This window comes from Pelophylax lessonae (genome assembly GCF_965119305.1).
Source record: "Pelophylax lessonae genome assembly, chromosome: 8".
Classification (NCBI taxonomy): domain Eukaryota; kingdom Metazoa; phylum Chordata; class Amphibia; order Anura; family Ranidae; genus Pelophylax; species Pelophylax lessonae.
This window is the reverse complement of record NC_138775.1, coordinates 27,765,860-27,910,038: the sequence shown is the minus strand read 5'-3', so window position 1 is coordinate 27,910,038 and position 144,179 is coordinate 27,765,860. Positions and strand designations below refer to the sequence as shown.

Sequence of the window (144,179 nt, the reverse complement as noted above, 5' to 3'; positions counted from 1 at the left end):
TCAGATCATACGCGGTCTTTCGTATCCGATTTTTCACGGACGTACTGCATACACATTAAAACGAAAATTGGTCGCCTGGGGACGGACGATAAAAATTTTGGTGTTTGTCCCTCCGTTTTTTTTTTTTTTTTTTTGTTGAAAATGTCGGAATCGGCTGCTGAAAGTTGAGTTGTGTACACTCTAGCCAAAAATCATACAATTTTTACCTCGGACGGGAATTTTTGGCAGATTTTCTACTAGTGTGTACCCCACTTAAAACCGCCTTTGTCACTGGAGCAGTCAAACTGCAAATTCCATAATGCCTTTTTAGTATTTGTGCCTTTTTCTACCTATATACTAATATAGTGGGTTTTTTTTTTGTCTGAATGCACCCTACCAATCATGCTAAATGGGCACAGATGGACTGATCTGTTGTATTTTGACAGCCGGTGCCTGCGGCTGTCAATACCCAAACAATTGGATGCAGCTGCTGTTCTGCTGAGTTTTTGGCTTGGCTCCTTCTACTTTATTTTTTTTCATCCAAAGGATGTTGAGTGAGAGGTGCCAACTGGGTCACTCTAATCAAATTTCACCCAGTTCTTCAGGAACCAGACACATTTTGCTGAGTGGAAGGCCAGCTTTAGAGTTTAGCTGGTGAGCAATACAGCCATTCTCTACGGTGGAAACTTTAACCTTCAGTTAAGGCGGTTGGCAAATGTGTATCCTGCAAGGCTGGCATTGTGCAATGTTGCCATATCACATGCTGATTATTATGGCTTGTCTTTTTGTGCTGTATAATTGTTGTGCTGTGATTCAGCGTCTAATGACCCGACACGAGTGTTTCTACAATTTGGTATGTTAACATTTTTTAAGTCTTTATCTAGAGTTGCTTTGTTTTACCAACTGCAGAGTTAACTAAGGCCACCCATGTACAGTCTGATATCTGCAGTGAGTGTGACCTATGGGCATTGCATGTGACAGCGGAGGAGAACTGTGATAAGGAGAACTTGCAAATGCCATATGAGCTTGTTATCGCATGGAGAGATTTCTTAACAACTTGGAAAAGGGAATGTAAACCCTAACAAACCACTTATTTTTATCTTCTCCATTCTAGTCTGTTAGGCTCGCTTCATGTTGGTGCGATGCGGGGAAACCCTGCGATTCCACTGCGGCTTTCTGCATCGCAACCGACTCGCAGGCGGTGTACACTGCCATATGCAAACCGCTGGGAGTGTCAATGCAAAGTTAATGACACCCCCAGATCGGTTCGCATATCGCAGGCGAACTGTCAATTCGGAAAGGAATCGGATCGCATAGGTATGAACAGCCATGGATCAGATTCTGGTGCAGACCAAAAAACGGTCCTGCATGACTTTGGTCCGAATTCTATGCTAATTCAGCCATACAGTCTGTATGGCTGCATTCACATCGCACAGACATCGCATTGGTGGTGCAAATCACATGCGATTTCTAGATTGTAAGCTCTAAGGAGCAGGGCCCTCTTGATTCCTCCTGTATTGAATTGTATTGTAGCTGTATTCTTTCCTCACATTGTAAAGCGCTGTGCAAACTTTTGGGGCTATATAAATCCTGAATAATGTCTTCCATCGCACCAATGTGGACCCAGCCTAAGTGGTTTGTAAAGTCTCGTGTCGTGTGTGTGTGTGGTTTATTTTTAAGCAGGAAAAAAAAAAAAAATTAAACATGTTCTACTTACCTGCTCTGTGTAGTGATTTTGCACAGAGCAGCCCTGATCCTCTTCTCGGGTCTCTTCTTGGCTCAAGGCCCATCCCTCCTGTCACTTGCCCACCACAGCAAGCAGCTTGTTTTGGGGAACCCAAGCCGTAGCTCTGTGTCTATTCAGACATAGAACCCTGGCTAGGCCCCACCCCCTCTCTCCTTATTGGCTCACTGATTTTGGGGAGGAGAGTCCCTGGTAGCCCGGTCTCCCTACATCATTGGATAGAGATGGGGTTCAGGTAAGTATTAGGGGGGCGGCTGCACACAAAGGCTTTTTATCTTAAAGTGGTGGTATAATCCGCTTTTTAACTTTTAGCTACAGGTAGGCCTATAATAAGGCCTATAATAAGGCATTGTCCCCCCTCCTGGATTTGGGGAGTCCCAGAATGCTATTCCCTCGTCACTTCCGGGGCAGGCGCGTCATCCCACAGCTCATTGCACATGCCCAGAAGCTGTTCTCCATCACCGGAGAAGGAATCGCCTGGACCGGAAGTGACGAGGGACACCGGTGCAGGCGCATTGACTTCTGTGATTGATGACACTCCTCTCCCAGGAGTCAATGCAAAGGAGGAAATGACGTTGGCGGCCACATAAGGGGGAAGTTGGAAGAGATTAAGTTATTGTTAATTAAAAATAAGCTAAGGGAACCAAAAAAAATAGCGAAATTGAATTTAGAAAGGTATATAGCTATGCATGAAGTAAAGTTTAAAATTAGGGTGGAACTCCGCTTTAAGTAATGTATTTGGTTGGGTGAAATTACAGATGGCGTTGTCGGTGTCAGTCCAAAAATGCAAGGTGTCATGTTTAGCAGTACAAAAATGTGACAACAAAGGTTGGAACTTCCCGTTGCTCTAAGGAGGTTTCCTTTTTACAGCTTTGTCACTGCGACACGGAAATCGAGTTCTATTCAGAATTGTTACATTTTTCTTCATATAAAGGAAATGATCCTTTCACATAAGAGTAGGGAAAAAAAAGGACAAAGGATTACTTTTACTAAAAAAAGACCAAAGCTGCCAGAAAAAGTAACGGCTCTGAGCTTGTTTACATCCTGAAACTGCTGCCCTGCAATACTTGCAGCATCAGCAAAAGGGTAAAGTAAAGGAAAAAGTAAAATAAATGGCCCTGATGTCACTTCTAAGGCCTCTTGCACGCGGTACTGATGTTTGAACATTTTTGTGCATATTAAGGTGCTCGTAACCTTATCTGCGTGTTCTAGCTCCCAGGATGTTGTTGTGTAAACTATTCGCACCCGTACTTATGCACATATTTGCACATAATGGCAAAAAATACTAACCTGGACTGCAGATTTTTAATTCTTTAGGCCGGCCGCCTCGCAGCATGTGGGCCTTAATGCTGAGCGGCCTCATGTAAACCACTTACCGTGCTGAGAATGCGCTCCCAGCATGGTAGACGGCGGTTACCGGAAAGCTGCTGATGTATACAAGCAAATCGGAAGCTTTTCGATCATGTGACTGTTTTGGCAGCCAATCGCAGCGGTCACATAACCTGAATGCCCTTCTCTGCCTCCTGGCTTTTAGAACCCTTAAACACTTGCCGACCGCTTAATAAATTATATATATATATATATATATATATATATATATATATATATATATAATTACACACACACAGCGGCAGGGTGGCTCGTACAGGCAAAATAACGTATGGATTCGTTGCTCGCTTGGTGGCAGCTAGGGGGAGAGCGCGCCGCCCATGGCGCGCTCCCACCTCCGATCATCAGCGGGAAAGCCGATGCGTGGGTCAGGTGGCTCTGATTGCCGCCTGACACCTGCGATCGCTCCCTGCTGAGAGAGAAGAATGGTCAGCTGTTGTAAACACATCCGACCGTTCTTTTCCCTGGAATGGTCATAGAGCTTCTGTGATCCTTCTATATATGATCACAGGTCTCTATGGTCATTTCAGAAGCCACACCCCCCCCACAGTTAGAATCACTCCCCTAGGCTCACATTATACCCCTTGATCACCCAGTGTTAACCTCTTCCGTGCCAATGTCATTATTACAGTAACTGCATATTTTTAGCACAGATTACTGTAGTAATGTGACTGGTACCCCCAAAAGTGTAAACAATTTCAGTTAGGGGTCCGATCTGTCCGCCACAATGTCGCAGTCACACAAAAAATTGCAGATTGCCGCCATTACTAGTAAAAAAATAAAAATGACCTAAAGCTTCCCCGTAGTTAGTAGACATGATAACGTTTGCGCAAACCAATCAAAATACACTTCTTGTGATATTTTTGGTTAAAAAAAAAAAATAGTCAAACAAATTGGCCTTAAATGTTCAAACATTTTGATTTTTTAATTTCTTTTTTTGGGAATGTCGTGTAGCAGAATGTGAAAAATATTGTTTTGCTTTCAAAATTGTCGCTCTTTTTTTGTAAAAAAAGGACGTCAATTTATTTGGGTAAAGCGTCGCACAACCGTGCAATTGTGCGTTAAAGTAATGCAGTGCCGAATCGCAAAATAGGGCCTGGTCATTAAGGGGGGCGAATCCTTCCGGTCTTAAAGTGGTCAAGGGCCACAAGGCAGTCGGCGGGGTTAAAAATAACTCTAGATTCTTTAGTGATGTGTGGTTACATGACTGCAAGGCCTCTGTTTTATGTCCCGTGCCTTCCTTTGCATGCAGTGGACAGGAATGGTCAGAGGGGCTGTTGTCAAGGGAGGGAGAAAAGGAGCTGTAGGGTCAGTTCATGGTTTGTGACCCTTCCTTTGCATGCAATGAGCAGGAGCAATCAAAGCGATGAATGTAAAAGCAGGGAGAGGAGGAGATATAGGGGGGTCATTTAGGTTGGTGTCCCTCACTTTTATTCCTGTTCACTACATGCAAAGGAAGAGACACCAACCCTGCAGCTCCTTCTCCTTTCCCTGCTTTTACATTAGCCCCTCTGATTGTCCCTGCTCACTGTATGCAAAGGAATTGATACAAACCATGGATTTGACCCTACAGCTCCTAAACCTCTGCCTGCCTTTTACATTGGCCCTTCTGAATGTTCCTGCAATCAGTCATGCAATCAGAGGGGCTAATGTAAAGGCAGGGAGAGAAGGAGCTGTGTAGGGTTGGTCCATGGTTGGTGTCCCTCCCTTTGCATGTGTAGCACTGCACCTGTAAGTTCTACCAGATTTTACACTTTTCGGGTCCCACTAGAGTTACTAGCAGCAACCTTGATAGTTTTCCACTTCTCCTCCTAGGCTCGCTCCAATAACCAGTCCAGGGGTACTTGGTTATTTTGTGTTTCACTATAAATTAGGGATGGGAGAAGGGAATATTGGGATACTACACATTAACTAACTGCACAATGTTGGAGGACTTCCCTTTTCATGTACAGCCAGGCTGTTGATTCACCCTGCCAACAATGGTGAATTTTTGAGGCGCCTTGGGGGACTTCTTGAGGCGCCTTGGGGGACTTCTTGGGGCGCCGAGGGGGACTTCTTGGGGCGCCGAGGGGGACTTCTTGGGGCGCCGAGGGGGACTTCTTTTTTGTCTTCAGGAGACTCTCCTCAGTATCCTCTTTACTGCCGACACCCGTCCTCGGACTATCCTACACGTGTAGTGGCCCCCATCAGGTCAGGCCACTTGACACGAGTCCCTGTACCTCTGGGTTCAGCTCCTTATTTATTCCTCCAGCCCTCAGGACGACCTCCTGTGACTGCATGCCCCTGCTACAGAGGAGGCAGCCACCCCCCTCCCTCCAGGACTCTGCTCATCAGCCAAAGACCCTGCAGCACATGTGCTCCTGGCTTTTATACAATATTCCCAGAATGCACTGAGGCGACCTGCCACTGCCAATCACCAGGACTGTATCAAAGCCTGAGTTCATTCATCAGGTTTCCTCCCACTATCCAACATGCCTCCCTATTGGACCAGTGCAAAACACTCTCCAGACACAATGAATCGCATAATGAGCAGACCACACTAACAGATCCTGCTTGCTGGTAGTCGGAGAGCAATATAGATTTACCTGCAGCTCCTCTGGTAAGCAGACAGAGCTCAAAACTATACTCTCTCACTAGCACCTACCTAGGAGGGGGCTACACATACACTGAGTGGGAGCAATCATAGGGACTAATGTAAAGGCAGGGAGAGGAGCTGTAGGAACCGGTCCAAATGCATGTATGATAACAGAACTCCCTATCATGAATGGCATTGAATAAGAAAGGGGAAGCTGCTAGGCACCAAAAACACTGCGCCATTCTCAGTTTGAATGGCGTTGCCCAGAAGCTGGAAATAGCTTGCTAAACCGGGGACGACTGCCTCCTGGGTTCACCCCCATCGTTTAACCCCATCCTGCCCATTATAAAAACCTAGAATTTATTTTTGAAAGCTTAGCAACAAAAATGAAGCCGTTTTTATGATTCACTTCTCCGGTGCAGTCAGAATGAAAGGCAGCTTTTCCCTCATTTTCCCACATTCTGTGCTGTATTATAAATGGAAGGGGATTTTTAGGTTTGATCAGTGGCGGGTTAGCATGGTAAAGTCAGAAGTGAAGCATGTGAGTGTCTGTGCTGCAGGGAGATGAAAGCGTTAGATGGCAGAGTGTATTCTCAGGGGTGCTCCTCATTTCACAAGTGCCCAGTACTAGATTTGCATATTTTAGTGTAAAGGGAATAGTTTTTCAGATCTACAGTGGAAATAAAGTCTACACACCCCTGTTTACAATGTCAGGTTTATGTGATGTAAAAAAGAGACAAAGCTAAATCCTTTCAGAACTTTTTCCACCGTTTTAATGTGATCTATAAAGCTTTAAAAAGGGTAACTAATGCAGCCACCACATCTAAATATTGGTGAGCTGTAATAGATTACATTTTTGGGTTTAATTGGGATTTTAACTGTATCTGAGCAAAACAAACTAAAAACGCTGTTTCATGTCCCCAAAATTTTTTAAGTCAATTTGAATAACCCCCACCTTAGTATTTTTAGCTGTGGACATCTTGAGTACAGGCAGATGATTCATATAGCATTTAGTTCCTGGAATCATTCCTACCTTAGCTAAGGCATGCAGAAAGGTGTGCTTAGCTGGGAAAAGGGAAGACAATGTCCATTAAGACTCCTGGGATGAATAAAGCCTCGTACACACGCAACGATTATCGGCCGACCGATCGTCCGTCTTTTTAGTGGTGTTTTGTTGGTGGAATGTGCTCTAGACTGCACACAAATTTTTCTCGCCCAACAAATTTCTACTTCAGAGGTGATGTCATGTGTTGGGTTGCTTTTTTTTGTGTTCTTTCTTCTCTGAGCATGCCCAGTCTTGCTTATTAGATTTTTCCCTGTCGAAATCTGTACTAACTGCACGAAAATCGACCGTGTTTTGACGGTGGGCAAAAATTTTATAGCCTGCACACCAGATTTTTTTTTTGGCCGAAAAGTCGGAGTCGGTTGTCGAAAGCATCATACTAACAAGCCGAAAATCGGCAGGTCGGACGAAAATTCCCTGCCGATTTTCGACGCGTTTGTACGGGGCTTTACACTTTGGCCTAGCCAGAAACCAGCAAGCAACTAAAATGTATAAAAAAAAAAATGGGAGGGGGAGGGAGATTCCTCTTTATTAATGCTAGCCGGATTAAAATGGTTAATGTTGATTGAGTGTTTAGTTCCACTTTTAGGTTTGGTGTTTTCCAGGACCTTGTTTGCTTGATGGCCATAAAAGTAGAATTTGCAAGGTGTTGGTGTAAGCTGATCTAAGGGATACACAATTAAATTGTTATGCTTGCTTTGATACTTGCTGGGAAAAAGAATATAATGGGCGGTGTTGGCTGCAGTCTGGAGAATATGTATTTCTGCATACTCATTGTTTTTTTGCAAAGGGTTTCCTGATGTTTTGTAGAATACAGGAAAGTAATCGTATATTCTGAAGTGTGGCTAGTTTGCTTACTGTGATGCCCTTGAGGCACTGCATGGCCCAGCATGTCATTGTCAGCCTTGGTGCCTTAGCTTTCATGGGTGGGGTGTCACACTTTCTGTCGCTTCATTGGCACTGTATGAAGTATAACTTTATTGGCACATGGGGAAACTACACACTGGATACAGTTTTCAGAACAGTTAATTTAGAAATTCAGAATCATGGGACATTTTCACTGCTGATAGATAGATATTTTATATATATATATATATATATATATATATATATATATATATATATATATATATATATATATATATATATATATATAATTTCTCAAAAAAAAAAAACTTTATTAAAAGAACGTACATGGTACAAGTATTGATAGTGACTACATGCATGGTGTCATAGAAGATATATAAGAATACATACATAGTGTGATTTTTAGACAACAGTTCTCAAGGCATTACACATTGGGGCTCATACTTTGTCCTATAGCATACAAAGTGTAGTACAGTGATGGGGAAACTTGGCACCCCAGATGTTTTGGAACTACATTTTTTTTTATGATGCTCAACTATACTAGAGAGTGCATGAGCATCATGGGAAATATAGTTCCAAAACATCTGGGGTGCCAAGGTTCCCCATCACTAGTGTAGTAGAATTTGCATATGATTGAGGTATAAGAACAGACCATATCTGAGGGTAATTAGTTAACCAAATGCCTTTTTATTGCATTCAATGTAGTTAACTAATTACCCTCAGATATGGTCTGTTCTTGTACCTCAATCATATTCAAATTCTACTACACTAGTGATGGTGAACCTTGGCTCCCCAGATGTTTTGGAACTATATTTCCCATGAGGCTTATGCACTCTGCAGTGTAGCTAAACATCATGGGAAATGTAGTTTCAAAACACCTGGGGTGCCAAGGTTCTCCCATCACTGCCCTAGAGGCTATGTCCTCTGCTTCTGGATATTGAAAGTTTTCTCATTACCTTTTTGAGTGAAACGCTTTACCTGGCTAGAAGAACAGTGGCCCAGAAATGCACAATGTTAACAGGCGCTTGATCACATATCGAACCAAAAGTCCATAGAGTTAAGTCATTAATGGCACAGGGGGAGAAAAAGTCCACCATGTAGGGCAGCCATCCAGAAACCAAAAGCCAGGGGTTCCACAGGGCTAAAACAAAGACAAACTGAGGCGCCTCTAAGTGTAGACTTTATGCAACAGGTTTAATGAATAACATTTTTTATGCATTCACGTTAGTAAGCATATATTCATGCCCATAAAGCAAGGTTCCAGTGTGGAGAAGTGTACATCATCCGGTCATGGACATCCGTCCTGCTGGAGCCGAAAATCGGAAACGCGTCGCATGCAGAAGACATCATCCAGGTTCGACTATCACCAATTGAGAATATACACCGGGCCTAGAGATTATGGTGTCTGTGTATGCTTGACACACTCCGTCTGGAGACTCATCAGTATATCAGACAGCCTCTACTAGATCATGGGGAGCCACCGCAGCCAAATAGCAGTAACAATGTAAAAAAGGATGGGGGCTATAGAACAGCTCCGTGGGAACGGCTGCATTAAGGGATGCTCACACCAACTATGTTAATTTGAAAAAATCTTTATTGAAGAGCAAAAAAAGACACAGTGTCTAAAATGCCCCCTATGGGGGAACAGTGTACAAAATATAATATTTTTGCTCTTCAATAAAGATTTTTTCAAATTAACATAGTTGGTGTGAGCATCCCTTAATGCAGCCGTTCCCACGGAGCTGTTCTATAGCCCCCATCCTTTTTTACATTGTTTCGACTATCACCAAGCCTCGCTGTCAAGCAAATACACCGAGCCTACTTCCTGGTTCTAACCTTGCCGTACAAGCCGGCCACGGTCCAGCAGGACGGATGTCCATGACCGGATGATGTACACTTCTCCACACTGGAACCTTGTTTTATGGGCATGAATATATGCTTACTAACGTGAGTGCATAAAATTTTATTCATTAAACCTGTTGCATAAAGTCTACACTTAGAGGCGCCTCTGTCTTTGTTTTAGCCCAGAATTGGATGCAGGCTACGCTTCCATAATCCAACATTAGGAAAAACTAATGACACCCTCCTGTACAAGAAATAAATCCACACACAGAGGATGCAAGTATACGAAGATATGGGAAGGATGACTATCTGATGGTGAAACCTGCACTTAACTACATTGAATTTAATAAAAGGCATTTGGTTAAGTGCAGGTTTCACCATCAGATAGTCATCTTTCCCATATCTTAGTATACTTGAGTAGGCATCCTCTGTGTGTGGATTTATTTCTTGTATGGGAGGGTGTAAATCGTTTTTAGTTACCAACGTTGTATCATGTAGGTGTAGCCTGCATCAGTTTCTGGGCCACTGTTCTTCTAGCCAGGTAAAGCGTTTCACTCAAAAAGGTAATGAGAAACCTGTCAATGTCCAGAAGCAGACATCATGGGAACCTTGGCACCCCTGGTGTTTCGGAACTACATTTCCCATGATGCTCAGCTACACTGCAGAGTGCATGAGCCTCATGGGAAATGTAGTTCCAAAACATCTGGGGTGCCATGGTTCGCCATTACTGCTCTCTAGGGCAATTGGCAAATCCATTTTGTCATGCAAATCACCTGAAGCCAAAAATGTTTGAATAATTGGTCAGGCCCAGATCAAATGATGAAGAGCCTGGTGCTGAAACACATAGATATATTGGGTTACGAATGGGTTGATAACAGGTGATTTTCTGGGGTGTTATGCCCGGTGTAATATGTATAATTGTTATTTGAACTGACATTTTGGGGGAGTTTGAGATTTGGACCAATTGATACACAGGCTGGTATGTTCTCCAATACATTCTATAGTATGTAAGGCAGCTAATAGAGAGGGTCCGGAGTCTGCTAGGTATAGGATTGTGTCATTGGCATATAGGCCAATAATAGACCAGAGATATTGGGGTCAGATCTGATGGAAATAGCCAATGGTTCAGCTGCCAATGCGTAAAGCAAGGGTGTGAGGGCAGTCCTGATGAATGCCTCTCCCCAGCGGGAATTGATCAGATACCCATCCATTGACCAAGAACTGGGCTTTAGGTGATTGATAAAGGAGCTGAACCCATCTTATGAAGTTAGGGCCAACCCGAAGTTATGGAAGTACTCCCACAAATAACATTCCACGGAGTAAAAGGCTTTGGTAGCATCAAAAGCCAACACTACATGTGCCAATCTCCTCATGGGATGCCTGAATGTTCATAAATGGGCGTCTAATATTCATGGCAGTATTTTTCTCAGGCATAAAGCCTGTTTGGTCAGGGTGAATCAGGGATTATTCAAACGGGAGGCAAGGATTTTGTGCAGTATTTTGATGTCCACCTGTAGTAGTGAGATTGGTGGATATGAGTCTGGGGATTCTGGGGCTTTACCCGGTTTGGGATTGACTATAATCTGAGTCTCCCGCATAGAGAATGGCAGAGTACCAGAGTCAAAAATTGACTACAGAATGTGTGGCATTAAATTCAAGGGGTAGGCCATCTGATCCTGCAGCTTTAGAGGTGGCCAGTTGTGAATCACAAGTTGTGATATAGCAGTGGTTATATCAACTGAGATGGGTGCCTCCTAGGAGTGGCACCTGATGGTTAGGGAAGGAAACCCTAAGGATAGGGTTTACAGTATTGCAAGCGGAGCGCTAACCACCAGCGTCGTATTCCATTACACTCCGGGCCACGACCGACACAGGGTGTGGGTAGTTGCTGTACAGGTTAGACAACATTAAAGTGTTACTAAACCCACAACAGTAAAATCAGTCTGTATATGCAGTAAAGCATGCTTGTTCTATTCGCCGTGGAACCTAAGGGGTTAATCCTCCGCATTGTGTAAAAAGGCTGTTTGATCCTGTCTTCTATGATCCTCCCCTTTCACTGTCCCCAATAAATTATCCATTTTTTTTTTGGTATGCATGTGATCAGCACAGGGCCAATCAGCACTGTCTAGACAGAGGGTCAGGGGTCATACATCCTCATATGAAAATCACAGGAGAATGAAAACTCCTCCAAGCTTTAACCAGACACTGATAGAAGTCACAAGACTGCTGTATACTGCTGATGAGAAAAAGGTATTTAGCAGTTTATAGTTACAAAATTAATTGCATTTCCATGCTCTGTGTACTGTGGGAGACCAGATATAGTGAATGCAGAGTCCTGGGTTTAGTAACATTTTAAAGGGTAAATGCACTCTAAAACAAAGCGCACATCGTTATTTTTTTTTTTTTTTCCTTGGGACCTAACCCTCGATCCAAGAAGACTGATGACTGTGGTTCTGCTGTGTTTACATCCTGTGCTATTTGACTTTCTGAATGATAGTGTGCTTGTATCGATTCTCGAAATGCAAATATTTATTATAAAAATCATGCTGGGATTTTTTTAGTATGAGCGAACGATTTTAGCAGAATTGATGAACGTAACAAATCGTGTTGCGCTTGAGCACAAGCATTTTACCTGTAATCAATCGACAAAAAATTAACTTTTTTGTGTTGTGCATGAACTATAACATGTCAACAAATGGAGGGAAAACTAAGGCAACCACCACATCCGGGATTTTTGTTCTTGGGTTTAGATATACTTTTAACTAAATAGTGGGACACAATTATCCAAAAACTGTTCAGAACGAATTGCACTCCTGTGATTCATAAGAGAATGCAGCCAAACCAGCTTTGGTTGTGCTTCTCCTTTAAAGCTGAATTCCAGAAATGTGTCCACTTTGTAAAAAGTGCAGACATACTAGGAGTTGAGTCCAAGGAGGTGCAGGACATTTCCTGAACTTTGATAGAAAATGTGTGTTCTGCCTGAGCACTGTCACTGGGGTTTTTATGAGGAGAGGCCGGCACACAGAGCAAGTATGCCCACCCCTCCCCTTTGCTGCACATTCAGAGAAGCCTTTGTATGTTTCTCACAGATCAAAGGCTTCTGTGATTGGGTAGGAGGAGGGAAGAGGCAGGCATAGCAGCTGCACCAATTCTAATGTTGTTTGGGCCTTAAGCATCAGAGTTAGTGCCATAACTGTCAGTTCTAAAAAAAAAATAAAAAATATGAAGTCCAGATGTCATCATGCAGCTCCTTGGACTTAACTCATAGTGTGTGCCTTCACTTTTTTATAAAGGAGCTCAATTCCTGGAATTCAGATTTTAAAGCAGATTTAAATTTTTTTTTGTTTCTAGGAGGTTGGGCTCTTGCAATAATTTGTATTGTATGTACAGCGTATTTAAACATTGTGGTATGCTTACCTCCTAGTATGCCCTCTTCGTGATGGCAGGTCCAGACTCCATTTACCAACATGCCCACTCCCTTCCTTGAGGCTTCTTCTGAGGGCCTGTGATGCTCCTTTGCTATTGGGCAGCTGTTGATGTAACTCCAGGGCATGTGCACAGGAGTTGCATTATTTCTGGCAGCCAGCATAGAGCTAAGAGCACAGTGGAAAAGGGTTTGTGGGTGCGTGTGGCCCTGCAAGAATGACTCTGCTTGACAAAAGTGGATTTAAAAATTGATTGTGCGGGGGGTGGGGTGGACAGTTAGGCCTTGTTCACATGGGACGCAGCTGCTGCATTGACAGAGCCGCTGATCCCAATTTGACAGCTGTATGGGTGTGGGTGCATAGCCATGATTGAGCACAGTCTGCGGTTGGGCCCGTGCACCTGCAGGTCTCTGAGTCTATGCCTTCACGTTGGCATGCGTCCTTGTGAAAGAGGCCCTATTGGCCGAACATTGACTGCCTCCTTTCAGAAGCAGTCACTATTCAGCAGTTGCATTGTATTCAGTTGGGGAATTGATTGAAGATCAAGTCGGATATGGCTACCTTTACTGGTTTCTGTACATGGATTTATTGACCCTTACCAAGCATGCAGATCAGAAAGTCAGTATGACTTTTAGATAACGAGCAGAATGAGGGTCAGCAATGGCGGCTTCCCCATCTCTTATGATGGCTTTCCATTAAATTGTCAGATGTTCCTCTAATAGGAATATTCCATTATCTTTATTGGAATTGTACTGCTTTGTGCCATTTGCTGGTAGACAACAGGCACAGTGTGCGTCTCCTGCATGCAGAAGGTAAATTTACAGCTGGAAGAGATGAGCAGAGCCGCTGTTTCTGCAGAGAATTCCCATCACACACACCGCTGGTTTATTAATAAATCACGACTGCCGTTATGCAATTCTATTGATAGGCCGGCTCTTTTCATCCTGCCATAACCTGCTCTGCGAGAGGCGGCACTGCGGGGTTCCCCTACCCGACTGCCGAGGCTTTTACGCTGCATCTTTCAGGCTCTTTGTTCACACGTGCTGTCCCTCCCTTGTGACTCAAGCAGCTGATTAACCACATGATTCTTCATACAATTAGGTCTTGGGGTTTTTTGGCAGTTGAAGCTTAGCTACGTAAAGTTAACCCTTTTTTTTATGTGATTTTAAACACTGACAAGGATATTGGGGATTGCTGCAGTGTGTGCTGAGATCAGCAAATTTATTGGTCTTATGTTCAGTCCTTTCTCTGAGGACAGGTGCTGTAGACCAAACACTTTTACTTGCTGCTCTATGCAGGTTTTTTTTTTTTTTTTTTTTTCCTCTTATGGTCTAGATAAGTGGTCTTCAAACTGTGGCCCTTTTTACTCCCCTTTATCCGACCCTTGGGGTACTTTTCCTCCCACTGATAAGACCCTTTCTTCCACTGACACCAATAGGACATTCCTGGTGGTGACATCAACAATGGGGCACCATTTCTCCCATTGACACCAATGATGCAGCACAATTCCTCAGACACCAACAACTGGGATCTGTTCCTCCCACTGGGCTCCAGTGACGGGGCCGCTGTTCCTCCCACTGGGCTCCAGTGACGGGGCCGCTGTTCCTCCCACTGGGCTCCAGTGACGGGGCCGCTGTTCCTCCCACTGGGCTCCAGTGACGGGGCCGCTGTTCCTCCCACTGGGCTCCAGTGACGGGGCCGCTGTTCCTCCCACTGGGCTCCAGTGACGGGGCCGCTGTTCCTCCCACTGGGCTCCAGTGACGGGGCCGCTGTTCCTCCCACTGGGCTCCAGTGACGGGGCCGCTGTTCCTCCCACTGGGCTCCAGTGACGGGGCCGCTGTTCCTCCCACTGGGCTCCAGTGACGGGGCCGCTGTTCCTCCCACTGGGCTCCAGTGACGGGGCCGCTGTTCCTCCCACTGGGCTCCAGTGACGGGGCCGCTGTTCCTCCCACTGGGCTCCAGTGACGGGGCCACATAAGGTGTTCTTAGTTCTTCTTTCACAGTGACAGTTGCTGTCTTTTATTCCTTATTAAATTCTAAGGAATAGTTTGGTTGCAGGGATTCCCCTTTGCTGTGTGAGAGAAGGAAACAAAGGCAGTGGCCTGCTGCCCAATGCTGTTGTGATAAAATTAGAATATTCTTGTCTTGGCACATTTACACCAGACTCTCTTCCATGCTATTTGCTGTATTGTGTTATGCACACAAAATGTATGGCACTTTAAAAATCCATTTGTCAGCAGAGCACTAAGTGCCGGTTCACACATATGCGATGCGGAAACCCTGCAAATCCACTGCGGGTTCCTGCATTGCATTCAACTCGGATAATTCACACTGCCATATGCAAATCGCTGGGGGTGTCAATACAAAGTTAACGACACCCCCAGATCAGTCTGCATATCACATTGCGAACTGTCAATTCGGACATGAATCGGATCGCAAAGTTGTGAACACCCATGCGATCTGATTCTGACCAAAGAAAGGGACCTACGCAACTTTGGTTTGAATGTGATGCAAATTCAGCCATACACTCTGTATGGCTTAATTTGCAACGCACAGACATCGCATGTGATTTGCAGAGCAGTGCGGTGCGAATCACATGCAATGTCTGACTCGGATGTATTGCAGGGAGTTTTGAAAATGTCCTGAATCCTGCAGTTTTCAGTTTTTTTAGATTTGCAGTTTGTCTTTCTAATCAAAGACCTTAAAGCTGAACTCCAGGTCAATTGGTAACGTCCCAGATGAAACCCATATAAGGACCCTTTCACACATACGGTCCGTTTTTCATCCGTTTTTGCATCGGTAGTGGATGTTAGAGAAACGGACACATTTTGATGTAACTGAAGGGACCGACCGTATTTGTGAAAGGGGCCTTAGATTGTTTTTTTTTTTTTTAACCTGCCAACAGATACATTTCTGTCCATACAATTCTGAAATTTACAGGAATCTGCCTACAGCACAGCCCTGTCTGGCATGTTGAAGACCTGATATTTCTCTGCTGCGAAGTAAGATCTACGGGTCTTTTTCCTTCCCCCCAGCCTGTGATTTGGCAATGAAAGGAGAAGCCAGCAGACTAATGAGCCCATCTCTTCCATAAAGATGCTATTGGTTGGCACAGAAGTACTATAGTGCACCTGGATGGCTTTGTCCTGCTTTTCCCTCGCCCAGTCTGAGCGCTGCTGCACAGGCACAGCAAAAGGCTATCTGTATACAATATTCATGTGAATGTCTTGAAGCTTAGCGTTCTTCCAGATCCGTGCAGTAATCCAGTGTGAGACTTTCTGTAATCAGGACCGCTCACTGCTTCTCTTTGTGCAGGGTGACTGGTCCGGTTTGGTCTCCGCCTCCCCCTGTAGTTTTCTGCAGCAGGCAGCCTGTTGTAGGTGGAGTCTACTGGGCTCCTCCCTCAGCTCTTCTTTCTGCACATGCTATCTTGGGTTGCAAAAGCATGTGGTGCACGCCGAGTGGATATATATCCTATGAGGCTTTTGAGGAATACGTTAGGTTTAAAGTGTTATTAAATCTGCAAGCATACCTTCTTTTTTCATTTTTGTCTGTGTCTGTGTGTGTGTCTGTGTGTGTGTCTGTGTGTGTGTCTGTGTGTGTGTCTGTGTGTGTGTCTGTGTGTGTGTCTGTGTGTGTGTCTGTGTGTGTGTCTGTGTGTGTGTCTGTGTGTGTGTCTGTGTGTGTGTCTGTGTGTGTGTCTGTGTGTGTGTCTGTGTGTGTGTCTGTGTCTGTGTGTGTGTCTGTGTCTGTGTGTGTGTGTGTGTGTGTGTGTGTGTGTGTGTGTGTGTGTGTGTCTGTGTGTGTGTGTGTCTGTGTGTGTCTGTGTGTGTGTGTGTGTTTGTGTGTGTTTGTGTGTGTGTCTGTGTGTGTCTGTCTGTGTGTGTGTGTCTGTCTGTCTGTGTGTGTCTGTCTGTCTGTCTGTGTGTGTCTGTCTGTCTGTCTGTGTGTGTCTGTCTGTCTGTGTGTGTCTGTCTGTGTGTGTCTGTGTGTCTGTGTGTGTGTGTGTGTTTGTGTGTGTCTGTCTGTGTGTGTGTGTGTGTGTATATATATGTATGTATGTATGTATGTATATATATATATGTGTGTATATGTGTGTGTATTAATAGTATATATATATATATAGTATGTGTGTGTGTGTGTATACGTATGTGTGTATATATAGTATGTGTGTGTGTGTATACGTATGTATATATAGTATGTGTGTGTGTGTGTATACGTATGTGTGTGTGTGTGTGTATATGTGTGTATATATATATATATATATATATATATATATATATATATATATATATATATATATATATATATATATATATATATATATATATATATATATATATATATATATATATATAATATAATATAATGTGTGTATGTATAATATATTTTACAGACCAAAAGTTTGGACACCTTCTCATTCAAAGAGTTTTTTCTTTATTTTCATGACTGAAAATTGTAGAGTCACACTTCAAGAGGAAGTCACCTGAAATGATTTTCACTTCACAGGTGTGCCCTGTCAGGGTTAATAAGTGTGATTTATTGCGTTCAAAATGGGGTTGGGACCATCAGTTGTGTTGTGCAGAAGTCAGGTGGATACACAGCTGATAGTCCTACTGAATAGACTGTTAGAATTTGTATTATGGCAAGAAAAAAGCAGCTAAGTACAGGAAAACGAGTGGCCATCATTACTTTAAGAAATGAAGGTCAGTCAGTCCGAAAAATTGGGAAAACTTTGAAAGTGTCCCCAAGTGCAGTCACAAAAAGCATCAAGCGCTACAAAGAAACTGGCTGACATGCGGACCGCCCCAGGAAAGGAAGACCAAGAGTCACCTCTGCTGCGGAGGATAAGTTCATCCGAGTCACCAGCCTCAGGAATCGCAGGTTAACAGCAGCTCAGATTAGAGACCAGGTCAATGGCACACGGAGTTCTAGCAGCAGACACATCTCTAGAACAACTGTTAAGAGGAGACTGTGTGAATCAAACCTTCATGGTAGAATATCTGCTAGGAAACCACTGCTAAAGAAAGGCAACAAGCAGAAGAGACTTGTTTGGGCTAAAGAACACAAGGAATGGACATTCGACCAGTGGAAATCTGTGCTTTGGTCTGATGAGTCCAAATTTGAGATCTTTGGTTCCAACCACCGTGTCTTTGTGCGATGCAGAAAAGGTGAACGGATGGACTCTACATGCCTGGTTCCCACTGTGAAGCATGGAGGAGGAGGTGTGATGGTGTGGGGGTGCTTTGCTGGTGACACTGTTGGGGATTTATTCAAAATTGAAGGCATACTGAACCAGCATGGCTACCACAGCATCTTGCAGCGGCATACTATTCCATCCGGTCTGCGTTTAGTTGGATCATCATTTATTTTTCAACAGGACAATGACCCCAAACACCTCCAGGCTGTGTAAGGGCTATGTGACCAAGAAGGAGAGTGATGGGGTGCTGCGCCAGATGACCTGGCCTCCAGTCACCGGACCTGAACCCAATCCAGATGGTTTGGGGTGAGCTGGACCGCAGAGTGAAGGCAAAAGGGCCAACAAGTGCTAAGCATCTCTGGGAACTCCAAGACTGTTGGAAGACCATTTCAGGTGACTTCCTCTTGAAGTGTGACTACAATTTTCATAGTCATGAAAATGAAGAAAACTCTTTGAATGAGAAGGTGTGTCCAAACTTTTGGCTGTGTTGGCTGCACCTTTCCTTTCCTTTAGCAGGCTTTCTTCTGTTTTCAATTGATCTGGCCAGTAATTGTTTTTCATTAGCACAAGCTTTCCAGCAGAATCTATCCATTTACAGGGATGAGACAAACCATTTAACGCTGGCATGGTTGATTTAAAATGATCAGCTTTTATATATCTAAAACCTTTATCCCAGCAGGAAAAAAAAAAGGGTTTGTGGTAACTGATAAAGCGTGAGCACGTTTTGGCTTCAGTTAGTGTATCTAAATCGGTTAGTACATTTAACCCCCAGACTGACAATGCTGCTGTTTGCTGTGCCTCCTGTACACCTTCATCTAGAGTTCTCTCTAATACAGGAGGTGGTACTGGCCAGATCGGCAGGTGAAAATAGAGGATAGAAAGGCCCTTTTCACATGGGCGATCCAATCCGCCTGTCAGTTTCTCAGGTGGACCTGATCGGATGCTCCATGTATCCCTATGGGGCAGCAGGTGTCAGCGGAGACATCTCCACTGACACCTGCTATCCGATCCGATCCTGTCTGGGAAATCCGGATGGATGGAAACCCTATTTTCCATCCGTCTGGAGGATCGGATGAGAACTGACAGGCGGTCCGTTCTCATCCGATCTCCCCATAGAGGATAGCAGGGATCTGACGGCTCCGTCTCTGCACACAGAGCGGAGACGGAGCTGTCATCCACCTGCTCAGCGGGGATCGGCAGATCGATTCCCCGCTGAGCAGAACGGACTCCGTCGGGTGCACCGCCCGTGTGAAAGGGGCCAAAAGTAAAAAAAAAACGAATGCAGCCTCCACATCTAGTTATTGGTAATCTGCAATATAATCTTTTTTTTTTTTTTTTTTTTTTTTTTTTTTTTTTTTTTTTTAGGGTTTAATAACCGTTTAGCCCCGGTTCACATCAGTGCGATGACAAGACATCGCAAGTGATTCAGAGCACACTGCTCTGTGCGATGCAAATTCAGCCATACAGATTGTATACAGATTGTATGGCTGAATTTGCATCACATTCAGACACAACACTCATAGGACCCTTTTTGGGTCTGCAGCAGAATCGGATCACAGGGGGAGGTTCACACCAATGCGATCAGATTGTCCAAACTGATCGCACTGCGATATGCAAACTGATCTGGGGGTGTCAGCTTTGCATTGAAACCCCCAGCGATTCGCATATGGCAGTGTGAACTGCCTGTGTGTTTTTTTTTTTTTTTAAATGCAATGCGGGAACCCGCAGTGGATTTGCAGGGTCCCCTGCATCGCATATGTGTGAATCGGGACTTAAACTCAATTTTAGTTATTGGAGTTTAGTTTCAATTTTAGTTATTGGAGTTTAGTTTCAATTTTAGTTATTGGAGTTTAGTTTTATTTAAATCAAAGTTGAATGAATGTCTTTAAATCTGCTTGCAGCTGCGCTTTAAAACCAGGTTCCTTTTCATGGGTGTAATATGGATGGTGCCATTACACAGCTCTCTTGTGGGAAAATGCCAGCTGCCTGGCTTTCATGCAGATTTATAGACTTCAGTACTTTTTTTTTTCCTGAAACAAGTGCAGTAAGATTTCCAACTTTCATTTACTGCATGCTTGTTCCATATCTATAGTTTAGATTAGAAGCTAGGCAACTAGCATTTTCAGGAGACTATCAACAATGACAACTGCTATGTTCGTAAGACCGCTGTGCTTTCAGCTCTGATTATGAGAAATGAGTAATGTCTGTGTGATTGCAGCCTGACGTGGTAGGAAACTGAGGTTTTTTATCACAGAGCCTTTGGCAGACGAGGAAGCTCGCTGTGCGTGCGGTGGATTGTCGTCTCCTTAACCAGAGAGAATCCTTTCATTAAGTCTAAGCTTATTTTTTTTTCCCCAGTTCGTCATGTGATTTAGTGAGTCAGCTGCACTGTTGGCAATAAGTGGGGTGACTCAGAGAGGGGATAGGCCTGTACTGGAGTCTCCGCCCACATTCCAGTTCCAATTATGCCGGTCACATGATCACCTGTTTCCTCCTCCAGTACTTTGGAGCACCTTGCTTGTGGCAGTCCAATCAGGTCATGTTTTTTTGTAAGCAAAATTCCGATCAGACGCAGATCATTGAGACATTTTATGGGCCATACACACTATAAGATTTTCTTAAGACTTTTTCCTTTAGACTTACCAAAACCATATAATATGAGGTCAAACCTAAACACTTTCAATTTGTATGCAATCTGGCAGGCCCTCGCACTACATAGAAAAGGTAAATCTGAAGGAAAAAGTCTTCAGAAAATCTTATAGTGTGTATGGCCCTTTAGGGAAGATTAGGTCTTCTCCGATCTATTCTCCTGCAGGCACTGTTCACACCTGAATGTTTTTCAGCTCATAAAACGCTCATCTCTGAAGCCTCAAAACGCCCAACAAGCAAAATCCCATTAATTTTAATGGGCCCTTGTTTACATATGAGCGTTTTTTGTTGCCTGAAGCAAAACCATTGAATCGCAAAGTACATGAGCTTCTTTTTTGGCAGATTCCAAGCGTTTTTGTTAGACGTTAATGCCTGCCTCCAAACACCTGCAAAAAACCGCCTGAAAAGGATACGCTCAGGTGTGAATGGAGCCTTACTATTTTGCTATCCCAGGCCATGATGCTACTTCTGCCTGGCTAGAACTCTTCAAAGCAATTATCATGGTTTTATTACAGGTGTTGGTTTACATAGCGCTTTACATGTATTGTATTTTCACATCAGTCCTGCCCTTGGCTAACAATTTATAGTGCTAATAAAGGCTTTCGTAAAAAAAAAAAAAAAAAAAATGTTATACCTACCTGCTCTGTGTAATGGTTTTGCACAGAGTAGTCCTGATTCTCCTCTTCTCGGATCCCCTGGCATTGCTCCTGGCCCCTCTCTCCTGCCGAGTGCCCCTAGAGCAAGCAGCTTGCAATGGGGGGGACCCGAGCAGGCGTTTGCATGAGCCACGGCTCTGCCTGCCCATTCACACACACAGCTGCGGCTTGGCCCTGCCCCCTCTTTTCTCACTGGCTGTGATTGACAGTGGCAGGAGCCAATGGCTCGTTCTGCTGTCCTAGCCAATGAGGAGGGAGAGTCCCCGGAGAGCCAAGGCTCTCATGCACATAGCTGGAGAAAAATCGGGCTCCGTTAAGTAAAAGGGGGGCTGCTGCACAAAGGTGTTTGGTCTTTTTACCCTATCATACATAGAATGCATGAAGGTAAAAAACCTTGAGCCTTTACAACCAGGTTAAGGTCTTAATGGGCTCCTACACATATGCGGCAGTTACCTCTGCATCAAAATTGGATTGCTTTTCAGAGGTGTTTGAGGGGGGGGGTTAGAATTTACTTTTTTTTTTTTTTTTTTTGTGAGCCCTATCTCACATGCATATACTAGGGCTAGAGCACACAGGAGCCAATTATCTTACTAGCATGTATTTTGGTGTGTGGAAGGAATCCCACAGAAGCACAGGGACAACATGCACTCAATGCAGGTAGTGTCACAGTTGGAATTCAAATTGATGAGGCCTAAGTGATTTGCACTTCTGTTTTGCAACACTAGGGTCCTTGTTCAGATCCCACCCTTAACACTATCTGCATGGAGTTTGCATGGTTTCTTTCCACATTCCACTAGTAGTTTTATTGGCTCCTGTCTAAACTCGTCTCTAGGGCTATTCTCCCACTACTGCTTGTCGGGGAACATTTGCAAAAAGGTGCAGTTTCCCAACACGCAGAAACGCGCTGCCATTCAGCAGACTCAAGGTGGTGCTACAAATTTGCTAATGACATCCCCTACACATCTGCAAATGCACACACTTTTTTTGCACCAAACCAGGTGATCTGGCAGCATGCTTTTGGAAAAGTAAAGGAGTTTTCTGCGTTTCTCCCGCGTAGGGCACTCCAATGAAATGTGCTGTCCTACATGCGATCCCGCTTGGTTGCACCTTTTTAGGGTTAGGCTTTTTTGTACAGTTAAAAAACAACTATTGTTTTTTTTTTTCTTTTTTTGCGGGTAAAAGGTGCAGCCAAACCTGTGCACCTGTAAAATTTTGAGCCAGAAAGCTGTTGCTGAACCTGCACCAAGTGGTATAAACGCTGAGGGCAGTATGTGCCCATGGACAACTGCCCAGAACACGGACCACTTGTGTACCAGTAAAATGGTATGACAAAGTGCCAGAAAGCACCAGATGAGGAAAACATACACATCCTCTAGTGACCTGATCACTGAAAGAGAAAGACCTGACTAAAAATGTACCCAACACCGTATAACCCGATTTCCAGCAAATTTCTAGTATGTTCCCTGTGTGTTTTTTTTTTTTGTTCCTACGGTTTGCTGCCCTGGAGCCATAAGCCTCAAACGCAACGGTTTCCCTAGAGCAGTGGCCTCCAAACTGACCTGTGGCCCTTAGAGCACTGTTCCTCATACTGATGCAGGGCACAATCCTAACACAGATTCCATCGATGGGGGTCATACCTTCCACTTACACCCATGATGAAACCCTATTCCTTCCACTGACACCAATGATAAAGCCCTATTCCTCTCACTGACATCAGTAATGGGGCTTTTTTTCCTTCCACGAACCCCATTGATGGGGCACTATGCCTTTCACCAGGACAATGAAGGAGCACTAGTCCTCTCACTGACACCAGCAATGGGACATTATGCCTCCCAATGACACCAATGATGAGGTACTAGTCCTCCCATGGACGCCTGTGATGGGGCACTATTCCTCTCACTGACACCAGCAATGGGGCACTATTCCTCCCACGGACGCCTGTGATGGGGGTACTATTCCTCCCACGGACGCCTGTGATGGGGGTACTATTCCTCCCACGGACGCCTGTGATGGGGGCACTATTCCTCCCACGGACGCCTGTGATGGGGGCACTATTCCTCCCACGGACGCCTGTGATGGGGGCACTATTCCTCCCACGGACGCCTGTGATGGGGGCACTATTCCTCCCACGGACGCCTGTGATGGGGGCACTATTCCTCCCACGGACGCCTGTGATGGGGGCACTATTCCTCCCACGGACGCCTGTGATGGGGGCACTATTCCTCGCACGGACCACCAATCCTGAAACTTGGGGGTTTATTTACTAAAACTGGAGAGTGCAAAATCTGGTGCAGCTGCAGGGTAGCCAATCAGCTTCTAATTTCAGTTTGTTCAGTTAGACTTTGGCAATTAAACCTGGATTCTGATTGGTTTCTGTGCAGAGCTGCACTAGATAATGCACAGTCCACTTTTAGTAAATCAACCCCATTGTCTGTCCCACTGACACTGGGACATTTTCTACTCCCAACTGGCCACGGTTTGGTCCCCCTAAAGGCTAATGGACTGTAAACCGGCTCTTTTTGTGGAACGTTTGTAGACCCCTGATCTACAACAATAAACTGCAGCCACAGCTTGCTGGATGTCACATAGCCAACCAATCTATAGGCCAGTGTGGCTTTTCGTTACATGTGCCTTCCTGTTAGTCAGCATATTTAAGGGGTGAGATGAGAAAAAAAAAACTGGTCACAATTTAAACTTTCTGGGGCATTCTGTTAAACCGTATAAAAGCAGAAACTTCTGCAATCCAGAACTAGAATCAGATTGACAATGCAAAGTGGCCAACAGCTTTCTGCTGATGGTATTTTAGAGAATCAAATTTACTGCATCATTTACAATATACTAAATGTATTACTATTATAAGTGATAAAAAAGAGGTTTCATAGCAACAAAAATTATGAGCATTCGTCAGACCTTTTCATCATTCTATTAAACTTCTGTTCTTCCAGAATAAACATCTGCGTTACTCAGAGTGGAGTTGTAAGTTATCCTTTCAGAGAGCACTCTAACAAACTGCAAGTTTTATCTCCTTCAGGGAAGGGCCACCTGGCTTCTGGGGACCCACATGAGGTCACTCCTTACAGTGCTTAGAGAACCTGTCTATTATTCATATCAGCAACAATTTTCTTATGTGTCCAATGACCCCTTTTCTAGGCATAAAATCTCCCTGTAAATCATAATTTGAAGAGGCTTGAGATTCCGGTTTGTGGCCAACATTTCGGATGTGACATTCGAACCCAGCAAGTGGTCTGTTAGTGTAGTAAATGGTTTAAACCAGCCGGTCAGTGTTTGGGGGGGGGGGGGAGAGAAGTAACGCTTTTTATAGTAAGCTGAAGAGGAGTTGGGCTGCCCCAAAACTTGTAATAAGGGAAATCGTAAGATCACATTTTGTTTAGAATCCCTTTATACAGGGATTGACAAAGGCACCAGGTTGCATAGCGGGTGCCACTGGGTAGAGGGGAGGGAGAACGCTCATACATTCGCTCTCCTGCCCTTGTTGCTGACCCAGAAGTGACGTCACTTCCGGGTACCTGGTGAGTTTCCCATGCCATTATAGCCGGGAAAGAATGTAATTCTGTGCAATGTGAGAATGAGCGCAATAATTCTAGCACCAGACCTGCTTCATAACACTAAACTGATGACCTATGGAGCGTCTCCTATGAAAAATATAAGGTACTGAAGTTTGTTGCGGTTTTTTTTTTTTTGTGGAAGCATGCAAATTTAAGTTTTGACATGTTGGGTATCTGTTGACTCAGTGCAACCTTGGATTTTATATTTTACCAAAAAATAGGTAATTTATTGCCTTTGTGCCCCCTAAAATTAACTTTTTAATGTTTTGTTTTTTTAATTTTTTTTTTTTTTCTTAAATTTTGTTTCCTAGACACATTTCCTAGAGTTAAATTTGTGTTACCTAAAAAAAATGGAAGCTACCCCTGTTCTCTAGGGTGCTTTCTAAGAATGTTTGAGGGTTTTATGTAATCTTCAGGCCTAAAATGATTTTTTTAAAAAGTGTGAAAAAATGCAGCAACGTCTCACTTTTGGGAACATGTTCCACCCATAAGCTTTGTTTATAAAACAAACTGGTTTCTAACTTTAACTGGCTCCTAGATTCAAAGCAAATTTGTCAAGCCTTGGCTTAATAGAAGAAAAATTTGCACTTTAGGAATGAACCTATTTTATTGTAACCATGCATAGGGATTTCGTTTAGTTTTACCTAGAGACCCTTTTGTCTTTCGTTCATTGATGGACACAGCTCCTGATCTTCTTAACCATTGGGTTATACTGCCCCCTACAGGAGTAGGAAACTAGGCAGAAAAAAGTCTGGCTAGGCCTAGGTGCAGTCCCAGGGGGTATACTCCCTCTCCCTGCTATCAGTTTTTTTTTCTTCCTAGTAAGGACCTAGTTTCTTGCTGGGATCTCTGGTCCTGACAATTTATTTTTCTATTTTTAGATAGTGTGTGTGTGTGTGTGTGTGTGTGTATCTCAGAGAAGGAAAAAAAAAAAACACAATCTGATAGACTGGGCAACGGGCTGGATTATCCAGTAGTCACCACAGTCTGGGCAGCAAGCGTGCGCAGACCTCGGCTCCACGCTAGGTCGGCCACGACATAGCCCCACAGGATGGGGGATGACCTGCGAGTTAAACACCTACGACCGAGTCACAGCGTTCCTCCTGGCCGACAGCCCCCCTTTTTTTAAATGAAGAGGTTTTGTCTGGAGCAGTTCCCACCTGGTTCCTGGTATGGTAAGTGATTTCCCCCCCCCCCCCTTCTCCTCCTGGAGGGTTTTGGGGGGGGGGGGCTGTGGGCCCCTCCATCATGGGTTGGACCCCTGGGTTCCCCTCCTTCCCATTGGGCACCCCCTCATTCTTCTGGGTGGGCCATATCGCCCCTCCCCTTTACTGGGGCTGTGGGGTGGGGGCAGGGTACTGTGCTGGGTGGGGGGGGGGGGCTGCTGTATCTGGTGGGGGCTCAAGCAAGGGGATCCTTCCTGGGTCCTTGGGAGCCACGTGGGGCCGCCAATTTGCTGTAGCCTGTGTGCTCAATGCACGGCAGCCATGTTTGTGTAATCCGGTGGCCATTTTTGCGGTGGTTTGCCATTGAAAATGGCAGTGGCCATCACTGCCCAAATGGCTCCACTGTTATTTTTGGCTGTGGGAGTCTCTCCTCATCCCCTGGTGATGACTTCTGGATCGCTGCACGTGAAGTGCAAATTATCCTGGTGGCTGCAGGTGCCTGTTTCTGCTGGGTGGTGAGTCTGGTGGGCTCCTCTCCCTCTCTGAGGATCCATAGGATAGGTCCTCTGTTACTGGCAACCGAGTGGTGCTGCCTGAGAGGTGGGGGGTGACCCTTAGCAGTGTTTTTACACCTTTTTCTTGTGAGGTCCCCCTATTGACTCGTGGAGTCTTTGGAGCACATTTATCTGGAGCTGTGTCTGTCAAGGAATGAAAGAAAATTCAATTTTTTGACTTGCTGTAAAATCTCTGCTGTTCATTGACAGACACAGCACCCACCTCTCTGTGGAGTTGTAATTATTCTGATCCTGCTTGTAACAAAACTGAGTGCCTATAGCCAAGAGGGAGAGTATGCCAATAGGCATAGCCAGACTTTTTTCTGCCTAATGTCCTACTCCTGTAGGGGGCAGTATAAACCCAATGGTTTAGAAGATCAGGATCTGTCGGTCAATGAACATCAGAGAAATGGATTTTATTGGAAGTCAAAAATCCAATTTTTTTACCACACAAGTCATGTGTTTTATTTATTTTTTATTTTTTGTTAATATAAACCGTTAAATGCACTGAAGAAAGAGAAACCTGTTTACTTTTATTGCCGGTTCACACTTGTGCGGCTTGCGAGATTGCATGTAATTCGGAGCGCACTGCTCCTTCATTACATGCGATTTCATGTGCGGATGCGAATTCAGCCATACACTGTGTATGGCTGAATACGATCCCCTGCGTATCGCATATGGCAGTGTGAACTGCCAGATGTGCGGATGCGATGCGGGAACAGGCTGCGAATTCACAGCCTTCCCGCATCACACAAGTGTGAACCGGCACTCGCAATTCAAATTACAAGAATCCTCTGTGTTCTTCCTTGAATCTTTGGTTTTTTTGTATTTATTTCCAAATCTTTGCAGTAATCTAGTGTGAGACTCTGTAATAAAGACCACTCGCTGCTGCTCTCTCTCCTTGTGCAGGGTGACTGGTCTTGTCTTTGCCCCTACTATAGCTTTCTGTGTGGATTGAGTCTGTTGGGTTCCTCCCACAGCTCTGATCTCTGCACCGGTTATGTACAGCACAGTGATGATACCACTTCTACTTTTACAATGTAATATCTGGGATTCTGAAAGCATTTGGTGCACACAAAATAGATTTGTGTCCTTTGTGGCTATTGAGGAATATGAGTTGTTGTGCCTGAAGTTCAGCTTTAAGCAGATCACATTTAGGTGCATGTAATAGCTGATGTTGCTAATTCTGCCCGCCCTGGATTACATCATTATGTTCTATTCCTAAAACAGCCCTCTGTTCCTCAACACTTCCAGGAAATGTTGGCACCTTGGGCAATAATTTAGGGACAGCTGAACAGCCCAACACACAAACAAAAATCTCTTCACCTTAGGTGTAATCCTGTACTCCATTTTAAAAACTTTTAAAAGTAATCATGGACAGCTAACAATGCTTGCTATGGCTAAGTGGACGTTCTATGTAAAAAAAAAAAAAAAAAAAAGAGGGGGGGGGGGTTTGGGGCAGGTTTAGACAAATTTTGCTTGGAATTTAGTTGTCCGTTTGTGCGGCGATATGTAGCATGTATTGCAATTGACGTTTTTATACGTAGGTGCTCCAACACATGCACCTACTTTCCTACGCGTGTATATATGGCGGGGGGTTCCAATTTTTTTTTTTTTTTATCACCTAGGATTAAAAATCCCTGAACGTATCCCCTGTGCTCCACTGAATGTAATGCACTTCACATCGCATTGCATTACATTCTTTTCTGGCCGGGAAAACAGTCAACAGGGACCTGGAAGTGACATCATACACGTTGCTTCCTGGTCAGGAACAAGATGTGGAGGAGAGCGGATGTGTATCTGCTCTCCTCCCCACGGCACCCACTGTTTTGGTCCTGGGCCCGCAAATGGACAAGCAGAGCCTGAGATACATGGGGGGTCACTTTGCCCTTTGTGCGCAAACAACCTGGTGACAGCAGAGCCGTCCAAATGCATGCAGGGCTAAATTTACAAAACTACCTGCCTGGCACCCTTGCATGACTACACCTGGCATTTATCAAGCCCTGGCCTAGTTTAGGGTAAGACTGCTTTCGATGGGTTTTTTTTTTTTGCGGTCTTTTCTAATTCAGTATTTCAGGAGATTCACACCTCTATTGTCAATTAGAGAAAGGGAGACTTCTAAATTTTGTTGTCCCCAAGCAAGAAGTAACAGGAAATCCTTCAGTGGGGACAAACGTCCAAGAAGGCTTTTTCCCCTCCCAATTTGAAAATTTCCTCCAACTTCCCGTTGCATAAATCTAGGCGGTATGAATGCCTGCACTTTAGCTGAGTAATAGAATACAAGCATTGGCTTGTACTCTGTTCAGAATCATTAAAGCACGGGATGATGGGAGAGCGTTAATAATTGATTACATGTAGCACTGCACACAGCTCATACGGAGACATTCAATCAATTCGATTCAAGTTCTGTGTTTTTTATGGGACCCAAGTGACTTCCAAAGTCATTGTTTTGTTTTTGTTTTTTTCTGACTGAGAAGGCTTTGTGTCAAGTCTGATCCCAAATCTGTTTGTGGTGGAGCTTTGCTGGAAATGTCCGTGATTACATAATACATTTTAGAATGCGTAGAACTTTGTGTGCGCTTTTTGCTGAGATGGCCTGAAACCTAACAAGGGAGTGCTCGGTCTCCCAGCAACCATTCACCAGCTGTCACTTTATAAAAATCAATGCAGTGACTTGCTACTTACACCCAGACATTTTACATGGCTAGTTCAGTGACGTCAGTGAGAATGCAGCTGGTTTAGACACCGGCAGCACTTCTGAAAATTCAGACAATCAATCCATTAGCTGCAGAAAGGTGAGGTAGCTGGGCATGAAGCTTGTCCTTAAGAGATGGGCAAGGTACCGACTAATGGGAACAGTCTGCATTTTTAGGTATGTTCATCTCTGGTGGTGATTTCTCAGGAACAAGCATGATGGTTAAAAGTGAAGGCTTTTCAGTAACTAGAGATTTGCACCATAACTAAGGACCACTTGGGCTGGTCAGTTATTAGAGACAGATGAAGTCACCAAGATCTTATCTAGTGGTGAACCAAAATTTTGGCAACTAAAATTTTTGGCCGAAAATGGGCCTATCCCATATATACCGAAAATTAACGGCCACTGCAGCAGAAGCTTTCACTTAATCTTGCATAAACCCGCCATTTGTACCCCTGTACTTGACTGGTTACTAGAATCGCCTGGCGTGTAGCAACCAGTGATGTCACGGTCCCGAGAGGAAAGCGAGGCCAAGAGGACCCAGCATGCAGAGCGGAGGAGGATCTTCCTCGTCCCCCACGCCTATTACGGACTCTGGCTCCATCAACATCCTCCCTCCATCTACTGTATGGCTGCTGCGGATAGGAAGGACAGGAGCAGAACCAGAGTCAACCTGCTGTCTGTGGGGAGCAGTGAGTGACATGTGTTATGATGTGCCTAAAATCATTTGGGTGGGGGGAGGGGGGGTCGTTTTCGGCCAAGGGCATCCTGAATTTTCAGTTTTTCGGCCCAGAATTTTCATTTCGGTGCATCCCTAATCTTATCCCATCCATGCCATAGGGACTTCCACCCCCGACTTGAAGTATGAACTGATGAAACAAATGCAACACTTGTTTGAAGGGACCCTAAGGCCCCTTTCACACATGTTGAGGGATCAAAAGCAGACATTATCGCATTTCTTTGGAAAGAGTTTGCAATTGGATGATCACCCATTTACTTCCGCTTCGGTGAACACCCGTTTAACTCGCCTAGGTAAGAATAACCTGGATTCAGGTCCTGTGATGTCCACGTCATGTGCCAGGAGGCTTTGTCCACTACACAGCGCTGGAGGACAGACCTGCATTTGAAGGAGGATGGACATATGCAAGTTTTATCAGGGTGGGAGGGGCAGGGGGGGGCAGCTGCAAGAGACAGTTGACTCCTGATTAAAGTTGGGGGGGGGGGGGGGGGGGTGATGGCGGCAAGGGACCTTACATGTGGCAGTGAAGCAGCAGATTATTAAACCAATGCAGCACGGTTTCATTAGGCCGCCAAGCATGTTTATTAAGTGGTTGTAAACCTCAGACATTAGTCACTTCTAAGAGGGTTTTCCTGACACCAAGAGAAAAAAGGTGACAGGGAGGGAGCTCCAGCAGACATCTGGTGTTTGACAGCCTCAGCTCTGTTCCTTTGTGAAGGTGGGGTGTTTGTCTTCCCTTCAATCAGCTCTTAGAGCTCTCCTCACTGAATGCTGCAGAGGAACTTCAACAACTCTCCACACTTTTTTGTTTCCCTCAATCTCTTAAAAGCTTATTAATTTTGGACTTTGAATGAAGAGAAAACTGCAGATAAATAGGTACAACTTATGTAGGATTTGTTTCATCTGTGTATCGCCTGAGACGAGTCACCGCACTGGGTATATGTGAGGCTTTACTACCTAAAGAGAAATGTGGCAAGTCTGTTTTTATTCTGTGTCCCCATTAGGGAGGCTTATTCTCTCTATTGGTCCTGTTCACTATTTTCATCAAGAGTAAAAGTAACTGCCAAGTAATGCAAGTTCCCCAGAACAGGAATAGAGGGGAAATCCTTCAATGGGGACAACCAGGGATTCCCTCACTTTGTAGTGAAGGGAAGTCTCCCCAATGGGGCAAAAAAGTCTTCTGGAAGTCTGGTGGTTAAATTGGCCATGTCTATTAGATTGGAGTAATAAAACCTCCATGCATAGTGAGAAGCTGATGCAGAGAATTGCTCAACAGCAGTCCTGGGCTGGACACGGGCGCACTGACGTTGGAATGATTCTTGCTCCACAGCTGACTTGTGTCCTCCTACCTTACAAAACCCTCACTGCCTTTTCTTGGCATGGTCGGTTTCACATACCAGTGATGCAAGTGTGACATCTCGAGGAGCTCTCGTATTTAAGTGCTGTTGAACCCCGAAGGTCCTTAAAGCGGAGATTCGGCCGTTTGATGTTTGTTTAAAATTCACGGTGTGCACACTTATGCAACCACATTGTTTTTTATTTTTACCCCCCAAAAGATTTCAGTTTGCTTTTTCATTTGGGTTGTACGGTTTAGAGGTCACATTGAAGATGGAAAAGTTCTGAAATTAATTTGGCTTTGTCTAATTTTTTTTTTTTATTTTACATCACAGGAACCTGCTATTTTAACAGGGGTGTGTAGACTTTTTATATCCACTGTAAATGTCCCGCAAGTATTAAATAAAAGATCAGCTGTAGCTGCTTTCAGACCACAATCAGCTGTTTTTGTAAACGTGATCTGGGCTTTACTGCCACCCAATCACTTTTACAGCGCTTTGAAGTGTGTGTGTGTGTATTAGTGTGTTTGGCTGTCACATGATTGCAAAGCTCCTAATTGCAAGTAGCAATCGGGAGCTTTCCGTTCTGTCAGTAAATGTGCCTGAATCATGCAGGGTGCGCGCTCTCAGCACAGCTGAATTTGCACTAAACGCAAATATGCTGCCGCTCAGCGCCAAGGCCCACCTGCTGAGGGGCCGCATGCGGCAGGCGCCAAAGGATTAAATGCCACCCAAATAAGTTAAATTAAATTTTTTATAAAATTAATTTGGGTAATGTTGCATAACCAAATTGTCACTCATTGTCAAATTTTTCTTGCTAATAAAGTGAAATATTTACAGGCAGGTATTCAAGTAGTTGAGGAATGATACCCCCAACACTTCATATTCCTGATATGTGCCTGCTATTCCATGTACATGTTTGAGAAAGTATTCTGTCCTTCTCCTTTGTGTTGCTTGCTTTGTGTGACATACTTAGTATTTCTGAAGCTCCCTTTGCTTTCCTATTTCAAATTGACCATACTTGGCATGAGAGCAGAGTGGTCAGTTTTCTGGCTCTGCTGGGGGAACAGCCTGTGTATATTCCAAAAGAAAAGTGCTATATAGCACCCCCTTTTTTCCTGCGCTCGGAACCTGGTCCTCAGGCTGCCTCAATCCCGGAACTCGTGCTGATATTAGGCATCCATGATGGCTAGGCTTTGCTGCCCCCTATGACCAGGGCGGTCGACCAAACACTGAAAATACAAAGCAAAGAAAAGGGCGCACCAGCCTAGCGCATTATCCTCAGCGAGTTTATTTAGATAAAAATTAAAATCAGCTACTCACAAACAATCGTGAAATTCAGGCACATCAATTCCATAAATCTGCCTCCTGCCAGAAGATCAACGTCCTTTACTGGAAGCAGAGGGCTGACGCGTTTCGAGACCGGCCAGGGCTCTGAGGAAGTGGCACGGCCTCGAAACGCGTCAGCCCTCTGCTTCCAGTAAAGGACGTTGATCTTCTGGCAGGAGGCAGATTTATGGAATTGATGTGCCTGAATTTCACGATTGTTTGTGAGTAGCTGATTTTAATTTTTATCGAAATAAACTCGCTGAGGATAATGCGCTAGGCTGGTGCGCCCTTTTCTTTGCTTTGTATTTTCAGTGGGGGAACAGCCTGCCTGTCCGCCAATGATCAGACCTGTACTGTCATACCTTCCCCTGCACAGCTATTCACTGGGGCGACCTGTGCCCTGCGGTTTCTCCACCCTCCAAGCCCCTTATTTAGCACACAACAGATTATGGGATTTTCTTTTATAAAAAATTATAATAAGAATATGGAATTATATTTGTATGTATGTTTTTTGCCTTCCATTTCTCAAGTGAATTTACAAGGCGAGTGCGTACACATTTTAAGGAAGTGATAAAAAATCTCTTCAAAATGAGGGAAATCCTGGTTTATAAAGCAGTCATTACAGCAAGTTTTACATTTTATATTTTTAATTCAACACCTGACTAGGTCTCAAAACGGGTGACTGCCTGAAGCAAGGCGTTCTCAAATATGACATTTGTCAGTTTTCATATAAAAACCTCTTTCATAGGTCACAAGGCCTTCACGTCTCACATCTCAATCTGTATATTCTTTGACATTTGCTTTGTTGATTTTTTTGTTTTGTAACTTTAATAACTTGTTTTCCTTTTTCCTCATTGCAGTTTATTTTTGAAAGATGACGTCCAGAAAGAAAGTGCTTCTGAAGGTCATCATCCTGGGGGATTCTGGGTAAGTAAAGCACCTTCCATGACATTTACACATTCTTCATATGGTATTTAACCACTTTAGCCCCAGCCCTATTTCGGACACTTTTTGTTCACAAGTTAAAACCAGTATTTTTTCCTAGAAAACTACTTAGAACCCCCAAACATTATATATATTTTTTTAGCAAAGACTCTGGAGAATAAAATGTCGGTCATTGCAAAATTTTTTGTCACGCGGTATTTGCGCAGCGGTCTTTAAAACGCCATTTTTTTGGAAAAAATTTGAAAAATCACATTTCACTGCATTTAAAAAATACTAAACAGTAAAGTTAGCCCATTTTTTTTGTATATTGTGAAAGATGATGTCACGCCGAGTAAATAGATACCAAACATGTTACGGTTTAAAATTGCGCCCCCCCGTGGGATGGCGACAAACTACGGTCAATAGAGATCTCAATCTGCGACGCTTTAAATTTATTTAACGGTTACCAGTTTAGAGTTAGAGTGTAGCTCTTTTTTTTTAATTATTGCCCACGCTCTGGCGATCGCGGCGATACCTCACATGTGTGGTTTGAACAGCGATTTCATTTGCGGCTCGACTTGCGTATACGTTTTTTTTTGTGCGCGAGCTAACGGTGACGGGGACGGCTAAATTTTTTTTTTTTTTTTTTTTTTTCCTATTTATTTTTTCTTTTTTTTTAAACTTTATTACAGGTTTTTAAAAAAAAAAAAATCTGATCACTTTTATTGCTGTCACAAGCAATGTAAACATCCCTGGTGACAGCAATATGTCGTGACAGGTACTCTTTATGGAGGGATCGAGGGTCTAAAAGACCCTAGACCCCTCCAGTACACTTCCCTGTATGCAAAACGCCGAAAACGGCATTTTTGCATACAGCCGTTTTTCAAATCTGCCGCCTTTTGCAGCACAGTAACCCGGACGTGACGTCATGGACGCCGCCTCCGGGTTACGTCATCGGAGACCCGATCGATGCCGTTTCCGGCATTCATCGGGACTCCATCCAGCCGGCGGACGTGCCGGCTGGGTGCTCGGGGCTCCCGGTGGGACGGTAGCCCCGAGCAAAGCCGCGGGAGGGGGGGGACGTCCCCTCCCGCCCCCCCGGGTAACGATCGAGCGGCTCCCGAGCCGCATCGATCGTTACCGACGGAAAGCCGACCGTCGGCTTCAAACAACGGTACCGGGATGATGCCTCTAGCTAGAGGCATCATCCCGGTATAACCCCGCAAAGTCTGATGACGTAGAGGTTACGTGACTGGTACTAAAGTGGTTAATGTACAAAATTCAGTATTTGCTACAAAAAAAATAAAAGGGCCCATCCTTCTTGGCACTGGTTAGGATTGGTTTGTACATTCTCTGCCAATTCATGATCAGCTGATTGAGGGCAGGAAGTGACTTTTAAGAAAAGCGTATGCTTTCCGCATCGAGCAAACCCTTGGCTTGGTACCTGCTTCTGTTTTCTGTGAAACTTATTTTGCTGGCTGCAAATACCATGTATTTGTATAGGTAAATTGTATAAAGCCTTATAGATAGATCACTGCAAGCATTGATGGAGTCCCAGACCAGAAGCTTACTATCTAATATCTAGCCATTCTAAAGCCAGCCATAGACTTATTGAAATTCATCCATTTCAGCGGTAATCGGCCGAGTTTTGATCCAGCGAGTTTTGGGCAGGCTGGTTGTACTGAAGTCCTATCAATCGACTACATAACAACCAGCCTGTCAGGGTTTTTTTTTTTTTTTTTTTTGTTCGATCCCTGCTGGTGGCTATAACTGCCAGCAGTGATCATTTGTGCTCTAAAGGTGAGGAAACCTCCCAGTGTCAGAATACAAAGACACATCGGCAGGGATTCCCCATCTTTACTGACTTATTGGAAAATTTTAAAATTTTCTTTCCTTCAAATATAAGTTGAAGGAAAGAAAATCGCTCGGTCTATGGCTAGCCTTGGAGTGCATTCATTATCTGTGAAAGCAATGGGAGGCTGCCGACTACTGCAACTAGTTGCCCCCACTTGCATGTAATTGCTCATGCGTTGCTTTCAACGGGGCTGCCTCACACAGCTAAGTGCAGGAACTTCCGCTGGGGTTCCCGCATCGATTTCCCTGGCCGGTGAATTTGCGGGTGTGACTGCACCCTAAAACGTGACCTTGGCAACACCACCTTGTCATTTACAGGGAATGCGATCCCAAACTTAGATTGTGATCCTGTTTTGGTCCTAGGGCTGTCACCTGGTCCTGGCTTCACTGCAGACAAGCATACAGTCACTGATGTCATTAAAGTCTCATTTTCTCATCCTGAATACTTGCTTGTAGTCAGTGACTTACTAGGTAGCGCAGCCAGTGATTGCCCCTAAAATTACACTTTTGAAATGGCTAATCCCATGTTTCTGTCCTTCAGGTTCCCTTAAATAGCAGCCAGTCAATCTTATAAGTGATCTGACAGCTGTGTTAATGGCTGCTGTGGTTTACGACACTTTGGAAGTCAGTACTTTTCAGTTGCTTTTTGAATACCCCAAGTGTTTGTCATGCAGTTGATGTACCTAGTTACACCTGTAGGTGGTGCTGCTGATCTCCGCATCCAGCGTAAGGGCAGCAGCTCTTATTAATGGGACCCCTCCCTTGTTAGTTCATTGAGGATTGGGATGAAATGTGGTAATCTCTTTTGACTTGGAAACAGTCCTTCACTTAAAAATATTTTTTGTTTTTTTGTCCTGCTGCAGGGTTGGCAAGACTTCTCTTATGAACCAGTATGTTAACAAGAAATTTACTAACCAGTACAAGGCCACAATCGGAGCTGACTTTCTGACCAAGGAGGTGATGGTGGATGACCGGCTGGTCACAATGCAGGTATAGTACCACTACAGGATAACAGCCAGTGGTTGGCAACAAATTTTGACACCAGAATAAAGAATAGCAAGCTTGGGAAAATGGGTATTAGTGAAGAAAGTAAAGAAACCCTGTATGCAAGCTGTTAGGTTTGCTGCATACACATTTACTCAGTTACCTGTGTATAGCCATTTATGTTCCTGGTCAGCTGTACCCAGCACCTGTGGCTCCTAGTTTTACCTTGTACTGGCCCAGCTGGCCATGTGCATGAGCCTTAAAGGAGAAGTACAGCCAGAGCTTGTTTGGCAGTACTTCTCCTGTAGAATCACAGGACTGCAGATCGTTCTGCATTCCTGTGACCTTCATTCAACAAACAGCGGGCTGAAGCCTGCTGTCGGCTGATGTCACAGAGCATGTCCATGCTCAGGGAAAGATCGCAACCATATGGTCCTGATCTGCTCAGATGCCTGGTCCAGCCTTTGGCTCAGCCTCTCAGCGAGCCGCTGAAAGCCTGAGCCGGCCGCTCCTGTCCCCTTCAAGGCCCAGAGCTCCAGTGAGCGTGTAGGGGGCCGAGCAGCGTGCCTGTAACTGACGGTCACCAGCTCTCTGCTCACGGAGAACGGAGGACCGAGTAATCAGCGGTGTTTGATCGCTCGGTTCTCATCTGCATCCACCTAACTAAGTATGTTGAAGAAAAAAGTCCCATTCTTCTCTTTTAAAGCAATTTCATTCTTCAGATTGTACCAGTGCTCCTATCCAGTTCATAATGTTAATAAATGTTACAGGATGTGCCAAAACTTAATGTGGAATCTCCTCGCCACAATGCTTGCACCTCCTGGCTATCTTGTCATGTCTCTAGAAGCCAGCTTTGTGCTGGTATCTATGGCAACGACACTTCCTATATACAAGAGTTAATCACATGACAGTGAGTGTGACTGCTCTGTGCCCTGGGAACGGCTCACATCGTCAGTATTTGTCCTGAGCAGAAATGTTACTCCAGTAAAATGATGAAAAATAGATTTCTGATTTGTAAGCTGGCTGCTAGTTTCAAGATAGCAGTTTGTTTAAATCATTGTTGCTCTGCCCTTAATCACACTAATTTGATTATTAGTATATGAAACTTGTTAAATATTACTAGTTGAATGGTGCAAAGTGCCACAAATCCATAGTAATGTCCAGTCCACAATAGTTAGTTTAAATAACTGACTTTTTAATAGTTCTTCAGTTCCAGCCAGAACATCCAAACAGATTTTGCTCCACCACCAGCCAAAGTGACTGCTCACCTCAAGTAGAGACCCATAAAAATAAGTCATACACGCTCAGAAATCCTCCATGCATCCTCTCTTGCATACTTAAAAAGGAGATTGTCCCCGCAGTAGTGTCTGTGTGAAATTTTCATTGAGGTGTCCAAGTGGATATCGTTCAGGCTTTAAAAAAGAGACAAACAAGAGGGCTGAAAATAGTGTAGTAATCTTCGCTAAAAGTACAAAAAAATGCACTTCCAGATTAAGAGTCAAAAGGACTTGTAAATCGCTTTGCAAGTGGCTGTCCGCTGCTATTTCCGGTTTCACTTTCCATCGAAAGTGACGTCACCTGTGTCTGCCCACAGCATTGCATCACTAGACATGACTTCCTCAGGGTACCCTGAGGAAGTCACATGTTCAGTGATGCAGCGTGTCGGACAGTCTGATGTCACTTCTGGTGGGGGATCGAAACCAGAAGTAGCAACAGAAAGCCGTTTGCTCTGTAATTGTTAATCTATAGGGTTTGTCACTTATTTTCTTACATAGGTAGACTCTTTAGGCAGCACATGAGTGGTTTTTGTTTTTCACCCATCTTTAAGTAACTTTAGGCACAAAAAAAGACCCATGCTGTGGTGCAGTGATCCATCCCTATGTTGTATTGGGTAAATTCTCAGTGTAACTAATTGCAAAACTTTTTTTTGTTCATTTTGGATAGAGTAAGGAGGATTATAACTAGCATCCCCATTGGAAGATTTCCCCTCTTAGTGTTCTGATGTCAACCCAAAATTTGGGGACTTTTTTTATTTTTAACTGTAAGCAGGACAAATAGAGGCTAAATCCCCTAAACGGGCACAGACAACAATAGAAACTGAGTCCCTCTAGTGGTGCAACCAGTCCTTGTCAGCTGTGGTTGCATATTTATCTGCACCACATACAATGTAGGGTTAATGACCCAGGATTCTACATAATGCCTAGTGATCCTAGTGAGACCTGAGCTTTGGGGATGGGGTCAGGTAAATAATGCAGCCTGTTGATGCATCCCAAGCTTTGAGCATTCAACCCTTGCAGTGCTGGGGGATTCCACTGAAAGCTTTTTTGTGTGCTTATGACACTTCCTGTACAATACACATGTATCTGCAGCACATTCCGACCCCAGAATTTGCTGATAAAGAAATCAGCTTTGTTGCAAGTTGTCATTCCTCACTTCTGTCTAGAAAATACAATTTCTCTTTCTTTTATTGACTGACACAGCTCCTCCGTAGGTCATGCTGCCCCCTACAGGATACTGGGGGTATACTCCCACTTCTTTAGGTATTAAATGTTTTTTTTCTGCCTAGTCAGGAGTAAGGACCTAGTTCCTTGTTGGGATCTCTGGTTCTAGCTGTTTTCTTTTTAAATGGATTTTTTTCCTTTTTATCATTGAGAGTATTGTCTCAAAACAGTGGGGGTCCCCAAAACGCACCTTTGCAATCCCTAAGCATTTTGCAATGTGATACCCTTTTTTGGAGTCCCGCCTTAAAAAATTAATGGTACCTCCTGTTGTGGACTCTCCCGTTTCCAGGTTGAATAAAGCCACAGTTGTACCTGTAGAAGAGTTTCCGGTCTTCTCTGATCCAGCTGATAGGAAGTCGGAGGCCTTGACCTGCCATATGTTAACTGGCTGGGTCAGCTCTTAGGCCAGTGTTTACCATCACCCTGGTGTCACAAGCTATGACTGAATGGGCTAAAGGTTTTTTTTTTGTTTTTGTTTTTTTTTTTTACGCAGGGACCTGGAGGAGAAACCGCTTCCTCCTGAGTTTGTGGAGCTGGAGAATCAGTTGGTCCAAGGGCTACAGTTCGTCTGATGCCGCTACCTTGATTTCTAGACGGTCTCTGCAGTGGTCCTGTGGCGCATTATCTGGCTGAAATGCTGGTCCGCGGACCAGGCTTCTAAAAAGGCCTTGTCCGATCTTCCATTCATGAGCTTCCCTGGATGACCTAATCAAAGGCCCCACAGGGGGGGTACTTTTTTTTTTTTTTTTTTTTTTTTTTTTTTTTTACTCAGGCTTCCAAGGGTAAGGAGTCCTGTCAGACAGGGACCCTCTTTTTCTGCTCACAAGTGGCCTTTTCATTCCTCAGGCTCTCAGGGCAAGGAATGAAAAATCTTCAGGGCCTTCTATGGGGGTTCCAAGAAGTCTTGGTCGTGCAAACCTGAAGCTGGATCTGCCAGGCCTGTGGACAAAAACTCCCCTGCATGAAGGGGTGCACTCACCCGTTTCAAAGGGTGGGGGGACGTCTTCACTGTTTTTCAGACCCATGCACCTTCTTAATTCAGGACAAGTGGGTCCACAAGGTCGTTTGATCCGGCTACAAGATCGAGTTTCGATCATACCTGCCGGCAACATTCTTCCCTTCCAACCTGCACTTCTCCCCAGAGCTCCTGCCGGATCTCTATGAGGCAGTGCAAGACTTGTTTCAAGAAGTGATTGTCCTGGTTCGGATGTCGGAACGCTTTCAAGGTTTCTATTCAAACCTGTTTACGGTTCCCAGGAAAGTAGGGCAAGGTGTGTCCAGTTCTGGACCTCAAGGCGCTGAACTGCTTTGTGCGAGTACAGAAGTTTCAAATAGAGGCAATTCGCACGGTGGTAGCATGCCTACATCAGGGAGACTTTCTTGCATCCATCGACATCAAGGACGCTTACCTTCACACACCCCTATGTATCGCCCATCAGCGCTTCCTCTGCTTTGCCATGGTGCCGTGGGCGACTATTGAGCATTATCAATTTGTGGCGTTACCCTTTTGGTCTCGCCTCTGCTCCTCGGGTCTTCACAAGTGTTGGCCCTGTTTCTAGCATTACTGTGTCAGCGGGGGATTGCACTACTGGGGTATCTGGATGATCTGCTTTTGCGGGCAGAGTCTTTGACTGCCCTGTTGGCCAACTTGGAGATCACTCTCCAAACGCTGATGGAGTTCGGTTGGATTCTGAATCTCCCAAAGTCTGCTCTGGTTCCGTCCATTAGCCTGGAATATTTGAGACGGACTCTGGACTCTGCTTCGGCCAGAGTGTTTCTCCCTCTGGCCAAACTTCAAAAGTTGCAGGAGGCGATTCAGCTTCTGCTGTCTAGCAGATGGTCATCTCTTCGGACTTGCATGAGGGTGCTGAGCCTGAAGCTGTCTTACCTTCAAGGTGGTTCTGTTTGCACAGTTCCACACACAATCTCTGCAATAAGAGATTCTAGTGAAGTGGAACAAGAATCCTCAGTCTCTGGACAATCTAATCATGTTGAGCCGGAGAACAAGGGGGTCCCTGGTTTGGTGGCTTCGTTCTCCGGCACTTCAGGGAAATTATTTTCTTCCCCTTTACTGGACAGTTGTCACCACGGATGTCAGCCTATCCTGGTGGGGAGGCGTCCTCGGCACGGATAGTGCTCAAGGGGTCTGGACTCTGGAGGAGTCCAGGCTACCAATCAATGTACTGGAGCTCCGAGCTATCAGGCCCTGCCTGGATCCTTGGACAGTTTGTCTCCAGGGATGTCCAGTACTGATTCAATCGGACAATGCCACAGCTGTGGTCTGTCAATCACCAAGGGGGCACAAGAAGCGGCCGCCACTCGAGGTGGACCTGTTGGCCTCTCACCTCAACAGCAAAGTTAAGAGGTTTGTGGCACAGTCTTGGGAACCTCTAGCCGACTCCAGACGCCCTAGTGACTCTCTGAAGTCCTTATCGTCTGATAGACACCTTTCCTCCTCTCAAGCCTCTGCTGCGACTCTTGAGCAGGATCGAGGCAGAAGGGATTCCAGTCATTCTAGTGGCTCCGGACTGGCCTCGCCGGTCTTGGTACACAGATCTGGTATGGCTGGTCGCTGATTGTTAATCGAAGACTCCCTCTGCTGAGATCTGCGGTCTCAAGGACCGATCTTACATCCTGCTTTACAGTCGCTGGCTTGGATGGCTTGGCTGTTGAAAGCCAGGTGCTGAAGGATAGAGGGTTGTCTGATTTGGTGATCCCTACGCTTTTAAAAGCTAGAAAATCTACTTCAGGAAGATTTACCATCGTACGTGGAAGATGTACATTGCGTGGTGTGAGCCTCTTGGGTTCACCCTCGCTCCTTTTTGGTAATTTGGGTCTTGGCTTTCCTCCAGCGAGAGGTCGAGCAATGTTTTGGCTTTGAGTGCCATCAAGGGCCAGGTCTCGGCCTTGGTGATTTTCTTTCAACCTTCGTTGGCCTCACTCCTTGGTGCGTACCTTTCTCCAGGGAGTGAGACACTTGGCCCCCCTGGTGCGGTCTCCATTGCCGCCGTGGGACCTCAATTTGGTGTCAGTTCTTTAGAAACTTCCCTTTGAAAATATTCGGGAGATTCCCCTGCATACCTTGTCCCAGAAGGTGGCCTTCTTGGGGGCTGTTACTTCAGCGTGCAGGGTGTCTGAGCTGGCGGCACTGTCTTGCCGTTCACCTTATCTAGTTGTTCACAGGGATAAGGTGGTTCTTCGCCCCTGTCCATCGTTCCTTCCAAAGGTCGTCTCTGATTTTCATCTGAATGAAGACATTGTGTTGTCTTCCCTGTGTCCTAAGCCTAAACATCCTAAGGATATTGCTTTGTATTCCCTGGATGTAGTTTGGGCAATCTAGGTTTACCTGGCAGCTATGGAGTCGTTTCGAAAGTCAGACTCACGGTTTGTCCTCATGGATGGACCTCAAAGGGTCTGGCTGCTTCTGCTGCGACCATTTCCAGATGGATCAGGCAGACTGGTTCAGGCTTATTCTATTAAGGGTCAGGTTCCTCCTTTCCCTGTCGGGCGCATTTTACTCGGACGCTTAGTGCCTCCTGAGCCTTCGGTCATCAGGCGTCGGTGCAAATTTGCAAAGCGGCCACTTGGTTGTTTGTGCACACATTCACAAAGTGGCTGTGTTGGTATCTGCGGATGCTTGTTTTGGTTGAAAAGTTTTGCAGGCTTCTGTTTAGAGGATTTGTCCTCTGAGGGTTTTTTTTTTTTTTCCAGGTGAGCTCCAGTTCTCAATCGAGCTCTGTTACCTGGTTGGCTGTGTTTAGCCTTTGGGAAGTTTTTGACTTGCTGTAAAATCCATTTCTCTGTTCATTGAAACAGCACCCACCCCTCTTTTGAGTTTGGTTTTCTTCTTTAGACACTGTTACTAAACTGAATACCTATAGCAGGAAGCGGGAGTAAACCCCCAGGGACTGCCCCATAGGCATGTTCAAGATTTTCTCTGCCATGTCCTACTCTTGTAGGGGGCAGCATTACCTCCAGTCATGAAGATGAGCTGTTAGTCAATGAACATCAGAGAAATGGATTATACGGTAAGTCAAAAATCCCATTTTCTCTATTACTTCGACACTCTGGCCTCGGTACTGAGTCATTGACGATCATACAGCAAGTGAAATCTGAGCACTCAGCCTTATTTTTTAAGGATCAGGTGAGTAGTAGCCACTACAGATTCTGGTTTCCTCCATGTGCAATCCAACACTTCTTAGTTTAGCCCCCATCACTGCCCTATCCAGCCCTTCTTTCTGAAATGATGAGAGAAGGTAAGACCGGTAGATCTTTTGTAAAAAGGTGTATCTATTGATTAATGGCTGTGTGATTTTTGTTGTATAAGGGATAATGTAATCTTAAAGAGTTTGAATTAGTTATACTTCTGTAGATGTGAAAGGAGGGCGCCCTCTAGTGACTTCTCGTAAGACTGGCCATACATTATACAATTTTTTTTCTTCTATAGTTTTCCTTTAGATTTATCTAAACCCATATAATATGAGGTCAAACCTAAACACTTTTTCAATTCATATGCAGTCAGACAGGTCCTTTCACTACATAGTTGAAGGTAAATCTAATGGAAATTGAATAAGAAAATTGCGTAATGTTTGGCCAGACAAAGTTAGTAAAGAGTATTTTCAGTCCTTTAATAAAATGCCTGTGTTACAATACTACACATGCACTCAATTTAACACTGTTTAAAGTGGTAGTAAATGCAAAAATCTGACCTTACCCTACAGGTAAGACTATAAAGTCTTGCCTGTAGGTACCATTGAAACGGCTTGAACTTGAGCCGTTTTAGTGGATAGTGGCATTGACTTAAGCCAATGATGTAAATGGTGCATGTACATTATTCTGCACACACGGAACACTTGAGTGTGCCACTATGGCGACTCCATGTGTGTGAGTCGGTCATTCAAACAGAACATGCAAATTCATAAGGTACACCGGGCAAAGGTGGACGCACCCGCAACAGTGACAGCGTGCCGCTGGAGGGCTTTGTAAGGCAAGTCTGTTATACTGTGTTAGTATGCGATGCATACTAGAATATTATGGCATTAACCTGCAGGGGCACATGTCCTTTAAATTTTTAAAGTGGTAGACTTTTTTTTTTTTTTCGAAAAGGTAAGCTTATAATCAAACTTACCTGTAGGTTAAATAAATAGCTCCTAAATGTGCACCGTTTAGGAGATACTCTAGTGAGCAGCAGCCAGTGACCTCATCAGTGCATGCTCTCTGAAAGAACAGTATACCCATGCTGTTCCTTCAGAAGCTCTGTACTATTGCCACAACTCCAGGAGTCATGTCCTTGCTCATGGCTCAGCCATTCAAGTGGCCACAGCCCATGAAACGGGAAGGAGGAGCGGGTGAAGATGGAAGCCTCTGCAGGATATAGCCTACCGCCGGCAGGGGTTGATTTCAAGTTAAGGATTTTATAAAGTGGGACTATGCAATGCACACTAGCACATTATGCCTTACAGGGGCATGATGCCTTTGCGGCTGAAATTCTCTCAGTAGATGGCCCTGTTGGCCACCTTCCTCCTGACATTCCTCAATTGAAAAATCAAAGGAGTTGGGCAGAAAATATTTGACCAAAAAGCAGCTGCAATTAGATGCTGAGCTGTTCAGGTATTTTGACAGCCAGCTGTCAAAATACAGGAGAATCTCTCTATCCACAATTAGATAAGAGAAGAGAAATCTGCACAGCTACACATCTTCCAGGCTTTGCTTGACTTTGAGCTCAGTGTATGGTCAACATTTGGCCTCATGCACAATGGCATAAAGCTCGTATTATTTAGGATGCCTCTTACCAGAGGATCAGGTTGGATGCATTCAACCTGCATTTGAACCAACACTAAGGCTCCATTCACACCTGGGCGTTTTCAGCTCCAAAAACACTCAAAAGAAACGCTTCCAAAACGCCCAACAAGTAAAACCCCATTCATTTAAATGGCCCCTGTTCACATCTGAGCGTTTTGCAAAACGCCTGTAGCTGAAAAAAGTACATGAGCTTCTTTTTGGGCTGATTACCAGCGTTTTTGATGTCAATGAAAAACTCCTGAAAAAACGCGGTAAAAATCGCGGTAAAAAACGCTACGCTCAAGTGTGAATGCAGCCTAAACGGACCACAAATGAAAAGTTTTTTCCTGATTTTTGGTAATCAAATTTAAATGTTTCTATTGTACATCATTCTAAACATTGAGTGGCAAATGCATGTGGAAAACCATTTTTTGTTCAGATCCCTTTGCATTGCAGACCTCAATGCTCCTGTTTTTTTTACCCTAGTGTACATAGGGCCTTGCTGGCCCTGCACTCCACTTCCACTGCCTGTGACTGGAGAGTGCAAGAAGCAGCATAGCAATAAGCTCCTTTTCCTGTAACGTTATGTCCTCCTTTCTTCAGATTGTTGGCACAGAGTATTTCATTTTAAAACACATTTTAATGATGTAATGGTGAATACTGAGCTGCATTAAAATTTCTCTTTAGTTACCTAGAGTTCTGCTTTCAGTAAGTTGTCCCCAGGTTATGCAGTCAAATAGCTTTCTTCTCTCCTCCTGTAGATATGGGACACAGCTGGGCAAGAGCGATTCCAGTCACTTGGTGTGGCCTTCTACCGAGGGGCAGACTGCTGCGTTTTGGTGTTCGATGTAACTGCGCCCAACACCTTCAAAACCTTGGACAGCTGGAGAGATGAATTCCTTATTCAGGCCAGTCCACGGGACCCTGAAAACTTCCCTTTTGTTGTCCTGGGGAACAAGATAGACCTTGAAAACAGACAAGTAAGATTTTTATTTTTTTCAGTTAATATCCTAAACGCAACCCAGGAGCTGTGAGTGAAGGGGAGCAGATTGAGCTGAGATGCGGAGTCTCTGCAGGGAGTGTGGTGAGCTTGAGATGCGGAGTCATAGCTTGAAGGGAGGAGTGGGGGTGAACTGAAGTGTTGAGTAGCTTGCAAGGAGGAAAGGGAAATAGTTGGGGATGGGGGGGAGATCAGAATGAGCTGTTAAGACCTATTTAGTAGGAAAATGGGGGTGGCTGAGACAAGTGACCAGTTACTGATGGGAGGGGGGAGCTGAGCTGCTGAGTTATTGTGTGAAGGGGAACTTTGTGGATGTACAGGTCCCTCTCAAAAAATTAGCAAATTGTGATAAAGTTCATTATTTTCTGTAATGTACTGATAAACATTAGACTTTCATATATTTTAGATTCATTACACACAACTGAAGTAGTGCAAGCCTTTTATTGTTTTAATATTTGATGATTTTGGCATACAGTTCATGAAAACCCAAAATTCCTATCTAAAAAAATTAGCATATCATGAAAAGGTTCTCTAAACGAGCTATTAACCTAATCATCTGAATCAACTAATTAACTCTAAACACCTGCAAAAGATTCCTGAGGCTTTTAAAAACTCCCAGCCTGGTTCATTACTCAAAACCGCAATCATGGGTAAGACTGCCGACCTGACTGCTGTCCAGAAGGCCATCATTGACACCCTCAAGCAAGAGGGTAAGACACGGAAAGAAATTTCTGAACTAATAGGCTGTTCCCAGAGTGCTGTATCAAGGCACCTCTGTGGGAAGGAAAAAGTGTGGCAGAAAACGCACAACGAGAAGAGGTGACCGGACCCTGAGGAAGACTGGGGAGAGGGAAATGCCAAAATGCCTGAAGTCCAGTGTCAAGTACCCACAGTCAGTGATGGTCTGGGGTGCCATGTCAGCTGCTGGTGTTGGTCCACTGTGTTTTATCAAGGGCAGGGTCAATGCAGCTAGCTATCAGGAGATTTTGGAGCACTTCATGCTTCCGTCTGCTGAAAAGCTTTATGGAGATGAAGATTTCATTTTTCAGCACGACCTGCCCACCTGCTCACAGTGCCAACACCACTGGTAAATGGTTTACTGACCATGGTATTACTGTGCTCAATTGGCCTGCCAACTCTCCTGACCTGAACCCCATAGAGAATCTGTGGGATGTTGTGAAGAGAAAGTTGAGAGACGCAAGACCCAACACTCTGGATGAGCTCAAGGCCGCTATCGAAGCATCCTGGGCCTCTATAACACCTCAGCAGTGCCACAGGCTGATTGCCTCCATGCCACGCTGCATTGAAGCAGTCATTTCTGCAAAAGGATTCCCGACCAAATATTGAGTGCATAACTGAACATAATTATTTGAAGGTTGACTTTTTTTGTATTAAAAACACTTTCTTTTATTGGTCGGATGAAATATGCTAATTTTTTGAGATAGGAATTTTGGTTTTTCATGAGCTGTATGCCAAAATCATCAATATTAAAACAATAAAAGGCTTGCACTACTTCAGTTGTGTGTAATGAATCTAAAATATATGAAAGTCTGTTTATCAGTACATTACAGAAAATAATGAACTTTATCACAATATGCTAATTTTTTGAGAGGGACCTGTATAGGCATCCTGCGTGCCTGCAATAACAGAGGTCGGGCTTATTTTTAATCCCTTTACTGCTTGTTAAAGGAGAATTCCAGGAATGTGACCGATCAGATTTGCTGAGGGCCCTAATTTGCCAAGGTTGAGAGGGGCAGATGGTGTCATTATCCCCACATCTTGGCCAATTTAAAGTCCGCCTAGTATTATTCATTGGCCAACTCGACAAAGAATCTCCTTGATGAGGGGTATGCAGATTATTTCATATGTCTTGAAAGTATCTCTTTTCATTGTTGTGCCTTCTCTACACAGGTCACCACAAAGCGATCACAGGTCTGGTGTCATAGCAAAAATAACATCCCGTACTTTGAAACCAGTGCTAAAGAGGCTATAAATGTGGAGCAGGCTTTCCAGACCATTGCACGGAATGCACTTAAACAGGTAATGTGCTGGCTATTAAGTGTTTTTCACTTAGCAGTGATCCGCTTCATGTAAACACTCTTCAAATTGTTCTGATCTTTTTAAAAACCTTCCCCCTACAATCACACGGGCAATGGGGTGCAGATAGTTTGCTGCGTTCAGCGATAATTGCTGCATGTTGACACTGCAACACTCTTTGCTATTTGCTATAGTCGCATACAAACTGGACAGTTATCTGCGACGTGTATGTCCAAACTTCTGCAGAAACACTGACCCTGAACCCGCACTTACTGCGTGCAGGATCAGTTGGAGGTTCTATCCAGATGAAAAGTTTCATGTTAACGGGTGGCGCTGGTACTCTGTACTCTTGTAATCTGTATAAATCGGACAGTCTCTACTGGAAGTTGAAACTGTTCACACACAGTGGCAGCAATAATCTGATTCTTGCCAGTGGGCTTCCCCTGGCCACTACAATTCAGCTGTCTCAATGTTTCCTTATATCATTTTTACTTTGTAATTATGAGAGAGTAATAACTTTTGCCCACTTATCATAAAATCTGTCTTGACTTGAGCTTTAACTCAAATTGAGTTGAGAATGATGAGAACAGTGTAAACATTCACTCTGGGCCAGCTTGGCTCCAACAAAATATCCAGATGCCACCACTATGTGGCTGAAGGCGATGTCACTTGCTCCTCACCACCATAGCCAATCAGAAAACGCCTTGTATTCAGTGTAAAAAAAACGTGAGGCTTCTCCTGAGTGGCAGAAATGTGGACGCAAGTGACGCTCTATAATTAGTACGCAGAGGGCAAGTCTGTCGTGCACCCACCAGAAGAGTATGCCGGTTATTGTATGTAACATAAACTTCAACAAAAAATTGCAGCTTCACTGCCAGCCACACAGCGGTGGCATGTGGGTAATTTGTTTGAGCCAAGCTGTCCCAAAGTAGGTGCCTAATCTCATTCTAGGAGATCTTTAAAATTATTAAATTACAGCAATCTCCTTTTCATTAGGGGGGGAACCCTATGAAAAGTGTACATTCTCTTTAAAGTGGAACTAGACTCGCCTTCAGTCCAGCGATGCAGCATTTCGCAACTCCCCGCCGGCTGCTGACATCTTTGGGCGGCTGACTTCGAGGTATCGATCGCTGGCCAATTTAGTTGGTCATGCCAAAATGATGCCACTCTTGCACAGGAGCTGGAGTTCAGTCAACGAGGCATTGCCAAATTTTGCAATGAGCTGCATTTGTGCAGCTCACAATACAGGGGCGGACAAGCAGGATTGTACATTTTAATGCAGATGGAGACATAGCATGTCGTTTCTGCATTAAAAATAATCCTGCCTGCAGCGTACTAGTCCTTAGATGCGGTGGCCTCATTAATCTCTATTAGTAAGGCTAAAATCTTTTTCAGCAAGTAGGGAAAATACCTGTTGCTCTTGCCAGAAATGTGTATATATACCTTGTCACTTCCGCTGATCTGAAAAGAAAGCACAAACATACTTCTCCATTTTGTGGAAATGCCTAGTCTCATCAGTCCACCATGTAATGGAGATTTACAAAGGCAGCTATTAGAAATGCTGGCCTAGGTGACAACCATGGCTTCTCCACAGATACAGTGGAGAAATGAGCATAGACAAGAAAAGACAGGAAGTGTTATTGGCCACTACAGGGTGGAAAATAAAGGGAAAAAGACTAAAAATGGAAAACAAATGCAGCCACCACATTTAAAGTGTGGTAAGCTGCAACATAGACTACATCTTTTTGTCGTTTAGATCCTCCTTAAATTATTAAGATGCCTTGCACAGTATCTTCCCATTTGATGGTTTTGGACAATATTGAATTCTTTACCACATAACACCCACACGTTACATCAGCTTGATAATATTTATTGCATCTTCTGATGCACTTAAACGTATTGCAATACAATAGTGTATATCCATCAAGAGACCGGGGTGGCTGATGTCTAAAAATTGGCATGCAGCGTCTGGGGCCATAATGCATGGAGACTTAGGATATTTTATATCATCTGATTTGGTCATTGCAAATTTTGGAGAATGTTCGAAGATATTAACTGCATCATGATCATTCTAAAATGCAGCAGTTCCTCTGTAGGAAGGGGTGCCTCTCCTTAATTGGTTTCTCACACTGTGGCCTGCAAGCTCCTAGAGTTGATTTCATGAGCTCTGTTCTTGAAATGGACATGCAGCATACCAAACCCAAAAAATGAAAAGCCCTTAAAGTGCTTGTAAAGTTGGAAGCTTAATTTACCTTCATACATTTTATGTGTAAAGTTTAAATAATCCCCCTCCTAATACTTACCTGAGCCCCATCTAGTTTCAGCGATGTGCACAAGACCTGCAGCTCTTCCGGGTCTCTTCTTCCTCATTGGCTGAGACTGCAGCAGGATCCATTGGCTCCTGCTACTGTATTACATCCAATGAGGAGAGAGCAGGATGGGGCTGAGCCACACTTCATGTGTAAATGGACACACAGCAGCAGCTTGGGAGCCCCCCATAGCAAGCTGCTTGCTGTGGGGGCACTCGGCAGAAGGGAGGGGCCAGGATTGCCAACAGGGTACCTGAGAAAAGGAGGATTGGTGCTGCTCTTTGCAAAACCATTACACAGAGCAGGCAAGTATGACATGGGTTTTTTTTTTTTTTTTTTTTTTTTTTTTTAAATCTGCTTTTAAGATCCTTTTTAAGAGCCGGTTCACATATGAGCAACCCGACTTTCGGTGGCGACCTCGGAGCAGCCGGCACGGACTTCATATCATTTAAGTCAATGCAGGTCGCTCCGGGTCGCCCCAAAGAAGCCCTGGACCCTTTTTCTAAGTCGGAGCGACTTGTGTCGCTCCTATTAGAACGGGTCCACAGCTTCTCTATGGCAGGCGACCAGGTCGCCTGACAGGTCGCCCCAGTGTGAACCGGCTCTAAATGTAGTGGCTGCATTATTTATTTTTTCAAAGTAAGAACATTTTTAGCAAATACAGAAAATACCTGTTGTTCCTGCCAGAAATGCAGCGTCCTTGTTTATCTTTTCGTGTGTAATCTCAGCTGGTCCCATCAGTACACCATGAATGGAGATAAAGGCAGATATTAAAAGTCCAGCCTGTTTTACAACCATGGCTCCCCTCCATAGATGCAGTGGAGAAGTGAGTGTAGTCACAAAAGTATGTTTCTAAGGATCACCAGTTAAAAATGAATGAACAAGGACTGGTAAGCTGCAATATTATATTTTTTTTGTTGAGGTGTTGGCCTCCTTCACACAGTATACCGATCAGTTGTCTTCAGCCACCCGGGATGCACAGGGGTTCCATGCAGGTAGTCTGTTGAAATAAATGACAGGTAGCCAGCTGTACGGACCACCACACATATCCCGGACTGCACATCTGTGCAGGTCCTATGCATGGGTCAGGACACAGACCGAGTGCCTTCTGGTTTGTGCATAAGGCTTTAACTGATGTACGCTCTGTGTGGAGGTCCATGCAGCTGTGGCCACCTGTCATTGATTTCAACAGGCTCCTACATGCCCTTGCATGGAACATCTGTGCATTCCCTGGGCAGCTGAAGACTGCCCTATTTACAGATTGGTACACCAGTGTGAATGAGGACTTCAACTCTTCCTCTGCCTGATACTGCAACTCACACCAGGAGGGTTTCAGGTACAGAGGCAGTGCTGCCAATCCAGAAGGCAGTGGGCAGGGCAAGATGTTGCATGCGGTTTATAGACGAGTTACAGGCTTGGGGGAAAAAGCAGTGACCAGAGCAGAACACCCCCCCCCCCCCCCCCCCACGGGCAGGGCTAATCACTGTCACATAGAAATTGTGTAAGTCATTTGATCCCCAAGCCCTGAAGTATTGGGGATTCGCTCCCAGCAGCTAAATGTAGCAAGATGGAGGCTAAAGCTGGATACACACTATACAATTCTTTAGATTTTTTTTTTTTTTCCTTCATACTTACCAAAACCATATAATATGAGGTCAGACCTAAACGCTTTCAATTTGTATGCAATCAGGCAGGCCCTCGCACTACATAGTTGAAGTTAAATCTAATAGAAATCTACTTACAAAAGTTGTATAGTGTGTATCCAGCTTAAGGAAAGAAGAATATATGCAGGAGAGGGTCGGGTGTTTTAGTGGACCACTTGTATTGCCATGAATGATTACATGTTTATACGGAAATCTGTGTGGCCTTAGTGTTCTCACTTTAGTTCTTTTTTTTTTTTTTCCTCCTAGGAAACAGAGGTGGAGCTCTACAACGAATTCCCAGAGCCCATTAAACTGGACAAGAATGACCGAGCAAAGGGCTCGGCGGAGACCTGCAGCTGCTGAGAGGGAGAGGAAGGCGACGGCAGAGCCCTTCACTAACAGATATCACACTTAGGCCTTCGAACACGAAACCCTCTCTCTTCCCTGCCCAGAGTGTCAAGGAATAAATATTAATCTCCTGCACCCTCTCCAGCTCCCAGGCACCGGTCCAAAAAAAGAAACACTTGTATTATAAGCAGAACAGCCATTTTTCTCACCCCACTTCCCTGTGGACTACTTGACCATGTCGGGTTAACCCTTGTGTAGCCAAGAAGCCTACAAGCTTTGGCTTTGCAGGCCCTGTTGGCAACACAAAGCGGTTAACATTACATACTGTTTGTTTGAACATGACTTCCTTTTTGTGTCTTGCGGAGAGACAGGTTTTCTTTGTGACTTTTTTTTTTTTTTTTTTTCTTTTTACAGTTTTGTGTATAATTAACCTATTTCATGAAGTTAAATAATCCTTTTTAATTGTTCAGTGTCCCGTTGAAGGCTCTAAACAGGCTGCATATCCTACGATAGGTGGAGGTAGGTAACCTGTGACCACTCCGCTGCTGGCAAACTGCTGGTGCAGTATGCTTAGATTTTTTATTTTTTTTGCCTTATCCACACAGGAATAAGTTTTTGTATATGGGGTTCTGTGTGCAGCAAGCAATTGCAATGCTTCTGGTAAGCTCCAATCAGGTTTGTTAAAGCCTTTAAAAAAGCACTTCAGCTCCAATTTGGGGTGGTTAACACAAATCTGATTGGTAGTCCTGTCACATTAATCAAACTGCTAGGCTTTGCTACTTAAAGCATATTGAGAACCTGTTTAGTCCTCATTCGCATGGGCATACTAATCTGTACTCCCATGTGAAGGGCCGTCTTCTCCCACACAGTTGTTCGTGCATCTGCATAAGGGCAATCACTTTCATGTCTTTTAGGACTTGGGAGCTGTATGGAAACAGCCGGTAGTCATATTTTGACAGCTGTGGGGGTGCGCGACCCCCCCCTGAATGCACACTGCCCTCAGGGACATACACCCGCATGCTGTCAAATTGGGACCAGGGGCTGTGTCCATACAGCTGCTGTTTCCCAATAGAAATGAATGGGATGGACTGCATGCAGATGCTCGCAATACCTGTGCTGTGTCCCAATATAAATTATTGGGTATGTATGCAGATGCTCGGAAAACCTGTGTTGTGTCCCAATGGACATGAATGGGACTGTATGCAAATACTTGGAACCCCTGTGCTGTGTCCCACTCTAAATGACTGGGACTGCCTGCATGCAGATGCTTGGAACAGCTGTGCATCTCACAAGGGTTTACCGAACGGTACACTCATTTGAATGAGGCCTTAAAGTGACAGTCAACACTTCCATTCACATCTGTGTTCTACATCCCCCTACTTTATTTTAAAAGCATCAACAAAGCTGCTGGAAACTTGCAGAAATCTACAAAAATGCTTTGCAAAAGCTTGCTACACCCACTGCTCTTACACAAACTGAAGCCCATGTGCATAAGGCCTTCCTTCAGCGGTAGCGAAGGCGTCTCAAGTTGCCTACATCTGCCATTCTCCTTTGCAAGCTCAGCACCCGGTCTCCACTAGGTTTTTTGAGTTTTGTATGTATCTGTTATTGCTTGTTTACTTTTAAACTAATCATTACTTTTACAGACTCCATTTATTATATAATGCTTCTTTAGGGCGAAAAAAAAAGTGAAAAATCATATAGTACATGTTAATATATGCAACCAATTAAAATGTATAAATTTAGTGTAAGAATATTTTTTTTTTTTTTTTCTTTTTGATTTAAGTATTGAAGCACAGGTATTTAGACAGTAAAGGACGTGTTATGTTTTGCGTGCTTGGCCTGCAAATGTTCAGCCGGAAAAGAAAAACCTGCAGCTTTTAAGCGAAGTAGAGCGTTTTGGCGACGGCTTAAGTTCACCAGTCTCCTCGACTCATTGGCGGTAGCTGTTTTCAGGCGTGACTGGTGGTCTGAGTTCAAATTTGGTTGCCTGGACTTTAGGAAGGATAAAACTGCTCCTTTTTTCATTTCACTAGATGAGCTGTCTTATAGCTCCTTTGTGACTACAGTTAGGTCTGTGGTGTGCATTACTGGACTCTAATAAATGTTTCAGTAGGCGTATTAAGTCATTGTGGGCCCAGTTGAAAAAAGGCTTTCTTGGAAAGAGTTAACCTCTTCCCAGTTAGAGGAATGGCTCTTTGGTGACTATCCGCCCCGGATTCTTAACTGGAACCTGTAGTGAGAGGGATGTGTAGGCTCTCTCTGTTGGCCTTCTATTAGTAATGCTAGTTGCTGGCTGTCATTTGGATCCCCTTGCATCCACGCTTCGAGTCACTGACCTGGAATGGATACGCATTGATAAAATTCAGAATGCCCAACCCTCCTATGTGCGGCAGGTGAGTGCCTCGAAATAGAAGGGTTGGGACCAGTGTAACAGTCACGTGAATAGCCTTTTTTTTTTTAAAGGAGGTCTGCCGTGGCAGCCTGCAGGTTTTGCACATGACTAGCTTCCTGTTAAATCCCAATTGAACGTTCGGTCAATCTGCTAAATGCATTCCAGGTGCATCAAAACAAAAGGTGTTCAAAATCTGTTTTCTCTAAACAAAAATCAGCTACATCTTGAGTTGTAAAGGCTTCCCCCTGCCAGCATACTGCAAATTAGGGCCCCTTGCGTTCTCTGTGGAAGCAGTGGTAACCCTGCAGAGGTCTGACATACCCCATACTGGGTCAAATCCAGAACCCTCCAAACAGCAGGGAGCATGAGCTTTGCTTATTACAGAACTTTTATTCTAAATAGTGGGTGTCGGGACACTGCACAGAGACCACTGCTTCCACAGTGCAATGGTCCTGGCAGCAGCCTCATTTATATAGCCTGTCCCCTGCCAGAATGCTGCAGAGAAGGACCATTGCTCAGTGTGGAAGCAGTGGTAACTCTGCAGAGGACTGATATACCACCCCTACTGGGTTAGATCCAGAGTACTTTAGAGGGGTGCACAAGCTTTGCTGATTGCAGAGCTTTACATCTGACTTAATAGAGGGTGAGGGTGTGTCAGAACTCTGTAGAGACCATTGCTGCCACTCCACATCATGCTGGCAGGGAACAGGCTTGTCCATTCAGGCTGTGGCTACTTTAACAATTAACTGTAAGACCTTAAAACTTTTGTGGTATTTTTGCCCCTAGAATGAATTTAGGTAATGTTAACTGCGGGTTCTATTTTCATTTGGGCTTTAAACTTTAGGGGAGAGGTGAGGACTCTGTAAAATCTGAGCCCTTACCTTACGTCAGTTGTACTGACCGATGAGTTTTCAGTTATATGAGCGAATATATATATATATATATATATATATATATATATATATATCAGTTTTTCCACTAGCAACCAAGCTGCTATAATATCTCTATCTTGTCCCAACAACCATGCTGCTGTAAATACTCATAGCGTGACTGACCTCAGATTAGGACCCAACCCTGATGCAGCCAATGATGAGCTGAGGGGCTTTATACCTCCAAGCTGCCCTCCTCTGCAATTGGGAAGAGTTTTACTCTGTCGGACAGCCTCTTAAAAACATCTGAAATAATTGTAACTTGCAGCTCCAGATATAGTTTTCTTCCTATTCTGATTTAGATAATGAGAAGATGCATCTGGCTGCAATGTGTGCCGGTTCTTTCAGACGTCGTATGGTGGCTTTTTATCCTTTCCCTTTTTATAATCTTGCCTTGTCTGCAGGGGATAATTTGCTAAGCTCTCTCAAGGTGGGGTATGTTTCCCCAGGTATTCTGTAGAACGAGTGCTCTTCCCAATCTGGGGTGTATAATTTTTTTTTCTCTTCTCCCCTAGCAGGTAATGTAGTATTAGACCCCCCCCCCCCCATCCTCTCCTCCTCCTTCCTTCTCACCCCCTGTACTGCAGATCAGACTATTGGTATGAAACCCCCCCTTTCTGCCATTTGAGCTCCCCCCCAATGTCTCTGTTCTCGCATTTGTGGCTTGCTTTCATATAGCACTTTTGCCTTTTTCTATGTTTGTTTGTTTTTTTCTTTTTTTTTTTTTTTTCTCCCGGGCAGTCTACATAATACTGCGTAGGCTGGACTCTTCTGTAAAGATGACAATGATGCCAATAAACTTAACAAGAAAAGATCTGCTGTATGGCTGTCTTTGTGTTTGATGCCAATTCTACTTTTGAACATGCATTAGTCAGACTTGAACTATTCACATTTCTGCAGGTTGGGGACAAAGTGTCCATTCTGAATAACCTTAAAGTGGTTGTAAAGGCTGAAGGTTTTTTTTTTTTTTTACAGTCAATGCATGAAGGTAAAAAAGACCGGTGTGCCTCTTCACCCCCCCCCCCCCAACTCAACCCCACCTAATACCTCAGCATCCTCTCGATCCAGTGATGTGCATGAGAGCCTTGGCTGTCCCAGGACTCCCTCTTGATTCGCTAAGAGCCATTTGCTCCCACTGCTGTCAATCACAGCCAGTGAGCCAATGAGGAGAGAGCAGGGGCAGGGCTATGCTGTGGTTTTGTTTTATGGTTGCATAGAGCAGGGCTTGGGAGTGAGTACGCACCAGTGCCCCCTATAGAAAGGGGCTTGCTATTGGGGGCACTGGTCTTAAGGGAGGAGCACCAGTGGGGAACCTGAGAAGGGGATTGGGGCTGCTCTTGTGGATTCATTTGGATCTGGATCTAGAAGGATGCGGGGGGTTGCTGGTTTGACATGCAAGCATGCCATAATGTGCATACTAGTACATTATGGCATAAACCGCTTGGGCGCCTATTAAATAAATATATATATATATATATTTATTATTATCATTCAGGATTTATATAGCGCCAACAGTTTGCGCAGCGCTTTACAATATGAGGGAAGACAGTACAGTTACAATACAGTTCAAAACAGGCGGAACTAGAGGGCCCTGCTCGTTAGAGCTTACAATCTAGAAATATATATATATATATATATAAATTTTTTATTTTTTTGAGCACATTTTTTTGAAATGTATATATATATTTTTGTTTTGGTAGCATGGTAGGTTAAAGTGGGCGTGTGGTTTGTTTTGATGGCTCATTTAGCCCCGTTTCACGGCGTGGGGGCAGCGCAGGGAGATCACAATTACATCTAGTGGCTATAGCCGCATTCTAAAAATCTGACTTGTTTGTACCCAAGTCGTTTGATGGATTGACATGGGTACAATCAGCCTCCCCATAGATGGATCGAATCTTGGCTGGTTCCTGCTGAACTGCCCAAGATTCGATCCATCTATGGGCAGCTTTAGCTGTAACCATTCTGCAGCACTACAGCAGGGGCAAAGGCCTGCGTACATAATCTACAAATATGGATGCGTGAAGTATGAAAATATATACAGCATAATACTGTGCAAACGTTTTAGGCAGGTGTGACAAAATGCTGTAAATGAAGAAGACTTTCTGAAATAGAAGTGTTAATAATTTTATCAATTAAAATGGAAAGTAAAAACAGAAGAGCAATCCAAATCCATATTCGGTGTGACCACCCTTTGCCTTTTTAAAGCAGCATCAATTCTTCTAGGTAAGCTTACACCCAGTTTTTGAAGGAACTCAGCAGGTAGGTTGTTCCAAACATCTTGGAGAGCTAACCATAGATCTTCTGTGGATGTAGGCTGCCTCAAATCCTTCTGTTTCCATGTCATTCGAGACAGCCTCCATGATGGTGAGATCAGGACTCTGTGGGGGTTAAACCATGACTTCCAGGGCGCCTTGTTCTTCTTTACACTGAAGATATTAACTATGTTTGGGGTGGTTGTCCTGCTGCAGAATAAATTTGAGGCCAATCACACACCTCCTGAATGGTATGACATGATGAAGTATCTGCCTGAATTTCTCCGCATTGTGGATACCATTGATCCTGACCAAATCTGACTCCATTTTCAGAAATGCAGCCCCAAACGTGCAAGGAGCCTACACCATGCTTCAGTTGCCTGCACACTTTGTACTGCTCTCCAGCCCTTTGCCAACATACTGCCTTATGCTACAGTCAAATATTTCACATTTTGATCATTAGTTAAATCAGTAGGGGGGGGGGTTAAGGGATTTGCCAGTGTAGCCCTAGGCTGGGAGTGACAATTCAGTGTATTACAAATAGCCATTCCTAACTGGTTCTTGTTCATTGCTTTGTGATGGGGGACAGTGTGACCCTTCTGACTTTAACCACTTCCCGCCCGCCCTATAACAGAATGACGGCGGGAATGTGGTTGAGTTATCCTGACCGGACGTCATATGACGGCGGCAGGATAACACCGCTCTGGGCGCCCCCCGGGGGCGCGCAGAGCGGCGATCGGTGATGCGAGGTGTCAGTCTGACACCCTGCACCTCCGATCTCGGTAAAGAGCCTCTGACGGAGGCTCTTTACCATGTGATCAGCCGTGTCCAATCACGGCTGGTCACATAGTAAAACAGGAACAGCCGTTGATCGGCTTTCCTTAGTTCGTGCCTGACAGGCACGAGTAAAGGAGCGCCGACCGGCGGCTCCCCTGACAGGGGGGGGGGGGGGGGTCGGCACTGGTAATCAGATCATTGATTACCAGTGCAGACCCTCGGGGGGGGGGGATGCCACTAGAACCACCAGGGATGCCCACTATGACCCCAGGGATGCCCACTATGGCCACCAGGGATGGCAATCAGGGCTCAGGGAGCCCCCCATTGCCCTCCCCATCAGTGATGCCCACCAGTGTCCTCCCTATCAGTGCTGCCCACAAGTGCCCATCATTGCCATCCTTTAGTGTCGCCCACCAGTGCCCATTATTGCCCACCAGTGCCGCCTATCAGTGCCCATTAGTGCCGATCAGTGCCGCCCATCAGTGCCCACCAGTGCTGCCTATTAGTGCCCGTCAGTGCCGCCTATCAGTGCCCGTCAATGCCGCCTATCAGTGCCCAGCAGTGCCGCCTATCAGTGCCCACCAATGCTGCATATCAGTGCCACCTATCAGTGCCGCCTATCAGTGCCACCCCATCAGTGCCACCCCATCATTGCCTCCTCATCAGTTCCTGTCAGTGCAGTCTCATCAGTGCTCATCAGTGCAGGAAAAAACTTATTTATTTACAAAATTGTATAACGTAAACAAAAAAACTTTTTCATTTTTCAAACTTTTCTGTCTTTTTTTATTTGTTTAGCAAAAAGTAAAAATCGCACAGGTGATCAAATACCACCAAAAGAAAGCTCTATTTGTGGGGGGGAAAATGATATAAATTTGGTGTAAGTACAGTGTTGCATGACCTGTTTCTGTAGTAGAAACTCAAAACAATTTTCTCTTTCCTTCATTGATGGACACAGCTCCTGATATTCATAACCATTGGCTTATACTGCCCCCTACAGGAGTAGGACACTAGGCACAAAATTCTGGCTACACCCATGGCCAGTCCCAGGGGGTATACTCCCTCTCTCTGCTATAGCCAGGACCGATTTCCTTGCTGGGATCTTGTCCTGGCACACTTTTTTTAGATAGAATTTTTTTCTCCTGTGTTTTTTCCTGTGAGATCTACAATCAACTGCCGGACTATGCAACAGGCTGGATAATATGGATCCAGCGGTCACCCCAGTCTGGCCAGCGAGCGCGCACAGACCTCAGCTCCGCAATAGGTTGGCCGTGACATAGTCCCACTGGACGGGACAGGCCTGCGAGTTAAACGCCCCGCGAGGTCGCATATGTCCGTGTCTCGGCCTGAGTCGCAGCGTTCCTCCTGACAAGCGCCCCCCCCTCCATTTCGATGGAGAGGGGTTCTGTCTGGAGCGGTGCCTGCCTGGTTCCTGATATGGTGAGTAGCTGTCTCCCCCCCCCCCCCCCCCCCTCTGGGACGGTCAGACCCCTGGGTTCCCCTCCTTCCTGCAGGCATCCGCCGTTTGCTTGCCAAGTCCCTCATCCTGCCCCCCTCCAGGCTTGGGTGATCTGGCCACTTTCCTGGGCTGGGGGCAGGGCACTAACTGGCGATTGGGGGGGTGCTGCCGGGGACTAGATGATGGTCTGAACCAGGGGGGGGGGTTGTACCTGGTGGTGGCTCCTGCAAAGGCCCCCTTGCCTGGATCTGTCCTTTGAGGTCTGTTCTCCCTCCTGGGTCCTTGTAAGCCTTGTGGGGCTGCCATTTTGTTTCCATACAAGGCAGCCAAATTTGTGTGGTCCAGTGGCCATTTTGTTGTGGTTTGCCATTGGCAATAGCGGTGGCCATGAAAGTGGAGCCCTGTGGGTGGCGATTTCGGGGGTGGGAGCCCCTTCCCTGGTGCTGACTCCTGGACCTTTTTGCTTGTCGCCACGCGTGCAGTGCAGATTCCCCTGGTGTCTGCAGGTGCCTGTTTGTTTCTGTGGGTGGTTAGTCTGGTGGGGTCCTCTCCCTGTCTACTGACGATTGCTTGGTGCTTTGTGCCTGGCGACTGGGTGGTGCTGCCATAGTGGTGGGGGTTGTCCCTTAGCAGTGTTACACTTTTTGTGGGATCCCCCTGCTGACCCATAAAGTCTTTGGAGCACATTTCTCCACCTGATCCCCTCTGAGGCTGCGGGGTCCTCCGGGTCCCAACCATCCATCCATCCATCCATGCAGTGACAGCGGTCCTGGAGTACCTTGTCCTGGGTGGAGGTGGCTTGCAGGCGACGGGCTTGCAAAAAGCGCCCCCCGCCTTCCCCTGGCTCATCTGTCTCATCAGATCCTTAAACTGATTCAGCCCCTGCGGATATGGGTCACCCTGCTGGGTCTGCAATCCTGATAAGTGAGGATTATTTGTCCACATCTGCAACCGCACACAAAAAAGCGCTGGTGTATACACTGATTGTATCTGTGCGTGAGACCCTGAAGATGGAGGATGCAGTTGAAGCTGCGACTGAGGCGTAGGTGCCCTTTGGCACTCGCAAGCCATCCAAAGCGGCAAAGGTGATGCCTTTTCCTGCCTATTTTGACAGAATTGTCACTAAAGAGTGGGGGCGACCAAAGCCTCCCCATGGGGTCCCAAAGAGCTTTACTAGGCATTACCCCTTGCCTCTGTTTTGGCAGTGGTCCTTCGGCATATCTTTTGGCTCTATTGCTGGTCTGCGGACCAGACTCCAAAAAAGGACTTGACTGATCATCTTACTATTCAAGAAGATTGCCTGTTGGAGCTACCCTGGATGACACTATTAAAGGTCTCTTGGGGAAAGGGTACTTTTCTTCTGCAGGCTACTAAGGGCAAGGAATCTAGTCATAGACGTGGGCCTTCCTTCGCAGCTCATAAGTTTTTTTTTTTTTTTTTTTTTGATCTCGGGCTTCTCTGCTTGAAGGTGTGCCCTCAACCATATCGGGGACTTGGTTTCTGGACTTGTGGACTTCCCGGGTGCAAGACAAGTGGGTCCACAAAGTCATTCAGTCTGGCTACAAAATCAAGTTTCTCTCTTGTCCCCCAGCAAGGTTTTTTCCTTACAACTTGCGCCTGTCCCCAGACCGCTTACAGGGCCTGTTTGGGGCGGTACAAGACCTGTTCCTTCGAGGGGTGATTCTCTGTTCCGACCTCTGACATTTTCAGGGTCTTTACTCAAACCTGTTCACAGTTCCCAGGAAGGAAGGCAAAGTGCGTCCAACCCTGGACCTCAAGGCGCTAAACTGCTTTGTGCGGGTGCAGAAGTTAAGAATGGAGTCAATTTGAACTGTGGTAGCATTTCTGCATCAGGGGGATTTCCTTGTCTTTATCGCTATCCACCTTCACTTTCCAATATGTGCCAGTCACCAGCGTTTTCTCCACTTTGCTGTGGGAGAGGAGCATTATCAATTTGTTGCGTTACCCTTTGGTCTTGCATCTGCTCCTCGGGTCTTCACAAAAGTGTTAGCCCCGGTGCTAGCTTTACTACGCCAACAGAGGATCGCGGTACTGGGCTACTTGGACAATCTCCTTCTATGAGCGGAGTCTCCCTCTGCTCTGGTGAAGAACCTGAAGATTACAATACAAACTCCTGCGGGAGTCCAGCTGGATTCTGAATTTTCAGAAGTCTGCGCTGGATCCGTCCACAAAGCTGGACTATCTGGGCCTGACTATGTACACAGCCTTAGTCGGAGTGCTCCTTCTGGGCAAACTGCAGAAATTGCAGGCTGCAATTCCCTTGCTGTCCAACAAATGGTCATCCCTCTGGACTTCCATGCGGTTGCTGGCCATGATGGTGTCTACCTTCGAGGCCGTTCTGTTTGCACAATTCCATGCGAGGTCCCGGCATGGGAAATTCTGACCAAATGGGACAAGACTCTGCAGTCTCTGGACAATCAGATCCAGCTGAGTTGGGGCATGAAGGAGTCCCTGATATGGTGGCTTCATTCTCCGTTGCTCGGCTGGGAAAATCCTTCCTCCCCTTGTATTGGACTGTGGTCCCTATGGATGCCAGCCTATCCGGCTAGGGAGGTGTCTTCGGCAAGCCTTCTGTTCAGGGGATCTGGACTAGTCTAGACTCCCGATCAATGTCTTGGAACTTCGAGTGATCAGACGGTGTCTGGATCATTGGACATATTGTCCTCAGGGTTGTCCAGTGCGCATTCAATCGGACAATGCCGTGGCTTATGTCAATCACCAAGGGGCACAAGAAGTGTCCTGGCAGCTTTGGAGGTAGCCAGCATTCTAAGGTGAGCAGAACAGTTAGTTACAGCCCTCTGCTGCACACATTCCCGGGGTGGAATATTGGCAGGTTGATTAGATCTGTCGGCAGGCATTGGATCACGGGGAGTGGTCCCTTCATCCGGATGAGTTTCATCAGCTGTGTCTCCGGTGGGGCACCCCTGATTTTGGATCTGTTGGCATGTCTGCTCAGCAGAAACTTGCAGAGGTTTGTGGCTCAGTCAAGGGATCTGTTGGCGGATGCCACAGATGTGCTGGTGGCCCCATGTGGTCAGTATCGTCTGATTTTACGCCTACCCTCAAGCTTTTGCCAAGACTCCTATGCAGGATCGAGGCAGAAGGGATTCTGGTCATCTTGGTGGCTCTGGACTTGCCTTTCTGGGCTTGGTACTGCGACCTGGTGCCGCTGGTCACCAACGTGCCTTGGAAGCTTTCTCTCAGGGAGGTTCTGCTGTCCCAATGACCAATCGTCCATCCTGCTTTACAGTCGCTGGTTTTGATGTCTTGACTGTTGAATGCCAGGTGCTGAAGGATAGGGGTTTATCTGAGTCGGTGATTCCTACACTGTTGAAAGCTAGAAAATCTACCTCTAGGAAGATCTACCATTGTACATGGAAGACGTACATTGCGTGGTGTTTCTTGGAAGGTCAAGATCTGAGCCACCTAAAGAGTGGAGAAGAACCCCTTCAATGGGGGGTTGAACAGAAATTGGCCAGGAGTACCATTTTTAAGGGCCAGGCATTGACTATAGTTTTCTTCCAACAACCCTTGACCACACACTCTCTGGTGCGTACCTTTCTTCAGGGTGTCTGACGTTTGGTTCTTCCACTGCGGGCTCCGTTGCTTCCTTGGGATCTTAATTTGGTGCTTTCAGCTCTACAGAAGCCTCTCTTTGAAAATATTCAGGAGATTCCCCTGCTTACGCTGTCCCAGAAGGTGGCTTTTTTGGTGGCTATCACCTCTGCGCGCAGGGTGTCGGAACTGGCGATGTTACCCTGTCCACCTTACCTGGTGATTCACAGGGATAAATAAGGTGGTTCTTTGGCCCTGTCCATTGTTCCTTCCAAAGGTTGTCTCTGATTTTAATTTTAAGACATTGTGTTGTGTTCCCTGTCTCAGGCCTAAACATCTGAAGGAAATTGCCTTGCATGTGGTCTGGGCAATTGGGGTGTACCTGGCACCTACTGGAAGTCAGACTCTGTGCTCATGGATGGACCTGGTAAAGGGTTGTCCGCTTCCTCTGTGACCATTTCCAGATGGATCATGTAGATGGTGGTTCAGGCCTATTCCATCAGGGGTTAGGTTCCTCCTTTCCCTGTCGAGGCGCATTCTGCTAGGGCGCTTAGTGCCTCCTGGGCTTTCAGTCATCAGGTGTCGGTGATACAGGTTTGCAAGGTGGCCATCAGGTCATTAGTGCACACTTTTACAAAGTTTTATAAAGTGGATGTGTTGGCATCTGTGGATGCTTCTTTTGGCTGCAAGGTTTTGCAGGCTGCTGTTTTAAGAGGACCTGATCCTCTTTGACAGTGTTTTTTTTTTTTTTCCTTCCCCTTTCAGGTGGGCTCCTGTTGCCTGGTTGGCCAAAGTTTTTAGTCTTGAATTTTTTTTTTTTGTTCCCGCCCCTCATGTTTAGTACTGCTTTGGGATGTATCAATGGTTTTGAATAGCAGGAGCTGTGTTTGTTAATGAAAGGGAAAATCCATTTCTCTGATGTTCATTGATGGACACAGCACCCACCCTTCTGTGGAGTTATTCTCCTGACACTGCTTGTAACAAATCTGAGTGGCTATAGGAGTGAGAGGGAATATACCCCCACCCCCCCACCCCGGGCCTGCCCCTGTGTTTAGCCAAAATTATTTTCTGCCTAGTGCCCTACTTCTGCAGGGGGCAGTATAACCAGTGGTTCTGCATGTCAGGAGCTGTGTCCATCAATGAACATTAGAGAAATGGCTTTTACCGTAAGTTAAAAATCTCAATTTATTTTCATCATTGTGGATAGAGTAAGGGAATGTGTCGTCTGCCCCCCCCCCCCCCCCCCAATACCCTAAAGGGGAAGTGAGGAAATTCCTGGTTGTCACCAGAACTAGTGTCCCTTTGGAAGAATTCCCTATTTGGTTCTAGTGACCACCCAAAATTTGGAATTTTCTTTAATTTCAATAACTGCAAATGGGATAGAGGATCCTTAATGGGGGACTGCAAAACCAACCTGACTGGTGTTTTTCGCCCTCTCCACAGAAGGGTTTACCTTTAGTTGTACAGTACCTTTTAACTAGTTTGCTTGCACTATAGCTGAAAGACAGCTACAGTGTGGGCTTACATTGCTGGGTGGGCATCATGGATGTCCTGTGTTTATGCTGCCCACGCACCCCTTGTGGCATGTGGATGTTGCACTCTGATCAGCTTGTGTATTAAGGACACAGTGACCACAGACTGGGGTAACTGCCATGTGATGGAACCTTTCACCACCCTGCTTGTGTTTCTGTCAGTATACAGCGTCCTCTGGTCTGGATATAGATACCAACTATTATAGCTGCAACCACGATACTAGATGTGACCAGTGCAAATGCAAAAACTGGCACTTTTTGAAAATGCACACAGAAGTTTTATATACCAGACCAGGTCAGGTGAGCCTGATTACATTATTGTAGGCAAAGGAAACTGTTTACAGGATTATAAATAACATAAGGAATACCCAGCATATACTATAAACATTAAGGTAATCTAACAACTAGCCAGGACAATGTTGTGATTAATCTGATAATCCAACTCCAGGTCTGACTGGCTGGCACCAAGCTTACAAAGTACACTACACATCATCATAAATATAACATACAACAGTTGTTTTGCTAGCAGAAAATAGGTGAGTTAATTAGCACAATTAACAATGGGTGAAAGACTGGTGGCATGAACTCATGAGATTAACATCTGCTTTGAGTATCAGGGTTGAGGAGTCATTGCTGTAAGGGTCCTTTCACATGGGGCTTTCCGCCCGACTGTTTTGCTCAGTGGGGATTATCCGCCGATCCCCCTGAGTAGGTGGATGACTGATCCATCTCGGCTCTATGTACAACTCTCTTTAGGAGGGAGAGATTTGAATCCAAAATAACATTACCCTAAGGGGCCCGTAACCATACACCTCCCAAAGAAAAGTGTTTCCCCAAAAGCTAGGGTCCATAGTCAGTGGGTAAGGGGCTTGCCACTAGTCCTTTCCAAAAGTCTCTCTCCTGGTTAGGTCTGTCACTGGCCAATTACCACGTGATCAGCAGTGTCCGAGGACAGCCGATCATGATATAAACACAAGCCAGTTATCAACATTCCTTTTCTCACGCTAAAGGCCCGTACACACGTACCGATCGTCGGCATACAAACGTCGGTGGACGAAGGATCTGCCGATTGTACGCGTGTTAGTATGGTGCCTCCGACAGATGTCTGCGCACAATCCGCGGACAAAAGTCTTTCTTGCAAACATGAAAATATTTGTATGCCGACACCAGAACGGACGATTGTTCGCCTGTCAGTACACAATTCGGCCGACAGACCGCAGATTTGCAAGACTGGGCATGCTCAGAAAATAGAAAACACAGGGAAAGTTAACCATTACATGACATCACTTCTGCAGTCGGCGGACAAAATTCTTGTGCTGTCCTTGTGCTGTCTTTGCACTTTTCAGCAGACACCGACATCCCGGGGAGAAAAGAGGAACATTTGTATGCCGACCATCGGTACGTGTGTACGGGGCTTAAGAGTGTGGGGGGTAATGAAAGCCAATAACTGGCTTCTGTGAAAGGTACATCTACACTAATCATGGCAGTCCCATCAGTGTCGCCTATCCGTGCAGCATCATCAGTGGAGGAGAAAAATTACTGATTGCAAAATTTTATAACAAATTATTTTTTTTCTTTTTTTAATTTTATGTTTTTTTTTTTTTTTTCTTTGTTTAGCAAAAAATAAACACCAGTGGTGAATAAATTGCACCAAAATAATGCATTATTTGTGTAAAAAAAAAAAAAAATCATATCGAAACAGTGTTTCATGACCGTGCAATTTCCATTCAGAGTGTGAAAATTGGCTTCAGCAGGAAGGGGGTAAAAGTGCCCAGCATGCAAGTGGTAATGAAGGCGAGTATAATGCTGCTGAGGAATAGGGGTGCTTCATGACCACATAAAAGAATCAAGCACCACATAATTTCTTATGAGCCAATAAAATATATGTAAAAAAATGTGTGTGTATGTATATATATATATATATATATATATATATATAGATATAGATTTCCTCCTATAACATCTAATGGATTTTAAGGATCTTCAAATGCCTCCTTCATCAGGGCTTGACTAGTTTATGAAGGAAAAATGCCATAAGGGGACTCATAATGGGAAACTACGTTATTGGGATCCAAATTTCTTAAAGGAGAACTGTTTAATAGGCTGGGCTTCAGCAGTTGGTCTTGAGTGTTTAAATCAAAACTCCACCCAAAAGAGGAAATTGTGATTTGAGGCCCCCACTTTGACATTTCGCAGTCTTGGGGGGGTGGCAGCAGGTACCTTCTGAGCAGAATGTCTCCACCCCCTACCTACAATCCGCTGGGGCATGTCACTAGTTCCAGAAGACTGGGACCATTCACATATGCAGTGTGCATCTGGCTGTAAGAGCAAGCCCACGGTTAGGATGCCAGCACCAGGGACTGAAGACAGTTTGCACAGCACTGGATTACTGAACAGATAAGTGTCTGTTTATTATAGGTCAGCAGCTAGTTTTCGTACCTGCCTACTTTTAATTTTCACAAAAACAACTGGAGCTCCTCTTTAAATGTGGTGTTTCTTGTAAAAGGGAACCTCGTCCCTCTTTAATATTTCAGTCCCTGACCCAGAACAAATACGCATTTCAAGAAGGTCAGACAAAAGTCACTTCATCTTTATAGAACAGTGACTCAAAGTATTAGGCTCTGTTCACATGTAGGCGTTTTTGGGGAGTTTTTCTGCTCTAGAATCAGCTCTCAAAACGCCCAATAAGACAAATCCTATTCATTTCAATGGCCCCTGTTCACATCTGAGCGTTTTGACGCTGTGAGCAAAATGCCCAACGCTCAAAAAAGTACATGAGCTTCTTTTTGGGCAGATTACAGGCGTTTTCCATTGGTCTCTATTCAATCTAAAAACGCCTGCACTAAAATCGCGGTAAAATCGCGTGAAAACGCTACGATCAGGTGTGAATGTAGCCTAAATTCAGAAAGGTCACATGACCAGCAGGCAACCGCCATTTCTTTAAAGGTCATTATGAGCACTTTGCAACCACCATTTTGTGAAGGTCACTATGACCATCAGGCAACCACCATTTCTTGAAGGTCACTATGACCAGCAGTCAGTCACCATTTCTTGAAGGTCAGTCACCATTTCTTGAAGGTCACTATGACCAGCGGTCAGTCACCATTTCTTGAAGGTCAGTCACCATTTCTTGAAGGACACTATGACCAGCGGTCAGTCACCATTTCTTGAAGGTCAGTCACCATTTCTTGAAGGTCACTATGACCAGCGGTCAGTCACCATTTCTTGAAGGACACTATGACCAGCGGTCAGTCACCATTTCTTGAAGGTCAGTCACCATTTCTTGAAGGTCACTATGACCAGCGGTCAGTCACCATTTCTTGAAGGTCAGTCACCATTTCTTGAAGTACACTATGACCAGCAGGCAGTCACCATTTCTTGAAGTACACTATGACCAGCGGGCAGTCACCATTTCTTGAAGGACACTATGACCACCGAGCAGCCACTATTTCTTAACCACTTGCCAATCGGTCACGTTGACTGTACTGCGGCAAAGTGGTTAGTTATCGTCCAGTGCCGTAGACCTACGTCGCTGGACTCCTCCCCTTGTAGGCGGCGCGCTCCCGCTGTATTCAGTCACAGTGGGAGTCGGGCCAGGGGAGGAGCGGTGGTGATCACCGCCGCTCATCCCCGATTGTCGGGGAATCGAGTGTGGAGATCCACCCGCTTGTGTAAACAAAGCAGGTAGATCTCCTAAGTGACAGACAGGGTCAGATTGCAGGGTTTAGCATAGCTGAACCTGTGATCTGTCCCTTTGTCACTCAGTCACCTCCCCCCACACACGTTAGTAAGCACCAGGCATACAATTAACCCCTTCCCTGCCAGTGTCATTTTTACAGTAACAGTGCATAGGTATAGCACTGATTACTGTAGTAATGTCACTGGTACCCCCAAAAGTGTCAAAAATGTCAGTCAAGGGTCCGATCTGTCCGCCGCAATGTCGCAGTACGGCAAAAAAAATCGCAGATCGCCGCCATTACTCGTTAAAAAAAAAAAACCACCAAAAATGACAGAAATCTTTCCCTTAGTTAGTAAACGCAATAACTTTTGCGCAAACCAATCAAAATAAGCTTATTGTGATTTTTTTTTTACCAAACATAGGTAGCAGAAAACAAATTGGCCAAAAATGTAAAAAAAATTTTGATTTTTACATTTTTTTTGGGGGGGGGGGGGGATTTCATATAAAAAAATGTGAAAAATATTTTTTCTAAATTTATGCATTTTTTTGTTAATAGCGCAAAAAGTAAAAATTGCACAGGTGATCAAATACCACCAAAAGAAAGCTCTGTTTGTGGGGAAAAAAAGGACATACATTTCGTTTGGCTACGGCTTTGCATGACCGCGCAATTGTCAGTTAAATTCGCACAGTGCCGAATCGCAAAAAGTGGCCTGGATGTAAGACAGCAAAATCCTCCGGTGGTAAAGTGGTTAAAGGTCATTATGAGCCCTGGGCAACCACCATCTCTTTGAGGTCATTATGACTACTGGGCAGCCACCATTTCTTGTCGATCACTGTTACCAATGGGTAACCACTATTTTCAGGTGGTCATTCTGACCACTGGGCAAACACTTTCTTGAAGGTGACTATGATTAGGCATACATCATTTCTTGAAGGTCACTATGACCATCAGGCAGCCACAATTTCTTGGAGATGGCTTTGACCACTGGGCAACCACTACTTCAGGGTCACTATGATCAGCTGGGAAATCACCATTACTTAAAAGTCAGGATGACCCCCCCCACGCAACCATTAGGCTTCTTTCACACGGTCCGCCTCCGCAGGCGGATCCGTGTTGCTCAGCGGGGATCGATCCGCGATCCCCGCTGAGCCGGCGGATGACAGCTCCGTCTCCGCTTGCAGAGCGGAGAGGGAGGTGTCTCAGCACCCGCTGCCCTCTATGGGGGATCGGAGGAGAGCGGACCGCTTGTCCGCTCTCATCAGATCCGCTCCGCTCCGATTACCGAACGGATGGAAAAATAGGGTTTCCATCCGTCCAGATTTCAGCACAGGATCGGATGCGGATGGCAGCCGGTGTCAGCGGAGGTGACCTCCGCTGACACCCGCTGCCCCATAGAGCTGCATGGAGGATCCGATCAGATCCGCCTAAAAAACTGACAGGCGGATCTGATCGGACCGCCCGTGTGAAAGAGCCCTTATTAATAGAAAACAAAAAGTTCAAAAATCTATCCCATAGTTTGTAAACGCTATAACTTTTGCACAAACCAATTAAATAAGCTTTTTGGGATTTTTTATTTTACCAAAATTATGTAGTAAAATACAAATTGGACTAAACTGATAAAAAAAATTAGATTTTCTAAATTTTTTTTTTTTTTTTTTAATTAATACATTTTTATTAAAGCCCCGTACACACGTACCGATTGTCGGCCGTAAATATTCGGCCGTCGGCCGATTGTAGGCTTGTTAGTATGATGCTGCCGACAGCGCATTTTCGGCCGAACAGAATCTGTCGTGCAGGCATTAAAATTTTTGTTGGCTGTCACCAGAACGGCCGATTGTTCGCCAGTCAGTACAGATTTCGGCCGACAGACAGCAGATTAGCAAGACTGGGCATGCTCAGAGAAGAAAAAAGACAAGGAACGTTAACCATCACATGACATCACTTCTGCAGTCGGCTGTTGTTGGCCGACAAAATTCGTGGGCAGTCTTTTGCAGTTTTCAACAGACACGACAGCCCTGGACAAAAGACGGCCGATCGTTCGGCCGACGATCGGTACGTGTGTACGGGGCTTTAGTTTTGCATAGACAAACAAGAAAAAAAAATCAAAGAACGTGACAATTTCAATATGGTGCAACATGCACCGATGAAACAAAAATAAAAATACACAGGATAAAATTATCAAATGTATTACAGTATATCCATACATTCAGAATATATGTCAAAAACTAATATTAAGGTTAGGAACGTGGTAGAAGAGTCTCAGACAAAAAAAAAAGATAATATCTCTTAGAATTGGGAGGCGGTGCACCGGTCGTTCCTCCGACGTCCCTTCCTCTCCCGCACCCCCAACGGGAACTAACTGTGCAAGAGGAGAGGGAACATCGGTATCCTGAGCAGCCCCCACCGTGATGAAGTGCCCACCTCTAGTGGATAGTGAAATAATCAGTCAGTTGTGTAAAGCCCCGTACACACGCACCGATTGTTGGCGGTAAATTTTCGGCCAACGTCAGATCGGCTGATTGTCGGCTTGTTAGTATGATGCTTCCGACAACCGACTGCGACTTTTCGGCCGAACAAAATCTGGTGTGCATGCTATAAAATTTTTGTTGGCCGTCACCAGAACGGCCGATTGTTCGTCAGTCAGTACAGATTTCGGCTGACAAAAGTCAGATAAGCAAGTCTGGGCATGCTCAGAGAAGAAAAAACACACGGAAAGTAAACCATCACATGACATCACTTCTGAAGTTGGTTGTTGTTGGCCGACAAAATTCGTGTGCAGTCTAGAGCACATTTCAACCAACACAACAACACTGGACAAAAGACGGCCGATCGGTCGGCCAACAATCGGTGCGTGTGTACGAGGCTTTACCCTCTAAAGTCACTCCATATTTTCCATCTATTATCGAAGGCTGCAGATGAGCCCTGATTAATAGCTAGTAGGCGCTCAAACAGGTGATTGCGGTTAACCGCTAATTTGACATCAGATATATTAAGTGAGTTTTGAGTGCCCCAATTGACTAGAATGTTGTGGCGTGCCGCTAATAATACATGACATACAACTTGTCTCATAGATAATGGAAATGTATCAATCCCAAGATTAAGTAGGTAGGGTCAGTCCTATTGAGGGATTTTGTATACCGTATATACTCGAGTATAACCTGAGATTTTCAGCATGTTTTTTCATGCTGAAAATGCCCCCCTCGGCTTATACTCGAGTCACTGTCTTTTTAAAAATGGCGCCGCCCAGCGCCGACGTCTCACCGCGCATGTGCCACATGCCAGGGAATAGCCGATTGTGTACGGGCTTTCCCGAGCATCGGCGGCACATTCGCGGTGACGTATTGGTGCCGGGTGGCGTGATTTTTAAATCAAAGGCGCCTCACCGAAAGGTAAGGGAGACTCCTCTACAGCCCCTGCATTTCCTCATGCAGTGCTGCGGGCAAGGTACAGGACATTCTCCTGTACCATGCCCGCAGCACTGCATCTCCTGTGCCATGCCTGTACATACTGTGCCATGCCTATACCTACTGTACCATGCCTATACCATCACCTGTGCTATGCCCATACTATCTCCTGTACCATGACCTGTGCCATGGCTGTGCCATGGCTATACCATGACCTGCACCATCTCCTGTACCATGCCCGCAGCCCCTGTATTGTATCTCGTGGTGGTCCAGTAGCGGCTGCATTTCCCTCCCTAGGCTTCTACTCGAGTCAATAAGTTTTCCCATTTTTTTGTGGTAAAATTAGGGGCCTCTGCTTATATTCGGATCGACTTATACTCGAGTATATACGGTAATCCCTGTTATGGAGGAGATCATTTGAAAGATAATCGTCCAGTATCCCGTTAGACATGGACATTCCCACATAATATGGGTTAGATTTCCCACCTGTCCACATTGTCTCCAACATTGGTCAGAATGATGGGGTGAGAGTTTGTACGGCGTGTAATGCCATCTGTGAAGCAATTTAAGCATCGTTTCCCAATGTCCCACACATTTAGAAAAGCGATAGATTTTTGAAAAAATTTTTATTGGGAATGTTTTATAGCAGAAAATAAAAAAATTTTTTTTTTTCAAAATTGTCGCTATTTTTTTGTTTATAGAGCAAAATCTAAAAACCGCAGAGGTGATCAAATACTATCAAAAGAAAGCTCTATTTGTGGGGGGAAAAAGGGCATCAATTGTAGTTAGGTACAGCATCGCACACCCGCGAAATTGTTAAAGTAACGCAGTGCCGAATCGCAAAAAATGGCCTGGTCATTAAGGGGGTAAAACCTTCCAGAGCTGAAGTAGTTAAATGCAGCTAAAGAAGTTATCCTGAGTAAATGATTGGAGGTAAAGAGCCCTATGGAGTATTTGGGAATTAGGGAAGAACAACCTAAATATATGTTGGGAAAATGGGAAGACTTCAAAAAAATCTGGAAATCTTAATGGTAGATACATGATAAAATCTAAAACTCAGTGAAGATCAGAGAATAAATAGAGACAACATCAAAATTGAGAAACTGATTAGTGGGTAGGTGGGGGGTGGTAAAGGGTTAGATTGTGGGAAGTTGGTTGAAGGGTAATTGGGGATTAATCTGTATGTGAGATGTGTTTGTCTCTCGTTTTTTTCAATGTCAACAGTATTTTGGAAAATTAATAAAATATTAATTAAAAAAAAAAAAAATACAGGGGTTAAATCAGCAGCTAGCTGCTAGAACCCCAGTATTATTTATTTACAGCAGGCGGCCAGCTTTCTGATAAAAGTGGTCCCAGCAGCGCATTCGTCATGGGATCACTTTTTTAGGCAGTTTTCCGGGTTTAGTGATCTGGTTCAATCCCTGGCTGAGCAGGAAGTCAAGTGAGGGCAAGATGACCTTCACTTGGCTCTATGCCTTGGAGGACCGGAGTGACGTCTGACATCATTTCCGCCTCTCGGTCTTAAAGGGCTGATTTGTTTTTTTCCCTCAAAAACCAGATTTACTTTTTTTTTTTCATTTGCTTTGAAAGGTAAATGAGAGATCTCTCCATAAAGAGGACCTCTCCATGCCTATTTCTCTTACAAGGGATGTTTACATTCCTTGTAATAAGAATAAGGGTTCTTTCACACCTGTCCGTTCCGCTCAGTGGGGGATCGATCCGCCGATCCCCCACTGAGCAGGAGGATGACAGCTCCATCTCCGCTCTGTGTGCAGAGAGGGAGGTGTCAGATCCCCGCTCTCCTCTATGGGGGAATCGGATGAGAATGGATCGCCTGTCCATTCTCATCCAATCCGCCAGACAGATGGTAAATAGGGTTTCGATCTGTCCAGATTTGACGGACAGGATCGGATCGGACATGTCTCCGCTGACATCCGCTGCCCCATAGGGATGCATGGGGCATCCGATCTGGTCCACCCAGTGGCGGCTGGTGCTCAAAGTTTTTTTTTTTTGGGGGGGGGGGGGCGCAAACATGAATTTGAGGTCACAAAAGTGTGAAAGGGGCCTTCAGTAATCAAAGTATAGTGTGCCCCCATCAATGCAGAGTTACTACAGCGTGCCCCCATTCAATGCAGAGTTACTACAGCGTGCCCCCATTCAATGCAGAGTTACTACAGCGTGCCCCCATTCAATGCAGAGTTACTACAGCGTGCCCCCATTCAATGCAGAGCTACCACAGCATGCCCCCATTCAATGCAGTGACCAGCGTGCCGTCCCCCATCAATGCAGTGACCAGCGGGCCGTGCCCCCTTCAATGCAGTGACCAGCGTGCCGTGCCCCCTTCAATGCAGTAACCAGCGTGCCGTGCCCCCTTCAATGCAGTGACCAGCGTGCCGTGCCCTCATCAATGCAGTGACCAGCGTGCAGTGCCCCCTTCAATGCAGTGACCAGCGTGCAGTGCCCCCTTCAATGCAGTGACCAGCGTGCTGTGATCCCATCAATGCAGTGACCAGCGTGCCGTGCACCCATCAATGCAGTGACCAGCGTGCCGTGCCCCCTTCAATGCAGTGACCAGCATGCCGTGCCCCCATCAATGCAGTGACCAGTGTGCCGTGCCCCCTTCAATGCAGTGACCAGCGTGCCGTGCCCCCTTCAATGCAGTGACCAGCGTGCCGTGCCCCCTTCAATGCAGTGACCAGCGTGCCGTGCCCCCTTCAATGCAGTGACCAGCGTGCAGTGCCCCCTTCAATGCAGTGACCAGCGTGCTGTGATCACATCAATGCAGTGACCAGCGGGCCGTGCCCCCTTCAATGCAGTGACCAGCGCGCTGTGCCCCCATCAATGCCGAGAGACTTACCTGCAGCGGTGGTTTCTCTTCAGTCCCCCAGCGTCTCCTCGAGTCCTCCCGCCTCCTCCTCGGTCAATGGCATGCGTTCGCCTTTCGGCCAATCAGGAGCGGGTCTCGGACCTGCTTCCTGATTGGCCAGGAGGAGGAACTGTGTGACAATAGTGAATTTTCATTCGCTATTGTCACACAATGGGTGGGCTCGGGGCGCACTGCTCTGCGCCCCCGGGTCCACCCTCTTCTGAAGCCTATTAGAGCTTCAGAGTCCCATTGAACTCCATGTGTCCAGCGCCCCGCATGCAGATTAGGGGGCTGGACGCATGGATAGGGGGGGCGGCTCCCCTGCCCCCCAACACACCGGCCGCCACTGGGTCCGCCTGAAAAACGGATCTGATCGGACCGTATGTGTGAAAGGAGCTTTAGGCTCCTTTCACACGGCCGCTCCGCTGCTTAAGTCCGCTGCGGGACTTTTTTTTTTTTTTTTTTCCACGTGGCGGGTGACATTTCTGTCATCCGCTCCGTGTGCCCGCATATCATCCCATCCGTTTGCGGATGATATGCGGACATAATGTAAGTATATGGCATTGCGGATGTCAGCGGATGACACCGCTGACATCCGATTTTCCTTCCTTTCCGTTTTTTACACGGATGGAAAAATGGGGTTCTGTTCCGTTCGTAAAAACGGAACAGAACTGAAAGGAGGAAAATCGGATGTCAGCGGATGGTATTCCGCTGACATCCGCAGTGCCATTCACTTACATTATGTCTGCAAATCATCCGCAAAAAAATAGGATGATTTGCGGACACACGGAAAGCAGCGGAGCGGCCGTGTGAAAGGAGCCTTAAAGTGATACAACAAAATAAATAAATAAAGGGACAGTTAAAAAAAATAATAAAAAAGGGACAGTGTAAAAAATAAATAAATAAAATAAAAAGTATAATAAACAAGAAAAAAAAAGAAATTGAAGCACCCCATCCCACCGAGCTCACGCACAGAATCGAACGCATACATAAGTTGCGCCCACATATGTGAACAGTGTTCAAATCCCACATGTGAGGTATCGCTGCGATCATTAGTGTGAAAGCAATAATTCTAGCGCTAGGCCTCCTCTGTAACTCTAAACAGGTAACTGTAAAAAAATTTTTAAAGCGTCGTCTATGGAGATTTTTAAGTACTGTAGCTTGTCACCATTTCACGAGCGTGCGCAATTTTAAAGCGTTACATCTTAGGTATCTATTTACTCGGCGTAACCTCATCTTTCACATTATACAAACAAACTGTGCTAATTTTACCGTTTTTTTTTTTTTTGGTTTTTAATTCATTAACCACTTGCTGACCGCCCGCCGCAGATATACTGTGGCAGGTTGGCTCGGCTGCACAAACCAAAGTACCTGCACGTCAATTCACTGGAGCGCTCCTGGGAGTGCGCGCTGCCATTAGGCAGTGGAGAAGCCGATCCACGTGGTGAGAGAACGACAGTCTGCTATTGTAAACACAGCAGAATATTGTTCTCTCTGGAATGAACACGGAGATCCTGTGATCCTCCTATTTAGGAACACAGGTCCCCGTGTTGATTCCACAAGCCCATCCCCACTCACAGTAACAAAATACCCCCTAGGCTCACACTTAACCCTTTGATCGCCCCTGGGTTAGCCCCTTTCCTGCCAGTGTCATTAGTACAGTAACAGTGCATATTTTTAGCACTGATTAACCACTTTACCCCGCTGAGTACTGGAATAGTACTGCGGCAAAGTGGCACGATCCCGTCTGACGACGTAGACCTACGTCGCCAGACTCCTCCCCCTGTAGGCGGCACCGGAGGCGCGCTCCCGCTGTTTTCATTCACAGCGGGAGTCGGGCCAGGGGAGGAGCAACGGCGATCGCCGCTGCTCTGCCCCGATCGTTGGGGAATCTAGTTTGGAGATCCGCCCGCCTGTGTAAACAGAGCGGGCGGATCTCCTAAGTGACAGGGAGTGACAGATTGGAGTGTTCAGCATAGCTGGACATCCGATCTGTCCCTGTCTCACACAGTCACCTCCCCCCACACACGTCAGTAAGCACCAGGCATACATTAACCCCTCCCTCTCCAATAAAATTAACCCCTTCCCTGCCAGTGTAATTTTTACAGTAACAGTGCATATTTATAGCACTGATCACTGTAGTAATGTCACTGGTACCCCCAAAACTGTCAAAAATCTCAGTCAAGGGTCCGATCTGTCCGCCGCAATGTCGCAGTCCCGCAAAAAAAATCGCAGATCGCCGCCATTACTCGTTAAAAAAAAAAACACCAAAAATACGCTTATTGTGATTTTTTTTTACCAAACATGGGTAGCAGAAAACAAATTGGCCAAAAATTTTTTAAAAAATTGGGTTTTTACATCTTTTTTGGGGGGAATTTCATATAACAAAATGTGAAAAATATTGTTATTTTTTCAAAATAAACGCTCTTTTTTTGTTTATAGCGCAAAAAGTAAAAATCGCACAGGTGATCAAATACCACCATAAGAAAGCTCTGTTTGTGGGAAAAAAAGGACGTAAATTTTGTTTGGGTACGGCGTCGCATTACCGCGCAATTGTCAGTTAAATTCGCACAGCGCCGAATCGCAAAAAGTGGCCCAGACGTAAGACAGCAAAATGCTCTAGTGGTAAAGTGGTTAATGTAGTAATGTCACTGGTCCCCTCAAAAATGTCAGGGGTCCGATCTGTTTGATGCAATGTCGCAGTCCTGCTAAAAATCGCAGATCACAGCCATTACTAGAAGAATAAATAAAAATGACATAAATGTTTCCCCTAGTTTGTAGACGCGATAACTTTTGCGCAAACCAATCACAATACACTTATTGAGATTTTCTTTTTACCAAATATATGTAGCAGAATACAAATTGGCCTAAAAGGATGAAAAAAATTGATTTTTAAAATTCTTTTTAGGGAATGTTCTATAGCAGAATGTGAACATTTTTTTTTTTTTCTTTTCAGAATTGTTGCTATTTTCTATTTATAGCGAAAAAAATAAAAATCGCACAGGTGATCAAATACCACCAAAAGAAAGCTCTATTTGTGGGGAAAAAAGGACATATACAGCTTCCCATGACTGCGCAATTGTTCGTTAAAGTAACACAGTTAAACCTTCCGGGTCAAGAAGTGGTTAAAGTGTATTTTTTCAAAAAATAAATGCATTTGAAAGGCTGGGCAAATACAGTGTGACATAAAATATTGCAATCATTTTATTCTCTAGGGGATAAAAATATATATATATATATATATATAGTGCTTGGGGATTCTAAGTAATTTTCTAGCAAAAAATACAGATTTTTACATGTTAACAACAAATGTCAGATAAAGGACTGCTCTTGAAGTGATGCCCATTTCTTGTGCCAGGTTCTCTTTATATTTTACAGCAGCTCCATTGTTTATGGGAGACGGGTACTCTTCTCTTCTCTTCTCTTCAAAAAATACCTATCAGATGCTGCAGACACTTTTTCTGCCTCCAGTCCCGGTTCACACTATAGCGATGACAACCATCGCATGTGATTCGGAGCGCACTGATCTGAAAATCCCATGCAATTTCTGTGCAATGCAAATTCAGCCATACAGATTAAGTCCCGGTTCACATATATGCGATGCGGGAACCATGCGAATCCACTGCGGGTTCACGCATCGCATTCAACTCGCATGCAGTTCACACTTCCATATGCGAATCGCTGGGGTGTCAATACAAAGTTAACACCCCCAGATAAGTTTGCATATCGCAGTGCAAACTGTCAGTTTGGACGTGAATGGGATCGCATAGATGTGAACACCATGCGATCCGATTCTGGTGCGGACCCAAAAAAGAGTCCTGTGCGTGGTTTGTCCGTATGCGATGCAAATTCAGCCATACAGTCCCATATTACGTACATGACAGACATCTCATGTGATTTCTGTGTGATGCAAATTCAGCCATACAGATTAAGTCCCGGTTCACATATATGCGATGCGGGAAGCCTGTGAATCCACCGTGGGTTCCCGCATCGCACCCAACTCGCAGGCAGTTCACACTGCCATATGCGAATTGCTGGGGGTGTAAATACAAAGTTAGCGACACCCCCAGATCAGTTCACATATCGCAGTGTGAACTGTCAGTTCGGACATGAATCGGATCGCATAGGTGTGGACACCCATGTGATCTGATTCTGGTGCGGACCCAAAAAAGGGTCCTGTGCAAGTTGTCTCCGAATCCGCAAATTCAGCCATAATTCGCATCGCACAGACATCGCATGTGATTTGCAGAGCAGAGCGCTCCGAATTACATGCGATGTCTGACATCGAACATATGTGAACCGGCGCTTAAGCTTTTAAAATAAAAGATCGAAGCTGATTGGTTGCCAGGCACCGTTCTGGTGAATTTCTCAGTGTATAGTCAGCCTATAGTCACACTTGTACGACCTCAGCCATACAGAATTTGCATCGCATGTGATGTTCAGCGCGCTACAAATCACATGCGATGGCTGTCATTTATGTAAAATGGGACTGTGGGGCTGAATTTGCATCGGATTCAGAGATAACTCGCACAGGACCCTTTTTTGGGTCCGCACCAGAATCGGATCGCATGGGTGTTCACATCTATGCGATCCAATTCATGTCCGAACTGACAGCTCACGGTTCACGCATCGCATTCAACTCGCATGCAGTTCACACTGCGATATGCGAACTGATCTGGGGGAGTGGTTAACATTGTATTGACACCCCCAAGTGATTCTCATTTGGCAGAATGAACTGCCTGCGAGTTGAATGCGATGCGTGAACCCGCAGTGGATTCGCAGGGTTCCCACATCGCCTATATGTGAAACGGGACTTAATCTGTATGGCTGAATTTGCATCGCACAGACATTGCATGTGATTTGCAGAGCATAGCGCTCCGAATCACATGCGATGTCTGTCATATTTGTACTATAGGACTGTATGGCTAAATTTGCATCGCATTCGGGCACAACTCGCACAGGGGTCTGCAGCAGAATCGGATCGCATGGGTGTTCACATCTGTGATCCGATTCATGTCCAAATTGACAGCTCACACTGCGATATGCGAACTGATCTGGGGGTGTCGTTAACTTTGTATTGACACCCCAAGCGATTCGCATATGGCAGTGTGAACTGCATGCGAGTTGAATGCGATGCGGTGGATTCGCAGGGTTCCCGCATCGCATATATCAGAACCCGGGGCTTTGGGTGCATTTTATGACCCAGCAGCCCCCCATGCTTTGCTCTGTATACAAACAATGTATCATCTCTCCGGATATAGGAGTTGCCTCTTATTTTGATACACTTAGATTCCTGCTGACGTGTCATAGCGCGATGCGGCCACTAGAGGGCGCGCCCTGTGTTAGTTACAAGAAATTAACCCGATTAATTGAAATGTCCCCACACGTGCAGACCTCGTCCATGGTGGCCAGCGCCGTCTTTAACCTCTTCTCTTCCACCTCCCGTCTTTTAATCCCGCAAAGCCAAGGTGGGGGGAAGATAGAAGCCTGCAAACAACAGCCCCCCATCCGCAGCTGCCAGACATTTGCAGGGTGCTGCTTTTAAATTGCACCTGGAGGGGGCATCGGGGGTGCCAATGGGGCAGATCTGCCCTGGGCTGCATGGGAAAACGTCTCTAGGAGGGGGCTGGTGGGGTGGCCAGCCTGGGGGGGTCGTAGATGGAGGGGAAGATGGGGGAGAAAGGGAAGGAAGAAACACAAGTTGCTGCAAAGAGCTGCTGAGGCTGCTGATGTTCTCAATTCGGTCCGCTCAGCCAGTACAAGAGCAGCAGAGCACCGACTGGTGGTTCAAACAAAGCTTCAGCTTCAGATCAGAACCAGCATCATGTCCCTGCAGCTGGAGGAGAATGTGCCCACCACTGAGGAGGAGGATGAGGATGAGGAGGAGAATGATGATGATGAAGATGAAGAAGAGGAGGAATCTGATACTAAGTCCTCTGGGAAGAGAAGCAAAGCAGCAGGCTCTTCTTCTGGGTCCAAAAAGAAGAACAAGAAGAAGAACCAGCCCGGCAGGTACAGCCAGCTGGTGGTGGACACCATCCGCAAGCTAGGCGAGAGGAACGGCTCATCCCTGGCCAAGATCTACAGCGAGGCCAAGAAGGTGTCCTGGTTCGACCAGCAGAACGGCCGCACCTACCTGAAGTACTCGGTCAAGGCTCTGGTCCAGAACGACACCCTGGTGCAGGTCAAGGGGGTCGGCGCCAACGGTTCCTTCCGACTCAACAAGAAGAAGCTGGAGGGGGGAACCCCCGAGAAGAAGGCAGCCCCTGCCCCCAAGCCCGCCGCCAAGAAAGCGCCTCCTAAAAAGAGCCCCAAAAAGGCCAAGGGGAAGCCCAAGCCTCCTAAGACGCAGAAACCCAAGAAAAGTACTCCCAAGGTGGCGCCGGCCAAGAGCACCAAGAAGAAGGCGGCCGGAGGTGGGGGCAAGAAGGTGAAGAAGGCAGGCAAGCCTAGCAGGGCCAAGGTGCACAAGACTAGGAAGGCATGAGGGGGGCTTCTGGAGAGGACTGGGATCTTTGGGCACCATGAGACTTGTAGTTCTGCAAATCGCTTTATTTTCTGTTTGTGCAATGAAGGATTCTCCCTCCGGGGGCCGATGATCTTTAATACCCCCCGAGGCCCCCGTACGGGAGGGCGAGGAGGTCCAAACGCTTTGTGCTATGGGGGGGGGGGGTCTGATATCGAGACTATGGGTTCTTCAAAGCGGGAGGGCGAGGAGGTCCAAACGCTTCGTGCTATGAGGGGGGGGGGGGGGGGTTCTGATATCGAGACTGAGCCATGTTTTTCAAAGCGGGAGGGCGAGGAGATCCAAACGTTTCCTGCTATGGGGGGGTTCCGATATCGAGACTGAGCCATGTTCTTCTAAGCGGGAGGGCGAGGAGGTCCAAATGTTTCCTTCTATGGGGGGGTTCCGATATCGAGACTGAGCCATGTTCTTCAAAGCGGGAGGGCGAGGAGGTCCAAACGTTTCCTGCTATGGGGGGGTTCCGATATCGAGACTGAGCCATGTTCTTCAAAGTGGGAGGGCGAGGAGGTCCAAACGTTTCCTGCTATGGGGGGGGGGTTCTGATATCGAGACTGAGCCATGTTCTTCAAAGCACATAACTGCCTCCCCTTCGAATCGCAGGCTCACTCCACAAAGCTCCCCGGGAGGATAAGTATCTTTATTTCCAGTGCTGACTGTAATGTTCAAACCTCATTGGACTGACATGAAAATAACTGTCACTTTTATTTGAATGTAACCACCCTTACCTTTGTGTGTTAGCTTTGTGAATTGAGCCTATTGAATCGGTCAGTTCTTCTCTTTAGAATTTTGTAAAAAGCGACCTGCGCTTTTCCTATTGGCTGCCAATGCTGCTGAGCAGGCGTCTCCGTAGCAACGGCGTTGGGAGGGTGGGGCTGAGGTGACAGCTGCCTTGTTGGACTGCAGAGGGGAGGGGGGGTGGAGGGTATTGTGAAGTTCTATTGTTTTCTATGATTTCTTTTTTTTTTTTGTGCCTTTTTTGGGAAACTGAAAAGCCTTGCGGGGACCACGAGATTTTTTTTTTTTTAAATGTTGTGTTGATCGCAATTTATAAGCTTTTTATTTTGCACATCTGTGTGTATTTTTTTATGTGAACAAGACGGTCTTTAATGATATATTATTGTTTTTGGTTACTTTTTATGCTGAATAAAAAAACAATATTGCTACATTGTTGTGATTATTGAGCAGAAAGAAAGAAATTGCAAAACTTCCCAGGGTATATTTATAAAGCAGTGAATCGGGGGGGGGGGGGGGGGGGGGGGGGGGGGGGCGGCTAACATGCCAAACTCCGCCCCCCCCTCAAAATGTATGAGCATTATGTGTGTGATTGGGTACTAATCTGCATGTTCACCCCCCTGAGCCTAAAATCCCCCCCCCCCCCCCAGTACAAATCTGCCTCCTGCTGAAATATTTGCTCCCAGAACAAACTTTGCCCCACCCCCCAGCTCAAATCCTCCCTCTCCCCATATGCCCCCAGCGCATATCCCCTCACCCCCTAAAATAAAAATCAATTCCCCCTCCTAGCACAAGTCTTCTACCCTTCAAGCACAAATCCTCCCCCCACCCCAAAACCCCCCTTCCAGCACAAGAATCCCCTCTCCCATCCCAAATCCTACCCACATATTTCCTCTCCTAGCACAAATCCCAACCCCCCCCCCCCCAAAAAAAAATATTTCCCCTCCACCATATTACTTTTATAGTACAAATCCCCCCTCCTAGCACAAAAATACCCCCCTCCTCCCAGTACAAATCTGCCTCCTGCTGAAATACTTCCTCCCAGAACAAATCTTTGCCCCACCCCCCAGCTCAAATTCTCTCTCTCCCCATATGCCCCCAGCGCAAATCCCCTCACACCCTAAAATAAAAATTTCCCCTCCTAGCACAAATCCTCTCCTCCCCCCACTCCAAAACCCCCCTTCCAGCACAAGAATCCCCTCAACCAAATCCTACGCACAAGTTTCCTCTCCTAGCACAAATTCCCCCCCCCCCCCCAAAAAAAAAGTATTTCCCCTCTACCATATTACTTTTATAGTGCAAATCCCCCCTCCTCCCAGTACAAATCTGCCTCCTGCTGAAATACTTCCTCCCAGAACAAATCTCCCCCCCTCCCCCCAGCTCAAATCCTCCCTCTCCCCATATGCCCCCAGCGCATATCCCCTCACCCCCTAAAATAAAAAACAATTTCCCCTCCTAGCACAAATCCTCTCTTCCCACTCCAAAACCCCCCTTCCAGCACAAGAATCCCAAATCCTACCCACAAATTTCCCCTCCTAGCACAAATCCCACCCCCCCAAAAAAAATATTTCCCCTCTACCATATTACTATCATAGTACAAATCCCCCCTCCTCCCAGTACAAATCTGCCCCCTGCTGAAATACTTCCTCCCAGAACAAATCTTTGACCCACCCCCCAGCTCAAATCCTCCCTCTCCCCATATGCCCCCAGCACATGTCCCGTCACCCCTTAAAATAAAAATCAATTTCCCCTCCTAGCACAAATTTCTACCCTTCAAGGATAAATCCTCTCTCCCCCCCCCCCCCCCCCGTCTTCCAGCACAAGAATCCCCTCCCCAATGTAAAATCCTATCCACAAATTTCCCCTCCTAGCACAAATCAAACCCCCCCCCAAAAGAAATATCTCCTCTCTGCCATATTACTTTAATAGTACAAATCCCCCTCCTCCCAACACAACTCCCCCCCTCTAAATCACCACTCCTAGCACACCTCCCCAAATTTGCCCTCCTAGAACAATTCTTATCCACTGCCACCCCCAAATAGCCTTTCCAACACAAATCCCCTCTTCCCCCAAATCTCCTTGTGGTGCCCCCCCCCCCCACCACCACATAATACCACAGTGCCCTTCTACCCACCCCTTGTCCCTGCCCTGGATCAATGTGTCACCCAAAAAGGGATGCCTTGAGCTCCTCTCTAAATTACGGTGAGCCCCAGTTCACACTGATGGGATGTAAGAAACGCACAGGAATCGCTGCGTTTCTAACATCGCATAGCACTGCATAGCAATCACACTGTTTTCATGCAATCTGCTGCGGGTGTCAATAAAAAGTTAACAACACCCCTAAAATAGATTGCAGAACGCAGTGCGTTTGTCTGAATTAAATCGCATCGGTATGAACGCCCAATGCGATCTGATTTGGATGCGGCAAAAAAAAAGCTGCCTGCATATTTTTTGTGCAGATACGATGCAATTTAAACCATACAAAATGATGGGCTCAAATTGCACCCCACAGAATCGCATGTGATTTGCACAGAAATAGGGTGCAATTTGAGCCATAGAAAATGATGGGTTCAAATCGCAACGCACAGAATCACATTTAATTTGCACAGGAATGTGGTGCGATTTAAGCCATACAAAATAAATGGCACGAATTGCACCACACAGAAGCGCATGTGATTTGCACAGGAATGCAGTGTGATTTGAGCCATAGAAAATGAATGGCTCGAATTGCACTGCACAGAATCGCATGTGATTTGCACAGAAATTGGGTGCGATTTGAGCCATACAAACTGATGGGCTCAACTTGTAACGCACAGAATCGCATGTCAATTGCACAGGGATGGGGTGAGATTTGAGCCATACAAAATGAATGGCTCGAATTGCACCACACAGAATCGCATGTGATTTGCACAGAAATTGGGTGCAATTTGAGCTATACAAAATGATGGGTTCAAACCGCATAGAATCACATGTGAATTGCACAGGAATGTGGTGCGATTTGAGCCATACAAAATGATGGGCTCAACTCATACCGTACAGAATCGCATGCGAATTGCACAGGAATGGGGTGAGATTTGAGCCATACAAAATGATGGGCTCAACTCATACCGCACAGAATCGCATGCGAATTGCACAGGAATAGGGTGTGATCTGAGCCATACAAAATGATGGGCTGAAATCGCACTGCACAGAATCATGTGGTTTGCACAGGAATGCGGTATGATTCCTGTGCATATTACATGCAATGTGACCGTGTGAACCTGAGGTCATGGATTTGCTACTGGTGAATGTTTGGTGAAAGTCGCATCCAGGCCTCACGCACGCCGGACGTTTGCCCAGCTCTTCTGAACGTCTATCCTCCTGGCAGCAGAGTTTTGGCAGAAAAAAACGATTGATGAATGTAAACGCATTTAGGTGCGTCAAACGCCTTAAATATTTATTCTGCCCTTTGAAATGAATTAACGCTTAAGTGCTAAACGCATAAAGCTGCAATGTGCGTTTACAGGCGTCAAGCATTTTTTCTGTCAAAATGCTGCTTCTCCTGGCAACGCTGGCTGGAGGGGGGGGGGGGGTTTATTTGTATGCCTCTAAACGCCCCCAAATGCCTAATGTGCATGGACACACCGGCTACCATGGAGGGGCGTTTACCTTCTGGTCCCTTCCCTCTGGGGGGGGGGGGGGGGGGTCGCTCTTCAGGAGAGCCCCCTCCACCAAGTATTCGGCTGCCCAGAAGATTGGGGTCCGCCCCAATCTTCACACAGCCGACCGTTCTCGCTGGAATGATCACAGAGTGCCTGTGATCCTTCTATATAGAAACACAGGTCTCTATGATCATTTCAAACCCCCCCCCCCCCCCCACAGTTAGAAACACTTCCCTAGGCTCACATTTAACCCCTTGTGACCCACTGGGTTAACCCCTTCCCTGCCAGTGTCATTAGTACAGTAGCAGTGCATATATATAGCACTGATTACTGTAGTAATGTCACTGGTCCCCCCAAAAGTGTCAAAAATGTCAGTCAGGGGTCCGATCTGTCCGCCACAATGTCGCAGTCCTGCAAATAAAAAATCGCAGATCGCCACCATTACTAGTAAAACATTAAAAAAAAAAAAAAAAACAATAAAAATGACATAAATCTTTCCCCTAGTTTGTAGACGCGATAACTTTTGCGCTAACCAATCAAAATACGCTTACTGCGATTTTTTTTTTTTTTACCAAACATGTGTAGCAGAAAACAAATTGGCCTAAAATGTTAACAAAAATGTGATATTAAGTCCCGGTTCACACTAGGGCGACCTGGTCGCCTCACAGGTCGCCGTAGGTCGCCTTCCATAGGGAAGCTGTGGACCCGTTCTAATAGGAGCGACACAAGTCGCTCCGACTTAGAAAAAGGGTCCGGAGCTTCTTTGGGGCGACCAGGAGGCGACCGCCATAGACTTCAATGTTATCAAGTCCGTGGCGGGCGCTCCGAGGTCGCGGCGCGAAGTAGCGTCGCTCGTATGTGAATGGGCACTAAATTTTTTTTTTTTTTGAGAATGTCATATAGCAGAATGTGAAAAATATTATTATTTTTTTTTTTTTTCAGAATTGTCGCTCTTTTTTTGTTTATAGCTCAAGAAAAAAAAAAAAGCTGCACAGGTGATCAAATACCACCAAAAGAAAGCTCTGTTTGTGGGGAAAAAAAGGACATCAATTTTATTTGGGTACAGCGTCGCACGACCGCGCAAATGTCCATTAAAGTAACGCAGTGACGAATCGCAAAAAAGGTTGGTCATTTTTTTCCTTGTTGAATTTTTTTAAAGCCCAACTCCAGAAACAACAAACAAATATTCTCGCAGTGGGGCTCCTCCAGAACTGCAAAGATTAACCACTTTAAGACCGGAAGGATTTGCCCCCTTAATGGCCAGGCCATATTTTGCGATTCGGCCCAGCATTACTTTAACGGACAATTGCGCGGTCGTGCGACGCTGTACCTAAATAAACATTTTTCTTTTTTTTTTTTCGTTTTGGCTGGAGTGGAGAGGGATTTAGAATCCCTGTCGGGTTTATATTGCTGTCTGTGCCCTCATTGGGGAGATTCACCCTCTCTATTTGTCCTGTTTACTATTATCAAGAAGAGTGAAAGTGAAGGAAAATCCCACATTTTTGTTTGCCACCAAAACAGGAATAGAGGGGAAATCTTCCAATGGGGAGACTAGTTCTGGCGACAACCTGGGATTCCCTCACTTTGGAGGGATTTCCTCTCACTTCCTGGTTTGGCTATGGGACAGGAAGTGAAGGGAAATCTCCCCAATGGGACATAGATGGCAAAAAAAAAAAAAAAACCTGACAGGGGTATAACCTTCCCTTACTCTATCCAAAATGAAAAAAAAAAAATAAGAATACTAATAAGTTTTGCCTTTAGTTCTACTTTAACTACTTCTGGGCCGGAAGGATTTGCCCCCTTAATGATCAGGCCACATTTTGCAATTCAACACTGCGTTACTTTAACGGACAATTGCGTGGTCATGCGATGCTGTACCCAAATGATGTCCTTTTTTTTCCCCCACAAATAGAGCTTTCTTTTTGTGGTATTTGATCACCTGTGCGTTTTTTTTTTTTTTTGCGCTATTAACCAAAAAAAGAACGACAATTTTGAAAAAAAAAAAAAACAATATTTTTCACATTCTGCTATATAACATTCCCAAAAAAAAAAAAAAAGTAAAAATCAAAATTTTTAACATTTTAAGCCAATTTGTTTTCTGCTACATATTTTTGGTAAAAAAAAAAAATCGCAATAAGCGTATTTTGATTGGTTTGCGCAAAAGTTATCGCATCTATTAACTACGGGAAAGATTTATGTGATTTTTATTGTTTTTTTTGTTACTAGTAATGGCGGCGATCTGCGATATTTTGCGGAACTTCGACATTGGGGCAGACAGATCGGACTCCTAACTGACATTTTTGAAACTTTTGGGGGGATCAGTGACATTACTACAGTAACCAGTGCTAAAAATATGCATGGTTGCACTTTTTTATCTCAGAATTCTGACTTTTTTTATCTCAGAATTCTGACTTTCAAAAAAGTTGAAGGACGGGGAAGAGGATACAGAAGCAAAAGAATATATATATAGAAGGACAAATAACTCTAGAGAAAAAAAAAAAGATAAAAAGGGAGAAAAAAATAAATAAATAGGGGATGGTGCCATTAATCGGAAGAGCCCTGGGGCCATCATAAACAAAAATTTCAAAGATTTTTTTTTTACAGAATTCTGAGTTTGAAAGTCAGAATTCTATCTCAGAATTGTGACTTTTAATCTCAGAACTATGACCTTTAAACTCAGAATTGTGACTTTTAATCTCAGAACTATGACCTTTAAACTCAGAATTGTGACTTTTAATCTCAGAACTATGACCTTTAAACTCAGAATTGTGACTTTTAATCTCAGAATTCTGATTTTTAATCTCAGAACTCTGATTTTTAATCTCAGAATTATATTTAATACATTTTAGCATAGTCCAAACTTGTAATCTCAGAATTCTGACTTGCAAAGTCAGAATTCTGACTTTTTTATCTCAGAATTCTGACTTTCAAACTCAGAATTTTGACTTTCAAGCTCAGAATTCTGACTTTCAAGCTCAGAATTCTTTAATAAAAAAATTTTTCAAGCTCAGAAATCTTTGAAATTTTTTTTTTTTTTATAATGGCCCCAGGGCTCTTCCATAAATCTGCCATACAGTCCATACCTCTCCATACAATTTTTAATAGGGTTAAAAGCCCGGCACTGTAGGGTGATTGCACTGAAGGACCTCCAACAGACCAGAGTCAGGGTAATGCCCCATACACACGTGCAGATTATCTGCAGACTTTTGTCTGCAGACTTACCAAAACCATATAATATGAGGTCAAACCTAAACACTTTCAATTTGTATGCAATCCGGCAGGCCCTCGCACTACATAGAAAAGGTAAGTCTGCAGACAAAAGTCTGCAGATAATCTGCACGTGTGTATGGGGCATAAGCAATACAGCCTGTTCCTCTAACCCGCCCACCCTGGGCATAATGATCATTTAACCCTTGCAGTGCATGTATGATGGTAGATTTGTTCTAACTCCCGGAGTTGGGCATTAAAAGGAACTCCTCGATCCGCACTTCTGGGAGCTCTTAGAAATATCAATATGAGGAAACGTGTGACCTCCTCCTCCTTCCAGCCTGAGAAGCCTAAACACTATTATGTAGGGGAGGGGGGAGCCCTGGTTCACACTGCCGCAACTTGTCATGCGACTTGAGAGTTCAAAGTGGCATGACAAGTCACATGACTGACACCCGTCCACTGACTATACTACGAGCAGGGGTGGCCCCCCTCAGGTCAGGCCCCTTGACACCAGTGTGAAAAATTATATAATAAAATATAATAGTTGCGCTCAACCAAAAATAAATGGTGATAATAAACAACGGTGCGGGGACAAAATATTAGCAATAAAAAATAGGTTATAAACCCAATGGAATAATCAACAAGTGTTATAAGTGAACCACAAACATATATCAATGCATATGCAGTGCCAAAATTAATAACTTTGGCACTGAATATGCATTGATATATGTTTGTGGTTTACTTCTAACACTTGTTGTTTTTTTTTGGTTGAGCGCAACTATTATATTTTATTATATAATTTTTCAAATATTACGTTTTCACGTTCACGTTGGAGATCCCACAATATATATATATATATATATATATATATATATATATATATACACACGTTATATACTAATTTCACTAATAATTAACTATTTATAAAATACACACTACGGTCCTTTGCGCGGGATTGGTGGTGCTTAACACCATTTTTTTTTCATCCCTTGATACCAGTGCCTGTGCTCACTATACTGCAGTCCCAGGGTCTCCAGTGTCTCCCCTCTCAGTCGGCTTCCCTGGACCTCTGGGTTAAGCTCTGTAACGGAACTGCGACCCACACTGTGCTTGTGGACTTCCGTCAGTATATGGCTTCCTTCAGTCTTGAACATAGATATCAAATATTCCAGCCGCCCCCCCCATACAAAGCTAGCCAACAACTTAGCTTCTACTGTAACCTTCTCTCTTTATTCAACTACACACACAGCTTATATACAGCATGGACATCCCCCTCCTGATCAGAGTACCACACACAGATCAGGGGTTGCCTGATTATATTATCATATGCAGATGCAATTGTATACAGAAATAGAATGAACCTGAACTAATTATCTAGCCATCTGGACAGAAACAATATGTGAGTTCATTAACAATGGGACAGACAGGCTTAAGAGAATCCACATCACACCTCAATACACAGACAATAGGAAAAGTCCACCAGTGGCAGATTGTCCGTCTCTGACATTGAAGTACAATACGCATTATCATAAGTGTAAAAACAGAACCCATTTGAAGCAATCCAAATCATATTCTCAGTGTCCATTAAGCATCTGTCTTTCACTCCCAGTGACGGTGAGTACTGTCACAAGCTCCTCTCAACCGCTCCTCTGGCCCTCAGGATGACCTCCTGTGACCGCATGGCACCTCTACGGAGGAGGAGGCAGCCGCCCCCCTCCCTCTGGGACTCCGCTCACCAGCCAAAGACCCCAAGCACATGTGCTCCTGGCTTTTATACAGTATCCCAGAATGCACCAAGGCGACCTGCCCTCTGCTAATCATCAGGACTGTATCAAAAGCCTATGCACCCATTCGTCAGGTTTCCTCCCACTGTTCAACATGCCTCCCTATTGGACCAGTGTGAAACACTCTCCAGGCTGAATTAATAGCATACTGAGCACAATGAGCAGACCTCACTAACAGATCCTGCCCGCTGGTAGGCAGAGAACAATATAGATTTACCTGCAGCCCCTCTAGTAAGCAGACAGAGCTCAAGCTATACTCTCTCACTAGCACCTACTTAGGAGGGTGCTACATTAATATTAATTAGCAATTAATGTTAGTAAGTAATTAATGTGAAATTAATCCCTATAGGTAGGGATGCATCTGTATCAGGGTCCAACACTAAGCATTTACATGGGTAACGGTACTATACTCGTGCAAATGCTCCGATACCTGAACTGATACTTTCAGGCTCGGTTATTTCATCTGTCAGCGGGATTCACCTGCTGACAGCAGAAAATCTAAAATCTAAACCTAAAATACGTCAGGCTGACACATGGCACATCTGTTTTCCCACTGTCAGATCATTGCTGACGCCCCCCACCCCCTGCTCAGCTGGAAAGGCACAGGTGTCTATGGAACTCCTGGGATCTGCAATGTCAGCCGCTGATCCTTTTTATAGTAACTGATCACTATACATAATGATAGGTGTGTGATTATAAAAACAAGGCACACCTAGGGAAGGTTGTAGAATTGTTCTTAGGGGTTTTTGTTTTTATTTTTTTCAACCTAAGACTTTTTAATTTAATGTCAAACTACCGACATAAACACATGCTGGGCAGTATACACATTCATTGATAGATAGATAGATAGATAGATAGATAGATAGATAGATAGATAGATAGATAGATAGATAGATAGATAGATAGATAGATAGATAGATAGATAGATAGATAGATAGATAGATAGATAGATAGATAGATAGATAGATAGATAGATAGATAGATAGATAGATAGATAGATAGATAGATAGATAATTATGTGCCCAATACTGATAGATTTTTTGCCTGGAAAGATCTGATATTTATGATTGAGATTCTGTAGTCTTGTCTGATAAGTTTGGATTGACCTGCAGTCCTCCCTTCATCTCCCTGATTGCAGATCTCATCCTCAATTATTACAGATCTCACCTCCAATGATTACAAATCTCAGCCTCAATGATTACAGATCTCACTCCCTGATTGTAGCTCTCACCCCAATGATTGCAGCTCTCTCCCCCTTTGATTGCAGATCTTACCCCCCCCCCCCCCCCATGATTGCAGATCTCACCCCCTATGATTGCAGATCTCACCTCCTATGATTGCAGATCTCACCTTCTATGATTGCAGATCTCACCCCCAATGATTGCAGATCTCACCCCCAATGATTGCAGATCTCACCCCCAATGATTGCAGATCTCACCCCCAATGATTGCAGCTTTCATCCCCAATGATTGCAGATCTCACCTCCTATGATTGCAGATCTCACCCCCTATGATTGCAGATCTCACCCCCAATGATTGCAGATCTCACCCCCCCCCTCCCATGATTTCAGTACTCACCCACCCCCTATGATTGCAGATCTCACTCCCTGATTGCAGATCTCACTCCCTATTCCCTATGATTGCAGATCTCACCCCCTATGATTGCAGATCTCACCCCCTATGATTGCAGATCTCACCCCTAATGATTGCAGATCTCACCTCCTATGATTGCAGATCTCACCTCCTATGATTGAAGATCTCACCCCCAATGATTGCAGCTCTCACTCCCTGATTCCAGATCTCACCCCCAATGATTGCAGCTCTCACTCCCTGATTCCAGATCTCACCCCCAATGATTGCAGATCTCACCCCCCCCCCCTCCCATGATTTCAGTACTCACCCACCCCCTATGATTGCAGATCTCACTCCCCGATTGCATATCTCACTCCCTATTCCCTATCATTGCAGATCTCACCCCCTATGATTGCAGATCTCACCCCAATGATTGCAGATCTCACCTCCTATGATTGCAGATTTCACCCCCAATGATTGCAGCTTTCATCCCCAATGATTGCAGCTTTCACCCCCAATGATTGCAGCTTTCATCCCCAATGATTGCAGATCTCACCTCCTATGATTGCAGATCTCACCCCCTATGATTGAAGATCTCACCCCCAATGATTGCAGCTCTCACTCCCTGATTCCAGATCTCACCCCCAATGATTGCAGATCTCACCCCCCCCCTCCCATGATTTCAGTACTCACCCACCCCCTATGATTGCAGATCTCACTCCCCGATTGCATATCTCACTCCCTATTCCCTATCATTGCAGATCTCACCCCCTATGGTTGCAGATCTCACCCCCCAATGATTGCAGATCTCACCTCCTATGATTGCAGATCTCACCCCCAATGATTGCAGCTCTCACCCCCAATGATTGCAGCTCTCACCCCCAATGATTGCAGCTTTCATCCCCAATGATCTATGATTGCAGATCTCACTCCCCGATTGCACATCTCACTCCCTATTCCCTATCATTGCAGATCTCACCCCCAATGATTGCAGATCTCACCCCCTATGATTGCAGATCTCACCCCCAATGATTGCAGCTCTCACTCCCTGATTCCAGATCTCACCCCCAATGATTGCAGATCTCACCCCCTCCCATGATTTCAGTACTCACCCACCCCCTATGATTGCAGATCTCACTCCCTGATTGCTGATCTCACTCCCTATTCCCTATCATTGCAGATGTCACCCCCTATGATTGCAGATCTCACCCCCAATGATTGCAGATCTCACCCCCTCCCATGATTTCAGTATTCACCCACCCCCTATGATTGCAGATCTCACTCCCTGATTGCTGATCTCACTCCCTATTCCCTATGATTGCAGATCTCACTCCCTATCATTGCAGATCTCATGCAGGATCCATGTAATACAAAGTATCTCCTCAGTGATCTCCTCCTCAGTATTGGATACATTGACCACTTTGGACGTAATAAACAATTCTTCCCAGCTGTAGAATTTGTATTGCTGATTTCCAGAACCCCATTGCAGTGCCAGGTGTACCCCCACCCCCCACTCCCAGTGCCAGCATCACCATCTCCCTCCAGCTCCAGGATCACGTGAGGGGCGCTCTGTGTTATTTCCTCCAAATTAAACCCCTCACATCTCCCCTCCCCCACCACCTAGAGACCCCAAATAAAATGTACCACCTCCGTCAGAACCCCCTCTCCCCCTTCCGACACCCCCCATCCCCCACCCCGACCCCCTTCCCCTCCAAAACCGGCCACGAACAGACCGCCTCCCCGCCGCTAGGGCTACGGCGGCCAGGGGTGCACCTAAGAATCCGCCGATTTCAGGCTGAATTCCACCGAGAAGAGTCGGGTTTTCGAGGGGGATCGGTAGACGGGGGTCTGGAGGTGGGTGGGGGGCGGTGGTCCCGGTGTCGGGGGTTGCGGGGGTGCGGGAAACGGAGGGGGAAGGCGGGGGAGAAAACACAAGTCGGCGGCGGACGGGGGCTGGGAGCTGTTGTTGTTCTCAACGTGGTCCGCTCGGCGTGTATTAAAAAAAAGGGCGGAGCGCTGCAGCTGCGTGTCAGTCTGCTGCGGAGAGCCCGAGAGAGCGGAGCGAGCCGAGAAGCTAAGCGGAGATAGCCGGGAGTCAGAGCGGAGACCGCCGAGACCCCAAGCGGAGGCAGCGCGGAGGCAGCCGAGACCTAAGCGGAGACAGCCCGGAGCTCAGAGCGGAGAGAGCTGAGACCTAAGCGGAGGCAGCCCGGGAGTCAGAGCGGAGAGAGCCGAAAGGTCAGAGCGTATAGAGCCGAGCCCAGAGCCCGCCGCTAGCCATGGCACAGACCGAGGTCGCCCCCGCCGCCACCAGCAAGCAGGCCAAGTCCGCCTCTTCACCCGCTAAGAAGTCCGGCAAGAAGAAGAAGAATCAGCCCGGCAAGTACAGCCAGCTGGTGGTGGACACCATCCGCAAACTAGGCGAGAGGAACGGCTCATCCCTGGCCAAGATCTACGGCGAGGCCAAGAAGGTGTCCTGGTTCGACCAGCAGAACGGCCGCACCTACCTGAAATACTCGGTGAAGGCTCTGGTCCAGAATGACACCCTCCTCCAGGTGAAGGGGGTCGGCGCCAATGGCAGCTTCCGCCTCAATAAGAAGAAGCTGGAGGGGCTGGCGGTACCCAAGAAAGCCGCCAAGCCTGTGGCCAAGAAGCCGGCCAGCACCCCCAAGAAGAGCGTGAAGAAGGCCAAGCCTGCGGCCAAGAAAGCCAGCCCTAAGCCCGCCGCCAAGAGCGCCAAGAAGTCCCCCAGTAAGGCGGTGAAGAAGGCGGCCAAGCCCAAGGCGCTGAAATCCAAGAAGGCGAAATAAATAAACTTTATTCTTGGGACTAAAAAGACTTTATTATCTCTTAGGCGAGAACTTTATCGTCCATTTTTTTTTTTCATCCTTTTTTTATTTTTCTTTATCGTCCCAATTTTTTTTTTTTATGTATCGTCCCAATTTTTTTTTTTTTTTTTCTTGTCCAATTTTTTTTCCCCTTTTTATCATCCAATTTTTTTTTTCATCCTTTTTATTTTTTTCTTTATAAGGAAGGTTGAAGATTCCTTTAGCACTTGTTTTGGCGCAGCATGTGAGTGCAATCCCTGCGGAAAGGGTTAACCTGCTGCCGCTTCTCATCTTTTCTTTACGTTCCAATGTAACGTTCCATGGAAGCCGCCAGCGCGCTTCTTTCTTTTTTCTTTGATCGTGCATGGCTTGTGTTTTCTGTATATAACCGTGCTTGGTAGATTTTTTTTCGTTTTTGTACCAAGATTGTTTTTGTATAAATAAAAAAGAGATTTTGTTTTTGTATAAAGGTTTGTGGTTATTGAGTATCGGGGGAGGGGGAGAAATGCTCACTGAGGCCTCGTTCACATAGGGGGCGACGCTACTTCGCACCGCGACCTCGGAGTGGCCGCCACGGACTTCATGACATTGAAGTCTATGGCAGTCGCCCCAAAGAAGCTCCGGACCCTTTTTCTAAGTTGGAGCGACTTGTGTCGCTCCTATTAGAACGGGTCCGCAGCTTCCCTATGTGAGGCGACCAGGTCGCCCTAGTGTGAACGGGGACTGACAGGTGGGTGATTGCAGATGTTATGGTTTGTAGTTCAGCAGAACATCTAATGGGCCATACACACTATAAGATTTTCTGAAGACTTAACCAAAACCATATAATATGAGGTCAAACCTAAACACTTTCAATTTGTATGCAATCTGGCAGGCCCTTGCACTACATAGAAAAGGTAAATCTGAAGGAGTAAGTCTTCAGAAAATCTTATAGTGTGTATGGGCCATTCATGTTCATTTGTTGTACAATTTTGTTAGATTTACCACATAATGAGGTTAAATGCTACATAATTGAAGGTAAATTTCAAGAAAATTGTATCATGTATGACCAGGCTAAATGTGACATGAAAGGTAGCCTTTGGGGTTTACGGTTAAGCCTGGTTACATAGCAACGAGAAGTTCAAAAATGGTTTGACATAGGGTGCAGCAGCGATTCACTAATGTAATCTAAAAGTTTGGGTTTTTGGGGATGTTTGCTTTTTCACACTTGTTACTTGGGAATGCAATGAGTGCCATTCATATCTGCAATATTTTTATGCATCTTGAGGTCCATACCCCTCAAGGTTACACAGACATTGCTTCAAAGTTGCATGAAGTGTGAAAGGAGATTTAACTATTAAACAAATCCTGATATAAGATGCAAAAATTTTGAGCATTCTTAATATTTTGGGGGTGGGAGGGGGTTAAGAAAATGTGATGCGGTATTTGCAGCCATTTACTAGTGTAAGTTCCAATTCACATATATGCGATGCAAGCGCCCTGTGAATCCACTGCAAGTTTCTGCTTCACTTTCAACTAAGGCAGTTCACACTGCCTTATGCGAATTGCTGGAGGTGTCAATACAAAGTTAATGACACCCCCAGATCATATCGCAGTGCCAACTATCAATTCAGACAGGAATCAGATCCAATGGGTGTGATTGCAACCCAAAAAAAGGTCCTGTGTGAGTTGTGTCCAAATCCGATGCAAATTCAGCCGTACATTCTGTATGGCTGAATTTGCATCGTATTTGATTTCACATGCAATATCTGTAATTGAATTTATGTAAACCAGAGCTTAGTTGTAATGGTGTTGATCTAGGTATGAGATGAGGGTATTGCTCAGAAGTGCTACTCCTGCATATTCATCACCTTCATATCTTATCAAGATCCGGAGTATACAAGTTTATCCTTCTAAATTGCAGCAGCACCGCCAAAACATTGTTTTTGAGCTTGTTGGGATGATATGCTACACCCCCTTACTAACCAACAAGAAACTGAAAATATGGCTGTCATGGAGTTCTGTAGTTACTCTACAAATGTACCCTGTAACATATGGGAAAGGAGGGGGATTTGCTATTACTGCTGGCAACACCCCCATAACAGCCATATTTTTTTAGCTCCTTGTTGCTATGGGGTGACTCTGGAAAAATATTGGGGGGGTAGCACTTGCGATAAAGTGCTATACCCTCTTCCCAACCAAGAAATCTCCCCCCATATATATTACCAAAATCCTAAATGTTAGTTACCCAATGAGAACCACTGAGCTCCTTGTTGCTATGGGGTGCTGCACCCTCTTACTAAGAAGCTCAAAATATAGTTGTCATGGGGTGATGCAGTCATTTACCAATGTCAGTTGTAGTTTGGATAAGTAAAATATGTTTTTTTTTTTTTTTTTGGGGGGGGGGGGTAGAACTTGTGAAGTGCTAAACCCTTTTCGCAACTAAGAATCTCCCCCATATATCTTACCAAGATCCAAAATGTTGGTTAGCCAATAACAACCACTGAGCTCCTTGTTGCTTTGGGGATCTGCACCCTCTTACTAACCAACAAGAAGATCAAAAATATAATTATAATGGGGTCATTTACTAGGGTAAGCTGTACTAGTTTGGATGTTGGTATGGTAGGTGGGGGGTCTTGCTAAGAAGTGCTGCACCCCCATATCATGCCAAGATGGAAAATGTTACAGCTTACACTCAGGCAACATCCCATGACAACCATGTTTGAGCTTCTTGTTGAGTTGATGTGCTGCACCCTCTTCAGCCTTCAGCAAGAAGTTCACACATATACGTAGTTATGGGTTCTGCGGTCATTTACATATGTAAAGGGTTATATTTTACATCTTTGTTAGTTATGAAGGGGGGGTCTTGCTCTAAGTTGCTGCAGCCTATTACCAACCAAGATAACCACCCCCACACCTTACCAAGAGCCAAATTATTACCTCCTGCCTTAGTAACTTACTGTAGCAACCACATTTTTAAGCTTCCTGTTGCTACTAAGCACTACAACTCCTTACTCACCACCAAGAAGCTCAAAAATGTTGTTCTGGCTCTTTCACACGGTCCGCCTCCGTAGGCGGATCCGTGCTGCTCAGCGGGTATCGATCCGCGATCCCCACTGACGGGGCGGATGACAGCTCCGTCTCCGCTTGCAGTGCGGAGAGGGAGGTGTCACAGCCCCCGCTGCTCTCTATGGGGAATCGGATGAGAGCGGACCGCCTGTCCGCTCTCATCTGATCCGATCCCCAGGATGGATGGAAAATAGGGTTTCCATCCGTCCGGATTTCACGGACAGGATCGGATGCGGATGGCAGCGGGTGTCAGCGGACATGTCACCGCTGACATCCGCTGCTCCATAGAGCTGCATGGAGCATCCAATCAGATCCGCCTAAAAAACTGACAGGCAGATCTGATCGGACCGCCCGTGGGAAAGAGCCCTTACGGGGTAAGCTAATAGGGGTCTGGTCAGTGGCGGCACATCCATTAGGGGCGTTGACCCCTATCCATGTATCTGGCCCCCTAATCTACATGCAGGGCGCCGGATGCATGGAGTTCAATGGGGGATTTTTTTTTTAAGCACTTGATTAGAGCCAGAGGCTCTAATTGGCTTAAAAAAAAAAGGGTGAACTCGGGGCGCAGAGAACTGCACCATGAGCCCACCCAGTTGTGTGACAATAGCGAATGAATATTTGCTATTGTCACACAGATTCTCCTCCTGGCCAACCAGGAAGCAGGTCCTGAGACCTGTTTTCCAATTGGCCGAAAGGAGAAGCCACCCTATTGGAGGAGGGAGGAGGCGTAGGGGAAGCCTGACCACCAAATGGGGAAAGTCGCCGCCTCCACATGTCAGTCCAGGGGTAGCACAGGGTGAGTGAAGTGGCGACCGGGGGGTGTATGGGGTGCGGGCTGGTGTGGTCCGTGGTCAGGTCTGTCTCCACCACTGGGTCTGGTCATCCACTATCAACAATGGATGAAAGAGAGCCTGCCTGTCTTTTATACTATTGGAATAGATTGTTTAGGTTTCTCCTTATATAACATTTAAAGGAGATTGTAGAATCAACACATCTGTGCAAAAAGAGGACCTACCTAAACTAGCCAATCAGGCAGACATAGTTGTTGGTGGATCGTAGCCCACATTCACACTTGTGTATTATGTGAATATGCACATACCACGTGTTGTGCCTGCGCTGCCTGTTAGGTCACTTTCACACTTGTGCAACCTAAAAGTCGCACGATTTTGACTGGACTTGAAGCAATGCCTCTGTAATCTTGAGGTCTCTGGACCTCAAAAGGTATCAAAGTCGGACAAAAGCAGTGCAGGGACTACTTCAAAGTCATTGCAACTTGAAGTTGCACAGATATAAACAGTACTTCTTGGAAATCATGGAGTACGACTTGTCATGCGACTTTGCAGTCTCAAATCGCACAAGTGTAAAAGGGGCTTAGGCCTCATTCACACCGGGTGTATCCTGTGTGAGGACGTTGTATACCCGCACAGTGATATACAGGTGTTCTGTGCAGCCCCATTGATGTCTATTGGGATGAAGCCGCTTCATGGACACAGCCAGTGCTCCCAATATGACATCCATGCAGGTACTCGGCCCCCCAATGTAGAGAAGACCCTGCACCCGCACAGAATGGGGCCTTACTGGTGATCGCACCCCAAATGTGACAAGAAAGAAGCACAAAGCTTCAAAAGATCCATGAGTTTGTCATGTATAGCAGTGGTCCTCAACTCCGGTCCTCAGGGCCCACTAACAGGCCAGATTTTAAGTATTACCTTCGGGAGATGCAGACTAGAGTACTGCAATCACTGAGCAGCAAATGATATCACCTGGGATGTATTTCAGTTATCTTGCAAACCTGGCCTGTTAGTGGGCCCTGAGGACCACTGATGTATAGGATACCCCATTATAAAAACACATGTGCCATGCCTGAGTGTGAATGGGGGCTCAGTCCCGGTTCACACTATAGCGATGACAGACATTGCATGCGATTCGGAGCGCACTACTTTGCAAATCACATGCGATGTCTGTGCGATGGGAATTCAGCATTACAGTTTGTATGGCTGAATTTGTATCGCATTCAGACAACTCGCACAGGACCCTTTTTTGGGTCCTTAGCAGAATCACATCGCATTGGGTGTTCACACCAATGCGATCCAATTCATGTCCAAACTGACAGTTCACACTGCGATATGCAAACTGATCTGGGGGTGTTGTTAACTTTGTATTGACACCCCCAGCGTATCACATATGGCAATGTGAACTACCTGTGATTTGAATGCAATGCGGCAACCCGCAGTGGATTCGCAGGGTTCCCGCATCGCATATATGTGAATCGCCACTAATGGGAGATTGTAAAATGCGTGGTGAGCCTTAAGGCCCCTTTCACACTTGTGAGACTTGGGACTGCAAAGTCGCATGACAAGTCGTACTCCATGATTTCCAATGAGTACCGTTCATATCTGTGCGACTTCAAGTCACAGCAACTTCAAAGTAATCCCTGCACTACTTTGGTCCGACTTTGCTGCGACTTGAGGTCCATAGACCTCAGGATTACACAGGCAGTGCTTCAAGTCGCGGCAAAGTCGTACAAGTGTGATTATAGGCTGACTATACACTGAGAAATTCATCAGAACTGGAGCAGCTGTGCCTGGCAACCAATCAGCTTCAATCATTTATTATGAAAGCGAACAAGCTGAAGATAGAAGCTGATTGGTTGCCAGGCACAGCTGCACCAGTTTCAATAATCCCTCCTCCCCCCCCCCCTCTAATCTGTATACTCTTTTTTTCTATCTAGCATCAGCTATACAGTGCAGGAGCCTAGATACTAGCTGATTGGATGGTACAGGTTTTGGTACAACAGGGTGCAGGTCCTTGGGTAGGGGGGAGGGGTCATGGCTTTATGGTCAGGTTCTCCCCCTTCCATGCGGTCTTCATTCCAGGGAGTCACACCTTGTACTTGGGTGGGCCTTGCTTTGCTAAGTCCACCTGGTGGACCATAAGTGCCCCAGACCCCGTCAGAATTCCTGCACCCTGAGGGATCGGGGCCCTTTCTCTTCGGAGGAGAACTATCGGTCACCCTGTGCACCTGTTGTGCGCTCACTTGTTCTTTTTGCACCTGGCGTTAGTTTCGGGTGTCCTCCCTGCACCACAGAGCTTAAGGAAAATAAATCTAAAGAGATAATACAACGTTTGCAGGATTGCCAGATTTTAAATTCCTGATCTGTAGCTTTAAGCGCCAAAACAGCTTTGGACCGTTATTTGGTGCTGAAATCTGTTGTGTGCAGACAATGCTGGGCCTGCAGGGGGAGCTGTTCCCTGTCAGTGCAGGCTTTAACCCATGAGGTGTACAAAGCCACAACTCATATCAACACAGCTGTACAATATATAGAAGATCATACCACTAAAGCCTATCACTGCGGGGGGAGAATACATCTGGGACCTCCAGCTCTGCACTCCACAATCCCATACATTGCATTGATGAAGCAGAGATTACATCTGTGTGGCAGGAAAGGGGTTAACCAAATTTGCAGGATGGAGATTGGATGACTCACCCAGAATGGGCGGTCAGAGGCGGTACCGTAATAAAGTAGGTGGGGCAGAGAAGTGATTATATAACAAGCTGCGCAGATTGGGAAGAATAATAAATATAAAAGTGCTGACACGGTGTCACTGATATCAGCCAATCAGGTTCCAGCTGTCACTGTGTCAGGAGCAAATTAGGAAATCCAGAAAACTATTTAAAGGGGGGAAAAAAGAAAAAGTATTTCTTGAGTTCAGATGGGGAGTAGGTGTTACAATGTTGTCAGTGTAAGTGGGTGTGGCCAGTGTGAATAGAAAATGCCCTGCGAGTAAACAAAGTCCCATCACTGGTGTCAAAATATATATTTTTTTTTTCAGAATTTCGCTTTTTTGTTTACAGCGCAAAAAATAAAAATCGCACAGGTGATGAAATACCACCAAAGAAAGCTCTTATTGTGGGAAAAAAGAGCATCAATTTTATTTGGGTACAGCGTCGCACGATTGCGCAATTCTCTGTTAAATTAACGCAGTGCCGAATCGCAGAAAGTCTCCTTGGTGTAGGGACGCCACTACCGTGCATTCAAAACTTCTGCACCCACACAAAGTGGTTCAGAGCCTTGAGGTCCAGGATTGGACGTACTTTGCCTTCTCTTCTGGGCACAGTGAATAGGTTTGAAGAGAACCCCTGAAAACGTTCCCGAGAGGGAACCGGCATAATCAACCCTTTGCGATAGCAGATCTTGTTTCTGCCTCTCGTAGATCCCTTACTGATCTGGAGATAGACGTAGATTGGACGGTAAGAACCTGTCGGACGGTCGAGACCTGTGTTCGATCCTGTAAGCCGATCAGATCAGTTTGTGGACCCATTTGTCCTGAATCAAGGAAGTCCATGGTTCCAGACAGAAGCAAAGACGTCCCCCCACCCCAGATAAGGGTGAGGGCATCCCTTCATGCAGACAGGGATTCGTCTGCAGGTCTGGATTGGCCTGCTCTCGGCTTACCCAACCATGTTTTCTTGGTACCCCCTGAAGACCTAAATGGCTTAGATCCTTTCTCCTGCATGCCGGAGGCATGAAAGGGTCACCTGTGGGTTGTAAAATAAGGCCCCCCGTCTATTAAGCAGTGTCTTGCCCTTGGCGGATTGAGGAAGAAGAGTATTCTTCCCACCTGTGAGTCCTTTGATTAGTTCATCCAATGAGGATCCAAACAAATGGTCCCCCGTAAAGGAGAGATCTGATAGAGCCTTTTTTGAAGCCTGATCCGTAGACCAGCTTTTCAGCCACACCATGCGACTAATAGCTACCCCCACCGCGGACACTCTGGCAACAAGAGGTGACGCATCACATATAAATAGTAGGGCTTGGACCATTTGGTCCGTTAGCTTTGTCAGGCCCAGGGAGAGCCGTTCTGTTTCTAAGTCACTTTTTATTAACTTTGCCAATTCCGTTATGGTCTGGGACACCAGATTGATCACAAAGATCGGTTTAAGTATTGAGCCCGCTATCACATGTAAGTGGCAGGACAAAGACTCAATCCGTCTATCCACAGGGTCTGTAAAGACTGGGGACTCTTCGACCGGGACCACAGTAGATTTGTTCAATCTGGTGACCAGATGGTCCACCTTCAGTGGAAGGGTCCATTTTGCAAATACCGCGTCCGCGAATGGGTAGCGCCTTTTAAAGCCATTCGGCCCCACTAATATCTGTTTGAGGCGCCCCCAATGTTCAGTGACAATTTTGTCAAAAAGTTCCCGGAAAAGGGAAAACCTTGCCCGAGTTCTGGGATTTGCGAATGCCAAATGACACCTGCGTCCCTGATGCTGCAGAATCATCCGCCATTTTTAGAGTTCCCCGCACTGACACTATAAGTGCCTCCGCCAGCGTGCTTTCCTACATGGCTGCAGATGAGGAAATGCCGTTCACGCCATCAGAGTGCGATGACGCAGATCCCTCAGGGTGACAGGCGTCCGCGGCGGCTATATCTACCTCAGAATCTGAGGATACAGGAGAGGCAGGGGAGGGCATAGGGCACTTTTTACTAGTGGTATTTTTTAAAACCAAATCCACTTTTGACACCAGGTTTTCCAAAACCGCCGTGACGCAGTGTCACTGCACCAGTGGTACTACAAGTCCCAGCCACTAGCACTACCGATAGCAGAGTGAGCGAGAGATACCTACAGGGACCCCAACAGACATACCACCATTCGATCTGGAGAACAGGATCGGTCTGCTGTGTATAGAAACAATCTTTACAGGAAGAAGAAGTACCTGGGTCATTTACTAGAATAAAAGCCTTGCAGCTTCCTTCTGTCCAGTGATCGCTGACCCAGAGAAAATGGCAGCCCACTGCATTCTTATGGGGAAACCACAAAAACATGGCCACCCATGCATTTCAATGGGAAATTCTGTAAAATAAGGCTGAACGATTCTACAGCAAAATGGTGGCCCCCACGGCGCGCCATGGGGTCTCCAGGACCCCCTAAGGTGTCCAAACGATTAGTGGAATTGGGGGGACCCCGCAAGGACCCCCATCAGGATTAACACCCCCCAGCGGATCCGCTATAGCGGCATCGGCGCTTCAACCCCCCCGAGGACCCCTGTTGCTGACTGGGATAGGGACCTTTGTGATAGTGGGGAGGGAAGCCTTAGGGGAGCCTGGTGCATGCCGAGAGGCCAGGGGAAGTGAGGGCTACCCGAGGGTCTAACCTTCCCAGGGAGGGGTCCATGTCTGCCCCGAGACCGCTAGGGCTATGGGGGGACACTACTCAACATACCAATGACAGCGGATAGGCGCCACTCCGGACAGACTACCCCTCCACTCAGGGTGGGGGTGCTGCCGGCCAAGGGGTATGCTGCGACTCAGGCTGGACCAGGTCGTGTGCGTCACAGCGAGGTGTTTCACTTGTGGGCCAGCCCCGTTCCATTGGGGTTCTGTCGTGGTGAGGCCTAGTGCTGGGCTATAACCTGCACACGCTCACTGGCCGGGCTGGGAGACCTTAAGGATCTAGGATATTCAGTCCGAAACCCAGTCCGGCTGTTGATTGCAGTTCTCTCAGGAACATAACTAGATAAAAAATATTTTTTTTTATAACAAAGGTTCCCTTAAAATAAAAAAGACAAGCTAAGACCGAAGTCCCAGCCAGGAACTAGGTCCTACTCCTAAACTAGACAAAAACAAACTGAGTTCTATAGCAGAGTGAGTGGGTGTATGCCTGCAGGGACTGTCCCATAGGTGTGGTAAAGATTTTTCCTGCCTAGTGTCCTAATCCTGTAGAGGGCAGCATAACCCAATGGTCAAGAAGAATATGGAGCTGCATCTGTCAATGAATGATAGAGAAAACATTTTTTTTAAAGCGCCCCGTCCCTGCGTGCAGTAGTGAACGCATATATAGGTCACGCCCACATATGTAAACGGTGTTTGCACCACATGTGAGGTATCGCCACGAACCTCAGAGCGAGAGCAATAATTCTAGCACTAGACCTCCTCTGTAACTCTAAAATGGTAACATGTAACAATTTTATATATAATGTTTGGGTATTCTAAGTAATTGTCTAGCAAAATAAATACTGATTTTAACTCGACTTTAAAGTGGAGTTCCACTCAAAAAGTGGAACTTTCTCTTATCTGTCTCCTCCCCCCCTCCGTTGCCACATTTGGCACCTTTCGGGGGGGAGCGGGTACCTGTTTTTGACAGGTACCCTCTCCCCACTTCCATCGGACCTCACCGCAGTGCCCATCAGTGCCACCTACCAGTGCCATCTGCCAGTGCCCACTAGTGCCACCTACCAGTACCCACCAGTGTCCACCAGCACCACCTATCAGTGCTCACCAGTGCCTCTTATCAGTGCCAATCAGTGCCCCATCATAAGTGTCACCTACCAATGCCTATCATTGCCCATCAGTGCTGCCTATTAGTGCCCTTCAGCACCACCTACCAGTGCCCTGAAGTGCTGCCCATCAGTGCCACCTATCAGTGCTGCCTTATTAGTGCCGCCTTATTAGTGCCCATCAGTGTCGCCTATAAATGCCAACCAGTGCAGCCTATCAGTGCCCACCAGTGCAGCCTATCAGTGCCTATTAGGGCCCATCAGTGCCACCTCATCAGCGCACATCAATGAAGGAGAAAAATTACCTGTTTGCAAAATTTTATAACAAACTATAAAATCTGTTTTTTTTTTTTTTTTCAAAATGTTCGGGCTTTTTTTTGTTTGTTCAGCAAAAAATAAAAACCCCAGAAGTGATTAAATACCACCAAAAGAAAGCTCTATTTATTTGAATAAAAATTTCATTTGGGTACAGTGTTGCATGGCCTGGCCAGGAGGGGGGGTATAAGTGCCCAGTAGGCAAGTGGTTAACCGCTTGCCGACCGCCGCACGACTATTTACGTCGGCGGTCAGCCCCTCACAGGCAGAGCGACGTAGTACTACGTCACTAGCCTGTGAGGGTCTAGGGAGCGAGCGTGTGCCCCCGGTCACGGACCCCCCCCGCGCGTGTGATCGGCGGACCCGATGTCCGCCAGTCACTCGGCGATCATCGGTGCAGAGGCAGGCAGCTAGTGTAAACAAGCCGCCTGTCATTCTCCCCTGTGTATGAATGGTGATCATACAGTTCTACTATGTAGGACCGTTGATCACTGTTCCTACACCTCAAGACACAGCCAATCACAGTTAGAATCACGCCCCTAGGGACACACATAACCCCTCCCTCTCAAAAAAAAGTTAACCCTTTCACTGCCAGTGTAATTTTACAGTAACAGTGCATATGTATAGCACTGATTACTGTAGAAATGTCACTGGTAACCCCAAAAGTGTCAAAAATGTCAGTCAAGGGTCCGATCTGTCCGCCGCAATGTCGCAGTACCGCAAAAAAAAAAAAAAAAAAAAAAAAAAAAAAAAATCGCAGATCGCCACCATTACGCGTTAAAAAAAACAAAAATGACAAAAAGCTTTCCCTTTGTTAGTAAACGCGATAACTTTTGCGCAAACCAATCAAAATATGCTTTTTGCGATTTTTTTTACCAAACATATGTAACATAAAACAAATTGTCCGAAAATGTTAAAAAAATTTGATTTTTACTTTTTTTTTTTTTTGGGGGGGAATTTCATATAAAAAAATGTGAAAAATATTGTTATTTTTGCAAAATTGACGTTCTTTTTTTGTTTATAGCGCATGATCAAAAAAAAAAAAAATCGCACAGGTGATCAAATACCACCAAAAGAAAGCTCTGCTTGTGGGAAAAAAAGGACGTCAAAGTCGTTTAGGTACAGCGTCGCACGACCGCGCAATTGTCCGTTAAAGTCACGCAGTGCCGAATCGCAAAATAGGCCCTGGTCAGGAAGGGGGTAAAATCTTCCGGGGCTTAAGTGGTTAAATCAGAAAACAGCTAGCTCATCAAGTGGGTATACGATAACAAGGTAAAGAAACAAGAGGCTCAGATAAAAGTGGGGATACAATGTTTACTGACACTTTGAAATAGAAAAATACATTTTATAATAAGAAACAACATTGTACATCAATAAAGTGCTTCTACAGACAAGTAAAAAAAAGGAATAAACACAGAAGAGTAACAATGTATTGTAGTCAATGTCGGCGAAGCGGTCCAGGTAATCTATGAATAGAGACATCGGTACTACGCAGAGCTCGGCGTTCGGAGCAATAAGCCGTTTTCTATCATTCATAGAGGGCGCCGACAAACCTAAGTTAAGGCTTTGTGGTCAGGGAGGTAAAATAGTCACTTCATCCATGGTTTTACCACCCCGACTGCCTTCCCTCCCTACCTAACATGGTGGCCAGAGAGGGAGGTAACAAGCTGTGACCACAGGTACAAATAAACGCAGCACCTTCAAGTGAATGGAGTCCCAACTGGGTGGACTTGTTTAAATTTGCAGCTGTCACCCCTCTGAAAAGTAATTAACAGTGGGTTGCTTTTCAGAAGGCATTGGACAGATGTTGATATGTCGCCTACGCACCATATGTTAACCCTTGAAAGTCTGCGGCACAGCACGCACAACCACGTGCGTTACAAGCGGTTGTGGCACAGCTCCTTCACTTTAATTTGGTGGACAGGACTGTCGCCAAACAGGACCCGTGATATAAATTTTGCCAAAGCCGTGAACCAATGCGGCTGCAGCATGTACACCACCGCCAGGCGCCATGTTAGGCTCAGGTGGGCGGTCAAACGGTGAAAAAGCCATCACTTGTCTCCACCCCCTTGGCTGGTAATTATACACAATGTCCGGTAATTGCTGATTATTTTATTTTTAATTTGCTCTCTACACTGAGTCCCGGCTCACACTATAGTGATGACAGGCATCGCATGGGATTCGGAGCGCTCTGCGCTGAAAATCACATGCGATGTCAGTGCGATGCAAATTCAGCCATACAGATTGTATACAGATTGTATGGCTGAATTCGCATTGCATTGGGACACAACTCACACAGGACCCTTTTTTGGGTCCGCAGCAGAATCGGATGGCATGGGTGTTCACACCAATGCGATCCCCGCTTCATGTCCGAACTGACAGTTCGCACTGTGATATTCGAACTGATCTGGGGGTGTCATTAACTTTGTATTGACACCCCAGCGATTGGCATATGGCAGTGTGAACTGCCTGCGATTTGAGTGCGATGCGGGAACCCCACAGTGGATTCGCAGGGTTCCCGCATCGTATATGTGTGAACTGTCACTGAAGGCTGCTACTCACTTCCCTGCAACTAAGAGATCCTTCCTCCAAGCAAAGCATTTTATAATGCTCGTGTTTTTGTAACCCAGAAAGAAAAGTCACCCTATCTCACAGAACTTCATCCTTCAAGCAGCCCATCCATGGGTAAAAAAAACTAGTGATCGATCGCTATTGGTTTTTCGTTGCCGAAATATTAGTATTGGCCGATATTTTCGTACATTTAAACTTTTTTTTTTCTTTGACAGGTACTTTTGTGGAGGGATCTGGGGGTCTAAAAGACCCCCAAACCCCTCCTCTGCACTTAAAAGCATTGAAAACGCCAAGTTTAGCTGTTTTGAATGCTGTCATTTTTTTTAATCTGGCGCCGAGTACCCGGAAGTGAGGTCATGACATCACTTCTCGGTTCTTGCACGGAGACCCGTTAAGAGCCGAATGCGGCTTTAACTGGGTTTTCGGGGGCCGTGCAGGCTGGTTGCCCGGGTCTCCCAGTGGGACCGGAGACCTGGGCGAGCCATGGAAGGTGGTGGGAGGGGGTGTCCCCTCCTGCTCCTTGTAATGACAGCTGAGCGGCTTCTAAGCTGCATCAGTTGTCATTACAACACAGCTGACCGTCGGCTATGGACGCCGGTACCGGGGTGATGCCTCTAGCTGTAGGCATCACTCCGGTACAAGCACTTTCCCAAAATATCGGCAACCTCAGGGGCCGATTCCGATATATCGGGGAAAGTGCATATCGGCCCCCGATATAACGAAAAACCAAACAGTTCCACTGGATTTCACATCATCTAATCTTGAGTGGCTGAAGTTCTCCTTTAGGTAGGTTTCATTATAGTGGGGGAGGGTTAGAGGCCCCTGCAAGGTTTCTCATTGCAGACTGTGTACCTGATGGGGAGATCTAACCCCATGTATCTGTCCTGGGGACCAGGATGAGCTGAGCTGCTGAGTCACTGCTAGGGGAGGGCACCATGAACGGCAGAGCTGTTGAGTCACTTCTGGGGGGGGGGGGGGCACCAGGATTGGCTGAGCTGCTGAGTTACTGCTAGTGGAGGGAGTCAGGATGAGCTGAGCTGCTGATTCATTGTTGGGAGGATGCAGCAAGTGACTGCTGGAAGAGGAGAGGTGAGCTACTGAGTGACTGCTGTGAGTGGAGAGCTGAGCTGCTGAGTGACTGCTGGGAGGTTGGAGCAGAGCTGCTGTTGGAATGACTGAACTTCCAGATTCAGAAAGGTTTCCTTTAATATGAGATACATCATAATACTGCTAAAAAGTAAAATACCCAACCAAATCTTTATGCACTGGATAAGATTGAAAAAAAAAAGAAGCAAAATGAAAATAAACAGGGGAGAGCATATCATAATCAACATAAACCAAATCTTTATTAAACAAATAATAAACAAAAAAACAGATCTTTAATAGACATACATAAAAAGATACAAACTATTAGTGAAAGGTTCTTGGACAGCCAAGGTTAAAGATTAAACGCACTTCAATACAAACCTAATCTACCCTCCCCCCTCCACAAATTAATTATTGATGTTGATCTAACAGAAGTGGTTCAGCTGTTTGTTTACATCCAGCGGTGAAAGTCTTCATTGTCCTGGCCGTGCTTGTACATTACACAGCAAAAAATTGTAAGATTGGATGAGATTTTTTTTAGGCACAATATAAATACCCACATAAATATAAAAACTTAAAATTACATATTTTATTTGTACATAATAATTAAAAAGCACAGGCATTGTACAAGAACTCATTCTGATGCCCTCTCTTAGCAGTGACTCAGCAGCTCAGCTCATCCTGATGCCCTCTCCTAGCAGTGACTCGGCAGCTCAGCTCATCCTGATGCCCTCTCTTAGCAGTGACTCGGCAGCTCGACTCAATCTTAATGCCCTCTCCTAGAAGTGACTCGGCAGCTCAGCTCATCCTGATGCCCTCTCCTAGAAGTGACTCGGCAGCTCAGCTCATCCTGATGCCCTCTCCTAGAAGTGACTCGGCAGCTCAGCTCATCCTGATGCCCTCTCTTAGCAGTGACTCGGCAGCTCGACTCAATCTTAATGCCCTCTCCTAGAAGTGACTCGGCAGCTCAGCTCATCCTGGTGCCCTCTGTTAGCAGTGACTCGGCAGCTCGACTCAATCTTAATGCCCTCTCCTAGAAGTGACTCGGCAGCTCAGCTCACCCTGATGCCCTCTCCTAGAAGTGACTCGGCAGCTCAGCTCATCCTGGTGCCCTCTCTTAGCAGTGACTCAGGAGCTCAGCTCATCCTGATGACCTCTCCTAGCAGTGACTCAGCTCATCCTGTTTTCTCCTCCCAAGAGTTTAGCAGCTCAACTCATCCCTCTACCCCATCCAAGCAATAACTCTGCTTCCTCCTAGCAGTGACTCCGCAGTCCTCCCTTTTTCCAGAAGTGACTCAGGAGTTCAGCTCCCCTCCCCCCTCTGCAGTAATTTCTTATCTCAGCTCCCCCCTCCTAGCTGTGACTCAGCTGCTCTGTTCTCCCTGCTCAAGCAAAGAGCATGAGTTTTAATGATTGCAGACCTGAAAAGGTCTGGCCCAGCAAGGAACATGTTAGACCTCTGCAGAGAGACCACTGCTTACACGCCAAGAGCAAGGATCCTTCTCTTGCAGCATGCTGGCAGTGGACAGGCTTTTCTACTCAGGCTGTGGCTGCTTTATAAGTAAACGTGCCGTTTAAGGTTTTGGACACCTTTTTGTTTTAATGTACCTAGGTTTTTAGTTTAGGTGAACTGAAAGGTCAGTTGACCATTACAATGCCTTGTACACCAGATAAAACAGAAAATCTGATGTTAATATATCTGACAAAGTTAAACCACCATAAAGGAACCATGAGCAGGCAATAAGAAATGTCATATATGATAAACAGACGCGTTTTGATTCTCAATTAGTATAGATCTTCATCAGTTTGTCAATATGGTGGTGAATTCTGAACTATAGATGCATATAGACATCAAAATCATTAAAAAAAAAGTTGATATAACCAAAAAAAAAAAAAATGCATTACATAAGGATTTTTTTTTCTTTAACATTACTGCTGTTTTTAAGATTTTGATGTCTATATGCATCTATATTTCAGAATTCACCACTGTATTGACCCACTGATAAAGAGATGTATTAATCGAAAATCAAAATGCGTCAGTTTATCATGCATTGCCTGCCCATGATTCCTTATAGTGGTTTAACATTCTCGGACACATCATCAGATTTTCTGCTTTCTCTGGTCTAACATGACTGTGCTTTTTAGTTATACACATAAATATGTAATTTTACGTTTTTAGATTTGTTTATGTGGGTATTTCTACCCATCCAATAATCTTAGCCCCCGTTCACACTGGGGCGACCTGGTCGCCTGACAGGTCGCCTTCCATAGAGAAGCTGTGGACCCGTTCTAATAGGAGCGATACAAGTCGCTCCGACTTAGAAAAAGGGTCCGGAGCTTCTTTGGGGCGACCCGGCAAGTAGCGTCGCCCCAGTGTGAACGGGGCCTTACAATTGATATTACTAGTAGGGATGTGTGACTATTTGTATAGACTGGCTGGATCATATATGCACATTACACAGTTCAGACTTTTGTAATGCCCAGGTGTGGCAGGAAAGTGAAGATTTGCAGAGCTGGATGTAAACACCTGAGGCAGTGGCCGTTGGATTGAAGCAATTATGCATCTCTGGAGGAGGGCGGGTGACGCTGGATACACACTGTACAATTTTCTGTAGATTTTATTCCTTTAGACTTACCAAAACCATATAATATGAGGTTAAACCTAAACTCTTTCAATTTGTATGCAAATCAGACCGGACATCGCATTATGTAGTTGAATGTAAATCTAAAGGAAATCGAACAACAAAAGTTGTATAGTGTGTATCCAGCTTTATATGACAAAAAGGATAAGGGCACTTTGTTTTAAACATCTGTGCAAAATTCAGTTTACAATACTGGTACCCTTTCTGCAAAATGGGAAGCAGAGTAACCTGACCAATCAGATTGTTTTGTTTCCGAAAAACCAAAGTAACTAAAATTGAAACAAATGCTGGCATAGACAGGATAATGCTTGGTGATGGGAACAGCTGAAGGAGCCATTGTGCGAACGATAGAACGCCATCATCTCCTCACCCTCTTCGGAGAAGGCTCCCCTTCTTTCTTCAGCCACTGCTGCATTAACCCTGCGCTGGTCTTTTTGGGTGACACCGCAAACTGAGAAAGTTTTGGTGACTTCAGCAGCCCTCCTGACTCTTCTTTTTTTGGAGATTTACTTTGCAGCCATTCCAACATCTTCTTGCTGCTGGAGCTGAGCGCGGGCTCCTGGGCAGGGGGAACAAAACAAACAATATTTGAGAGAATATAATAAAAGGGTAACATCTCAGAACGGTTTGGTTACATAATGACCTTTTTGGGTTTCAGAATGATGGGAACAATGCATTCCGGGGTGTTGTTTCGGGAGTTGTTCACTACAGTGGACACGGGGTGGTAGGTGATGTTTTCAATGGGGTGAATGAGTTTAAGCGCTTCTTTGGCAGGCACCTCACCAAAATCCAGCCAATTCTGGATCTCCTCGTCTCCATCCAGTATAGCCGGCATTCTGCAAACAAAGCAAGTGACAGGAGACATGAGAAAACAGTAAACTACTAGAGAAAAAAAAAAAAAAGAAGATTTAATTAGGGAAAAGTATAGGCTGCTGTCCTTGCCCCCTGAAAATGCTAGTTTCCTGGCTTTAATTCTCTGGGATGGAGAAATATGTATAATCTCGCTTGAAGGCCTTGTACATAGGGGCTTCAGATTATATAAGAGCAGCATTTACAGTAAGCTTTTACAAGGCATTTGCAATGCACTTAAAGTGTTACTAAACCCAGGAGCCTGCAGTCACTATATCTGATCTCCCACAGTACACGGAAATGCAATTATTTTAGTAAATATAAACTGCTAAATACCTTTTCTCAGCAGTATATAGCAGTCTTGTGACTTAGTCTGAGTAAATCTTGTAGGAGGAGTTTTAATTCGCCTCTGACTGCTGCATGACCCCTGACCCTCTGTCTGGACAGTGTTGATTGGCCCTGTGCTGATCACATGCACCCTCCCAAGAGAAAAAAAAAACTCTCTAGCAATGCACACTAAACTAAGCATGTGCAGAGTGACTCCAAAGGCTCTGTCTTATCAGCAGATGGATTGGGGACAGTGGAAGAAGGGGAGGATCAGAGAAGACAGCATTGAACAGCATGTGCAGGATTAACCCCTTAGGTTCAGTGAGTATAACAAACATGCTTTACTGCATATACAGACTGATTTTACTGTTGTGGGTAAAGTAACACAAAGTTTTTAAAGTAGTTGTAAAGCATGACGTTTTTTTTACCTTCATACATTCTATGCAGCAAGGTAAAAAACCCTCAGTATGCAGCTTACCCCGCAGCCCCTTTCGGATTCTTACCCAAGCACAATCCCGTACCAGCGATGTGCATGAGAGTGGCTCTTGCCCCGTCTCTTTGCTCCTGCTGCTGTCAGTCACAGCCAGTGAGGAGGAAGTGGGGGCAGGGATGAATCCCGTTCTGTGTGTTTTATGAACCCACAGAGCGAGGCTCGGGAGCAAACATGCAGGAGTGCCTCAATAGCAGGCGGCTTTCTATGGGTGCACTCGGCGGAGGAGAAGGGAAAGAGCGCTGGCAGGGGACCCGAGAACAGGACTGGGGCTGCCATGTGCAAAACCATTTCACAGAGCAGGTAAGTAGAACATGTTTGTATTTTAAAATGTAAGCCTTTAGCATTGCTCCAAGCAGCTTTTTTTTTTTTTTTTAAAAAGTCTTTAACCAGTTCCCTACCCGCGTATAGTAAAATGATGCCAGCAGGAAAACTCTCGGGGGGATGGCTCTTTATCACGTGACCTGCTGCGTCCATTTATAGTCTGTGACATGCGTTTTCCTCATTCTAGCCACTCGTGTGTTCCCCGCGGCGATCAGGGATGAGGCGTGTCCCTCCGACACAGCCCATCCCCGATCAGGGTAAAGAGCCAATGAAATTGGCTCTTTACCACGTGACCGGCTGTCTCCAATCACAGCTGCCCACAAATGTCAAGGAGTAGCAGAATGCAATTTGGGGTGTCATTTTTGCTATGTACACATGCTATGTGTTAGAAATGTCTTATAAAATTGACAACTTTGTGTAAAAAAAAAAAAAAAGGTCTTTTCCTTTTCCAAAACTTGTGGAAAAAAACGACATGTTCAAAAGACTCATTATGCCTTACAGAATACACTTTGGGGGGTTTGCTTTCCAAAAAGGGGTAATTTTGTGGGTAATTCCGCTGTCCTGGTGCTCCAGGGCCTTCAAAAGGTGCGATAGGTCATCAGGAAATTAGATATGTAATTTATGCTCCTAGAACGCATGACGGTGCTCCCTGCATGTTGGGCCTCTGTATGTGGCTAGGCTGTGAAAAAATCTCACACGTGATATCGTCATATTCAGGAGGAGTAGCAGAATGCATTTTGGGGTGTAATTGCAAGTATGCATATGCTGCGTGTGAGAAATAACGTATGACAATTTTGGGTAAAAAAAAAAAAATCTATTTCTTATTTTCCCCAAGTATTGTGGGGGAGTTTATCCTCAGCTAGGCATTGGGCAAAAAGGGACGCGAAAAGTGGAGCAAGGAGATCCTCATTGACTTCAAAGAATTCTACTGGCAGACCATCAGGTCCAGGTGCCTTACCATTAGAGAAGATTGGAAGGAGATTCGGTGGGCGCACTAAAAAGGATCGCTACTCATTAGAAAGCCAAGGGCAACATTGTTCAATAGGAGCGACATTCCAGACTGGTCAACCGTAGAAGATAGGAAGGAGGAATACTAATTAGCATAGGACAGTCTGAATTCTAAGATGTCCTCTGGTGAGGTGAGCACACTGCTAGAATGGGATTTAATCCCTGGAATCAGCGTAGAGGGCGTGTAACGCTGAAACAATAGTGCTAAAAAGCACCCATTCTTGTCCCCCTGCTCAAAGAATGTTTGCTTACATTTAAAAACATTAAATTTGGTGACTTCAGCCAGATGTAAGTGCAGCTCCCTTTTAGCCGATTCCAGGGAATCAAAGTTGTCAGTGTTAGGGTTATAACAACCTGTTTGCTTAATCACCTTGTTCTGTAGGGACTGCACTCCCATTTGACAGCAGCTATGGAAGAAATGTAATGGCCTCTCATGTAGGCCTTAAAAGTATCCTATTCTATATCTGGAGAGGAAGATCCCCTAATTTAGATCCCAGTATTCCTGCAGAACAGGGGGTGTCTTTTCAGAGATGTCTGAATGGGAGACCCATTGAGAGCCCAGACGCCACAAGGATCAATTGAAGCGGGGTCGGGCACGAAGGACCAGCTCTAAAGGACAGTGATCAGACAACCCACTAGGCAGATAATCGGTTTCCATAACATCCGCCAAGAGGGAAGGATTGGCAAAGGCCAAATAAATATAGCAAAAGGTTTTGTATGATGAAGAAGAGCAGGAGTGTTTTATCCGTGGGATATTTCCACCTCCATGCTTCAGTGAGGCCAGCTGTCAGTGCCCAGTTGGTCAGGTCCCTCAAGAATTGCTTAACTGGGGTGGGCCTATCTAGAGTAGGGGATAGAGTAGAATTGAAATCGCCCATAAATAATATTTTAGCCGGACAGTGGGGGATAATCCTCTCCAGAACGATATATAGAAGTTCAGATGAAAAGGGAGGGGGGGAATATATAAAGCAATTATCACATACTTTTGTTGCCATAATGTCATCACTACAATTACATATTTCCCATAGGAATCTGTGTATACATGTTCAATAATACATGGTAGTGTTTTGCTAAGAAGGACAGTATGTTAGTGCAAATAAAAAAATTATCACGGACAGTACTCAATTGTCGCAAGTGCACTAATACGGCTACAATGACCTCGAGCTAAGAAGGACTGAAATCCCTCTAGCGTAATTTGAATACGTAGCATGGAAGGCCCTCTGAATCCAGGGTTTCTTGAAGGCCATGATTTTGCTGCCCGTAAAATGCATTTCCTGAAGCAGGATTATAGGAGGGTCCCGGAGTTTAAGATATTGAAATTGCAGTGCCCCTTTAATTTTTGAGTTTAAGCCACTAACATTCCACAATGTAAAAACTGGCTCCTAGATTCAAAGCAAATTTGTCAAGCCCTGCTGTAAAACAGATCTAACCCCCCCCCCCCCTAAAAAGAAAGTAATAACGCCGCTGACTAGAGCTGTACTTATATAACATGGGGTCCCTATATACATGGCTTAACTGGGCAATCAGGTTTTCCAGCACTCTGCAAGAGCAAGACACTCCAATGAAGTGATGTTGTGGTACCTTTTGCTATCTTCTATACATTTCAGGATTAGTTTCTTTTGTTTTTAGAGCTCGCTGTTTTGATGTCAGTAGCGTTATAGAAAAGGAGGAGGAGTCACAGGCACTGTGTTTGTTAGACCTCAGCCGTCTGGATGGAGGAAGAGAGATGATCTGCTTCACTGAGCACTGAGTCAACAGGAGAGCCCAACACAGCCGATACCCCCACCAGAGGAACAGAGAGAAAGACTATAGAAACAAAAATGGGTCATCACTTTCTCCTGAGAGTGGCGGCTTATTATATGTATTATTCTGCTCTGCCCACAAAACCGCAAATTGAAATTTTCAGATATGAATCAAGGTGGTAAAACATTTTATTCTGTTCTATAGCAGCTTTCCATCACCAGTAAATTGATTACTCCTTGCAGATTAATTACTCCTTGCAGATGGCAGAGGCTCTGGACATCTCTGGATAAGAAAATACTTGTTATTCACTGGACTGAGAACATTTATTAGGACGGTAATCATTATAGATCATAATATTTAGTCACATTCAGCTTGACTGATTCTGTAATGAAGATGTTTATTGGCTTCTCCAAGCCACATCTTCAGTTCTAATAAGCGGCAGGAATATGTAAGAGAGGAATTAAGGCCCCATTCAGACGGGGAGGACTCCGTCAAACGGATCCGCCTGCTCCCCGCTGAGCAGGCAGACGACAGGTCAGTGTCTGCTATGCTATGCAGAGCAGACACAGACCAAGCTCGCTGTTCTCTATGGGGCAGTCGGATGAAAACGGACCGCCTGTCCCATTTCCATCTGTCTCATCCGATCTGATCTGCTGGACGGATGGGGAACGGATTCCCATCCGTCTGTTTCTAGCAGACAAGATTGGATCAGATGCCAGTGGGTGTCAGTGGACACACGTCCGCCGACATCCTCCGCTCCATAAAGAGCTAAGGATGGTCCGATCTGGTCTGCCTGAAAAACTGACAGGTGGACCTGATCAGTCAGTCAATGTGAAAGGGGCCTAAGGGTTTCTTCATACTATCTGCATTGACATGTGTTTCTCTGAAGTGGATAAACACAGGTAACTGCTAGTGAACACAGAAAACCACTGCGCACTGGTGCAACGTGGAGAAATGCAGCACAGTGGATATCACCATCTTACAACACAACAGGGCAATGCACCATGAATGATGCTGCAAATAAAAGTTAAAAACAAAAAACAAACACACACACAAAAAAAAAAAAAAAAACACACACCTTATTGCTCCCTACCACAATGGACGCTTACACTAACCCACACAGTAAAACACTGCCTTGGTTTATTGGGCTCAACTGTGCAGAAGTCTGTATTTGATTAAGGCCCCTTTCACACTTCTGCGACTTGTCATGCGATTTAGGACTGAAAAAAAAAAAAAAATAAAAAAAAAAAATCGCATGACAAGTCGTTCTCCATTATATCCAATGAGTACCATTCAGATCTATGCGACTTGAGGTCACACCAACTTCAAAGTAGTCCCTACACTACTTTGGCACGATTTTTATATGTTTTGGAGGTCCAAAGACATTCAAGCCCAGTCAAACTCGCATCAAAAATCGCAGCAAAATAGTGTGAAAGGGGCCTAAATAAAAATGTATTTGTTTTTAATCATATAGTATGTATTTTTTTTTTTGGTGTTCTCTTGGTACTTTGAAAGTCCCTTACTTTCTTATCAAAATAATGAACTGATATCAAAACATATTGTATAGGTGAGGAATTGGGATCTTTTTGAACTAAATAGCTTTTTGTTGCTGAAAGCTTTTCTGTATTATCAGTATTTTGCCCTACGATTTCATGTTTTTTCTCCACCTGAAACAGCGGTTTTCTGATCGCCTGAACAGATACAACATAGGTATAATGGTCATAACAGGTCTTGTAGGCTGCCATTGCTGACCTCCGCCTGAAAAGGCTAGTTGGTTTGCTGTGATGAAAATCTTCTGACTTTAAAGAGACAAGTCCAACAGCTCATTCAGGAAAAGGTGACAGTGCCCAGTGGTGGACCAGCCCTGCCAGCAATGTATTCTCAGCCAACCACGCTCCCTGGCTCTCTGCTGCAGGAGATCACCCTAGGTAAGCTTTGGTGATAAAGCATACCCTGTTGGGTGATGTCACTGCCCCGCCCACATGACAGCGTGGTCTGGTAATTGGTTGATGAAGGAGCAATCAACATCATCTGTCTATATACGCTTTCCAATATTCACATGGACTATACACAAGACCTACTCATTTAGGCTTTTATACTTGCCGGTCATGTATCCAGTTCATGGCCTTGGATGCATCCACTGTAATTACTGTGTAGGAATACAGAGGCTCCCCTCCGTTGGGTGGCTCCCAGCAGTCAAACAGTCCAGCCATAGTGAGTAATCTCCTGGCACCGCCATCAGTAGAACTCTTCTCATCTGAAGACTACAAGGGGAATGCAAAAACAAGAACCATTAGTCACACTTGTTTTATGGAAGTCATTTTTAAGTGTTAGCATCTTAAAGCCAAACTCCAGCCAAAACTTGGAAAGTGCAAGGGAGAGTTAGAGCTTTGATTAGGTTTTTACTGCTCTCTGCATCCCAATTGTGGAGATCTCACCTTATTTCCTGTCAGGACAGGAAGTGAAGAGAAACTCTCCAATGGGACACAAACAAAAAGACAGGAACAGGTATAGAGTAGAATGAGGAAGGTCAGGAACTTCTGCCAACATTTCAAGCTGAACTCCAGCCTTCCCCCTCTGGCTCCTCTCCTATACTGAAATCGCTTATTTTGACTTAACTGCACACTGTGAGCTTCTCACTTTGTATATTAGATGCTAAAGCAAGTCATATAAAGCCCGCCTTATTTCCTGGCTGGAGGACGACCAGCATCATTTAGTGGTTTCCTCCCCAGCCTGTCTGTCCCTGGCCCATCCCCTTTTATTCACTGGATTTTATTTTATTTATTACAGGTACTTCTATAGTGCCATCAATTTATGCAGTACCTTACAAATGTTATACATAAACATCGCTGGCCTCAAGGAGCTTACAATCTAAAAAGGTCCCCAACTCACATTCATACATACTCATTACGGCCAATCTAGACAGGAGCCAATTAACCTACCAGCATGTCTTTGGAATGTGGGAGGAAACAGGAGTACCTGGGGAAACCCACACAGGCATTCCATTTAGGAGTTTGTTTTTGTTTCAATATATTTATTGGTTTTACCATTTAGTGTAAAAGATCCAGTGCAAGCATATAAGTCGCTCACGCAAGGGCTTAGAAATGGTCTGGTATTACAGAAGATACCATACAAATTACAAACATAGCATCCATCCATAAACAATTCTATACTATGTAAACCCAGTGACACCTCTCACACTTAAAGCAGAGTTCCGGCCACGGGGGTGAAATTTAGCTAAAAATACCCCCGGGACAGTCAGGGCTAGTACATTCCACAATGGATAGCCTCTGTACTGTCCCGGGTCGCACTTACCTTTTAGAAGAAATACTTACCTTGAAAATTTCTTCTCCAGCGCTCCCAGAATGCGCCTACACCGGCCCCGCTCGTCACTTCCGGTGCGGGCGCGTCATCCCTCCACAGCTTCTGGGCATGCCCAGAAGCTGTTTAGCAGGGAATGAGGCGCCGCACCGGAAGGGACGAGCGGGGCCGGTGCAGGCGTATTGATTCCTGGGAGCGATGACGTTCAGCTCCCAGGAATCAATGCAAAGAGGAAGTGACGGCGCGGGTCGCGGCCGCAGAGGGAGGAAGTGGAAGAAAGGTGAGTATATTTTTCTTCAATAACAAGGTAAGTAAACAAAAATAAAATTGTAACTATCCATTTGTTTTTCAGGTGACCAAGAGCAAGCGGATGGCCCAAAATCGATTATGTAGATTTTGTGGCCTGGAACTCCACTTTAAATCCTGCTTACCAGATCTCATGTGAACCCCTGTTAGAGTGGTCAACAAACACCTGTGTGTATACCGGCTCACCAGGCACAGTGGTAAGAGAAGGTCAACGTCAGATAAAACCATGAAGTACCGCAAGACCTACATGCAATTGGAGTACAGGAAAGAAAGCTTTCCCTTTCGTATGTCATGAATCATACATTCCTGTACTGTGCTCCCAGCCAGGATGCTCTACACCACATGTGTCAAACACAAAGCCTGTGGGCCAAATCCGGCCCTCCAGGCCATTTAATGTGGCCCTCGTACCTCTCCTGCAGCTGCAGGAGAGCTCTAGCCCCCTCTCTTGTCCTCCCCCAGACCTTGTACTTTCTGCTTTCCAGCAATGCCTCCAGCTTCTTCCCAGCAGAACCTCAAGGTAAGGGGGTGCACTGAGATGTAAAGTAGGGTGGGAGACTTAACTTCTGATGGTGGGGAGGCTCTTTACATGTTATGCAAGGTTAGGGGATGCTCTGGACATCTAGTTTTACAGATACAACTGGTCCTTTTCAGGGCAATCATATTGCAGATGCGGCCTGCGATTAAATTGAGGTTGACACCCCTGCTCTACACCGTCACACCGGAGGGTACTGGCCACACAACATGAGCTCCAACCCCAACAGACACCACTCTACTCTGCAGCGTGATGTGATAGTGTCATCGCCGCCGCCATGCCCACCGCATCCGACCCAGTGTGGCTTTCTTTCCCGTACTTCATCTATTGCATGTAGGTCTTGCCAGTACTTTATGGTTTTATCTGACATTGACCTTCTCTTACCACTGTGCCTGGTGAGCCGGTATACACACAGGTGTTTGTTTACCACTCTAACAGGGGGTCACACGAGATCTAGTAAGCAGGATTTGAGTGTGTGAGGTGTGACTGGGTTTACATCAGGATCTCCTACCTATCACAATGGTTGTGGGACTATCTGCACTGGATTTTGGGACTTTTACATAGGATTAATGGACAATTTTTTCACAGCGCTGCAATATTTTTTGCTTTATAATTGTTGTGTTTTTGTATCATGAATGCTGTGTTTAGCAGCTTTTTGAGTTTTATTCTGGCGCAGATTTGTTTTCAATTCAATTCTATACTATGGAGATAGTGTCAAGGAATAATAAATGCTGAAGAAAAAAAAAAAGGTTTTTGTATAAACCTGAAGAAGGAGAAGCCGGAAAAAGAGGGAAGAGGAGAAAAAGTCTAGTGAAAAAGCCCGTACAGACGATCAGAAAATCCTAAGAAAAATACCGCTTTCTAAGCGATTGATAATCTGATAGTTCGTACACAGCTTTCGAAAGCCAATCATGACAGTTTATCCAATCTTATCTGATGGGACAAGCAAGAAAATGTTTCTAGTACGATACTAGATCGTACGATTTTCGTGTAATCAGTACAGTTGTTGTTTGAAAATGCAACACAACACTGTACATCACTTAAAAAAATTTTTATTCTGTCGAACTAGAGTTTTCGTAACTTTAGTAAACTCTTCATTTTCGATAGGAGATTAGCATGCAAGAAAATAAAACCGGACGATCATTCGTACGATAATCTCTTTGTGTGTACCAGGCACTAGGGTAAGAAAAGAAAGGATGAAAACTCAGACTCTGAAGCTTCGCCAATGACAATCAGATAAGGCCTGAACAAGCCAGTTGAAGAGAAGGAAATTCATAGGAGATCCATCCACTAGATCTTGAGAAATTTGGAATGGGAATCATTCACAATACTGGATATATCAGCTCCTGGAGCATTAGAGCAGTCATACGTGACTTCATCCCTTGGAAGGCAATGTGCGGGGTCTTCCAGGCCTGTGCTATGGTCTGTTTGCCAGAGATAAAAAGGTAAGTGGCCAGCTTCTGCTGGGGAGCATATAGGCCGGGTATCAGGCAATGCAAAAGTGCCAACTTCATTTCTGCGAACTGTTAGATGGAACAGGGTCTGGAGCAGGCCGAAGACCCAGGACCAAAACCCAACCAGTCTGGGACAGGACCACCAGGTATGCAGGACATCCCCCCCCCTTTATTCATAGTTGCGAAAGCATCTGTTACTACTTCCTGGGTAGGCATAATTCAGGCAGGAACCCAGTAGCCTCTGAAAAGGACCTTAAAATGCAGCTTCAAATGTATTTGTATTAGAGGAACATTTTGCAACCGGTTTCCAAGCGGACTGAATCCCACACCCTCAGACTATGCAACATCATGGGGCTCAAAGAGGGGGCGTAACTTATGGGGGAGCCAGTGCAAGGCCTGTATTGAAGACGGATCACAGTTGGGCAATTCAAGCAACATTCAAAGAGGGACATCCAAGACCGTGGGGAGATCTGTGCCACCATATAATTACAAGAGACGTTAGGAACCCCGGCAGGAGTTCTTTTAATCATGGAAGCTAGGCATCACATGCAGCCATTATCAAGGGAGGTCTTTATGCAAATGCAATCTAAGAGCACATACTCCTCCAAACTGATACCAAACTATCAAAGCAAATTAAAAAAATTTGCATAACTCCTCCCAAGAGCTATCTCTCTCTTTGCACCAGGACTAAAGGCTTAAGAGGAATACAGAGAAAGGGTGCCGAAATGTTTTCAGGAAGCTTTGAACAGCCCCCTGCTGGCCCCCCTCAACAGCAAAGATATACCTGCAGTGCATAGTGAATCACAGAAGAAGAAGGTAACAAGATAATTGAGTGATTTCGGGTAAATACCTGTTCGGCTTTAATTGGTGGGAAATATATATAATATGGCTGTTTTTCACCGTCCTGCCTTCTCCACTCAAAGAATCCATCTGCTAGAATCACACAGCGCTTTCCTTTAAAGAGCGGCCCCTGTGAAGAGACATCTAGAAAATTAGAGACTGTATCCGGAGCACCTTTTCTAAACTAAAGATCAGTTCACAGGGGTGCTTACCACCCCCTTTCCCTCCTACCACATAAATCAGACAACACAAGTAGTGAAAGATCCACATGGAAAGAAACAATATTAGGCCATTACGATTAAAACATAGCATACCAAGTAGTAAAGCAACGGCTACAGCAGCCAGGAAGAAAAAAAGAAGAAGGTCCCACAACTGAGGTTTTGGGTGATAAAACAACCCATTCTCAGGAAGTGTCACCATTTGTGCTGTGCTATATTGACATGATACGCTATATTACCAAAAGTATTGGGAAACCTGCCTTTACACGCACATGAACTTTAATGGCATCCCAGTCTTAGTCCGTAGGGTTCAATATTGAGTTGGCCCACCCCTGCAGCTTTAACAGCATCAACTCTTCCTCCACCCCAATCTCGCTCATTCCCACTATACTGCCAAAAGTATTGGGCCACCCCTCCTAATTATTTCGTGGAGAGGGGGATTATTGCGTGGGTTTGTTCCAGTGAAGGGAACTCATAAGGCGTCAGCATACCAAGACATTTTGGACAATTTCATGCTCCCAACTTTGTGGGAGCAGTTTGGGGATGGCCCCTTCCTGTTCCAGCATGACTGGGTTCCAGTGCAAAGCCAGGTCCATAAAGACATGGATGAGCGACTTTGGGGTGGAGGAACTTGACCTCAACCCCACAGAACACCTTTGGGATGAATTAGAGCAGAGACTGTGAGCCAGGCCTTTTTGTCCAACATCAGTGCATGACCTCACAAATGCGCTTCTGGAAGAATGGTCAAACATTCCCATAGACACACACCTAAACCTTGTGGACAGCCTTCCCAGAAGAGTTGAAGATGTTATAAGCTGCAAACCCTACGGACTAGGACGCCCTTAAAGTTCATGTGTGTGTGTAAAGGCAGGCTTCCCAATACTTTATATGTATGTATGTAGGCGAGATGGCCACTCTATCTACCTGAACATACACTGGTGTTTTCCCCACCGGGGTATATTTGCCTGGACACCCTATGGAGTTTTCCATGGCTTGCCCCAGAATCGGCATGACTACCAGACATTGCTTACTGTATTCTACAGATGCTTAGCTGTTTTTTACCACTGGCCTCTCAACATTCTTATTTGTATCTCCGTGAGAGATAGGGACCTTCTGGTTCCAGTTTATGTAGACCCTTTATCGGGTCTCATATAACATAGTACCATTCAAGGTCATTAAAGGCTTCTAACTATATAGCATGATACAGACCCCTGAAGAAGCAGCTCCAACTAGGCTGCGAAACATGTTGGGTTAATTTCCGAGGTCCTGCACATCGGAATAGCTATATATCCATTATCGCCTATTTTTTGTACCTCTGTAATGGACTGTATGTATTTCACAATGTGTTATATGTTCCCCCTATCTGGTTTTACAATGTTAAAATAAAATACTCGATTTTACTATTTTTGCTATTGTTTTTTCTACGGTACCCTTAAAATCCCACCAGCCCTCTCTTTCACTCTTTACCTCTCTGTCCTGACCTTTTCTTCTCCCCTCCCCCATCCCTATAATTTTCCCCTCTTGTTTTTCTTGTTTTCCTTTTCCTTTTTTGTCCCTTCCCTCCTCTTCCCCTCCCCTTCCCCCATTTCTTTCCTACCTACCTTCTAGTTCTTTCCCTTTTCTCTTTTCCTTCCTTCCCTTTCGCCCATTCTGGGTTTGTCTCATGTTTTCTGGATGGTGGCCCGGACACCTCGAGCCCCCACCCATTCCTTTGGTAGGTCCTTCTTCCTACCCATAATTGATTATTCAATTGGGATGTTGGTACCCTGCTATAAGTTTTGTACATCAAACACTCTAATTTCATGTATGTATGTATGTATGTATGTATGTATGTATGTTCTTGTGCAGAGACACTGGCTAGATCAGGCAAACGCAAATCTCTGGCCTTCTCCAAGAGAACAGACACTAACAACTTCAGGATGCTTTTTAGAAAACTAAAAGAACTCTCACCTTGTACAAGGTTTTCTCAGCCATGGTGTCGCTGCGGCAGTTGCTGGTGTTGTACTGCATTTTGGAGGGGTCGGTCTCAGTGAACCAGGAAGGGATGAGACCCCAGCGCATGGCAGCAAGAACTCGCTCTGATGATTGAGCATCCTTCAGGCAGAAAAATAAATCATAAATAATTATATCATTAGTTTAACAGGGGATTCAAAGAGCAATGCAGAGTAATGAGTAAAATCAATCAGTAATCTGCTCTAGGCAGAATAGACTGATACTGTGCTAATGTTAGAAGTGCCCAACAGTTTACTTTAAAGTGTATGTAAACTTAAAGCGGAGTTCCAGCCTAACCGCACACTCACCTGTCCCACGGTCCAGCGATGCGCCCTCTTCTCCCTCTCTGCTCTGCGGCGCCGGCATCACTGATGTGGGCACCCGGGTGTGACAGTTTGCGGCTTCACAGCCGGGAACGCACTGCGCATGCGCGAGTTGCGCTATGCGTCGTGATTGGCCGGCAATCTTCTGGGACCTCCGACATGTCCCAGAAGATTGCAGGGAGGGAGGGAGAGAGGATAACTTCCGCTCAGGGCGCCGCAGCGCTCCGAGCGGAAGTGGGAGCGGGTACCTGTCAAAACTAGGTACCCGCTCCCCCCCCCAAAAAAAATGACATGCCAAATGTGGCATGTCAGGGGGTTAGGACTATTTAAAGCGGAAGTTCCACTTTTGGGTGGAACTCCGCTTTAAGTGCAAACATTTTACATATGGCATCCTAACCGTCCTTAGATGTGCGAACTGCAATTGTTTATCTTTGTCCTACCTTGTGACCCTGCAAGTAACGCGCTTCCTGTCCTAAGATGACAAAGCTCACTCACTGTACTGTATAGAGGAGTGTTGTCAATCTGTGACAGAAAGCTCTTTAGGACCACAAACAATTCCCCTTCTCTTCTCTATAACACAACATTTACACTGTCAATGTCAGTTTTTCAGGCGGACCCGATTGGAAGACCCTTATGTGTCTGTTTACACCTACCTACCTCCAATTCACTAAAAAAAGAACGGAAAGGTTCCCCTTAGGCGGATCAGATTGGAGGGGAGTCGGCTGTAAACCAACAGCCAGTCTGTGTACATCCAACCGGACATAGAGCAGAGCGAGCTGTGTCCGTGTCAGCTCTGCATAAACAGTGGACACAGAGCTGTCATCCGATCAGCGGACAGATAGTTACATAGTTAGTGAGGTTGAAAAAAGACATCAGTCCATCCAGTTCAACCTATGATGTGTGTGTGTGTTTGCTGTTAACCGTACATTGTATACCCCTGTATGTTGTGGTCTTTAAGGTGCCCATCTAATAGTTTTTTGAAACCATCAATGCTCCCTGCTGATACGACTGCTTGCAGAAGAGAATTCCACATCCTTACTGCTCTTACAGTGAAGAACCCCCTGCATATTTTAAGGTTAAACCGCCTTTCCTCTAGTTTTAGTGAGTGGCCACGTGTCTTATTGTATTCCCTTTCTCTGAATAGTTTGTTCCATATGCTAGGGTTGCCAGTACAGTATTTGTACATTGATATCATATCCCCCCTCACTCGTCTCTTCTCCAGAGAGAATAAGTTCAGTGCTTGTAGTCTTTCCTCATAGCTGATGTCCTCCATTCCCCTATTTTTGTTGCTCTTCTCTGGACTTTCTCCAGTTCCAGCACATCCTTCCTGAGGACCGGTGCCCAGAACTGGACAGCATACTCCAGATGTGGCCGGACCAGAGTCTTGTAGAGTGGGAGAATAATCTCTTTATTTCTGGAGTGAATCCCCTTTTTTTTTATACATCCCAGTATTCTGTTGGCTTTGCTTTCAACGGCTTGGCATTGCATGCCACTGCCAAGCCTGTTGTCTACCAGTACCCACAGGTCCTTTTCCATCCTAGACTCACCCAGAGGTTCCCCCCCTAGTGAGTAGCTTGCTTTCTGGTTTCTGGCCCCCAAGTGCATTACTTCACATTTTTCAACATTAAACCTCATCTGCCATGTAGTTGCCCACCCCATTATTTTGTTCAGGTCCGCTTGTAAGGTTTCCACATCCTGCCCAGAAGATATTGGCATGCTTAGTTTAGTATCATCAGCAAATACTGAGATTTTACTCGATATCCCCTCCTCCAGATCCTCTGGTGAGCAAAGTGGATTCTGCCCCGTGTGAAACAGGCCTAACTGAACTCTGGAAGATGTGCCCAAAAAAGGCAGGCAGAAGACAAGGGACTACTTACCAGCATTGCCTGTGGTCTTCCTGTAGCTATCACTTACTTATCCTGTATCTAGGCGTGGAGGTGGCCATCTTGACACATCCTCCAACAAGAGAAGTAGTGAACAATACAATAGGGACATCACCAACTTTCACACCAAATCTTCTGTCAGATAGAGGCAACTGTGCCTTAGATCTCACACTGCAAATATACAGCTAGGAGGCTGTGGACATAGGAGTGCCTAGGCACATTCACATACCAGGAAGTGCACTGCTATTTTTTTTTTTTAGGCACTTTTTAGGGTTCCGTTTTTTTCCGAATGGCACAGGTATGCCGTTCCTTCAGAGCACGCGAGTTGGTGATGTGCAGACACACCGGCTTGATCAGGCAAAAGCAAATCTACAGCAATTATCTCCTAAAGGGTGCACGTTTAGAAGATGTTTGAAGTACCTATAGGTAAGCCTTACCTGTAGGTACAAATTTTGCATGGAAGTTTACTCCCACTTAAAAAAAAAAAAAAAAAAAAAAAGGAAGAAGTGCACTTATGCTTTTTACCCCCTTCCCCTGACAAAAAGCACACCTTCCCCCTCCACAGATGAATACTTACCTCAATTTGATGCTGAAGGAGGAGATAGAGAGCCTTTCAGGACAGTGGGTGGAGCTACGCTCTCTCCAGGTGCTGTCCTGAAAGGCGATTTGAGAAATACAATTGGATTTCACATGTTCTGGGACTTGAGGTCTCACAAGTCAGATCCCAAGATGCACAAGTGTGAAAGGAGTATAAGGGATACTACACTTAATCTTAAGCCCCGTACACACGTACCGATTGTCGGCCGTAAATATTCGGCCGAGCGATCGGCCGATTGTCGGCTTGTTAGTATGATCCTTCCGACAACCGACAGCGACTTTTCGGCCGAACAGAATCGGGTGTGCAGGCTATAAAATTTTTGTTGGCCGTCACCAGAACGGCCGATTGTTCGCCAGTCAGTACAGAATTCGGCCGACAGACAGCAGATTAGCAAGACTGGGCATGCTCAGAAAAGAAAAAGCACAGGGAAAGTTAACCATCACATGACATCACTTCTGCAGTCGGCTGTTGTTGGCCGACAAAATTCGTGTGCAGTCTTTAGCACTTTACAGCCGACAGGACAGCACCGGACAAAAGACGGCCGATCATTCGGCCGACATTCGGTACGTGTGTACGGGGCTTTAGACAAAAAGGCAAGAGGCGGCTATTAGCCTCAGCTGTCAGGGCAACTTATGATACGTCAGATTCCCTTCTACAGTTCCCTGACTGTCATACTGATTCTCTAACCTTAATATTCTGAGTCATTTACTGAGATCAGTAGTTGTGACATCAGCGGATACTTGTTCCAGAAGAGTGACCCCCCCATGTTTTAATAAACAATTTAAGAAAAAAAAAAGAAAAAACGCCAGCATTTCATTCTGAAACCAGCTGTGTCATGTCGGTCCTTGCGGTTGCGGTTAATGAAACCATATCACACACTTAGTACTGGTCTTATTATTTTTCGTGCCGGGTCACACTTGTGCGATGCGGGAAGGCTGTGAATTCGCAGCCTGTTCCCGCATCGCATCCGCACAAGAGACAGTTCACACTGCCATATGCGATACGCAGGGGGTGTCAATTAAATGTTAACAACACCCCCTGTTTGATCGCATATCACAGTGCAATCTGACAGTTCACACAGGATCGGATCGCACAAGTGCGAACCACTGTGCGATCCGATCCTGATGCGGCTGAAAAAAAAAGGGTCCTCTGCGTCTTTTGTGCGGGTGCAGTGCGAATTTCAGCCATACAAAGTGTATGGCTGAATTCGCATCCGCACAGGAGATCGCATGTAATAAAGGAGCAGTGCGCTCCGATATTACATGCGATCAGCGCACACGCACTAGTGTGAACCGGCACTTAAACCCAAGAACAGCTGGTAAGGCAGCTACAGAACCTGACAAGCAGAGCTCTCAATCGCCTCAATCGAACGCTGGCCATACACTTATAGATTTTTTGATGAGCATAAACATCCAAACATACATTCAATGAATGGACAAATGTTGTTCAAAAATGGTCTTTTGCTTTTAACATTCAATTTTAAAATGAATGTAATTTCTGAATGATAACCACATACACTGCCCAAAAATTTGTTAGAGCGATAAAAGTCTTCCTTTCTGCCATTTTGAATTTTCCCGTCACTGCGGTCCAAAACAAACATCGATTTGACCCCACTAATGATTAGAAAAATCGAATGAATGTTCTTAAAATAAAAATTTTTGAACTAAAATCTATACGTGTATGGCCAGCCTAACATGGTTAATGTATTACCAATTAATAACATTATTGATGATCACCTTCTGGAAATGCTTCAAGGACAGGAGGACGGGGCTGTTGGACTGGGGACATTTGTTGTAGGATGGCTTGTACTTGTCAGAATCGCCGTCCCGCCACCCAGGACGCTTACTTTCTCCCTGTTTGTTTCGATATTCACAAGCTTTGCTGACGTCGTCTGGTGCCAGGGTGCAGGCTGTGCGTCCACACATCTTTGCTGCAGCTTTACAGAGACCTGAGCAAGAGAAAAAAAGAATGCTGACCGTGAGATTTATCAGCAAAATGAAGCACGGAAACATGGATGGATGGATGGGGAGGTCGCTTTGAATATTAACCCTTTCACTGCCAGAACAGTTTTTTCATTTTTTGTACACGTTTAAAAAAAAAACAAAAAAACATTTTAGCCCTGAAAACTACATTAAACCATCAAAATATGATATTATTCTAAAAGCAGACACCCTAGAGAATAAAACAGTGGTAGTTGCAATTTTTGATGTCACATATTAGGGGGGTCGATTGATATTGTTTTTTTCAGGGCCGATACCGGAATTTTGGCCGCCTTTCAGGCCAATAGCCGATATCAGATGCCGCTATTCAAAGTTTTTATTTAAAGTTTTTATTTTTACACTGTCCTCTTAATTTTTCTATTTTTATTTAAACATCCCTTGTGACAGTATTGGGCATGTGACAGGTACTCTCTATGGAGGGATCTGGGGATCTATAAGACCCCAAACCTCTCCTCTGCACTTAAAATCATTCAAAATGCTAAGTTTGACTGTTGTGAATACGGTCATTTCTTTTTTAACCTGGCGCTTTTTAACCACTTTACCACTAGAGCATTTTGCTGTCTTACTTCTGGGCCACTTTTTGCGATTCGGCGCTGTGCGACTTTAACTGACAATTGCGTGGTCGTGCGACGCCGTACCAAAACAAAATTTACGTCCTTTTTTTCCCACAAACAGAGCTTTCTTTTGGTGGTGTTTGATCACCTGTGCGATTTTTAATTTTTGCGCTATAAACAAAAAAAGAGCGTTTATTTTGAAAAAATAACAATATTTTTAAAAAAAATTTTATATGAAATTCCCCCCAAAAAAGATGTAAAAACCAATTTTTTTTTTTACATTTTTGGCCAATTTGTTTTCTGCTACATATGTTTGGTAAAAAAAAAAAAAAAAAAAAAAAAAAAATCGCAATAAGCGTATTATGATTGGTTTGCGCAAAAGTTATTGCGTTTACTAACTAAGGGAAAGACTTCTGTCATTTTTGGTGGGTTTTTTTTAACGCGTAATGGCGGCAATCTGCGATTTTTTTTGCGGGACTGCGACATTGCGGCGGACAGATCGGACCCTTGACTGACATTTTTGACACTTTTGGGGGTACCAGTGACATTACTGCAGTAATCAGTGCTATATATATGCACTGTTACTGTAAAAATGACACTGGCAGGGAAGGGGTTAATTTTATTGGAGAGGGAGGGGTTAATGTATGCCTGGTGCTTACCAACGTGTGGGGGGGGGAGGTGACTGAGTGACAGAAGGACAGATCGGATGTTCAGCTATGCTGAACACTGCAATCTGTCACTCCCGGTCACTTAGGAGATCCGCCCGCTCTGTTTACACAGGCGGGCGCATCTCCAAACTGGATTCCCCAACGATCGCCGCCGCTCCTCCCCTGGCCCGACTCCCGCTGTGAATGAAAACAGCGGGAGCGCGCCTCCGGCGGCGCGCGTGCGCCGCCTACAGGGGAGGAGTCTAGCGACGTAGGTCTACGTCGCTAGACGATAACGAGCCACTGTGCCGCAGTAGCAGCACAGTGGCTGGAGCTAAAGTGGTTAAGGCTCCAGTAACCGGAAGGGATGTCATGATATCGCTTCCGAGTTACTAGATTGGAGACCTGATCAAAGCCGATTCCGCTTGTTATTACAAGAAAGCCGACCATCCGCTCTAAAAAAAAAAAAAGAAAAAAAAAAAAAGAAAAAAAAAAAAAAAAACAGTACAGATGCATGCATCACCGCAGTACAACCCATTGAAGCAATATTGGTAAGTTTGTGACCGATACCGATTCTTTAAAAAAAAAAAAAAAGTGAATATCGGCCACACTGATAAAAGTTCGACCCATACACGATATTACTGCAAAAGTCTAGGAAAAGAAAACTTTCAGTAAAATATCCACTAACGTTAATTTTAGGACACACATATGCAATAAAATTACCCAATTTTTCGGTAAAATATAAAAGACCCGGTTGCGCCAAGTAAATAGGGGGGGGGGGGGGGGGGTGCGTGTTGGTACAGTGTTGCCTACCGGAGTAATTGTCACAGCACTGACAGCTAAAAAAAGACCTGGTTGTTGAAGGGTTATACTGTATACAGGCCGGAACTTTACAGGTAACAATGTGTCTGTCGGTTTATGTAATATATCATTTTTTAAATCATTACAGGAAACATTGTTTAAATTCAGCTCCCCAGTCAGTACAATATCCCCCGGGGACACAGCTCAGACACGGCCGGCTGAATGAAATAAACTACACCTGGGTTCCCGGCAGAGTCCACCACAGGCAGGGGGTTAGAACCCCAGGGGCACTCCACACTGACATCCTTGCTGTGTGATCTAACATTATAAACCAGGAGGAAAAAGGGGAGTGGTCTACAGCAACCAGGTGCATGATTTATAGCAGAGCTTGACAAATTTTGCTTTGAATCGAGGAGCCAGCTAAAAAAGTTAGGAACCAGGTAGGAGTTTCTTGTAAATGTTCCCGAAGGAGAACTTCTTCTTTAACCTTTTCACAGCCAGAGCTTTTTTGCCACCACTGCCACTAATCCCACCCCCTTCACCACCACCACTAATCACCCCCCCCCGCCACTAATCACCCTCCTCACTACCACCGCCCCGCCACTAATCACCCCCTCATCACCACCGCCCCGCCACTAATCACCCCCCCTCACCACCACCACCACTAATCACCCCCCCTTCACCACCACCGCCACTAATCACCCCCCCCTCACCACCGCTACCATTAATCACCCCCCCCTCACCACCATCACTAATCACCCCCCCTCACCACCACTAATCACCCCCCCTTCACCACCACCATTAATCACCCCCCCCCCTCATCACCACTGCCACTAATCACCCCCCCCCACCACCACCGCCGCCATTAATCACCCCCCTCGCCACCACTAATCACCCCCCCTCACCACCACCGCTGCCACTAATCAACCCCCCTCACCACCACCGCCACCACTAATCACCCCCCCCCCCCTCACCACCGCCGCCACTAATCACCCCCCCACCACCAACGCCACCACTAATCACCCCCCCTCACCACCACCACTAATCAACCCCCCTCACCACCGCCGCCACTAATCACCCCCCCTCACCACCACCACCACCACTAATCACCCCCCCTTCACCACCACTGCCACTAATCACCCCCCTCACCACCACCACCATTAATCACCCCCCTCGCCACCACTAATCACCCCCCCTCACCACCACCGCTGCCACTAATCAACCCCCCTCACCACCACCGCCACCACTAATCACCCCCCCTCACCACCGCCGCCACTAATCACCCCCCCACCACCAACGCCACCACTAATCACCCCCCCTCACCACCACCACTAATCAACCCTCCTCACCACCGCCGCCACTAATCACCCCCCCTCACCACCACCACTAATCACCCCCCCTCACCACTGCCGCCACTAATCACCCCCCCCTCACCACCACCCGCCACCACTAATCACCCCCCCTCACCACCGCCGCCACTAATCACCCCCCCTCACCACCGCCACTAATCACCCCCCCCCCCTCACCACCGCCGCCACTAATCACCCCCCCTCACCACCACCGCCGCCACTAATCAACCCCCCTCACCACCACTAATCAACCCCCCTCACCACCGCCGCCACTAATCACCCCCCCTCACCACCGCTACCATCGGCTGCCACTAATCACCCCCCTCACCACCACCGCCCCCAATCACCCCCCTCACCACCACTAATCACCCTCCCTCACCACGGCTACCACCGGCTGCCAACTAATCACCCCCCTCACCACCGCTACCACTAATCACCGCCACCACTGATCACCCCCCTCACCACCACCGGCTGCCACTAATCACCCCCCTCACCACCACCACCAGCTGCCACGAATTACCCCCTCATCACCACGGCTGCCACTGATCCCACCCCCTTCACCCCCACCACAGCTGCCACTGATCTCATCCCCCCCACCACCCCTGCCATGGATCCCATTCCATCCCCCCATCACTACCACCACCACCACAACTCATTCCAACGTAATGCTCCAGGGGGTCCATGCCTCACCCCTGCACACCTGGATAGGAGGGGCGGCGGAGTGGCATATAGAGGATCCAATCCCCTCTTCGCTGCAGGAAGAAAATGGAGGGGATCAGTTCCTCTATTTGCTGCCCCCCTTATCCAGGTGTACAGGAGTGACGAATGGGGTTGGGTCACCCCGGGGGTCAGGGGGGCCCTTCATGGTTTCTTGCCCTGAAGTTTCTAGTTATGCCTCTGGAAATCAGACACCCTAAACTAGAGAATATATTGGTGGTAGTTCCAATTTTTTATGTCACATTACCACAAAGGTCTAGGAAACACGAAAATCTCAGAAAAAGTAAAAAACACATTTAAAGTTAATTTTAGGGGGCACAAAAAAACACAAATAATTACCCAATCTTTTGGTAAAACATAAAAGCCGAGGTTGCACCGAGTAAATAGATACCCAACATGTCAGTAACCTATATTTTACATAGGCGACGCTTTAAAAGCCCCCTAGTTTAGCGTTACAGAGGACATCTGGTGCTATAAACATTTCTCTCATTCCGGCATTCGCTGCGATATGTAATGTGTGTATTACAGGTGTAGGCACCCCGCTGCATTCATTTGTACATGAATATATGTGGGGGGGGCCTCAATTATTTGGTTTGGGGGGGGGGGGGGGGTTTATGTGCTTGGGTGTAACTAATTTTTTTACAATAAAAAAATTACTTTGAGACATCAAGACCCTTCCTGTCTCCCCTGCGCTCCACTGACTGGAACGAACGCACATCGCACTGCATTACATTCTTTCCCGGCCATGATGGCCAGTGAAACAGTCGACTCCTCCCTCCCCCGCTCCCCCTACCTGGCGGCACCCGCTATGCCGGTCCCACAGATGAGCAAGCAGAGACCAGGATACCTAGCGGGGGGAGCGCGCACGTTGGGTGTGGGCAGCTTTCAGACAGAAGCACAGGCGCCAGGTCAAAACTTCTTTACTAGGAGTAAGCGATTTACATCATGAAACGCGTCAACCCGACACGTCTGTTCGTGCATTGTACTGTCTGTCTGCTGTATCTATGAAGAATAAAGGAGTTCGATTGCTTTCATCTTAAAACACCTTGAGTGCGGTCTCTATCTTTTGGAAGTTTCAAAACTTCTTGTTGCCATGGTGACCGGGCACCTGGGGTTTCTAGTGTACAGTTAAAAGATAAAATGTTTTTTTGGGGGTTTTTTATTGTGGACAGAGAAAAGAATGTGTGTCTGTGCTTCTCTATGCAATTCAGACAGATCATGGCTGGTCGCAAGGGCCAGCAGGGTGCTGTACATGGCTTCCAGAACACATCACAGCCCCCGGCCTCAGTACCTCCCATCAAGAGCCTTCAGTCCTGATGTAAGCAGTGGGCTGGTTCTTGGGAGGAGTTATGCAAATAGCAGAATGCCTTGGGGGGGGGGGGCAGCTGTACTGCCTTGCATGGCAAAGTGTACAGCTGTAATGTACAGTTGTTAAGGCCGACTACAAGTCCCAGCATGCAAGGCTGCACGGTACTGTACTATAGGAGGAGGACTACAAGTCCCAGCATGCAAGGCTGCACGGTACTGTACTACAGGAGGAGGACTACAAGTCCCAGCATGCAAGGCTGTACTGTACTACAGAGGAGGACTACAAGTCCCAGCATGCAAAGCACAACAGAGAAGGACTACAAGTCCCAGCATGCCAGGCTGTACTGTAATACAGAGAAGGACTACAAGTCCCAGGATGCAAGGCTGCACTGTACTGTGCTACAGAGAAGGACTACAAGTTCCAGGATGCAATGCTGCTCTATAATACAGAGGACTACAAGTCCCAGGATGCAAGGCTGCACTGTACTATAAAGAGAAGGACTACAAGTTCCAGGATGCAAGGCTGCACTGTACTACAGAGAAGGACTACAAGTCACAGAATGCAAGGCTGCACTGTACTACAGAGGAGGACTACAAGTCCCAGCATGCCAGGCTGCACTGTAATACAGAGAAGGACTACAAGTCCCAGCATGCAAGGCTGCACTGTACTAAAGAGAAGGACTACAAGTTCCAGGATGCAAGGCTGCACTGTACTACAGAGGAGGACTACAAGTCCCAGGATGCAAGGCTGCACTGTACTACAGAGAAGGACTACAAGTCACAGAATGCAAGGCTGCACTGTACTACAGAGGAGGACTACAAGTCCCAGCATGCCAGGCTGTACTGTAATACAGAGAAGGACTACAAGTCCCAGGATGCAAGGCTGCACTGTACTACAGAGGAGGACTACAAGTCCCAGCATGCAAGGCAGTACTGTACTACAGAGAAGGACTACAAGTCCCAGCATGCAAGGCTGCACTGTACTGTGCTACAGCAAAGGACTACAAGTCCCAGCATGCAAGGCTGCACTGTACTACAGAGAAGGACTACAAGTCCCAGGATGCAAGGTTGCACTGTACTGTGCTCAGAGAAGGACAACAAGTCCCAGCATGCAAGGCTGCACTGTACTATAGAGGAGGACTACAAGTCCCAGCATGCCAGGCTGCACTGTACTACAGAGGAGGACTACAAGTCCCAGCATGCCAGGCTGCACGGTACTGTACTATAGAGGAGGACTACAAGTCCCAGTATGCAAAGCACTACAGAGAAGGACTACAAGTCCCAGCATGCCAGGTTGTACTGTACTGTGCTACAGAGAAGGACTACAAGTCCCAGCATGCAAGGCAGCACTGTACTACAGAGGAGGACTACAAGTCCCAGCATGCAAAGCACTACAGAGAAGGACTACAAGTCCCAGCATGCCAGGCTGTACTGTAATACAGAGAACGACTACAAGTCCCAGGATGCAAGGCTGCACTGTACTGTGCTACAGAGAAGGACTACAAGTTCCAGGATGCAATGCTGCTCTATAATACAGAGGACTACAAGTCCCAGGATGCAAGGCTGCACTGTACTATAAAGAGAAGGACTACAAGTTCCAGGATGCAAGGCTGCACTGTACTACAGAGAAGGACTACAAGTCACAGAATGCAAGGCTGCACTGTACTACAGAGGAGGACTACAAGTCCCAGCATGCCAGGCTGCACTGTAATACAGAGAAGGACTACAAGTCCCAGCATGCAAGGCTGCACTGTACTAAAGAGAAGGACTACAAGTTCCAGGATGCAAGGCTGCACTGTACTACAGAGGAGGACTACAAGTCCCAGGATGCAAGGCTGCACTGTACTACAGAGAAGGACTACAAGTCACAGAATGCAAGGCTGCACTGTACTACAGAGGAGGACTACAAGTCCCAGCATGCCAGGCTGTACTGTAATACAGAGAAGGACTACAAGTCCCAGGATGCAAGGCTGCACTGTACTACAGAGGAGGACTACAAGTCCCAGCATGCAAGGCAGTACTGTACTACAGAGAAGGACTACAAGTCCCAGCATGCAAGGCTGCACTGTACTGTGCTACAGCAAAGGACTACAAGTCCCAGCATGCAAGGCTGCACTGTACTACAGAGAAGGACTACAAGTCCCAGGATGCAAGGTTGCACTGTACTGTGCTCAGAGAAGGACAACAAGTCCCAGCATGCAAGGCTGCACTGTACTATAGAGGAGGACTACAAGTCCCAGCATGCCAGGCTGCACTGTACTACAGAGGAGGACTACAAGTCCCAGCATGCCAGGCTGCACGGTACTGTACTATAGAGGAGGACTACAAGTCCCAGTATGCAAAGCACTACAGAGAAGGACTACAAGTCCCAGCATGCCAGGTTGTACTGTACTGTGCTACAGAGAAGGACTACAAGTCCCAGCATGCAAGGCAGCACTGTACTACAGAGGAGGACTACAAGTCCCAGCATGCAAAGCACTACAGAGAAGGACTACAAGTCCCAGCATGCCAGGCTGTACTGTAATACAGAGAAGGACTACAAGTCCCAGGATGCAAGGCTGCACTGTACTGTGCTACAGAGAAGGACTACAAGTTCCAGGATGCAATGCTGCTCTATAATACAGAGGACTACAAGTCCCAGGATGCAAGGCTGCACTGTACTATAAAGAGAAGGACTACAAGTTCCAGCATGCCAGGCTGTACTGTAATACAGAGAAGGACTACAAGTTCCAGGATGCAAGGCTGCACTGTACTACAGAGGAGGACTACAAGTCCCAGCATGCCAGGCTGCACTGTAATACAGAGAAGGACTACAAGTCCCAGCATGCAAGGCTGCACTGTACTAAAGAGAAGGACTACAAGTTCCAGGATGCAAGGCTGCACTGTACTACAGAGGAGGACTACAAGTCCCAGGATGCAAGGCTGCACTGTACTACAGAGAAGGACTACAAGTCACAGAATGCAAGGCTGCACTGTACTACAGAGGAGGACTACAAGTCCCAGCATGCCAGGCTGTACTGTAATACAGAGAAGGACTACAAGTCCCAGGATGCAAGGCTGCACTGTACTACAGAGGAGGACTACAAGTCCCAGCATGCAAGGCAGTACTGTACTACAGAGAAGGACTACAAGTCCCAGCATGCAAGGCTGCACTGTACTGTGCTACAGCAAAGGACTACAAGTCCCAGCATGCAAGGCTGCACTGTACTACAGAGAAGGACTACAAGTCCCAGGATGCAAGGTTGCACTGTACTGTGCTCAGAGAAGGACAACAAGTCCCAGCATGCAAGGCTGCACTGTACTATAGAGGAGGACTACAAGTCCCAGCATGCCAGGCTGCACTGTACTACAGAGGAGGACTACAAGTCCCAGCATGCCAGGCTGCACGGTACTGTACTATAGAGGAGGACTACAAGTCCCAGTATGCAAAGCACTACAGAGAAGGACTACAAGTCCCAGCATGCCAGGTTGTACTGTGCTACAGAGAAGGACTACAAGTCCCAGCATGCAAGGCAGCACTGTACTACAGAGAAGGACTACAAGTCCCAGGATGCAAGGCTGCTATGCTCAGGTGGCCTAGAAGTTGTATTCCACCTCACACAGCCCAGTATGCTGGGACTTATAGTCCCCCCTCAGCTGTGTCTTGCAGTTTGGAATGCTGAGGTTACATAATAAGAGCTGCAGAGAGTCTCCTCACACCCAGCACTCTCAGTCTCAGTCTCAGTCTCGGAGTAGCACTGACCTGTACGGGGAGGACACACCGAGTCTCTCAGGTGACATCACACCGCCATGTTCCCGCATCTGGCGGCTTCTCCTCCTCCTCACAGGGAGACACCACAGCGTGACGTCACCGGCTCACGTGCTCCAGCCCGCCCGGGAGGGGCGGGGACAAGTGCTGGGCGGGAAGGAGATCTGCCTGAGGCAGGGAAAGTGTCCACAGTGCTGGAGCTGACCCCTCCCCCCCATAGGATTCTACACTGACATCTTGTGATCGGTGATGTGAGTATCGAATGACATTGTTAGAAATAAATATTATTTATTTATATATATTATATTATTTACCACTTCGCCATTTTTTGCGATTCGGCACTGGGTTACTTTAACCGACAATTGCGCGGTCGTGCGACGCTGTACCAAAATAAAATTCACGTCCTTTTTTTTCCCGCAAACAGAGCTTTCTATTGGTGGTATTTGGTCACCTGTGCGATTTTTATTTTATGCGCTATAAACAAAAAAAACAGCGACAATTCTGAAAAAAAAAAAAACAATATTTTCACATTCTGCTATATAAGATTCCCAATAAAAAAATTAAAAATCAAATTATTTTAACATTTTAGGTCAATTTGTTTTCTGCTACATATTTTTGGTAAAAAATAAAAATCGCAGTAAGTGTATTTTGATTGGTTTGCGCAAAAGTTATCGTGTCTACTAACTACGGGAAAGATTTCTGTCATTTTTATTTATTTATTTTTTTTTTTTACTAGTAATGGTGGCGATCTGCGATTTTTTGCGGGACTGCGACATTGCAGAGGACAGATCGGACCCCTAACTGACATTTTTGACACTTTTGGGGGGACCAGTGACATTACTACAGTAATCAGTGCTAAAAATATGCACTGTTACTGTAATAATGACACTGGCAGGGAAGGGGTTAACACAGTGGGTGATCAAAGGGGTTAAATGTGAGCCTAGGGGAGTGATTCTAACTGTATGGGGGAGGGGCTTGTGAAATGATCATAGAGATCTGCCATCCTAAGTAGCACCGCCCCCTAGAGGGATGCTGAGAATTACACTTCTTGGGTCCCCTAGGTTACCATTAGATACTGACAGCAGATAAACAGCATTAAAGTCCTCGGCTCAGTCAATGATTAGTCCAGGGGATTTGGTTCTTGTGTTTTATTTAGAACTGGGATGGGAGAAGGGATGAGTGGGATGGGAGAAGGGATGAGTGGGATAGGAGAAGGGATGAGTGGGATAGGAGAAGGGATGGGTGAAGGGATAAGTGGGATGGGAGAAGGATGAGTGGGATAGGAGAAGGGATGAGTGGGATGGGAGAAGAGGTGAGTGGGATAGGAGAAGGGATGAGTGGGATGGGAGAAGAGGTGAGTGGGATGGGTGAAGAGGTGAGTGGGATGGGAGAAGGGATGAGTGGGATGGGAGAAGGGATGAGTGGGATGGGTGAAGGGATGAGTGGGATGGGTGAAGGGATGAGTGGGATGGGAGAAGGATGAGTGGGATAGGAGAAGGGATGAGTGGGATGGGAGAAGAGGTGAGTGGGATGGGTGAAGAGGTGAGTGGGATGGGAGAAGGGATGAGTGGGATGGGAGAAGGGATGAGTGGGATGGGTGAAGGGATGAGTGGGATGGGTGAAGGGATGAGTGGGATGGGTGAAGGGATGAGTGGGATGGGTGAAGGGATGAGTGGGATAGGAGAAGGGATGGGTGAAGGGATGAGTGGGATGGGAGAAGGGATGAGTGGGATAGGAGAAGGGATGAGTGGGATAGGAGAAGGGATGGGTGAAGGGATAAGTGGGATGGGAGAAGGATGAGTGGGATAGGAGAAGGGATGAGTGGGATGGGAGAAGAGGTGAGTGGGATAGGAGAAGGGATGAGTGGGATGGGAGAAGAGGTGAGTGGGATGGGTGAAGAGGTGAGTGGGATGGGAGAAGGGATGAGTGGGATGGGAGAAGGGATGAGTGGGATGGGTGAAGGGATGAGTGGGATGGGTGAAGGGATGAGTGGGATGGGAGAAGGATGAGTGGGATAGGAGAAGGGATGAGTGGGATGGGAGAAGAGGTGAGTGGGATGGGTGAAGAGGTGAGTGGGATGGGAGAAGGGATGAGTGGGATGGGAGAAGGGATGAGTGGGATGGGTGAAGGGATGAGTGGGATGGGTGAAGGGATGAGTGGGATGGGAGAAGGATGAGTGGGATAGGAGAAGGGATGAGTGGGATGGGAGAAGAGGTGAGTGGGATGGGTGAAGAGGTGAGTGGGATGGGAGAAGGGATGAGTGGGATGGGAGAAGGGATGAGTGGGATGGGTGAAGGGATGAGTGGGATGGGTGAAGGGATGAGTGGGATGGGTGAAGGGATGAGTGGGATGGGTGAAGGGATGAGTGGGATAGGAGAAGGGATGGGTGAAGGGATGAGTGGGATGGGAGAAGGGATGAGTGGGATAGGAGAAGGGATGAGTGGGATAGGAGAAGGGATGGGTGAAGGGATAAGTGGGATGGGAGAAGGATGAGTGGGATAGGAGAAGGGATGAGTGGGATGGGAGAAGAGGTGAGTGGGATAGGAGAAGGGATGAGTGGGATGGGAGAAGAGGTGAGTGGGATGGGTGAAGAGGTGAGTGGGATGGGAGAAGGGATGAGTGGGATGGGAGAAGGGATGAGTGGGATGGGTGAAGGGATGAGTGGGATGGGTGAAGGGATGAGTGGGATGGGAGAAGGATGAGTGGGATAGGAGAAGGGATGAGTGGGATGGGAGAAGAGGTGAGTGGGATGGGTGAAGAGGTGAGTGGGATGGGAGAATGGATGAGTGGGATGGGAGAAGGGATGAGTGGGATGGGTGAAGGGATGAGTGGGATGGGTGAAGGGATGAGTGGGATGGGTGAAGGGATGAGTGGGATGGGTGAAGGGATGAGTGGGATAGGAGAAGGGATGGGTGAAGGGATGAGTGGGATGGGAGAAGGGATGAGTGGGATGGGTGAAGGGATGAGTGGGATGGGAGAAGGGATGGGAAAAGGGATGAGTGGGATAGGAGAAGGGATGAGTGGGATGGGAGAAGAGGTGAGTGGGATGGGTGAAGAGGTGAGTGGGATGGGAGAAGGGATGAGTGGGATGGGAGAAGGGATGAGTGGGATGGGTGAAGGGATGAGTGGGATGGGTGAAGGGATGAGTGGGATGGGTGAAGGGATGAGTGGGATGGGTGAAGGGATGAGTGGGATAGGAGAAGGGATGGGTGAAGGGATGAGTGGGATGGGAGAAGGGATGAGTGGGATGGGTGAAGGGATGAGTGGGATGGGAGAAGGGATGGGAAAAGGGATGAGTGGGATGGGAGAAGGGATGAGTGGGATGGGAGAAGGGATGAGTGGGATGAGAGAAGGGATGAGTGGGATGAGAGAAGGGATGAGTGGGATGGGATGAGTGGGATGGGAGAAGGGATGAGTGGGATGGGTGAAGGGATGAGTGGGATGGGATGAGTGGGATGGGAGAAGGGATGAGTGGGATGGGAGAAGAGATGAGTGGGATGGATGGTGATGGATGAGTGGGATGGGAGAAGGGATGAGTGGGATGGGTGATTCATCTATTATTGATAAAGGATGAGTGGTATGGGAGAAGGGATGGGAAAAGGGATGAGTGGGATGGGAGAAGGGATGAGTGGGATGGGTGAAGGGATGAGTGGGATGAGAGAAGGGATGAGTGGGATGAGAGAAGGGATGAGTGGGATGGGATGAGTGGGATGGGATGAGTGGGATGGGAGAAGGGATGAGTGGGATGGGTGAAGGGATGAGTGGGATGGGATGAGTGGGATGGGAGAAGGGATGAGTGGGATGGGAGAAGAGATGAGTGGGATGGGAGAAGGGATGAGTGGGATGGGTGAAGGGATGAGTGGGATGGGAGAAGGGATGAGTGGGATGGGATGAGTGGGATGGGAGAAGGGATGAGTGGGATGGGAGAAGGGATGAGTGGGATAGGAGAAGGGATGAGTGGGATGAGAGAAGGGGTGAGTGGGATAGGAGAAGGGATGAGTGGGATGGGTGAAGGGATGAGTGGGATGGGAGAAGGGATGAGTGGGATGGGAGAAGGGATGGGTGAAGGGATGAGTGGGATAGGAGAAGGGATGAGTGGGATGGGAGAAGAGATGAGTGGGATGGGTGAAGGGATGAGTGGGATGGGAGAAGGGATGAGTGGGATGGGTGAAGGGATGAGTGGGATGGGAGAAGGGATGGGTGAAGGGATGAGTGGGATGAGAGAAGGGATGAGTGGGATGGGAGAAGGGATGAGTGGGATGGGAGAAGGGATGAGTGGGATGAGAGAAGGGATGAGTGGGGTGAGTGGGATGGGAGAAGGGATGAGTGGGATGAGAGAAGGGATGAGTGGGATGAGAGAAGGGGTGAGTGGGATGAGAGAAGGGGTGAGTGGGATAGGAGAAGGGATGAGTGGGATGGGTGAAGGGATGAGTGGGATGGGAGAAGGGATGAGTGGGATGGGATGAGTGGGATAGGAGAAGGGATGAGTGGGATGGGAGAAGGGATGAGTGGGATGGGAGAAGGGATGAGTGGGATGGGAGAAGGGATGAGTGGGATAGGAGAAGGGATGAGTGGGATGGGAGAAGGGAT

General features: G+C 45.9%; 4 protein-coding genes across 4 annotated transcripts; 3 read left to right on the top strand and 1 right to left on the bottom strand.

Moving 5' to 3' along the window:
• Positions 1-33,628: 33,628 nt before the first annotated feature.
• RAB7A (RAB7A, member RAS oncogene family) lies at positions 33,629-52,764 on the top strand. Its single transcript, XM_082264835.1, has 5 exons — positions 33,629-33,699; positions 36,414-36,540; positions 45,578-45,796; positions 47,728-47,856; positions 52,073-52,764. The coding sequence occupies exons 1-5, from the start codon at positions 33,647-33,649 to the stop codon at positions 52,166-52,168; spliced, it is 624 nt and encodes a 207-aa protein (XP_082120961.1). The 5' UTR covers positions 33,629-33,646; the 3' UTR covers positions 52,169-52,764.
• Positions 52,765-80,799: 28,035 nt separating this feature from the next.
• Positions 80,800-81,644, top strand: LOC309561018 (uncharacterized protein). Its single transcript, XM_082264730.1, has one exon. The coding sequence runs from the start codon at positions 80,845-80,847 to the stop codon at positions 81,505-81,507; it is 663 nt and encodes a 220-aa protein (XP_082120856.1). The 5' UTR covers positions 80,800-80,844; the 3' UTR covers positions 81,508-81,644.
• A 13,083-nt stretch (positions 81,645-94,727) lies between these two features.
• On the top strand, positions 94,728-95,320 carry LOC309562393 (histone H1.10-like). The gene has a single exon (XM_082266595.1). It carries the CDS (start codon positions 94,764-94,766, stop codon positions 95,292-95,294), a length of 531 nt encoding a protein of 176 aa, XP_082122721.1. The 5' UTR covers positions 94,728-94,763; the 3' UTR covers positions 95,295-95,320.
• A 17,082-nt stretch (positions 95,321-112,402) lies between these two features.
• On the bottom strand, positions 112,403-139,706 carry HMCES (5-hydroxymethylcytosine binding, ES cell specific). The gene is made up of 7 exons (XM_082265512.1): positions 139,584-139,706; positions 130,202-130,413; positions 125,620-125,763; positions 123,462-123,581; positions 119,102-119,262; positions 112,901-113,093; positions 112,403-112,816 (listed from the first exon to the last, which is right to left on the bottom strand). The coding sequence occupies exons 2-7, from the start codon at positions 130,388-130,390 to the stop codon at positions 112,616-112,618; spliced, it is 1,008 nt and encodes a 335-aa protein (XP_082121638.1). The 5' UTR covers positions 130,391-130,413; positions 139,584-139,706; the 3' UTR covers positions 112,403-112,615.
• Between the last annotated feature and the right edge of the window lie 4,473 nt (positions 139,707-144,179).

Coding starts and splice junctions, on each gene's coding strand:
- RAB7A (XM_082264835.1), top strand. CDS start 33,647: ATGACGTCCAGAAAGAAAGTGCTTCTGAAGGTCATCATCCTGGGGGAT. Junction 33,700..36,413: donor ATCATCCTGGGGGATTCTGG/GTAAGTAAAGCA, acceptor GTCCTGCTGCAG/GGTTGGCAAGACTTCTCTTA. Junction 45,797..47,727: donor TAGACCTTGAAAACAGACAA/GTAAGATTTTTA, acceptor TTCTCTACACAG/GTCACCACAAAGCGATCACA.
- LOC309561018 (XM_082264730.1), top strand. CDS start 80,845: ATGTCCCTGCAGCTGGAGGAGAATGTGCCCACCACTGAGGAGGAGGAT.
- LOC309562393 (XM_082266595.1), top strand. CDS start 94,764: ATGGCACAGACCGAGGTCGCCCCCGCCGCCACCAGCAAGCAGGCCAAG.
- HMCES (XM_082265512.1), bottom strand. CDS start 130,390: ATGTGTGGACGCACAGCCTGCACCCTGGCACCAGACGACGTCAGCAAA. Junction 123,582..125,619: donor CTGAGAAAACCTTGTACAAG/GTGAGAGTTCTT, acceptor GTCTCTTCACAG/GGGCCGCTCTTTAAAGGAAA. Junction 113,094..119,101: donor ATGAACTGGATACATGACCG/GCAAGTATAAAA, acceptor CTTTGTTTGCAG/AATGCCGGCTATACTGGATG.